Here is a 144,179-nt window from a genome sequence, read left to right on the forward strand (position 1 = left end):
CAAAGATGCTTGCACTTATCTTTTTTGAGATGAGTCTGCAACATATAATTTCCAGCTGTGAATCTGAGATTCTCTCTGAGAAGGGAGAGCAGGAAAAGAAAACGTGAAAAGATGTGAAAAATCCACAAGTATGATTTTGTATTCATTATTTGGTGGGTGGAAAGTGCCATTCTCTCAATCACAAGATTTAAAACAAAAATAAGCAGCATTAAGAAAACAATTGCAAAAAATACCTTCTCCTGGTGTCTATGCTATTTACAGTATGCTATTACAGTATGCTATTACTACTTAGTTACAAAAAATCATGAAAAGCTTGCTTCTGTAGAGTTTGTTATTTTGTCTTGAACTTTCAGATCAATTTAAAATTTACTAAGCATGCCTCTGTTTGGCTTTATTTGAAAACTTTATATTCAAGGGATTACTAATATTCTTGAAACTGAGCAGTTGACACGATTATAAATAGTTTTATGAAAATTGTTCTGGTGAAAATATCATCTGTTATATCTCAGGCAGATAGATTGTTTATTATAGTCTTTTTTTTTTACCTTCAGAGACTGTGCATCTCTCTTATGGATGCAAATTTTATTTGCCACCTCTTATGACTGGAATATGCATAATATTTTTATAATGCATATAATAACAATAACAATAATATTATGCAATGTTTCATGTGGTCAAATGTAGAGGGAATATTTTTTCCAAAATCAAAATAATATGTTACAGGAAGCAGAAAAGCAAAGCTCCAGTCCTGTGTGGTGATTCATGCAAGTGAAAGACAGTATTTGAAAAAAAGTCTTACCAAAAATACTTTTATAGTCAGAAAACAGCCTGCATGGTTCTCAGTGTAAGATTGTTTCACTAGGTTCTATGCTATATAAAATGTCAGGGCTGTAGAAACACAAGCTTTTTAGAATTAACTCTGTGTAATATTTATATGTATTTTATTCACATATATGTTAGTAAACAATTTGTCTAGTTTTTTTAAATTATTATTTTTTGCACTGCCATTAGCAACTTTTTTTCAGCAAACAAAATAGTCCATGGTTATGCAAACAAGAATTGTGTCAGATTATGGAGTGCGTGCACTTTTGCATACCTTTATTATTTACAAGATCTTAGGCTTCTGTCTGCAGATTTGCAGGCATTTCTGTTATGCTACTTTAAAGGTAACCAAGATGATGACGTGAATTTTTATTAAAATGGCTATCATAGGTAAAGCAAGGCATAAGCAGGGTATATTTAGGGTTGAGTTTGTTCATTTATAGTGTTCATGCACACCATTTCTGGAAAACCTACCCAGCAAGATAATGAGGCTAAGAAAACAGCCCCTTTCAGGGGTTTGAAACAGTAGGATTTCTGGATTCAGCATAGAGCCATAACAATGTTCCAGCCCTGGAATCCTGCAGGTGACTTTCCACTGTTTACATGGCCCCACCAGATAGGACTAGGGTGGGACAAGGGCCTCAGGTTATGGTATAGTGATGCAGGAACATATAAGCCTGTTTGTGGGGGGAAGGTGATGTGAGGAAAACATGTAAAATCTGACCAGTTACAGGTGATAGCTTTCAAAGTGGGTGGACTGGCACCCACTCGAGTAACTGGTCTGGATTCAAGCCTGAAAATCACTGCTGAGGTGCTCAGTGGAGAGGACAAGAAGACCATGAAGTAGTTCAAGCTGAATGTGACCTCAGGAGTAGCCAGCTGGTGGTCAGATCCAGACGTCTCGAGGCCTTATTCAGTTGGATCTCAAAAACTCCCAAGCATAGAAAGGAGAGTTCATCCCCAAAGGAAATCTTTTTCAGTGCTTGCCTGTCCTCGTGAAGAAAAATGACATCAAGTCTGAACCTCTCTTGTTTCAGTTTACATACAATGTCTCTTTTCTGCCCACCACATCCTGCTGTCTCTCTTCCCATGACTACCCTACAAGTACTGGAGGGTTGCTCTTTAGTCCCCTTAGAGCCATTGCTTTTTGTCTGGACGAGCCTCTTTTCTCAAGTGCTCCAGCTTCCAGCCCATGTGACAGCCCTGTGCTAAACTTGCTCCTCTCTACTGATGCCTGTCTTGCACTGAGCAACAGAATCTGAGCACAGCTCTCTGGCTATGACCTAAGGAGTGCTGAGAGTGGGGGGATATGATTCCTTGATGTCATGGCTCTGCTTTGTTGATGCAGCGCAGGTGGCCGTAGGCCATCTTTGCTGTCAGGGCACTGCTGGCTCCTGCTCAGTTTAATGTCCGCAGGAAAAATTTAAACAGCAAAGAAGTGTAAGCTAGGTTTCTATTTTTAACTAGATAGCCTATTTTTAGCTCTCTTCCTTACAAATGTGATCTTGCAAATACCAATTAAAGACGGTTGATGGCTATAAACTGAACAGAAGAAATATCTTCATTTTTGCCACCCAAGTCTTTATATACCTATTTAAATGTCTTCATTTGAGAAAGATGGTGTGTCTTACCCAGTTTCTTATATGTTAATTCACTTGGGGGCTTATATCACTCTTGCTGTCTTTGTGATGACTTTGCATACAAGTTTCAAGAAACTAATTGAATGAAGATAGGTTAGAAACAGGTTGCTTCCCAGGTGACTCCCAAGTCCTCACAACAGCTTTGCTGTTTGGAGCCTTGATCTGGGTCTAGCAAGAGAAATATCAGCTGTAATGACAGCATCCTGCATTATCATCAATTCATTGAGTCTATTTATATAGCTAATATTTTATATTTCAGCGTAATTCAAAATAGTAGGGGCATTTTCATTTTTTTTTCTTACAACTTCTATGTTTAACTGCTATGACTTTCCCATATTTTGTACTGTTTCACATGTCTCCTTCTGGGAAAATTAGCTGTGTAGTAGTAAAAATTGCTAGCATGTCTGTCAACACAACCAAGTGTTTTGGAGATGATCATTTTTATTCTTCTGAATGATGTGGGCTGTTTCTCACGAGCTTTTAAGACTTCAAAGGAAAAATCAATATTAATCCCCTGCTGAAAGCTAGAGGCATTCATTCTGTCAAGGGTCTAATCTGCCATATTTGATACAACTGCTAGTGTAACAGGAAAGCCTCATTAGTGCCAATGAGAGCAGATGATTGTTTGTCTTTTTAAATGATGATGTCCTGAGTTGCTTAATGTTTATATTTTGGAGAGGAAAACTTACACTATCGTGTGCCACGGTTTGGGCACGATTAAAGCTCTAGTTTTATCGAAGTTGTGTTGCAAAATGAATTTAAACTGCATCAAAGCACTGAATAAACTTTACTTTATATGTTAAAATACTAATTCCTTGAAACTTTGTTGCATCAGAGTACTAGCTTCAGACATTGTTTTTCACACACTTTTGAAATCTCTCGCTTAAACTGATGCATTATGTGTCTATGAGTCTCTTTTAGCTCTTCTAGGGAAGGGCAGAGGTTTCTTTTTAGGAGTGGTAATGAAGTTTAGAAAATAATCCATGAACAGTTATGTCTTTTCATTTTATCCTTTCTTTTAACATAGGTTGAAAATTCAAACCAACATTTTTTGTTTAAAGTGTGTTTTTCCACTTTATAAGAGATATATGATTCTGATGTCTCAAACTCAACTGCAAAATTTCTTTTTATTTATCAGAAAGTTCCACATGCAGTTATCTGTATGTAAAATGACCGTAATCCTTTAACATTATTACTTTTCATTCTCATAATTAATGTAAAATGTAGAAAATACTGAATTATTTTTAAATCCTGTCTTAATTGTTAATCTTCCCAGAGTCACTAGAACTGTACCAATGGGTACAGCTTTTAAATAAAAACAGTCAAAGTACTTTTCAGTGGAAACCCTACGTGATTGACAGCTACTTGTGTTCCTCCTGCACAAATGAAAATGAGAGGTCCAGATAATCTCTGCAGATACCTTTGAGACTCGCATGTCTTGCACTGTTTTTAATTACATGATATACAAATCAGTTGTATGTAAGAGCTGCAGAACATTTATTAGGGGAAAACGACCACCAGGTTTTAGACAAACTTTTTAAATATCAATCATGAATACTGTGAATAAAGCAAACAATAATGAAAACAAAACAAAACAAAACAAAAAACCAAAAAAACCCCCACATTTTTACAATCACTGGGATAGCAAATAAACTGTTATTACTTATTATGTTCAATAATATTTATAAGACCATTTATGCTATTCTGCAGACATGAAAATTGTCATCCTTTTTCTAGGTTTAGAGTCTGCTTTGCTTTTTCTCAGTATACAATGAAGTACTGCGTAAGATGTTCTCCTGCAAGAAAGGACTATTGCATATTTGCAGTGGAGTGCAGTAGGTTGCAGAAAACCAAACAGGCCAAAATCTGATGTGAAGCACAAATTCTCAATATCTGTTCAGTCTTTGGCACTCTATATCCGTGTATTCTTGTGAAGGGATCAGAACCTTTGTAAAAAAACTTCTAAAATGTTTTTGTAGATGGTAAGATGGATCATTTGGTTTGGGGTTTTCACTTTTTTTTTTTTTTTTTAATGATAGGAAGAAGAAGAATAAAATCAATACTATAATCAATCAGAGAGACACTGATTGATTCCTCTGACAGTCCCCTACAACAGCAGTTGATGAGGTCAGATAAGGACATGACAGGCTGTCAGTGTTGGATAAACCATTTCTCCTGAGTGGATTAATACAATTTTTGTAGCTGCAAGGAAACATTGCCATTTCTGAGTGCTTCTTGAAGGAGCTGGGAGGAGAGTCAAATAAAAGTTATTTCAGTCAGCTCTATAGTCAAATTACCAGTCAGTTAGGTGATGTTAAGTCAGTCAAGATGGAAAAAAACAACAACAAATAAAAAAAAAAATCAAATGAATTTTTGTCCTCACTGGGTTCTGTCATATATTCCTTTTACTTCTGGTATTCTGTCTTTCCCTTGCCAATTGTCTGCTTTCCAATTAAGAAAGCGGTGTGTAAACTGTGTCAGTTATTCACATCAGTTGTAGACTCCTTCCTGCTTTCATAGACTGCATTTTATGTTATGAAAATAAAGATTATACATTAAAATTTATTTTGCCATCTTCTGCCTTTGGATTCTTGCAAATGACAGTGATAAAAGGACAGAATAATCATCCCCAAGTTATAACTTGTACTCAGGAGTCACATAATCTGTTGAACCCTCTCACAAGAAAAACAAGCTGGAGGGTAAATGGGATAAGGCTTTTATAAAATGCTGGCTAGGCCGCTACAGCTTTGCATTCCAGTTGACCTTTATTTATAACATTTGCCCATTTATTTATATGTGACAGCAAGAGAATTACACAATGACAAGACCAAACCCTGCAGTTGTGTGTGCTCTGTGGGACTGAAAGTCTTACTGTAAGCGCAGATCTGAGTTGAAGCATTAGGAGTGTGAGGTTATCAGAGGGCTGTTATCTGTCAGATCTGTGGAAGTTACTGAGTAAGGCCATGTTGTACCTGGTTCAATGAAACCTCCACTGCACTCAGAAATCATTTAGTTTATTTGTATCAGGAGATGAGCCAGTGGTTTTATCCTCAACTATCTTGCTTAGTGAAACAGGACATAGAAATAGATCATCTCTCACTCTATGAACAGACCTCATATATGGCTTTGCATAAATTATGTATATATCCCTTCTTATGCTTTCTTATTGAAGAAATTCAAGCACATTCTGAGGCCTTGTCAGGAGAGCAGAGGATTTATATACTTGGTTTTCTGAGTTTCAAATTTAAGTACACTGCTGAGCTGGAATCTTGTTGCACTGAGGCTGTTTTTCCTAGAGAGGAACCTTATTAAATGTCTCCACTGTACTGTAAGAATGTCTCACACAAATGTTTGCCCACAGAATGCTCCACTGAATTATTTCGTTTTTTGCTTGTAGGTAAGGAGCAAAAAGAAGCAACAGTGTGAGCAAAGCTGGCGTCTAAGCTAGGTGTTCCGCATTTCCTTCTCTTGCCATGAAAAGAACAAGGGAAACTAGACCCTTGGGCACCTGAAATCTGGTGATGTGTAAACCATTGCTAGTGCCAAAGTTAGAGATTTAGGTTTCTGTCAGGGAAATCTAATATGGGGAAGCAAATCAGGAAGTTCCTCTCACAGTCAATGAGATTGGCACCTAAAGAGGGCGATCTATCTTATCTTACATGTTGTGCTAAGTTCACTTGAAAGAATCACTCTCTGGAGATGACTATTTAACTGATTAAAGCAGTAAGACGAGTCCCAGATTGCTTCTGACTCTACCTGAAAGAAACACATTTGACTTCTGCTAATTGTAGCTGAATATTCAATATCTCCATTATCTGAACACAGGTATCACAGTTAGGTAACAGGAACCTGTATTTGTGCCTGTATATATGTTAGCTTGATCTAGTGTCTAGTTAGATTTTGCTTGTGGGAATCTAAAAATCAAAGGAAACTAGCAAAATCCTCCGATGGCCAGGTGGTTTTGCCCAGCTGCATTTCCCTAAAAAACTCTCTTTATGTGATATCCGTTAATTCAAAGTTTGCCTGCACTAAAGCTGGCAATACCTTAGATTTATTCCTTGGATACATTTTAATATGAGTGAATTGTAAATATGCCCAAAGTTCATATGGAAAGCACACTAAGAATATAGAACATCTGAATTTCTGTGTCACATTTTGTCCCTGAAATCTTTCTTTTTTTGCCTGCCTCTCAGAGATGCAAGATAGATCATTCCTGCAGAGATCAATGGCAACCTTCAGAAAAATACTTCATTTTTATTAAGAGGTGAATTTAAATACCACCCCAAAATAGCCTTCACAGAATTTGGCAGTTAAAATTCTTAACTAAATATAGGGAGGCAAAACGCCCTTGTTTGTCAGCTAGAATGAGAAGTAGTTTCTAGCAAATGACAAATTACATGAACAGATCTAAGTAGCCCAGCAATGAGGAAATGCTCGTTACAATAAGAGAATCTGATTATAAATCAGGAGAGTGTTTTCTGCCTGTCTCTCTTGGTACTATAATTTTGCTGCTGTCAGCCTTTCCTTCAAGAACTAAGATCTGAGCTGCCCTAGAGAAAAAGGTTGTGCCAATACTAATGAGAAGGGTGAGAATGTTTGGGAGTAACAGGGGAATAATTCTTTTTTGTTTTGTTAGCTTGTGAAATAATGGCAATAAAGATAATGTTAATGAGGTACAAATCTTCCATGCATTAGTCCTATTTGACCTTGGCTAATGAAGAGCAGACAAATCCTCTTCAATACTGAGATAAGGAGATTGCTGTGAGACAGTGACTGTCCCAGTGGAGTAGCCAGAGTGATCATACACCAAGATGCAAATACACTGTGAGTCAAACTGAGTATAAAATCTAAACATTTTTTTAAGGTTGGTTGTATTACATGCAATACCAAAAGCAGAAGCCAGAAGTGCTCAGACCAAGCCAGCTGTACAATGCTGTAAAACTCCAAATCCCCCTTTTGAGAGGTGCAAAGCACTCATTTCTGTTCAGGATTCACAAGTCACTTGGGACTAGATTCATTTCAGCTATCTGAGGCTTTTAAGAGAGCAGAATAGAGACAAGATGTGAGATGGCATTTTTAATCACTAGGCTGACTTCCACTGCCAGCGAATGCATCAACTTCTTGGAAGGACTATCCCAGTGATAGCACTTACCCTTTGAGTATCTTACCTTTTACTGTATATTTTTCATGAGCATATTCCTGTCAAACTCAGAATGACTGAACCATGTTTGCTGCAGTTCAAGGCATCGGAGAAAAAAAGAGGATCGGTACAAAAATAAATTATTATATTTATGTCTTTGATATATAGTAGCAGGGTTGTGTCCTAGATCCCTTAACCAACTGAGAACTATGGCAATATTTTGATACCTTGGCCATGCCCATTTTTTGATCTCTGTTGTCTCATCTTTGTAACAGAGAAGAAAGGCTGGAGTCAATCCAGTGACTTTGTCTTTTGCAGTTACTGAGTGTCATCAACAGCATACAAAAAAAGGATCTTTCTTTAGGATAGTCTTGCTTTTGTCACCATTTTTCGTTGATGTTTAAGAATGGATGCAAGGAGACATCAGTGAGCTATACCAGGTTGCTTAGACAGGAGTTATTGAAAATCAAGCTCAAGATACTGTGCAGTTCTTTCACTAAGAATATATTAGTGTTTCTGAACTTAGGCTGATTGAGGCTGGGTATTTATATATATAAAGATAGGTTAAAAAATTCACATTTATACGTATATTGTTTTTTTTGTTTTTGTTTGGCATGTAGGAACTCTTTGTAGTTGAAGAAATAAGGAGGATGAGTGATCCCTTGCCACATCTTCTAGAGCTTGAATTCTAATTAAATCTGACATTATGTGTGATTGTCCTTGAAATGAGAAATAGGAGCGGCAAGGTGGGTTCATCATATTTCCCTAAAATTTGTGAAATTTCCAGTGGACACAGTTTTTTTGCATATCCTGTTAGGATATGCTGCAAAGAATATTAAAATATTGAACAATTGCACTATTAAACTGTTAGGGGAAAAAAATACCCACTGAAAATTTTAATAAGAAACTTAATTCCAGACAAAATAAGAACATTAGGCTATGCTAAATGCATACTCAATTATCAGTTCTTTTCTTGGTAGAGGCAATAATCTAAGTAAAAGGGCAATTACTGGCAGAGAAAACCAGAAATCAAGTGCAAGAATAGAACAGACTAATAAGTATGTCGCAGTCAAATTTTTTTCCCCTTAAAGTCCTTATTGTTGCTTTTAGCTCATTCTCTGCTACTGAAGACCAATCGCCATATCAATATTTAATAATTAGAAATTGTAGAATAAAGAAGGCAGAAATGCCGATTGATTTATGATTGTATGGTAGTTTCAAGACGTCCTTCTATCCAATTTTCTCTTTAGTAACTTTAGCCTCTGGTAAATCAGAAATTGCATTGTGCATATTCTTTATCAGTGACTAATTTTAGAAAAGGATATACTACAGAAGGATTTGAATACCTTCTATACATATCATCCCATATCTTAGTGTTAAAAGGCAGAATTAGGGAAGTGAAGAGAATCTTCCAATTATTGCTTAATCATGACACAATTTGAAGAATGGAACTTGCGAGAGTCAATGTTTTAGATCTATGTGACACTTGAAAATTGCTTCAAGTTACCTCATGCATTTTGATGTATGAAATTCTTCTTGAGGCACAATAGATGAAAAGAAATATTACATTAAAAAAATTCAAGGAGCTTATTGTTTCATTAAATATTTACCAGCCATTCAACTTTAGTGGATTTACTCTGCATCTGAACAAAAGATCTTTCCATTTACATCTGTAAATCTTTGTGCTGGTGCCTACCAAAAGTTATTAAACACAAACCTTTGTCTTGGCTGTAAATTATTTAATAAATGAATTTAGAGTGCAAAAGTTCTCCTGTATGTTTTAATGATTGAAATAATAAAACCAGACCTGTTAGGTAAAAATTAATAGCCAAATGCTTGAGCTCAGCAAAAATTATGCATACACTGTATTTGCATCATAGAAAAAAATATGATAAGTGCATGCATGCAATCTGTCACTCACTCTTCAGGGTCACCCGCTCCTCCTTGGAAAAGGAAGAAGAAGAGAGAACACAGGAGTGAAATATTTTCCCCGAGGCACATTTTTTTCAGATGAGGCTATCCAGGATTGCTCAAATATCTTAACATTTTGGTTCAGAATATACTTTTTGATTATAGTCAAAGATATTTTATTTGCTTTAAGAGAACTTTGCACCTAGTTCCTTTTGTTATCTAGGACTCCAAGGACTAAAATAAACTCACAGATTAACAGCAAATGGTGAGATTGGGCTGCAAATACTTTTCAGATGTACTATTATATTATGTGCATAATAGTATGCATATTATAAACACACACTAGCACAGACATATGTTGATGGGAAAGTTTCTGTGCTGTTAGAAGTGATGTAATTTGATTAACTGCAGTAAATCAACTGGACTACATTAGAGTCTAGCTCAGGATTTTTCCATATGCCTGTCAAGTGCAGGAATGAAACATCTATTTTAATAAGAGCATTTTTCTATATATTCTGTTCTTTTCTGCTTTTTCATTATTGCTCCTGGGTCTCAAGATTTGGGAGTATGCCATGGAAAAGTCACATTGCTCAACTTATAAAACATAATAAAAGTCTCGTGGTAGGCCATAACATACCCTATTCTGTCAGTTTTCTGTCTTCCATCACTTCTGCTTTTACCCTCTAATGCTTGACACATTAATATGAAACACTTTATATCAATGTGGAGTACTGTATAAATATTTAAGATTATATCCAGTTATATGAGCATTTATTGTTTCAATTGTTTGGGAATTGCTTGATATTGACTTGAGGTAACTATTTTTTATTGAAAAACAACTATATTTTTCATAAAATGTGACATAATGAGAAGTGAAATGAGCTGACCAAAAAATCACATTTTTTCCTGAGAAAGTTTAGATGTTTATAATTTCCTTAGATACTTTTCTATGCTGTTTTCCAGAGATTTAGAGTTTCAGCCAAAAATATGTGAATTTTGGAGATAAAAAGTCTGTTTTCTTTGAAAAAAAGTTTCATTGAAAACTTTCAGGACAAAACAATTTCATTTTAAAAAATAAGTGGAAAGTAAATGCTCCTTTTAGAGAAATACAGCTGGAGTAATGAGAAAGTAAGAAAGTACTCAATTCTGCTGTACAGAAAAAGATGTCATTACACCAGGACTATTCTGGAAGTTCCCTATACATATGCAAATGCATGAAGATGTATGAAATTGATGTATCCGTGCACTAGAGCATCCATACACTAGAGTCAGATTAAAATTTGCCAGCAAATGGAGGGAGAACAACAGTGTCTGATGTACTAATAAATACATCTGGGGAACAAAGCCACACAGCAGGTATTAGAACCCTTTTTTAATCCCCCTATCTCTATTTGAATGTTGGTTTACTTTCAGTATCAAGTCACAGTCAGATGCAGAAATGATGTTCGTCAGATCTGTTTCTTTACGCACTCTATGACGCAGAGTGGCTCTTGTTTTAGCAACATATGTAGGGAATGTGTGTTCACTGTTCTGGTATCTATTCTCAAACATGCAGAAGCCCTTCAGCTTTTCGGATAAACCAAAGGATCAGAAGAACTAAGTACAGCATAGTTTTTTTGAGCTTGTGCCTTCAGGTGATTTGTTTGGTAGGAATACTCCTCTGCTTGAGTTTGGGATTCTCCTGCCCTTACTATGAGAATGTTGTCACCACCTCACCTTTACTGTCAGAAAAGAAACCCAGTTTTTACACGGAGTGACTCATCTCAGCTGAGGACTCATATAAAAAATGTATGAGCTGAATCACCCTTTGAAGATTTTTTTTTTCCTTTATAGAAAGATCTGATTTAGAAATCCTCCTTATCATTGTCTGAAACTGCCTCAAAGTGATTTCCATCCTTTTGCTTGGACAGTTAACTCTATCCTTGCCTCTTGTTCCCAGAACACACTGTATCTTACTTTTATTGGTTGGTGCTCAGGGACAACAAAGGAATCAACTTTGAATTGACACAAGGGTGAGGAGCTTCCTCAACAGTCTATCTTCATTGTATGATCTGGTACAGTTTGGATCTGGTTAGCTTTTGCCCTATTTAGTCTTGTCCAGTCTTCAGTCAGAATACACCTCCTGCTACCTACCAACAGCGTTCAACCACTTTTTCCCAAGTGACTCCTCCATAGTGGAGGAGTGGAAGCAGTGAGGCAATGTGGCAGGGTGAGCCTAAGGGGGCAGCCAGTGCCAACCGTGGAAATGGCAACAAGAGCTTCAGTAAGGTGAAGAGTGCTAAGCAGGAGTATGATTATCATAGCTCTGTTTCTGAATTTTTGTTTCACAGCTACTCTTCCAGGCAGTTCCTAGAAATGCAAATGTGATAACAGTTCTGTCCAAGCTGATGAAAACTGTGTGATAAATTCCGTGGAGTACTGGCTAGCCTTTATCAGTTTGTGCAGCAAGACCTGGGATTTTCACCTTTCTCTCTCATTTTGGCTAATTTTTAGCATGTACCCTATGATTTTAGTTCAATAAAAGTGTTGTTGACTTTTCTCTCTTAGTTCATATTGATCTTCTGAATTGTAGTGTGCTATTGCTTATGATGGGAACTTTCTTTGGGGGCAAGTTTGGAACTGTAATCACATTTTCACCTCATCGTGTCTTCATATTCTCATTTTTGCAGTGTGTTGGCCCCTGGCAGTTGATTCATCATGCGTCCCTAAGCACAAACATGGACTGGGACATAGAAAGCAATAACAGAGTAGAATAAATCATATTACAGCCTCATGCCTGAGAGAGAAAGATCAGAGAAGACATGCTAGCTGTGAATGTAAATGCACTGTATGGCTTCTGGTTTGTCAGCTCAATGGTGTAGTTGTGAATTTATGGAGTCTAGGTTTTGAAAAATGCAATGATAGCTGCTTTGGTCTAAATCAATATCAGTGAACCAGATTTAACTGGTCAAATTTTTCATCATTTGATGTCTAAACTATGAGAGATACTGTATATGTTGCTCACACTAAAATAATAATTACTGATAGAATATTAAGCATGTGCCAGTTGCACAGAAAAATGCTTAGTATTTTTATTAGTTCATGCAGGCAAGAATACATTATTCAAAGATTGAATAAAGACAAGAAAAGTTCTACTGAAGATATTTACTTACTCATTTGTCTGTAGTTTGTTTTTCTCTCAACATGATTGCACCAGATCTACAGTTTTTCCATGTACGAATAAGAAATTCATTGAAGAATGCACTTGTTTTAATCATATGTAATACATTTCCCAGAAAGCTCACATGAAAGACTGTAATTCCAAATTGTCTTGAAATAGTTCGCCACTAAAATATCTCTTTCATTTCTGTTGAACATTCTCATCTCTCAATATAAAAGTGCCATAGATGTATTAATACTAGATATAATATAGCATGTTTAGCAGTGCCAGTTATCTAGTATTTAATTCTATACCTTATTGAGATGGTAACAAAAAATACAGTGCAGTCCTCAAGGAAAAAGGATTCATGCTATATTTTTCTACCTATACATACGTACACATATATACACATACACATATGTATATGTTATATATATATATATATATAAAAGAAGGCAAAAGATCTTTTAAAGAAATTTATATTATTACATCCTAATTGTACAAATCACTATATTTTGCTTTGGAAGCATAAAAAGGAAAGGTTTGACTTTCTTCTCCACACAAACCTGTATTTCACATAGGTTTCATGGCAAACTATAATATCTAAACTATAAAGAACGCAGGCTACACAAAAGTAAAACATTAATACAATTTGTTAGGATCATAATATTTGTGTAAATGTAACTAACGTAACTAAAAGCTAGAATAAAGTAGAACTGAAATATTTAATTTTTTTAAGCACAGTATTTCTATTTTTATTACTAATATCTTCATGAATTTTAGTCTTTAAAAGTGCTTATGTAGCATATAGGGAACACAAATGTGAACACGATGGGCAAACAAGACACACAGGGAAGACGTAGAGCTTCTGGAGATGGTCCAATTAATAGCCACAGAATAAATTAAGGAAATAGAGGCTTTGGCTTAGAGGCTCAGAGAGCTGCTCATTCTTGGGAAAAAAAAAAAAAAAGGGAGCTTAATGATGGTCAGTTAAGAAAGAACCGGACTCTCCAGTTATGCTCAACAGCAGGAAAAGAGGTGATGAAGATGGGAGTTTTCCTCTGAACATTAAGAGACTCTTATTCATTGTGAGGGTGATTGAGCGCTGTCACAGGTTGTCCAGAGAAATTATGGTCTCCATCTGTGGAGCCATTTGAGAGTTGTCTGGACACGGCAACTGACAACCGATTCCGGTCTAGATCATGAGTGTCCAACCTCTTGCCTTGACTGAGCTGCATTGAGATATATAATATAGTTAATGTATACAAGTAACAAAATTCATTTTCTCTTTTTATATTTTTTAAAATTAAAATATAAAGAAAAGAGGGCAACAAAAACATAAAACTAGTAGGATATTTGACCTCTATTTTGTGAAATGAGCTAGCATATAAATTTATTATCTTACTCAATTATTTTACAAAGTAACACAAATCCATGCTTAAAAATTAAAGAAGAAAATGTGCATTTCTGCTTCAACTAAAAATGTATCTCTGCTTCTTTTTATTTTTAAAAATTTCAGTATTTTTTATCACTATTTTCTTACAGTTTGAGGTGATTTTTTATTTGTTTGTTTGTTTGAAAGTTTTCTTTTAATTATTTCCGGAATGTAATTATTTGAACAACATTTTTGACATTTATATTCTCTTCAAGAAAATTATTTATGGAAAGGTAATGCAAAATCTTTAAAGCAGGTGAAATTCAAGTTTCAAATTTTCCACAATACTTAATGTGAAATGAAATAGAACAGTTATGTTTTAAGTAGTAATGAATACAATACATTCATAATGGTTTGCACAAGTATAAAAGGTTTGTGTTAAAGAGTTTGCTCCAGTTCCAAATTTATGAAACTCTGCTAAATGCAGATTTTTTTTTCTATATTATTTATCTGCTGATGAAGTATTATGCAGTTTTCTGATTTGCTTCTCAAGCGTTTAGCCAAAAATCTGTATTATTTGTGGTAGATCCTGTTAGAGAGATTAATAATGAGATTATATTTGTTTTGGGAAATGGAACTCAAACATTTTTATTTGCAAGTTGATGTTGTTTTCATTAGGGATCAAAAAACAATAGTGTATTTTCATATAGTCAATCAGCCCAGAACTGGTTTCACATTACAAGATTCTGATTTCAAAAGGGCTATGTTGTATGGTCAGAGATGCCACATAAGCTTCAGCCGAGGAGAGATTCCTCATCTCTCAAAGGGCAGCATTTCCCACCAAGAAGAAATCTCAGCCTCTTTGCTCATCAGCTCACTGATGTCAGCATGCATTATTGTGGTAGCTGCAGCAAGGTGCAGGATTATGTTGCATTTGGAATAAACATAGTTCCACAGCTCTGTGAAACAGGGTTAGAAACTTAATCCTTTCTGCTTGCCCCTGCCACCCTCTCAGCCAATTCCCTGACTAAATTCTTTCCAGAATACAAACATACACAGAGAGACATCAGTGCATACATGTGCTAGCATTCAGTCAGGCTAAGCCACAGCAATGAGATTGCTAGAGTCTGATGGAGTAAGGGGAGGGCTTGGCTTTGTGTTGGCAGCTGCTTATGGGCAGGAGAATAGAAATCAAAGATCCCTCTTGTTTGAAGCAGTAAAAAATCCAAATAGTTCACCTATGCCAATATTTGCAGAATTGTAATGAATAGCACAAGTAATGAAAAGAGTTGGCTTTTACTGCAGTTTTTGGCCATGCATGTGGAGAGAGAGGGGTTAGGGAAGGAAAATCTCAAGAGATGCAGATAGAAGAGTAGAAAAGGTCTTCCTGAGAAGATGTCAATGCTTGATCAGTTGAGTAATGCCTGAAACTTGGTTCAGATACAGAAAGCTTTTAACTTAGAGATTTTTGAGGCACTGGAACAGGCTGTCCAGAGAAGTTGTGAATGTTCCATCCCTGCAGGTTTTCAGGGTCATGATGGAAACCCTGTCACTGGCAGGAGGTTGGAGCTAGATGATCCTTGATGTCCCTTCTGACCCAAGTGATTCAGTGATTATAAAGAGCATGAAACATGTCTAAATAGGTGCCACATGTTCATATATTACAAGAATCATGGGATATATGAAGAGTGAAATTTGGAATTCCTGTCCTTTGAGAGATGAAGAAATTTTTCCCCCTTCCCATGGTGTTGAAGTATTTATACTTTTTATAAAATGGAATATTTCTGTTTGACATTAAAAGACAGTGCTAGGGGAACAGCTCAGGCCTTCTGTGATCTGCAGTCTCCATTTCCTGTTGTGTTTCCATGAAGCACCATGCAGTGTGTGTAAGGAGAACATGGTGCAACACTGCACAATGTTTGTTTCTTAGACTAGTTGATGGAAGGGAATTGGGTCCTGATGTGTACAAATACCAAGAGATATCATACTGTAACCAGTTTAATATTACACTGATGCAAAACAGATTCATTTTTTACATGAAGTATAATTACCATGAATAGTAAGCACAAGTCTGATTTAAAATGCAAATTCTGCAACAAGAACACAGCATAATTTGCAATCACCAAGGCATACAAAGACCATTTTCTTGTTTTTTATTGGGGGGAGGACTTCTAAACATACTACCACTACAGGACTAGATGTGGAGAAAAAAGCCTTTTTTTTCTTTAACTAATGATATATTTTCACATTCTGAAAATGTCTGCAGATCAGCATGAAAATCCTGCTACTGTCTTGTTTAATTGCTCAGCATATACAGATCTAAGAATGACCTTTCATATTTGTGTAATTATTTTGAAAACTTTGGTCTAGTATTAATATCTGTTGTGCCTTAGAGACTCTAACAAGCACAACTTTTGCACTGTATATAAAATAAAAATATGATCTACAGTATATCTGAATAGTCTAATCTTTCATATCAATGTCATGCTCATAAATAAAAATGCTGTTCATCTAAGAGTTCATATGAAATTGGGAAAATAAGTAGTAGTCCAGAAATAAGTTCCTTACATATTTCTCTGACTGTCATTTTCCTTGTAAAAAGAGAGAAAAAAAGATATATGTAAGGCAATACTTGAAGATATCAAAGATATGTCCTTTTTGTAGAACAACAGATTAGATGTGGAGACTTAATTGATGGCTAAGTTAAACAATTAAGGTGGCTAAAAATTCAAAAAGACATACATGTAAACTAAGAAATTGAGAAAAGTCTCAGGACTATCAAGAAAGACTTCAGGGGACTGGGGTGGGTAGCTGATGGAGTGGGTGTGCAGGTGGTGTTTTCTTCTATACCTTCACTGGCAGGGCAGGATACTGAGAGAATCCAAAAAATCCACTTCATAAGTAAATGGCTTAGAAGCTGGTGCAAACACAGGAATTTTGTTTTTTTTTTGACCACAGGCAATTTACTCAGCACTTGGCATGACTGCAAATGGAAATAGCCTGTCTGAGGGGTAAGAGGATCTTAGCTGAGGAACTGGTGGGACTCAGTGAATGTTCTTTAGACTAAGTATGAAGGGGGAAGGGGACAAAACGAGGGCTGTTGGGGTTGACCGGGTTGTTCGAAGGCTCGTACCAAACTTGATGGGAAAGATGGTGGAGTACAAAGGGATGGACTGGAGCAAGGAGATGCTGGGGATGCTGATGTTCTATGGGATGCTAGATCCTCTATAAAGGCGGTGAGATGGAAAGCTCAGCTGAAGTGCCTTTATGCCAATGTACACAGCCCGGGAAATAAGCAGGACGAGTAGGAAACGGCAATGGCTTGGAAAGTTATGACCTTGTTGCTATCATGGAAACATGGTGGGATGACTCCCATAACTGGAATACCACCACTGAGGGATATTAGCTCTTTAGAAGGGAGAGGCAATTAAGTAAGTGTAAAAGGAGAACTGGCTTCAACAGACGAAAAGAAGGCTGAGATATTGAATGAGTTCTTTGCCTTGGTATTGACTCACAGACAGAATTCTAGTATTTCTTGTGTCCCTGAGCCCTGCATCCCTAAACCTCTAGGTGGAGACCAGGATGGTAAATCCCCCCACTGTAAGGGTAGAGCAGGTCCAAGACCATCTCATGAGACTGAATGTGTACAAGTCTATGGGGCCAGATGGTGTGCATCCCAGGGTTCTGAAGGAGTTGGCTGAGGTGGTTGTCAAGCTGCTCTCCATCATATTTGAAAAGCTGTGGCTGTCAGGTGAGGTCCTGGATGACTGGAGGATGGGTCACATCACTTCCATTTAGAAGAAAGGGAGCAAGGAGGACCTGGGGAACTACAGGCCGGTGAGTCTCACCTCTGTGCCTGGGAAGATCATGGAACAGATCCATCTGGACAACATGCTTGATCACATGGGGAATGAGCATGTGATCTGAGACAGCCAGCACGGCTTCACCAGGGGAATGTCATGCTTAACCAATCTCGTGACCTTCTGTGATGGAGTGATAGCATTGGTGGACAAGGGAAATGTGACTGATGTCATTTACTTGAACTTGAGCAAGGTCTTTGACACTGTCCCCCACCACATCCTTATCTCCAAATTGTAGGGATGTGAATTTGATGGGTGGACCACTTGATGGATAAGAAACTGGCTAAAAGGCAGACAGAGGGTGGTGGTCAATGGCTCTATGTCCAGGTGGAGGCCGGTAACAAGCAGTGTCCCCCAGGGCTCCGTCTTGGGACGGTGCTCTTTAACATCTTTATTAATGACATCGATGACGGAATTGAGTGCACCCTCAGCAAGTTTGCTGATGACACCAAGCTGAGTGGTGCGGTTGACACTGTGGAAGGAAGAGATGCCATTCAGAGAGAACTCAACAGACCCGAAAGGTGGGCCCGGGTGAACCTAATGAGGTTCAACAGGGCAAAGTGCAAGGTTTTGCACTTGGGCCGGAGGAATCCCGGGCATCCATACAGACTGGAAGGAACAGTCCTTGAGAGCAGCCTTGCAGAGAAGGACGTGGGGGTCCTGTTAAGCTGGAAAAGCTTAACATGAGCCAGCAGTGTGCCCTTGCAGCAGCAGGGACAGGGAGGTGACTGTCCCCCTCTGCTCTGCTCCTGTGAGGCCCCATCTGGAGTACTGTATCCAGGTCTAGAGCCCCCAGTACAAGAAAGACAGAGAGCTGTTGGAGAGGGTGCAGAGGAGAGCCACAAAGATGATCAGGGGACAGGAGCACCTCCCCCACGAAGACAGGCTGAGGGAGCTGGGCTTGTTCAGCCTGGAGAAAAAAAGGCTATGGGATGACCTCATTGCAGCCTTTCAGTACCTAGAGGGAGCCTACAAACAGGAGGGGAATCAACTCTTTGCAAGGGTCGATAACAGTGGAACAAGCAGTGATGGTTTTAAGATGAGGGAGGGAAGATTTAGGCTGTATTCAGGGGGATGTTCTTTACAGAGAGAGTGGTGAGGTACTTGAACAGGCTGCCCAGAGAGGTTGTGGATGCCCTGTCCTTGGAGGTGTTCAAGGCCAGACTGGATGGGGCCCCAGTCTAATGTTAATGTGGAGGTTGGTGGCCCTACCTGTGGCAGGGCGGTTGGAGCTTCATGATCCTTGAGGTCCCTTCCAACCCTGTCCATTCTGTGATTCTGTGAAAAGTGTAGAGCAAAGACCAAATAACTGTGTTGTAAAAGTTAAATCTTTGTTAACAGGTATCTTGCAGAGTTTATGATGTCTGTTATTACTGGGGATACTCCTTGAGCTTTTGTTTAGACAGCAAGGTGAATTTGAGTACTTAATTGATTTCTATGCCTTTATAATGAGGTAAGAAAGAAAAACAGGAGATAATTGCCTGTTGCACACTGATGGCAAGTAAGTATAATTAAACTTTGGTAGTTATTAAAATGAAATAATGAAATATGGCTGTCACCAAAATAATTTATGAACTTCTTTATTCCAAGACTTGTGATTTTAGTTTGATTGTAAAAGTAAAGATTTCAATCAGTTGATAAGCCTGACCAGAGGAGCATCTCCGAAAGCAATACAAAGGGAAGACTCAGCAAAAAAAAAAAAGAAAAAAAGCTGATACAATGAAAAGGAAGTGAACGACATATTTTATGTCAGTGTGAGACCAGACTAATTAGAATAAAGTGTAAGATTTTTTTTCTTAAAAGCTGTTGCTTGTTATTAAGGAATTCCAAGAGAAGAAGCCAGAAACCATGTTTTCTGACTTGCTTCCTGGCCAAAGTGCAATTCAACTGAGCTGATCCATGTTTCAAACCTGGTAAATTCTCTCAGACATCTTTACCAAAACACAGCATTGTATACATTTTCTCATTCAACTTACTGCTAGGCTAATATTCTCTGCACTGGTTGTTTTGAAGGATCTTTTATATTTTTTTTTTTTTTTTTTTTTTTTTAAGTACAAGTGTAATACTGCAACAGGATGTAAGTAACATAAATAAGTCAAAGCAAAATAGTATAGCAGCAAGGACCTCTGCAGAAGGACGCTCTTCATACAGTTTGCTATCTCATTGTGTTCTCAAAGGTTGCTAGTGGGAAAAAAGGGACAGTGTTTCCTCAAATGGTTTTGAATGGAAGTTTAGCTTCTGGTCTATGAAATTAAGGCATTGATAGTAGCAATCACCGAGAATCAATCACAGCCCTCAGGAAAATTTGGGAGTACAAAGCAGATAAAGCACAGCCCAGAGTGATTTCAGTGCTGTTTCTTGTAAATAGTACCAGAAGCACAAATAGACAAAAATAATTTCAGTTCAATTAATCAACTTCTAATTTATGATAAACTGTTCAAAACTCTCCATGTTTCTTTCCCCTGAGAGGGAAGTGAACATCTTGAAAATATAATATTAAGAAATTCTGTAAAATGGCACTCTGTTGTAATAAGAGCATAGTGACTGATGTCATTTCAACTTTATCCTTCTATGCTGCCATCCTCCTCTTCACATCATTTCAGATAGTTCCCCTGTCTCTTCAACTCCACCTATTCCTACAATCTTGCTCCTAGCTTACTAATTACAGCTTTTCCTACTCAATAACATCTCCCTATTAATCTCCTTTTTTAATTTTCTCATACTTACAGTCCCAATATTTTCCTTTGTAGGATATGATATGAAAAGCTTAATTACTACAGTGTGAAACTCTCTCCTCTTCCCCACTTGAGACCCTTCTCAGAGCATTTTTATTACTTTTGCTTCTCTCTGGCAGTACATGTTCCCATCCAGAGTTGCTTGTGAACTATACTCTCTTGATTAAATTACGGTCTCATTAGAATTGGCAGGTTATTCAGCTATGCATTATATAAAATACCAAGTGTATCTTATACATCTAATACAGTTTCTGGAGATTGGTGGCTCTGCCTGTGTCAGGAGGATGGGAACTTGATGATCCTTGGGGTCCCATCCACTACCATTCTATGGCATCTGATTTGTATTTCGCCCTCATTTTCCTATCACAATTTGACTAGCACTACTTGCTTTATCTTTTTTTTTTTTAACTTAAAACTGATATTGACACAGTGCAGAATTACCAGAACAAAAGAGTTTATTACACTTTTTTTGTTCAGAGAGTTGTGATGCTTTAGAGGAATTACTATCTACCTGTAAGACCTCAGATGAACCTTCTGCTTGTACAGAGGAAACTTGAACCATTCTAATCCCTACAAGTCAATTACCATCTAAACTGCTTGTTTCCTGCTGCAATTCAAAATTCATAATATCTGAATGGGATATGCATTTTTAATGTTATGGCAGGAACCATAAATATTGTTGGCCTTGTTTGCCAGGATCTTAATACGATAATGACTATAAAGCTGCAGGAAGGAAAAATATCTAAGATGCACTGATTCAGTTTCATAACCCAATAATTCTGACAGCCTTTTCAAATGATTAAATTGGCTTGGAGAAATTAAGGGCCTGAAGAATTAATTCAATCTTGAAACTCTAGGTTATTTATTTATTTGTTTGTTTGTTTGTTTATTTATTTATTTATTAATAATATGGAAGCAGGTGCTGGCATTTGAGTTCAACTAATTAGCTTCTAATTTACAGTAAGCACCTTAGAATTCCATAAACACATCTCAGCAGTGTCTGAGAGGAAACGATCTACTGGTTTGATAAATCTTTCCTATCTTTCCTGAAATACCACTGAGAATTGACTACATGAAGTGTATGGCCTTACTTAAAACAGCTGAAAAGCAAGATAGCAGTTCCAGGCTTCCCCTCACATGATCATCATCCGTGTAAAGAAATACTCTGTAGGATCTTTGTATTAATGACAACATTGCTTTAATTGCCTTACATCTCAGTGAACTATTGGAATATTTCTAAGCATTAAATATGTTCGTAGTAATATTGCCGCAGGAATCTTCAGTAGTGCTTTGTTCCATTTTTACATGCAAGTGATTTGTGTGTCTAATTTGGTGAATAAAATGCTAGCAGTAAGTATTTTAAGATTTCTCTCATTTCTTGATTATTGCCTTTCATAACGTGGTTGCCTTTAGTATCATAACATCGTAGAAAGGCTGAGGTTGGAGAGAACCTTAAAGCCCATCCAGTTCCAACCCCCTGCCATGGGCAGGGTGTCACCCCCAGGGTTCAGACTGCCCAGGGCCCCATCCAACCTGGCCTTGGGATGGGGCACCCACAGCTTCTCTGGGCAGCTGTGCCAGGGCCTCACTCCTTGCTGAGTGAAAAATTTCTGCATATTACCTAACCAAAATCTCCCCTTTTGATTTACAGACTAAACTTTCATCATATTTGAGGAATCTACTGTAAGAATTGTGTTCCTCAGCTTTTCCTGGATTATTCTGTGGGAGAAAGTGAATAAGGTATAAATGTTTGTTTTTATTTGTGCAAAAATATTTCATTGTTTGAATTGTTAATTAGCAAAGAAAATCTTAAAAACACTTAACATAGATGGCATGAGTCACTAAAAAGTTGGATACCAGCTGGAAAGAAGAAGAAGTTAATAGAAAGCTTTGAGGCAAGTACTGTTAATTCCCATAGTTTTTATGCAGGCTCTTTCATTTTCACCTCTATGTGGTATCTAATTCCTTTAAATAAACAGTGTTTTCTTAAGAAGAAAATGAACACTATCATTAAAGTAATATGAGATGAGAAAAATAAACCATCTCAAAAGTAAGGATTTTTTGTAAGAGATCTGAGAAAAAAATTAAAATATATTTATGTCTACATGTAGAAAAATAGTTAGCAAAGTGACATTGATATACAGAAGCGAAAAACAAATTGACGGGAGAAAAATTATGTTATTTCTGCTCTTAAGCAACAAATCTTGACTTACAAACTGATAATACTCTCAGGCTGTTTGAATTTTCTTTCCTACCATCCTAGTGCAGAAGACACTGTGCACTGCAGTGTCCATATCCTTGTGCAAAGGAAGATTCACTTCGGTCTTAAAAACTATTCTTGTTTGTACTCTTGTTTCCAGGTTCCTTGGTGCATAATATCCTGTCATTCTTCCTAATAAATTTAATTGTATTTAGTTAGATAAATTTTCTTAAAATGAGAGTAGTGTGTTCTCAGTACATATTTTAGGGTTAAGGAGATTGCCCTGCTTCACAAACTTAAGCTCCCTCTCTTCTGGTCTCTTTCTTAAAAGAATCAGAAAGCAAACTCCCAGTCCCAAACCTGATAACATAGATGCAACTGTTTACCAGAGAGAGAGATTTATTTTCCTACTGTTACGATGTTTTAGAGATTTTCTTCTTAATATTGTGCCAGATTCCCTAAACTGTTTCCAAACTGAACTGAACTATCATCCAAAGAGCCTCAGAGAGGTTATCTCCATGCTGAAAATGTAAGTCTCTAATTCTGAGAATAATCAGGATTTTGTTTCCATATGCAAAGGACTAGGGAGTCAGAAGTCCCAACTTCTCTTCCCAGTAATATCATGGATGTTAGGAAATAACAGTATTTTTTTTTTTCATATGAATATGAGGTAGTGTAAGTACCACAGATTGTGTGATGTCAAAAAAATGCTGAGCAACTTCAGTCTTTCTTTCTGTAAACCTGGGACAAATACCAACCCCTCTCTTCTTTTCTAGGATTGAGAACAAATTATTCATTAATTTTTGAAGGATTTTGTTCTGGTTCTCCTAAGGAAGATAGTATCAACAGGAAATGTTACTGCGATTCTCCTTATGAGCTTTATTTGCTTCTCATACCTGAGTCATTTTTTTAATGTCTAAGAAACAGAGGACTTTGGATGGCAATAGACAATTTGTATCTTTACGGAGAAAACTGAGGGGCTTGTTAATAGGCAGCTCAGTTCTTGAATGAACTTCAGTAAAACTGTGCAGGGGAAAGAAGATACCTGAATCTTTGCAGTACCAATGTCTAACATGGCCAGTTAGCAGAATGCTGATGGATCGACTCGGTGCCTGACACTCCACTTTTGTGTCTGACTGTAGTGCTTTTTGTGAATTGCTGATTGTCATTCTCTCCACACGACTAACTTTTGGCTATATGAACCTCTGTTATTAAGTCCTCAAGTTATGCCTTGATGACAATGGACAGCATAATTCCTTAGCTGAAAATTCTTAGCAAGAGAACAAGTGACTGCTCAGTGAAGCATTGTAATTAAAGAAATGATGGAATAGAACCTACTAAATTACTTCAGTCTGTCAAGTGAGAAAAATGCCAGTGCAGAATAATAATCTGAGCAGTAAACTCATAAAATACCCATTCTTTGTTCTGACATGGACCATTTAAATCTCTTTTCCTCCTTTCTCAATATCTAGGGAGGCTCCCATAAATAATTGTAACAAACACAAACATGTTTATTTAGTGCAAAACTGTTGGAAGCTTTTACAGAAAGCAACAACTGATAGTTGTTCATAAAATAGTACTGCATTCCTAACGGTGATGATTACTATCAGTAATATACAGTGTAAACCCTACATATCGCTTTTTGCAGGATGAATGGGAGAAGTATGTGTCTTCAAACAGTGAACATTTTTATTACACTGGGGGATCAGGCTTTTTTTTCAATAATTTTGGTATTTTTCTTTAAAATATATATTCTCTCCCTAAAATTATTCAAATATATGCAATAATTTTATATGTTGTTCACATAACAATAAACGTATCACATTTTTATAATATATTTTTTTAGTATCAGCTATTCAGAGGAAAAAATGAATGCTTTTTAGGCTTAATTGTCATGCCAATTTTTTCTATCACTGTTCACACTAATTTTTGATGTGTTCAATACAACAGAAAGTAATGAGCTGAAGTGGCTGAAGTGATTGCATCAGAATCTCTGCAATTCATGAGAAAGAACACATATTGAAGATATTTAATCTGCTTTAAATTGCGCAATGAGGGTGAAATGGGAAGCAGTATTTCTCCTTTAGGACATCCATTTGGTGTTCCATATGTTCCCATATATTTGAAGTTCTGGATATTGCATTTTCATCTTCTAACACTATCTATAAGCAAAGCTTTTAGCACTTTTCTGTATTGTTAAGGAGTCTGGTATCCTCTTGGGAGACATGTAGGTTTTCAAGCAGAATAAATTATTCAATGAACTGATGAACTGCTGGTTCCCCTTGATTTTTTGAAAGCTCCAGGAATTGTGGCAAGGGTTAATCTGTCCCAAAATTAGATGTCTAGATATTATTCATTTTATCAGTATCCTAGATTTCCCTCACAGTAAAAGCCATAGACACCTCAAAAGGTAGGCACATCTAATTTTAAATCTAGAGGTGGGATTAATAGTTTCAGAAGCCTGTAAATGTCAATAGAGAAAGAAAGGTAGTTTTAGGGTAAGACTCATCTCTCTTAAAGTAAAAATATAAAATAAACTAAATGAAAAAATGTTCAAAGAGGTGGACTGTACCTTAATATGTGAAAAAGTAGACACTGGCGAGGTTAAGATGATCAGTCTAGATTAGAAATCCAACTTCAAGATATCCTAAGTTGATTGATACTTGCAATGCATACCAGCTGTAAACAGCCAGCTCTGGATAATGTGTTAACTGCTTGGCTGACATAAAAATATGTATTTGAAAGAACTCCTAAGTTTACAACAGAGCCAGTACTTTTTTTTGATATAAATCAGAACAAGTTCATAGACATGAAAATTGCCATGCAGGTTTATAATTGTTGAGAGACTGACTTAGTGGAAATACTGCAAATTTTGCTTTAACTATTTAAGAAAAACTTTGAGCTGTACCTCAACATCATCAAATAGTCCATGAAATATGTAAATGTACACTAATTTAAGTAGCTCTTCATTAAGAAATAAAATATTGAATAGATGGATGCCTAAATTGGAGAATTCTGAAATTAGCACAGACTTCAATTTTCTTTTATTATTGAAGCCCACAGAACTGTATGCTGTTACATTGTGTAAGGAGATCATAAATGGTATGTTTAGCGAGGACTTCAGTACATGAATGGTCGGCTTTCTCCATATTATTATTTCCTCACTTTTGCTTCCAACTTTTCCTTCAGTGGATATAGGTCAGGCTATCTACCTTCAGTGAAGACTCTGTCTTTGATTAAAATTGTTACTGTAGAAAAGTAGACTGAATATTAACATAATCTCAGGTTAGGCTTCCCAGTTATTTCTGGTATTTCTGGTATTTCCTGGGGATAAATTCATGGACACTGTTTGGCCCACTTGTAGCAAATTCAACACGTGTGAAGCGTATTGGTCTTACTGCGTCTGCACAGTCAACCTGTGTTAAGTGTGGAGTGCGTGCAAGACCTTGGATTCCATGAAAAGACTTTAAAGTAAATGTGCACACAATGAACTGAGATTCCTGGTGGTTTGGCAGTCTATTCAGACTCACTGTTCTGAGTGTGCTGCCACTGTTCTAGACAGCCTAAACCTCAGCTGCATTTGTCGCACTGAATGGTGAATCTCTATTTTTAGTCAGTCTGGTGTAACCCCATCAAGGTCAGTAAAACCATTCGTTCTGGATTTCAGTGTTATAGAAATGGCCTAAAATATGTTACTTTTTCCCTTTCTGTTTCTTTCTGACAAGAGTTTCCCATGTCACAGCTGTTAGCCTTTATCAAGCTCCATCCATTTGAAAGTCATCTACAGTTTTGATTAGGAGGCATTGAAGCCACATTTACCTTGAATGGGGTAAAAAAAAAAAAAAGAAGAGCATATTAAACTTGTAATTTGATTGTAGAGTGCCTGCATTTTTATTTTGTTTGGAGAACAGTACGCACATATTTACTCTGAGAACAAGTTTTCTACCACTGCCTCTGATTCAGTGACATTATTGTGCCTACACTACTCTACATTGGAGCAAGGCAGCTGAAATGAGGACCTTTAAGCAAAGCTCATTGTTAGACATCTATATTACAGTGGGACGTGATCTGTGCCATGCCAGACTTTTCATGGCATAGCATAACAGACTTATCTTTAATGTGCATTGTAAATAACAGTCTGAATATGTCCTGACTATTTATTTTGAATATAATTTCATTTATATGACGAAAAATGCACGTATGGGGTCTCACTTCAGTTTATATTAAATTGAATAAAGATCACATAAACATAATCACACTGGTGCCTTACAATAATAGGATACAATAAATTTGCAGATCTTATTCCAGCTGATAACATTATTGACAGAATTGTTGTGTCATGGTCTGTATTTTTTTAATTTTTAATTTTTGTATTGTTTTAGCATAAATTTCATCTGCTTGTTAAATCCTGAAACATACTGTGCTGTGATTATACTCATTCATTATACTCATATATGCCATGTAAATAAAGATGCACAGTATATGCACAAAAATTCCATACACATGTTTTTTGTAGGATAAATCTTTTCTTCATTATATCATATTTATATATTCTTCCATATGTTTTAATGTATTGTCACATACAAAATGGTCATGAATAATTCAACTTTCTGAGTGTAGTATGATATTTTTAATTTATATTTTAAATATATATATTTTTAAAGAAAAATATGGTTAATTTATATTTGTTACTGATGTCTTAACTTATCAAAGTTGTTTTAATATGTCTGCTAATAATAGGCTTTCTTTAAGTTTATTTGAACATACAATTGTCCACTGACAACAGCTTCATATAATTTAGCAACCTGGATTATATTCAGCTCTATAAAATTTCCCAGACAGCCCCATAAAAATGTAATAGATCATCTACATGGTAAACACCTCTGCTATTACACTATTGACAGAAAAAAAGTGATTACAGACTTCTCACCACAAAAGAATTAGGAGATAAATTTTCTCTCAGCACACCATGACACTTGATGAAGTGTCATTAATATGGTCAGTAGTCTGACTGCTCTCTAGATAGATAGATACATATACATACAACTCAAGGGATGAAAAAATTAAGCTAAATCTTTATATAGTGTATAACAACATCCACAATTTCTGCAGGGTAAAATATGTACCAGTGGTGTCTCTTGACATGTCAATAAAACTTTGTCCTTTATAAATTATCCATTGCAATATATATCTTTACTTTTAAGTGAAATGAAGGATTACAGTTATAAAAGAAATCCTTCCCCAACCTCTCACTGTTGTGCAAACACAGTGAGGAAACATCCTTTCTCATTGCAAACTGTATCAGCAGCTGTTTTCTAGTACCTTCTGTAGGTATCCAAATTCTTCAGGAAAGACACTCACTTATGCTAGGAATAATCTACTTTGATTTTCTAAACAAGCATGAAGTTGCTCTTACTGTCAAAGGCAGATTTACACTGAGTGCATAATGCCAACACCTGCTGAATCCACTTAGTACACTCCTGCAGACAAGTCCTGAGCGCATAAAAGCAGGCAACAGGTGGAGATGACATGCCAATGAGAGAACAGAAGGCAATAAAGAGGCAGCATTGGTCAGAGCGATAAATAGTTGTCACAATGCACCATCTGCTGAGAGAGTATCAAGAAATCTGGAGTCATAACAGCAGAGCACAGCATATATGTTAATTTATTCTTTCCCCAGTCACTGAAGATCATCTGCAAACTAGGGTGTCCTCCCCACTAAAGAGGGAAGTTAGAATGGAATTCTAATATTTGTACACTGATAATGTGATCCAGACCTCCCACTTATTGACACATATTTCTGTTCAATCATTGGACCTCTGAAACTGGAAAACAATAGAGAGATATTACACCTATGTGAAGTGGAGAGGTGTGGTATGTTTTCTCCCTTAATATATGACATAGAGATGGAATTATACTCATGTATATATTTTTATATATTATTTTTATTTTTAGTTTATATTGTTTATTTTTATATTTTGTTTCCTTTAATCGTGGTCTATTTTTTTTGTTGTTACTAAATAATAACTTAAATAGCTAAAATTTTTATGCGTAGGTGGTCCTGAAAGTAATACTTCCTAAATACAAAGGGCTCAGTAGCACTACTTGATGGAGCAAATTTTCAGCTACAAAGCACTCTTTTTCAACATAGTCACCACCATCAGCTGTGCATTTTTGCCAGAGATGAACAAGATCCAGCAGAGGGCTGCGAAGATGGTGAAGGGCCTGGAGCATCTCCCCTATGAAGAAAGGCTAAGTGAACTGGGTCTGTAAGTCTTGAGAAAAGAAGACAGAGAGGACCTGATCCAGGTCTATAAATATCTAAGGGGCAGATATGTGGGGGGCAGAGTGGCGAGGCCAGATTGTTTTCAGCAGTGTGTGGAGACAGGACAAGGGGAAACGGACATAAGCTGCAGCATAGGAAGTTCCGCACAAACGTGCGCAAGAACTTCTTTACAGTGAGGTGACGGAGCACTGGAACAGGCTGCCCAGGGAGGTGGTGGAGTCTCCTTCTCTGGAGATGTTCAAGACCTGCCTGGATGCCGACCTGTGCGACCTGCTGTAGGGAACCTGCTTTGGCAGGGGGGTTGGTCTCGATGATCTCTGGAGGTCCCTTCCAACCCCTACAATTCTGTGATTCTGTGATCTTGCAGGCTGTGCTTGTAAAAAATTTGCACCAGCGGAGGTGACCCACAGTTGCTGTCACCACAGCTGAAATGCATCACCCACTGCCTCACTGTGCTCACATCCACTGTTGATCTTCAGCAATGTTCAGCAAGCATCAGTGAATGTCATTGGTTGCCATTTTTTCCACATGGAGGAATTTATTGACATAGCTTTGCTTCATATGCAATTCCATGTGAGATGTCTTTTAATAGTGAGAGAGAGTTAAGTAATAAATTCTCTGATCTCTGATCAGCTAAGGATGGACTGGTCATCTGAGCTAAAGAACTGCATCCATTGGAGTGGTTTTCTTGATGATTGGGATATCTAATCAGATCTCACACATGATCCATTAAATAAATTTTTGCCTCTGCACGTGGGGTATTGTCTGATTTCTGGAGTTTGAAAGGATTTCAGAGGCAGACAGAATTTCACAGCTGCAAGCTGAGCCTTCCCAAAATGACCACAGCTTTCAGAGACTTTGAAGGCTTGTGCAGGATGACTGTAGCAGCTGTGGGAATGTGAGGTATAGAGGATAACCTGTGATCTTCAGGTCATAAATATAAAATAAATGTGTTTATGATAGTATGCCTTGCATTGCTCTGAAAGAATTGGTAGGAATGAGTTTAAATGGTATATATGAAATACTTTGTTCTATATTGCAGCAGAAGTAGCTTTTTGTACTTAGCGCTGTTGTATGTGTAGGTTATAAGAATTTGATGGAAATTGCAGAACACCTTTTCACAGTACTAAGAGAAATAGTAATTCATATATGCATTGTAATAACAATGATATCTAATAATCTTGTGGAGAAGAAAAGGAACTGAATTTGACTTACTTCCAAGTTATTTTAGAGTATTCAGTAGCTAAACTGCATCCAGAATAAAACGCTGTATTCTTGCCACTTACTGTCCAATGTAGCATGGATTTAAAATGTATCCTATTGTAGTGATCGTAGGGAGAACATACAGGTTTGACCTATAATGTATCAAATGCACTGCAGAGTATGTCAGAAAGTAATGGGTTTTAGACTAGCTTTAAAATATCTCTCCCACTGTAAAATAAACATTAACAATTTTTGCTTATATTCATAGATTGACAAAAAGTGAGAATATATCATTAAATATATTTGTTATGTAATAATAATACTTCTATACATCGAAAGTTCATCTAGAGTGATACTATGTGTCACAAAAAAAGCCCAGTCTGTTTTCCAAGGTGTGACTCAAATTAGTGATGACTCCTCATCAATGAGAGGAGTCTTTTTCTTTCTGTCTTAAATATTTCTCTCTCCCATAAGAATCATATTTCCTATGCAAAACAGTATCTTTGTTTATTTTTCTTCATATGATGAATTGATGTAGTCCTTCCTTGTTCAGAAAAGGGCTAGCCAAGTGTCATTCCTCAGCTGGCAGACAACCATACAATGCTGTAACACAGGTAGGTACAAGACCTCACTGCTGTAGCTGAGAGTATTTGAAGCTTATCAATCTTCCATGAAACAAAATCTCTTGTTGAAGTCATGTCTTGAAAACATATGCAAGGAGTTCATGATGTTGCTTAGTATGTATGTAAATTATTAATTACAACATTGGTTAAACTATTGGGTTTTCCCTAAAATTGTGGCCAGGCTGCAGGATTACCACAGAGAGGCACCAGGAAACATCTGGAAGGTAAGAGAAATGTCTGTATTCATCCTATCGACCATCCATCTCGAGGAGAATGTGCAAGAGAAAAATAGCATTAGCAGTGGACTTTGAAAACTGCACCCATTTCACACAGGAAAAGGATCCTCCTATCGCATCTGAGGCAGAAGAATCGGTGTGGTGCAGACTTACCTGTGAGGCTTCTGTTCACAGGAAAACCATAGGTAAGGAAAATCCTTTTAAGAATGTTTTGGAATTATGATGGCTTAAGGGAATTTTGAAGCTCTTTGTAAAATCTGAATGAAATTCTGCCCAGCTGTTGATCGTGGCAAAGGCTGTTCCTCGTGGGTTGTGATTTTCTTGGTGCTTTCGATTAAAAAAATTAAGGACCAAACATAGTTTAAATGACTTAATAATATAAAGATCTACAAAATGTAATTATCTGACATTTTATAAGTAACCTATAACTATCTGGGCCTTTTACAACTCAAATTTTATTATTTTTTTTTTAATGGAAGGAGCTGTGCATTACAATATCCACAAGCACTGCATGACTTAACAGGAGGAAATCATTTGCTTTCTTTTTATTTCCCATTCCTTACATCATTTTCTTTATAATTCAAATTCTCTCTCTCTCTCTCTCTCTCTTTTTTTTTTTCCTAAAACAAAATGCATCTTATTACTTAAACTTTATAACGTGGTAACTTCTAAGTTCAAACATTAATTTTTTTTTGAGGAATTCAAAACATTCTAAATTTCAGACATAATTTGTTACATATTTTGAGCTTCTAGAATGATAACAGTATAAACAGACCTCAAATATCGCTGCTATTTTTGAACACAGAGAGGGAGCTGAATAAAAATTATTTTTACATTAAAAATTGACTTAATTCTAATCAGCTAGATACTTTGCCTATTCTTTTTAAAGAAAAACTTGCAGACATTAAATTTCATATTTAAATCACAAATCTTAACTAGAAAGATGTAACCTCAGGATATTTGTACAGAGTGCTTTTACCTAGGAACTCCATTTTTTTGAGGTAAGGTTTCCATGAGAAATTTGCAGATTTGAATCTTTCTGCTGGTTGCCACCCTGTAGCCATACTTGAGATTACAGCACATATGACAATAGAATTATATCTGCATTTATTGGGAAATAAATCCTGACAACATTTGAGGAGATAGGGTTTCTAGGAGAATTAGTTATCCCTGATGCTGTGTCTGTTAGGAAAAGGCATTTGTTCATTCCCACTCTTGGGGGAATTTCTTCTCTGTGTTTATGCCTTTTCAAGAAACTTTAGTTTTGTACAGTGAGAGCCAGTATGTTAACTTGATGCTGTAACTAAGAAAGCTGCTGTCTATCTCATTGCTGCAAACTGTTTGAACCATGACTTCTGGAGAGTGTAGTCAAAGAGAATACAACTTCATTGTCTTCAGATACCTTGATGAGCTAACTTGCAGGCTTTCACCTGTTTTTGTGAAAAGGCATCACTTTTTGAGACTAGAATGAGAAACAAAATCTTAGTTTTCACACTCAGTTTTAGCATATAAAGCATTATGCTGTAAGTTCATCCCACTGAATGTCATGTTACCAATTCTAAATTCCATTTGCAGACTTAATTTTCTAATTTGCACATTTTTCTCCTCCTGTCACGGGTGTAGATTGATCTAGTCAACTCCGTGACATTCTTTTAGTCTCGTTCAGAGTTTTTAAAGTTGTTACTGCAAGCCAGGGTTTAAAAAGTGCAAATCATCAAACCACATTATCAATAAATGGCTAGGAGCAATCAAACATCAAACTAAGTGTTTCTTCATGTTGTTTTCTGTGCTTAAACATAACGCACATACAAAATCATGCTCAAATATACTCAGCTAAAGCAGCTGATAAAACCTTTGTTTTTGCTTTTCTCATGTGGCAAGTGAAGGGAAGAATATGTCTTTGCACAGTGTTGTGATGACTTCTGCTGTGATAGTTTCTTTCCTTTGCAGGATCTGTCTGTTGGTCACACTTATGTCATAGCTGCGTGGAGAGGTCACATTCCCCTCCCACAGCAGCTGCTCTACATCTTTTCCCTTTCATTCTCTGTATTCAGTGGTCCCATCACTACAAAAAGAAGTCAGACACCCTACTGCCCTCAGCTGTACTGCTGTATAAGAAGGGATACAAATCAAAGGAGCTGGCATCTCTCTGAGCACAATACTCTGCTTTCTCCTGAAGAATGCTTCTAGACAGAAGAAGAAGCTATCCAGCTAGGCAGCTCATTTTCTCCATGGCATCATCTCTACTATGTGCTCCTATATTGCAAGAGTATGGAAAAAGAGAGAAAGGAAGCAAATACTTCTCACTTTGTCTGTGAGAAATGGCTATCTGACACAACGCTACAATTCTGACTGAATACTCCAACTTGAAAAATTGTAATATTTCAAGAACAGGCTAGTTTTACTCACTGAAGTGGGAGCAGTAAAATTCCTGTGAGTATTAGTTCATACTATTTCGCTGGATGCTGATGGTTACAATTAGTTTTTATGTCAGGCAAATGGTTTGTAACCTTTTGTAATGATATCAATGAGTACTTTTCCTGGTGATGGAACTGCTCTGATTGCTGAGGAAGTCTGTAGTCAAAGGGACTGGATACGGTGTCTACATCTACCCATTATTTAGAATGCTTTATTAAATACTGCAATACCTTTAATAAATTTAAATGCCTTAAATATTGCAAAAGTACCTCGTGGGTAGTTTCACATCAATGGCTATCTAAGCTCCAACAGTGTCTCACAGCTCTTTTCAATGGAACTGAGTTAGAAAACACTAAAAAATGCTCATGGGTTAATAGAACAACATTGAGTTTGCTAATCAACTATTATCAAAAGCAGAACAGACAGCGTAAGAAAGATTAATGCCATTTATTGCCTATTAGTAATGATCTTTCCTTTATTCGTTAAAGAGTAGTAAAGAGAAGGAGTTATCATTAACAAATCTTCAGCTGATGCATACTGCCATTGTTACACTGACTTGAAATCAATCTGAAGGAGACTGAATTCATCACTTTATTTCCATTCTTGAGTTAATAATATAGGCAATTGGACTAGGCAGATGCTGTGCAATGGAGATAACTGTGTAACGTTCAAAATGTTGAGTCCCAGGTTGATATCCAACCACAAGCCAAAGCTTTGCATCTGTTCAATGGCCTAATAGAAATCCAGGCTACAGTGCCAAAAATAACTCAAAAATGTTAAACTTCATCTATTTTTACCAGGGGATTGGAAATGAATTCATGTCATGACTTTGCTTGAGCCTGTATGCACTCAGTTTTTCTGGCAGTTTTTCCTTCCTAAAACACATATGTGACTGCATCCATGTTTTGGAAGCATGCAGAAAATATAATTCTATGCTTCTTTATTTCGGATCTGGCCTGGAGAAAAAGTAAGTCTGACCAGTGTACCTGAACTGATACAATAACGTGTCTGTGGCCTCCTTTTGATAATGCAGCCTGGATAAGAAGAGTGTAAATGCTATCTGTGTTCACCTGAATGGAGAACTCTAAGCTACTTGTTCTGTTAAAGGTCTTTGCCCCAAAACTGATAATGCCCAAAGGAGATGAACAAAGATAAACTTTGTTTAAGCTGACTGTTAGTGGAATTAAACAGTAGGCAGAATATCAGTTAAAATTTGAGATGAATAATCTTGAGAAACAGTGTAGGAGACATATGAAGATCTCCAATGAGGTAGAGACACCACAGAGGAAATGAGGCCAGCCAGGCAGATCAGAGCTGCCCCCTCATTGTATATTGGGGAAAAACTGTTAGGGATTAGTTATAGAAGGTTGGTTAGAAATACACAGATGTTTTTTAAAATAATTAATTTTAAGTTTTTGTAAATGGTTGTTTTTAATTCTCTTGTATTTTCATTTAATTTTTTATTGCTGATATTTATCCTGAAGTCATAATTCCCTGACTGCTGGTTAATTATGTTATTAATAAATTGCTTCCATCCTGACTTCATGTAAACAGCATGAGTTAAAATGCTTTTCACTGTGAGAAATCACCATTTATCCTACAGTAACCATGCTACAATAGCTTTGACCCTGTGAAACTGATCATTATACCCATTGTTCTGGACTAGCTAGATTAATTAGTTAGAGTCTGGTTGTCAGATCTATTTTAAACTATTCTAGAAAGTCCATCTCTGTGCTAACACAAGTGTGGTTCAATGAAAAACACACAGCTAGCTTTTAGATTTCCCCTTTCCTACCTCCAAGGCCATGGAAGATATCCTGGATTTCCCTGAGAAAATTCAGCAGTGGAATAGCTGCCAAAAAAAATAAAGGACATTTTTTCTGACATTTCAAAGGAGATGCAAAAAAGGCAACAATATTGAGTGATGCTGGGGTGCCCACATATTTATAGCTGTGAAATGTGCTGACTTCACAAAGACACAAAGGCAGCCAAGTGTACTCTAACAAAATTGCAGTGTCGGCAGCGGTGTCCAGGAACAATACGTACAAATAAAAGTTCCTCATGTGGAAAGCAAGTTTCTTGTCCCTAGATATTTTCTTCAATTCTTTATCTGATCATTCAAACTTTTCAACTTCTGTCCTACTCAGCTGAATTTTATAAACTTTTTTTTTTAAACTCCTTGGGTGAAAAGTAGACAATATTTCCATGCTATATCCATTAAAAATTACACCAAGTAATTACTTAGTCAACAGATGTACACTATGTTGATTGTATGAATTAGCAATCACAAAATTCTGTAACAGATTGTAAGAGAACTGAAATTAAAAAAAAAACTGAAATTCCTCTTCAGATTCATTATTTTTTCTGCTTGTATGATGTTGTGTTTTGGATTTTGGATGAAAACATTGGTGATAATGCACTGATGTTTTAGTTGTTGCAGAGCTGTACTTACACAGAGTCAAAGACTTTTCTAGTTCTTGTACTGGGACTGCACAAGGAGCTGGGAGTGGACACATCCTGGACAGCTGACCCAATGGTGAATATACATATGACTGGGATTCAGACTTAGATGGTGCAATTATCAGTGGTTTTGTTATTGGTAGGGTACTGTCTTTAAATGAAAATTGCATTGCAATTCATTTCTGCATTAAAAAATCTTACCTATGTGTAAATTATTGCTCACTTTATTTCCAATTTGGACTGTTCTCTAATGACAGATACTGTATATATATATATATTTTTCTAATGTTTTCTCTGTCTAAGTTTTATTAGGATCATGAGTGACTTCAAAGATCTTGGAATATTGTGTCTTCTTTATGCTGCTGAGTCAGCTAAGGGCTCATCCCTAACTGGAGTCCCACAAAGAAAAAAATATCTTAATGCAAATATGAAAAGTTTATTTTTTGCCTCCTATTGGCTGATCTTTCTTGGCAAATTTATCAGTTTAGCACAGATGTATTTTCTGCTCCTGTTCATTCAGTTTGGTTGGTTAATGTTTAAAACAAAGTGTGTTTTGTTTCAGAAATAGCTAACAGAATCAGAGATAGGAGATTGAGATTCAGAGAGAATCTAAACTCTCAAGGAAAAATAAATTAGCAAAATATTAAGAAATAGTTAATATACTGACTCTTTACTGTTGCCATCCTTTTCCATGTATTATGACCTGAAATCCATGGCTAGTAAAAATGAAGAAATTTAACTAGGAGGAAAATGTAACTAGTTGCAAAATGCTTATCTGTAGAAAGATATGAGATATGTTCCAACCATAAACTGAGATTCCTTTACCACTTCCTACCTCATCTATACAAAGTCTCCACTGGTGATTTCACACTGGTTAGTTTCACACAAATAGAGTTCATTGAAAAAAATATTTTTTCTCTGTCTTCTAGAAGTCTTTCTTTTCCTGCATAATCCAACTGATTAAAGTAATCAGAGATCTCATTGAGCACTCAATGGTCACACTGAGTCACACATCAACAGCACAGGTCTCCTTGACAAGAAGGGTTAACATTATAAACTCACAATCTAAAGTGGCTTTTTTTTTCACCTGAAAGCAAATCGCTGGCATATGCTTGCTGAAGCTATGGTTTTGTTGACGGTAATGATATTTCTCTTTTGAAAGGACAGAAAATATGTTTGGTACTTTCAGATTTGTTTCCCTCTGGGTCAGAGACTTTTTTACACCCTTCGTAAGTGATGGGAAAATATACAAATTAACTTGTCTAAAAAATTAGATCTATGGTTTATCTTCAATGTTTGAGCAATTGAAATATTCTACACAGACTTCCTTAATGGAAATTAAGGGTTAAGTTAATGGGCAATATAATGCTATGCTTCTCATTATTTCCATCATATTGACTAAGCTGTAAATGATTTTACTGTAGCAGTGAAGGATTGTTATTATCGTATTTCATTGTTGTGCCTAATAGATTGAGATTACTAATGACATAATATAAATATTCCCAACTAATATAATTTTGATTGCTAAAAATAAAAATAAACACATAATTTCCTTAAAAGTAGAAAAAATAATGATTGTCATCTCACTTTAGAGACTAAGGTTTGAGACAGTGATAAATTAGATGACTTAATCTTCTGATACAGGAGTTGATGAGATCTTGTAGTTTGCATTCAACTATCTGAAATCCGTTGATATTCATGCAAGTGTGCATCCATCCATTCAGTTATTCCTCTGCTCACCTAGCCACTAATTTATTTCCCATTTTTTTCCATTTTAGGATACTAAATAGTGTCTATTTCACTAATATATGGAAAGAAATAATACTAATAAGCTCATCAAGGAAAGACAGTGAGGACAGAAAGCTTTTTAGTTTTAAAGTGTGCTAATGTTATTTTTCATGTGCTTGTCTAACTTGTTCCTTGAGTCCTTCCTTGCTGGAGATTTTCCCAATAAGCTGTTCCAGTGCTCTAGTAGATTTAAGGCTTAAATCACACGAATCCTATATAAGCGCAATTCTAAATATATGGCAAAGAAAGAGAAAAAAAAGAACTTTATATAACCTTATCACATTACAACATGCTGGAAGTATTTGTTCTTTGCGTAATGCATTTACAAACTTTTATAATTTCTTGATAAATAGATATATTTAATGCAGAATTTTTCAGATTTAAGGTCAACATGTTTGCAAAACAAGGAATGTTTTCATGGTAGGAAACACAATTGAGGACTCAAACTCAGTCTTCTGTCTTCATCTTAATTTGAAGTCTAATAGGATTCTTGCACTAATTTACAAAAATTAGGTAATATTACAAGCCCAAACTTCTGGTTTCTCTGAAGTGTTTTAGTTTTGGCTGTTTGCTAGCTCCCAATGAAAATATCATAATTTCCAACTGCTGGTTTATGTGTAGTGCAATTTGACACTCGGATTTACTAGAAAAGATTCTTTGTAGAAGAATCCTTCAGGCCAGTTTGTTTCACTGCAGCACAGCACGCTATTTCTTCTATAGAACTTGGCCCTTTTTCACAGCAGATCTTAGAGTAAGAACAAAACCACACAAATTACAAAGGATAAGGTTTTAAGACATTTTACCTCTCTGAAGTTAGCTATTGCATTGTAATCCAGGGATTGGTGAGATGTAGTTGGGGGAAGTAAGGGACAAGGCTGAAAAAACAATAGAATTTGCTGTTAAAAAATAGTCAAATATTACTCAATTAGAAACAATAGGAGTTATTCTCATTTACCATTAGATGGCATACATACAGTATAAAAGACTTGATTAAAGAAATTTCCAGTGCACTAGGTAAAAGGTTAAGTAATAGTTCTGTAGCATAATAGATGCACACTAAAATTCACTCATAATACTTGTTTCCACTCAAAATCTCAGACAATTAAGTAAATACTTCTGGATAATGTGCCAAATTAGTCTATGCTGCTAAAAGTAGCTCAGCATCTGTTAACATTGCAGCCCTGCTGTATATTCAGCTCCACTCATTTTCTCTATTTAGTGAAGATTTTCTATCAGTTTTGTCACAAACTCAGAATGATCTCTATCCCCTTACTGTGTGGCAAAAGGAATCACAAATAATAATAATAAATTATCTATCTATAGTCTACAGCGAATAACCTCAATGAAAAATGAAGTCTTTTACTTCAAAAGAGAAATGCTTGAATTTCTTCTCCAACAAAAATGAAAGTGTCCTTAATTTAGAAGTATTCTAAGGAAATTTGTCATGCTGAATTGGTAGATACTGTGTCAAGGTGACCAGCTAAGCACAAAGAAGATGCTTCTCTAAGCTGCATAAGGGCTCTATGTGCCTTTGATTGTGATAACATAATAAGATGCACACTGCCATGCAGGAATAAGAAATACTTTGTTCCTTGTCCTGGTTTCAGCTGGGACAGAGTTGATTTTTTTCATGGTGTCTTCTTGTTCCACCCTGTTCCCTGGTTTGTTTTACTCAGCAAGAAAACAGTGACCATGATGTACTTCACTGACATAGAACATGTGCACCAAAACAAATTGCTAAATGTATTCTGAGAAAATTGTTGTACCCATAATCTATAATCACATATATTCTAAGCAAACAATGTATTAGCTTACGACTAATCAGTATTCAGATGAAGGGAGAGCAAAATTAGGGTGGGTGTATGTAAGTTAGTTAGGGTATACATATTTTATATAGTTAAGGTTATATATATTCTGGGGAAGTTAAGATAGGAGGGTTTATATGATTTGTCTTGTCAGTTTGTCTATTGTGAGCTGGGGTCTGAATGGGAGGGGGGTGTCACGCATGCTGGAGAGCTCCAAAAGCTGTTTTCTAGCATTCTGATTTTATACTCTTTACATGTGTTTTGCCATAATCAAGGGGAGCAGGGAAGGAGGCTGGGGGAGTGGAGAACTGTTACTAGGTATACAAACTGAGATATAAACAGGGGGATGAAAAACACATGACTTTAAAGAAAATCAGATGAATTCCCATTGGTTCCTTAAGACCTCCTTTTCAATTTCCAAACTCATGAGGGACTCTTCCTAGTTTAATTATCACACAGTTTTATGGTCTCTGTGTTTTTGCCAGAAGCAGCACTTTCTCATTTCGTTGACAACTTCTGGTCATGGCTCAGGCCCTTGACATGAATACTAGGCCATACACTTTTAGGCATAGAAAAGACTAGTGGAGGTGATTGGATGTGAGTGGAGTGACAGAGATATTGCTACAGCCTTATCTGACCTGCATGACCCGCAAACAAGAGGTAGTTCTCATTATCGACTGGAAGACTTTCTCTCCTACAGAGCTTTGCCGCTGGCCTTTCTGGAGGAAGAATCTCATGGGAAGAAATGGTGGGCATCCCCTTTGTTACCATCAGACACAGAATCAAGTAGGCAGACCAGAAGGTGAGGACCTAAACTTATTGGGGAGGTTTGTGCACACCAACTTAGATTGGATCCAAAGAAAGGAACTGCAGGCCTTCCAATCAACTCCAGGACTATGTCCTGCCATAGCAAATGAGTCTTGTCCTCCAGGAGGGTCTGTGGTGTGTGACCCTGCATCTTGTGCTCTGCTCAGAGATATGGGGCTGGCCACAGAGGCTGTGATCCTGCTGCTGATGGGGGCTGTTCTGCTCTTTCTAAGGCCAGACACGAAGCTGTTTCCTGCTATAACGTTGGACCTCAGATTCCCAGAGTTGGCCCAAAAGATGGTATGGCAGTAGATATACTCCAGCCCCAGCTGCTCATAGCAGCACCCACAGCTCAGCTAGATTGGTGACATCAAGGTCCTTGAAGGATTACCTGCTGCCTGAATGCAGGAGATGGTCTAGGCAGCAAGGGTCGGCATGCACATGAAGCTGTTCCCCAGAAGAACATGGAGCTTCAAATTCCCACAGCTGGCCCCAAGGAGGCTGTGGGAGCTGATCCAGATAGCAGGGGCCATCCTGAGCACAAAGCCATGCCCGGGCACAGCATCAGAGCAAGAGTCCCTGCAGCCAGCCCTAAAGTCTGCACAAGAACAGTCGTCTGCCAGTTCCATCTGATGGTTCTGGTCACCAGTGACCAAGACTATATAGCTGGGCTAATCCCCAGACATTTTTCAGCTTCATGGAGCATAATCCCATACCTTCCAAGACCTTCCTCCATGCGGCCCCAGTCTGGGATGAGCTAGGTTCTGATCCTATTCCCAGTGGGGCAGACTGTCAAAAATCCCCTACAGATTGAAGCTGCACTGACAGAAGCAGCTTGATTCTAGGGTTGTTTCTGTGCTTGGTGGTGCCACTGTGCTCAGGATACCTGTAAACTCTGGGGCTACTTCTGGTTCTATCAGGTCTTGAGGTTTACTCCTGCATTTGGGCAACACTGACAGCTGTGAGGGGTGGTTCTGGTATGGGGATGCTGCTAGCCTTGAGGTGCTGCAGTGCATCGACCGTATGTGTTTAGCATAGGACAGGGCAGTTTTCTGGACAGAGCTGTGGCCTTGCTTGCCCACCTGCCTTCTCCATGATGGCTTCTCCCACAAATGCTGATGGAGTTTTAAGAAGTGATTGTAAACATTTCTCTATCATGTTTGAATATCATGTTGATATTCATGTTGAAAATCACCTTAGTAAACAGTTTTTATCTTAGCACATAAGTTCTATTTTGTTTCTCCTTTTTTTTTTTTTTTTTTTTTTTTTTTTTTTTCCCCTGATTCTCTCCTCCATTGCAGTGGGAGTGGCAGAATGAGCAAAGGGCTTGTGTTGCTGAGCTGCTTGCTGGGTTAAGCCACAAAACTCACTTTTATCCCCAGTGTGAGAATTGAAGGGTTGAGATAACAATAGATCTGATCAGTGTTAAAATCACACTGTGGTAAACGTTATAGAAGTTTAATGATTTCTTGTCACAGTGTTAATTTGTTATTATTTTTTGAGATCTTTCACAGTCTTTTTTTTTTTTTTTTTTTTTTTTTTTTAAATATTTTATTATTTAACACCTTTCTTACTGCTTATTTTCCCTGGAATGCTCTTTACCATCTCTGGAGTCTGGTTTAAGGTTAGCATTTTGCTTTACTTGCTTATGATATGATAAAATTTCTACTTGAGATATCAATTTGTTATTTGTAGTCGGCACTGAAGTCATTGTTGTGTTTTGGAAATCATTTCTTGGAAACTATAATAATTGCACTTTATCTCCTCACAGAACTAGGCTGTGGAGAAGACAAAGAAAGATACCTTCCATCATTCCCTCCCTCCCACACCTTTTTGTCTTGCACCTTCACTTTTTCCACCAGAAAATTCTAAATTTCCTTGGTATGTTCAAAGCAGCATGTTCCTATCACTACATTTCCCAGTTGGGTTTTTGGTTTTGTTTAAGTTTAAGCAATGATGAAAGAACATCATCAAAAGTGGCAGAAGTATGGAATGGTATGGGCAGATACCTAGAATAGTACCTAGAATATTGGGCACCCCTAGTGTTTTGGAACTTCAGCCCTAAATAACTGCAGAATCCTGAAAAAATAATAAAATATTTGGAGATGGTATGCTGCTGCCCTGACAATTCTAGAAAGACACAAATCACTACAGCTAACTGGTTCCTGGCCCATGCCTACCAAGTCCTGTTTAACATACCCTCAGGGAGAAGTGATCCCTAGATCTGATGAAAATTCAACAAGCCCTGCAACTGCTCCAACCCCCACAACTAACCCAGTGTTGTTTCAAATCTTGTGAGAAGCCCTGCATTTGTGATAGACTCTGCAGATGCTCCAAACCTTTTGACAGGTCCTGCTGCTGCTGCTCCAGTTCCTGTGACAGCCCTTGTAGAGAACATATCTGTGCCAGTAACAGATTCCCCTATATACTAGACAACAACAAAAAAAAAAAAAAAAAAAAAAAAAAAAAAGACTGCAAAAGTCAGTATGTCAGTATGTTTGATAAGGAAAGAAACAGAGCTGGACATGTAAGAAGCAGATGAGAATGAAGAGGTGCTGTTACAAGAACAGGAGAGTGAAGAAAGAAGAGGTAGAACTCATTAAGGAGATAATAACTCCTGGTAATTGCCTGATCCTTAATCATGGGTGAACTGAGAGATATGTAAAACTTCTTCAGACATCATCATATGAACATGTTTTTTTCCTGGCTGCTCTCATGCTAGAAGAATGGGGCCAGTAGTCTGGACTTAGTGTGCAGTGAAGCCTGGCAGCTGGTATCCCTTTTGAGGAAAGGAGGAATTGACAGAAAAAATTGGAAAAATATTATGAGCCTTTACCTCCTTTATGGAGGTGACTCTTGTCAGCAGTGAAGACATCCTTTCAACAAAGATCTGGTATGATGGCCAGGTAACTGGACCACCATGGAGAAGGGTATCCAGTACCTGAGGGAGCTAACCATGCTGGAGGTGACATACAGTATTGACCTGACAATGATCAGTCATCCCAAGATTCAGATGATGACAGGTGCCCAAGACCTACGTGCCAGAAATTTGTACAGAGCACACCATCACCATATGCCAGCATACTAGCAGCAATGACCTGGAAAGCTGAAGAAAATCCAATGGTGGGTGAACTTCTCTCATAATATGAACAAAATGTCTTCCTTCATATGGGCTTATTTCTCAGCTGTGGAGAAACCGTCCAGGGAGTTCCAGTAATTAAAAGAAAATATGCCCCAGTCTCTACCAGCACAGACTAGTATCTCAGCTATTAGCACTGTAAGCATCCCCGAGCTTGAGAGAAAATATATAATAGGTATGCTCTGTTTGCCACTTGGAGATTTTACCTGTGTGACCATGGAGAGAATATGAGGAAGTGGAATGAAAAATCTACTCTGAATATAGAGATACAAGTACAAGAGTTGCAAGGAAGAAGAATCAAAAAGGGAGGTTCTTTCAGGAAAATGGCTACTCCAGTTTCCAGTGAACAATCTCCCAGACCGAGAACATGGACTGATCCCATTTGTGATGTTGAAAAGTTTTCTTTAGTTTGAATTCATGGCAAGTGTATGATAAGTACAATACCTAGGACTAGATGAGTCCTGTCTCCAGTCAGGTGGAGGAGAGAGAATAGCCTAGTTTATTGGATGGTGTGGATTCAATGGCCTGGCACACTGGAACCACAAGAGTGTAAGACTCTGGTGGAGCCTCGTGCACAATGTACCCTAATGACATCAAAATATAAAGGGGCAGAACCCATTTGTATTTCTGAAGTGACAGGAGAATGTAAAGTACTGTGTTGGAGGCCAAAGTGAGCTGAACAGAAAATGAGTGATAAAAGCATGCCACTGTGACTGGCTTGAAGGCTCCATGCGTCCTTGGTACAGACTACCTCAAGAGGAGTATTTCAAAGACCCAAAAGGGTACTGGTGGAATTTTGCTATATCTGCCTTGGAGATGGAGGACATTAAGCAGCTGTTTACCTTGCCCTGTCTCTCAGGGACTGTTCAGTTGTGGGGTTGCTAAGAATTGAAGAACAGCAGGTTCCAATTGTTACCACAGCAGTGCACTAGCAGCAATATTGAAACAATTGAGACTCCCAGATTCCCATCTATAAGCTGATGTGTCAACTGGAGAGCCAAGGACTAATCAGCAAGACTCTCTTACGCTTTAACAATCTCATAAGGCCATTGCAAAAGTCCAAGGAAGTCATGACACTGCTGAGTGTTGCTGTGTCAGACAAGACAGAAATTCAATAAGAATCAGAGTCAAAAGCAGCCCAGTGGTATCCCTTAACTGATATCACAAATGCTTTTTTTCTCAAGCCCTTTGGCAGCAGAGTTCAGGCCACACTTTGCTTTCACTTGGAGGGGCATGCAGTACATGTGAAATTGACTGCCTCTGGGGTGGAAACACAGCCCTACATTTTTCATGGGCTCATCCAGAATGCACTGAAAGCTCCTGATCGCTTGCAATATGTAGATGACATCATCATGTGAGGCAACATAGCAGAGGTAATTTTAGAAGATAATAGAAATCCTCTGGAAAGCCAGTTTTGCATGAAGACAAAGTAAGGTCAAGTGGTCTGCACAGCAGATCCAGTTTTTAGGAGTAAAACATCAAGATGGATGTTATCAGGTCCCCGTGAATGTGATCGACAAAATTCCTGCTATTTCTCTACCAATTAGCAAAAATTCTGAATTACAGTCTGATTTTAAACCTTTTCCATCAATTGACCTGGAAGAAGAATTATTTTACATACAGCCCTGAGCAACAGCAAGGTTCTGAAGAAATTAAACAGGAAATCATACAGCAGCCCTTGGGCCAGTCCTGACAGGTTAAGAAACATGTTAAAAAACATGATCTACACTACAGAGGGAGAGAATGGTCTCACTTGTAGCTTCTGGCAGAGAGCCTCAGGGAAGACTTGAGGTCGACCCTTAGGGTTTTGGAGCTGAGGATACAGAGGATCTGAAAACCGCTACACTTCAACAGAGAAAAAGATACTGGTAGCACATGAAGTGGTTTGATCTGCTTTACAGGTGACTGATTCTGAAGAATAGCTCCTCTTGGCACCCTGCCTGAGCTGGCTGGATGTTGAGAGGGAGGGTTCACCCCACAGATCAAGCAACTGTTGCTATATGGAGTAAGTGGATTGGGCAGATTGCTCAGCAGGCTGGAATAGGAAACTCAAGATGTTCAGGAATCTTGGAATTCACTATGGACTGACCTGAAGGCAAAGATTTTGGAATATTGCCAGATGGGAGGTGGCGTGTGCTGCAGAAACCCCACTGAGTAATAAACTACAGTAAATGAGAAGCAGGGTGTCTTGCTCACTGATGGGTCCTGTTCTACTGTGGGAAAGTATCAGAGACTGAAGTCTGCTTCTAAGAGACAATTTGTTCAGAAGAAAAGCATTGAATTTGTTGAGTATATTTGAAATAAGAGAACTTTGGGGCTTGCATTCCATGAAGCTTAAATGTAGAGGAAAAAAATGGCATATTCTCTCCCATGACCTTGTTCTTTTCTGCTTCTTCTTTAGTGGTCAGATCATCCTGACTCACAAGATAATGTCTTAGTAGCAGATGCTTGATGCTCAAAATGTCACGATAGCTTAAATTCTTCTCTAAAGTAAGCTGTTATTCACTTATTTTTGCCGCAAATGAATTTACTGAAAGTTAAGGTAATATCTCAGCAGATTTTGTGGAGATTAATAAAATAAAGTAAATGACTTACTGATGCTTCAGGAAATGCTCAGTGTCTTATGTTGCATAATGTCAAGTTTTGGTGCAGCTTTGTTCAGTCCAAAGAAGCTTTTTCGGTTTAGAGTAGCATGAATCTGGGAAGAAAGTTTTCTCTAACAATATAGCAGTGATACAGTGAAGAACATTCCAGACAGGAAAAAGTCTGGAATTAATATGTCGGTGTATTAAGCCCCAACATGGGCCAGATTAACAAGAACCATCCTGATGCTTGCTTTTGAGAATCATTTTTCCAAGTAATTTGTTTCACTTGATTTCTGTTACCAAGGCAAAGATGTTATTGTACACAATCTTGCATTCATGTCCAAGGTATGGCATCTGAATTTCTATAGTCCAGCCTTAAGAAGAGGCAAGTACAGCAGGCACTGTTAAGGAATGAAATTAAAGGAAACAGTCTAAATGTGAATACTAGAAAATAGACACACTGTGGGAAGTTAGAGAAAACAAGAAGATAGGAAATATTTCTTCATTTTTAATAAGTTTTGACATTTCAGGGTAAAACTTCCCAGTTGCACAAAATCCATATCAAAGCAATTTATTGATTTACAGATGAAGTATACTTAGGCTGTTATTAATGAATGTTACTGGATGGAGAGTCAGCTATTTTTGGTGCAGGCATGGGTTGCGATGGTGATGGCAACTTTTGGCAGTGTCAGTCCAACTTGTTTCCACTAAAACGACTCTCTCCAATTTCAGATGTTCACCGTTTTTAAAGTACTTACTCTGTATTTTAATTAGTGTTGTTACCCAGGCCATCTGCCAAAGGTGGGCTACGCAGTACCCTACCATAAAGTTTCCAGTACTTATGATGTCTTTTAACTAATTATTATGAAAAGTGTTTCTTTCAGATTTGCCTGGTGCTTCTTCAAGGTATGTGTAGCATTTACCTCACTTTGGGTCAGATGAAGTCATTTTGGGCCAATTTTGTTAATTTTGATTACACAAATTCAGTTGGGAATCTATCACACAACTATAGCATATTTTTAAAAAATATCTCACATAGAAAAAAATTGTTATTACATAATTGCATGTGTTTATACTAAAATGAGTGGAAACTGGAATTTCCATCTCCTAGGAAATTTTTTCCTTCTGGAAAAGAAAAAAAGAATTATATATATATGTATATATTATATATACATGATGTAATATTTATATGTATATAATATAGAATATATAATACATATATATTACATATATGTATGTAATATCCAGAAAATAAGAACTTGGATAGCCCTATCCTAGCAGTACAGTCTTCTGTAACCTTCTTTTGAAATGCAGCAAGCTGGAGAAACTGACCATCCCTTCCAATATGTATCTGATGGGATATCCTCCAAATAATTCTGAAATCTCTATATGTGATAAAGTTTGTCTGCCTATTTTAACTCTAATTGTTGCCCCCACTTTGTTCTGTTAGCCTCTCTGCTTAGCATCCTGCCAACAAGATATTCTCCAGCCTGCAGACAGGCAGCCTTCCTTTCTCTGCTTCTGACCTATATATACATACATGTTTTAAATCAAAACATGATACGCATGTACACAAAACCCACAAAATTCAAATCAAATTGTCTGCCATCTGTCACAGTAAAAGCAATATTTTCTGAAGCACCACTACCTCTTAAGTTTAAATATGAGAGTACAGTACCTGACTTGAACAGGTTCCAAATGGGAAACTTTGAAAGAACAGGGGTTACTAACATGCTAACAATTGTCTTGGAGCTCAGTACAGTGCCAATCATCTTCTAGCTATCTTCTAGTTCAAATGAAAACCTAATTCCTTTGGAAAATTCTTGAAGATAGGAATAAATTGTCCCAGCTAAATCATTCAAATTCCAACAAAACCAATTGTGTTGCCTTATCGAATTTCCAGTCATCTAATTTTTTCTCTTCACTAAATGTGTATTTCATACTGCTGATGCTTTTCAACTTTGTGTTTCATTCTGCAATAGTTTTTATGGCACTGAACAGCATGGATAGAATGTGTGAGGATCTGCTCAAGAAAATGAGATTCCCCTTTTTCATTTGTTTCAAATTTACAAAATCAAGATTAAGTCACTTCTCCTCCTGCAAAGCTGATAGAAATACAACTATGCTCTACTCATCTTAGATTATCCATTTTAACAGAAAATATATTTTCTCAACTTTCACTTCACTGAAATGTGTTCTTGTTTTTTCTATTTGTTGGAAAACAGAAGGAATCATAAAGATTATTCATGGACTGTATGATATTATGCAGATTGCTGCAAATAGAGAAACAAATTAAAGCATTCTGAGTTTTTCTGATCTTACTAAGGAATGCTGTAGCACCTCCTGATCAATACAAGCCATGATGATCCAAGTTTCTGGTATCCTTCATGAACTCAACATCCTGGCCATGCAAACTCCCTAAGGGAATGAAGACGTGGAAAAACACAGCAAACTACAGTTATCAGGGATGAATTGATACTGAATCAATCAGGAAATATTTTTTTGTTTGGAATATGAAATTGTTTTACATCATGATGAAAGGCCAAAAAAGACTATTATACTATTTCAGTCCAATTTGCTGTAGAATACTCCTCAGCTGGTCTTCCTGACACTGTGCCAAAAAAGCTTAGAATGGGCAATCATATTTCTGCTGTTTTAAGTGAAACTGTAGTGTAATATGTCATAAAAATGAACAAGAGGCTGAAATTCCTTCAGTGAAAAGAAATTGCTTAATGGAGATGGTTGGGCTTTCCCAGCATTTATTCTGGACTCATTGGGAGTTATCTGCCTCACAGAGAACTGAAGCTTTGCAGTTTTCTCTGTTGCAATGGCCTGATGGCTAGAGAAAGACCTCAGCTTTATGTTAGCAGGTGAACCTTTCTCCTTTCTTGAGCTGCAGGAATAAGAAATAACAATCAGATATAAATAGAAGGAGCAGAGAGTGAAGTACTTAGTCCAAAATATTATATCAAAAACTGGATTAAAATCTATTTTGTTGTCACTGAAACTACTGCCTCTGCTCAAGTACTCCAAATCCTGGGGATACATTTGCATTCCTTGCTTTGCTGATACTATGTCCATGTAGGTGAGATTTCAAGGCTGAACTTATTCAGATTTGACTTTCTTCCTGACTGCTTTTTCATTAATCTATGAGTTGGGTGCCAGCGTCTCTTCCTATAAAAATAAAATCTACTCTCTAGTTTATAAAGAGTGAACAAGGGAACACAATTTCATCTTCAATAATACAAACCTAGAAAAAAATTATATTGTGACACTAATGAAAAACTGTTTTTCACTGAATTGAAATAGAAAGAGGGTGAGGGCTGTGACAGATGGGAAGGGAAATAACCTATCTATGCTTTGTTAGGGAAGTGTAGATTTTCCATTAAAAAACGACCAGCCATTGATCTGCAGTAGCACACCAGAGTTGCCAGAGGGTAACGTAAAGTGGTGATCTTGCTGCCAGCAGCACTCCTTTTTGATAACTGGAAGCAAAGAAGAGCAATGAATGCCCCCTCAAAGTAGAATGCTTATACAGAAAATGAAGAAGTAATGTGAAATGATGCTTTCTGCAGATATTTGCCAGGACAATCTTTAATGCTATGCATATTACTCCTGCTAAACATTTGAGGTAAGAACCTCCTCTGATCAACTTCACCCATCTTGCCAGTAGAGCAGAGAACTCCATACAACATTCAGCAGCCTGCATGCAATAAAAGGAGTGAGGTGGTGAGAAATGTTTTGACCTCATCTCATTTCCACCCCTTTTAAGGACCATTCAGTGGGCTTGCAGTGGTTGCTGGTATTGCTGAGTGCAAATGTGGCTGGAAGAGCATCCTAATTTCTTTCTTGTTTAACCACAAAGACAAATGTCAGATACAAGCTCTAAAGGAGCAATATATTAGCACAAAAAATTTATAGTATAGTAGTAAATATGACATGCACCAGAGGTTGAAGCAGGAACTGACAGTGGAGCTTCTTATGTTCTATTTTTTACCTGCATATCTAGCTTTATGTTTGCATGTTCCCTAATCTTGCTGTGCTTGTGTTATGTAGTACAGTCATACCTTACCTCAGAGATTTTCTGCAGAGATTCACTTATTTTTCTGCAGAATACTTCTCAAGAGAAAAACCATATTAAATGAGTCATTATTAACCCACTGTGCATTCAAGATTATTTATTTTCCCGTGACTTATCTGGTAAAAATATTTTGTCTTTAATTTTTACAACGTGTACTGAGGGATGTAAACATTTCAAATCTTACCTGTTCTGCAGTGTTGTAGGTGGCTTAGGGCAAAAGAAAAGTGATAAGTACAAACTATGTGAGACCATTACAATTCCTGCTTTCATTATGCATCAATTTACATGATTGTCATATCGGGTACAGCATTAGGAAGGAAGCCAGAATTGCTAAAAGGAAGAAAAGATCTTCAGAATTTATGGAAGCATCAGGTTTGACATTTCACTTTCTTTCTCTTCATTATGTAAAGTCAGAGCAATCTCTCTCTGGAAAGAAAGAAAAAATGATAAGCATTTATTTTGCTAATTGATATTTCTGTCATCCATCACTGTTCTTCACTTTCAGACTTGAAGTGGTCTAACATGCAAACAGCAAAACCAAAGCTACAATTTCTTCCCTGCACAGAAAATGCCAATTTTGCTCCTTAAAAACAATTTTACATTCATATTTTCAGTCTCCTGAATTTCAAGAAATATCAAGACAAGTAGGATGAATTTCTACATCCAATGATTTTTTATTATTTTTTATTATTTTCAAGAGTAAAGGAAACACTTTGAGGGATGTGATGAGCTCAGTTGTAGCTCTCAAACCTGGTGTGGAAGGCCTTGATCTATTTAGGGTGATTAAGATGAATGTAAAAAGAGAGAACCTACATATATACTTTATAAACAAAGAATCTGCATATATACTTTGAAGCTTGTTAGAGGAAAGATAAAATGTATTAAAATTCTCCCTGAAAAATACAAGGACTAAAGATAATTCTCATAGTTTTGGGAAGATGCTACATCAAAAGAAAAGAAACAGATGGGTTTTGAATGTAATCATTAATTGTACAAAAGATCTATTTGTTGATAAATGGAATAGTTAATTACAGTGAAAAAATAAAAAGAAAGAGAGCTACACTAACTGTCCTACAGGTCCTTAGGTCAGTACGCTGAGAGTAACATCTCATTTTCACAAGCAGCAAAAGCCATGGGAGGCAATTTTTGGACTGAAATTCTTATCTGAAAAATTGAAAGTGAAATGCAATTTTAGGGAAAATGGCCGTCTAGTAAGAGTTTGTTTCAGTAATGAAAGAAAAGTTAGAGAAAAAAGAATTATCCTAAATTTCAAAACAAACAAACAAAAAAATAAAAAACCCCACCACATGCCAAAACCACCGTAGATCTCAAACAAGTAAATGATGTTCCTAAGTAGAGAGATTTATGGAAATGATGAGGTAAAGTATCCTAATGTTCTGCTAGAGGAAATAGGAAATGCAGTTAAATAGAGAAATTATAAATCCAATGGCTGAGGCCTAAAGTGACAGCAAGGATGACACAACCCTCTCCTAATCTGAGGAATGCTAGAGAAGGTAGCTAAAAAAAGGGCAGCAGGGAGGCAAATAAAATGCTACAAAGTGAGAACCACCATCTCACCATTGAGCACCGAGGAGTGTGGAGCACGTACAAGAAAAAGAACATGAAGAGATTCTGCTTAAGATCCTTGAGTAAAGTAAGAGATAAGAGAAGGTGTTCAGGGGTCTCCTGTGTGCTTGAGGATTGTGCCAGTCCTTAGTTTTGCATGAAATCTTGCTATCAAATGCAGTAACAAAATGAGTTAGTAAAACCCCTGTACTTATCTGCAGAATTTAAGAAAGCCAGAATAATAGGCAATGGAGATCATGTGGCTAAGCAGGAGAAACAACAACAAAAAAATGCAAAATCCAGGACTTGGTGGGGCAGGTGGCAGCAAGGCAAAAAAGGCTCACAGGGCATGCAAGGAAAAGTACAGCTGGTGGGAGCAGAACTAGAAAAGATTTATGAGGAGCTGGGGAGTGGTGGAAGCATGACTTATTGCAAGGTCGTTGGTGGTATAAATCAGATCTTGCTATGGACTGGGACTTACCACTTCCTGGGTGGATGTAATGCTGCTGAAGATGAACAAGCAGCTGGCCTACGTGATTGTATGTAGTAAAGATTAATGATTTAAAAGCAATATAGCAGTAGTTTAGCCACTATATGACACTCGTGGGATGTATTTTTTTTTTTTTTTTTTGTCTTTTAATGAAAATTTCACCTCTGAACCATGTTATAAAACACAATTTTTTAAGAATACGTTTGCTTTTGAAAACACTAGGTCATGGAGCATCAGAAGGTTGAAATAATTTTCCTAGTATTCTGGACCAATGAAGTTACACTTGTAGTGATGTTTTTAAAAGTTGACTCAGCTTTTGATGCTGTTAATCAAGTTATTGCAGAAGGAATTCAGTAATTCCTATGCACTATTAAACAGGTAAGAAAAAAAGATAACGAATGGCAGGAAAGTAAAATATTCAGTGCTTCAAGCTTTTGAAAGTATCAATTTTGACTACTGGTATTAAATAATTTCAGTAAGAAAGTAATAGAAATAAAATACGGATCTCCAAATTAAATAATTTGTAAATCTGAATTATATTTGTATGAGAATGAATTAACCATACAATTTTATCTAAACAACTGGTATTCACCTTAAGGTATCAGAGGAAATAGATGGTGTATTTTCTGCATTAGGGGAAAACTTTTCCAATGTTCATAACAGAGGACAACAATTTAGCTTATAAGACAGTAATTTATCACTGACCAGAAAAAGAACAATAAAATGATATGATCTGTCTGTGAGCATCTAAGAAGTAATTTGGTGATAAATAGTTAAAACTAGTCAGTTAAACACACTCATTTCCTTCCCAACTGATTAATCAGCATGGTGAGTAGAAGAAAACAAGGGATGAAATTTATTTTGGCCTTAGTAGAATGCGGATGTGATCTGGAATATACAAATGAAGAAGACATGATTGGGTGAAACTAGTGCAGAGTTGATAAACAGGTGTTTGAAAAACAGGTGCAGCATCATTAATTTTTGCCAAAAAATGAAAAGAAAGATTGTCAGTTTTTGGATGTATTTATTGCTAGTCAGTATTTTACTTGATCATGATGGTAATATGAATGATGTAAAAGAAATTATACTTTAAATTTTAATACGAAGTTAAATATTGTTACAATAATCTGAGAGTAGACAGATACAAGTTTAGATTTCAAAAAGTTCTTGATAAATCTGAGGAAGGATTTGTAATAAGTGGGATTACAACAAAGAACAATGTGGAATTATCCTTTTTTTGGTAAAATATAACAAAATAGAGAATAACTGGTTAATTAGCTGTGCTGCAGAAATTTATCTTTAGACTTGAGCTCACAGCTTCAAATTAATGCAGTGTTTTCTCAAAAAGTCAAATACCTTGCTGGAATAAATCAATAAAAAATTACCAGCAGGTAATTTTCCCACTAAACAAGCGTAGCTTCAAGTGATATATCAAGGTTTGGACACGAATGCAAAAAGAACAGAAGAAACATAGCACATGAAGAAAGGTTAAAATAGTGAGAAGGATGTAGGGAAAGGAAGGTAAGACAGCAGAGTAAAACGAAAGCAAACTAACCAAAAATCTCACCATAAACAAAAAGAAGAACACAAATTCCTAAAAATTAAAAAATATATAAATAAAAATCAGAAGAGGTCAAGGGCTTTGCATGTAAGGGCTAATAATTATCTAATTAACTAATCACAGGTTTTATTTGCCTTAATGTCCATTAGAGTAGGAGTCTCATCAGTTCCAGACTAAGAACCATGATTAATAAGAAGCTGAATGTTACGTGTGGTGGGCACAGGAAACCAAAATCAAGTATCAGCACAACAGCCAAGCGTGACCTTCAGGCAGATGTGTATACAGTAAATGTACAGATCTGACATGCAGAGAATATATTTGATCATTCCCTCCAAAAATGCTGTACAGTCCATTCAAGGTATGGTTGATGTTTGCAGAGGATGCAAAGTCCCTTTTTTGCCTCGTATTGTAATGTTTGCTACAGTACTTGCACACTTTGCCCAGGGTGATCCTGGGCCTGGTGCCTGCTAGAAATCTAGTTTCATTATTACTTCTTAATAGAGAATTATTATTATTATTATTACACATAGAGTACAAACCAAATTGGGCCACCAGGATCTTTTTCAGCCTCTTGTCCAGGAGGGTTGGAATTTCCTTGTGTCTGGGAAAGTGGGAAACCTGGATAGTTGCCAGGCTGCAAATTAGGACTGCTGAGATGCTGCCAGCAGCAGTCTTGGTGGTAAATATTCATGATCCAAAATGTGCCCATATTCATGTTTGGCGAATTGTGTATTCAATGTCATTGTCTTTACCACTTTGTAAAAGTCGTCCAGGCAGCTGAAGTCAACAAAATAACTGATTCACTGTAAAAGAACTTTTTCTTAGAAAGTGTGAAACCTGTGCATTTTCGAGTAGTGTGAATGGATCACTTGTAAACATTTCTGTTTCCATTACCAGGTGACAATCCCAATACATAGCGTTGCTTTAACTCTGAGAACAGGTGTTGGTCCTGCCCAGATCTCACTGATCATTGCTATACCTTATTTGACTTTGAGACTGGGAAGAGGTGCATTAAGAATCTCAGGATTTCATCAATTTTTGCAATGCGTTTTTATCTGCAGTGCTCTCTTCATCACAACACAATCAAGTTGATGTCATTTTGGTTTTTGAATATGGAACAAATTTTACTGTAAAAATCATTCCAATTAGTTTTACCTCACATAGTGTTTATTTTGGGATGGGATGGTGAAATCCCTTGTTACTTTCCAAAAAGAAGGTACTGCTGTGGGTGAATTTTTGTCAGAGCCAAGGAAATGATTTTTTCAGCTGCAAGAATTCAGTGCTGCAATGTCATAAGAGCATGTAGTTATTATTCTGAATGCTATGCAGACTGTAACATAAGACAGAAAAAAGTGCTCACGAGGAACATATTGAATTATAATAAATCTGTCTCGTCTGGAGACAATGATGAGCTGGCACATTTTGTCAAGTGGCAGTCACACAGGATGCTGTGCACTGCATACATATTACTGCATTAGCAATAGGCAGCAAGAGGATGGCACCAACAGGGGAACTTCTCAGACAGATAGGTTGATCATTTGTATTCCAGAGCTCAGCAAGTGCTCAATTCACTGATCCAAACCAAACATGTTGAAGTCAAGGCCTGTTTCTATAACATGTTTGATATACAGCTGAGCAGTAACTGAATCAAAACAGCATCTCGCTATTGCTGTCTGGTGCCTTACTGGGTGGTAAAAGTGAGTGAAGCTTTTCCTGGCACTGGTGGTGTGGTGTATGCAAATGAACCATCTCAGTGGTAAATCTTTAATGTGGCAGACAGAACATTAATTGCATAGCTCCCCAGGATCATGTTGCATGCCCAGTTTCCTTAAGTTAAATAATTTCACTGATTCTTCTCTTGGTGGAGAGTTCCAGATGCTACAATCCTACTGTGTGCTGTAAATTTACTGTTCTGCAGTTTGACTCCAATTCATAACTAACTCCTGGGGCAAATGACATTCATGCTCACAATAGGTATCTAACTGACAGAACCCAGCATGTTAATTACAATTCATGTTAATATTGTGAAATATTAACAGTCTATATGCAAAGTCTAATTTTTAACATGATATAGTATGTGGTAATATGTCTAAAGTTACAGCATCCCTTCATCTTGGGTAAAATTCCCTTGATGAAAATGAAGAAGATTCTCTTTCAAGTCTTTAAATGTGAAAATGAATGAAGTGATCTTTCCCTACACATCATAAAACTAATTGATGCTATGCACGCTGTGCTGAGGGATCAGCCCTTTGTGCTTTGAGCCAGTACAACAGTGAGGCTATGTACTCATGCACATGCAGTCAGATGTGCACATGCATACTCACACTCTTTGTTCCAGCAGCTTGCACTGCAGTGATCTTGCTTTTTATTGAGTGCCCATAACTTTGCACCATCTCAGCCACATGGCATTGAGTTGAGCAGAACATAAAGAGCAAAACACATCCACCGTATGTTCTGGTCAGCTTGACTGAGTTAACGCATAAATTTGGAAACAAAGAAGTGCCTTTACGTTTATAATGATCTATTTACTGGATTTGTGCTTGCAATATTGAACACAGGTTCAATCTATGGTTAACTTTAACTTTTTGCAATAAAAATATTTAAACAACAAATGAACAGTTCTTTTCTGCAATGCTATCGGATTTTTAACTTGTCTAATACTTAGATCCAGCAGGTTTTAATTTGGTCCTAATAACACAGATGAGAACATCTGGTAGATTGAACATATAAAGCTCCTTCTTGGAGCATGATGCTTTACCATTTAAGCCACACATTCATTGAAATTGTTAATCTTAATCCATTAAAGACAATGTATGCTCTGTAATTCTAAATCCTTTCCAGACTTTCTTTATTTAGCATCCAGTGGAAATTATTCCAAGGTATATTGATTCTGATTAACTTTTTTCCTTACAGAAACCTAGTGCCTAGTTTATGTGTTTCACTGCCCCTGTGATTTGTATTTTTGCATTCTTGGACAGTAGGAATCTGAGAAATGGCCCAATAAATGGCACAATATTGAGATAATTTGGGGACTGCAAGGTCAGCTAATTCCTACTGCTGTTTATATACTCAGGAATAAAAGGAACAGAGAAGGAATAGTAACAACTTTTAAAGCCATGTATTTGTCCTCTGGGTTTTCCTTGTGGAGGTGCTGCTACTTGGACCTTCCTATGCAGTGCAGTGCCTGAAGGCATTTAGCACTTGTTATAAAAACCAACACAGCGTGTGTAACACTGCAGTTATTTTTAAGCCTGCACAATATTAACTTGAAGATATTTCTTTATAGCATGCTTAGTGACTGATTATGTAAACGGAACAAAGTTCTTTTTCTGTTACACGAGCGTGTAATCTCTAAATATTTACGATCCAAACAACTTGAAAATGTGGCTTTTTTCCACTTTTAAAGGTTATACACCCAAGTAATCCCCACAAATACCAAGCTGGAATAACAAGTATTTAAACTTCAAATGTCTCTGCCAGAATGTTTTGTTGTTAGTCATATCCTGGAAAATGTAACTGTAGTTTCAGAGGTAACAAATAGTTTATAACAGTCCAGATGCTGCCTCATTTACTCCTACAAGTTTGAGCTTGGCAAAATGATTCCTATTAAAGGAGTAAAGCCCTTTATAAGTGAGTAAAAGTAGTAGGAACACATCCCTTGTTCACTGGGAGTGTTTCTATGGTATTAGATGTTCCTCCACTTGGAGACAGGATTTATTTTGTTACAGTACTCTGATAAATGGAACAGAGACATTCCAGGGTCTATAAAACCTCAAAGTCCAGCAGTACTACTGATGTCAGACTTTAATTCAACCTTCTTGTGAAATAGAATAAACTTTACTGCTTGGAAAATTTGACAATAACCATTAATATCTGATCAGGCTGCTGAAACTATATGATTTGACCTGGGATATTTATTTGCACCCCAGACATTGCCGTGTGTGATTTGTAAACAGCACCAAATCTCTTTTTCTCAGAATTGTACAGGTGAAAAAGGAGACTGGGGAGATGGAAAGGAATAAAAGTAACACGAATTGTTTCCTACTGCCTTTATAGATCCTATCAATCCTTCCACGTTTGTTTAAACTGTGCATGACTTTTATTTGAAAGTGTGGTGGTAAGTATAATTATAACATAGCAGGTAACAACTTGACATTCAACCAGTAGTCTGCGGTCAGTTTCTTTTCCTCTGTAAATCATCTTGTTTTCCCTATGTAGAAGGGAATCATAAGAGAGAACAGAAAGCACAGAAAACTCCACAGGAATGAATTTTTACTCACATAGATGTAGAGGGAACCCATGAATTATCAAAATATTTCCTTGTAACACATATGAAATTAAAATCATGTAACATGAGTTGGTGATATACATTGATGTACTCATTGAGAACGGCTGGTTCTGTTCTTTTTGCTGAATTACATCACTGGTTACTGAGTAGATGCAAAAGAATCCGAACTTTAAGAAATGAAATGTAAGGCATTTAAAATTCTTCACTCTCCTTTAGAATTATATTTCTCTTTAAACTCCAAATTATGCATGGGTGTAAATACATTGTTTTGAAAGCCAAGAATATATAGGAGCATACTTACATAAAACATGTATTAGTATAGACCATGACAACTCATTCTTCTACCTCAGAGCAGAAAGTCGTTTCAGAACTTGAAAAAAGGCTGGAATAACTGCTGTGTTTATTATTACTATTATTGCTGAAATTCAAATCTGATTGTTCAGTCCTCAAATAAAGCTGTTAAGTAAAATGCACCTAACTGAAATACTCAGTCAGCTTATTAGGAGACAGCTGAACCAATCATTATCTCTTTAATATACTACAGAAATTGATTATAGGTTTCTGAAGCACAGGAAAATCTCAAACATTTTCTGATATAAAGAAAAAAAAGCAGCTTCAAAAGTGGGCATAGCATATAGAATATTAGTTTATAAAGCTGGTAGTGAAATATATTTGGGTGTATTCTAGTCTGCAAATATTTTACATCACAAAAGTTCACGAGGACAGCATCAACCTTGATGGTTTGTATAACTTTCACTTTGTTTTAGATGAGGGAAAGAACTCTATATAAGGTCTTCAGATATTATTTGTAAATAAGCACTAATAACTTAATGATAAGTTCTGTAGCCTGAGACTTTAAGCTTATTTACTTCCTGCTAGTTTGACAGCCGTCTTAACAGATATTAAAAGTCAGAAAATTGCAAAGCTTTGAGGTAACAGTGATGGAACTAAATCTTTAGGGTTGTATTCATGAAAGCATAACGTGGGCTTGAACACTGTGCCAAAGGAAAGGGGAAAAAAAAAAGACAACCTTTGCAAAAAAAAAAAAAAAAAAAATCCCCTGTATTACTGAGCTCTTTTAATATTATAAATATTTAATATTCATAAAAACAATGACTTTTAGTGGAAATTTTAGTCAAACTCTTTTCCTGCAACACCTCTCTCATACAGTCCAAGAATAAATCTTGCCAGCAGAACCAGACTTATTCCCAGCTATAACTCTCCTTGGAAGCATGAGACACTTTCAAAGCAAATGTTCCTATCCACCAGCTCCAATCTTGGAACAGAGCACAAATTGCTCAACTGATCCCTTAATTTTGGTGGAACACATACATTATATTCTAAAGGATTCAAGGAAATAAACTGTGAATAATGGACCCTTTGTCTTGCTCTTGCTGTGATGGTCTGCAAATAGTTGTTTAGTTCTAATTTTTTTTCATCTCTCACTGTACTAAAACAAAGGCCATTCAAGACAGACAACACTTATATTACAGTATCCTGTCAATTCCCAGAATCAATAAGCAATCATATGTTATAGTCTGTCCACTAGACATGTGCTTATTCTCATTTGCCATCTGTTAAATTTTACACTCGTCTTTCACTTCTTCGCTTATCACCTCATAGTCACTCTCTATTTAAGAGGGCTTTTTAATACAAACTTAATGTATTATCACTGCCTGTGAGTATGGTTTAATATCAATTTAGCCCAAGGAACTGATCCAGATATTCTCATTCAATTGTATTTTATTTGTCAATATGAAGAACATCTCTGTCATTTACACAGACAACACTGCTATGCTTCTTGTGTTCAAATGTCTGTGTATTATATTCAAAGCTTCTCTTCTCAGTCACATCTCATGGCTCCAATGTGTTTTGTTCTGAGGAATGCAGAAACCATTAAGCTCCTGAATGGCTACACTCTCTTCAGTGTTTGCTTATCTGTGTTTATTCAACTGTGCTTTCCCATTAAATATAACCAGTAAATATGCTCTTACTCTATTAAATTATGTGATGATAATTCTTTGTTGTTGACAGCAAAATCTGACTCATTTGACACTGTAAAATTCATATTAGAATACACACAGCTTTCAAATATGCTACAGTTCTTATTTTTTCCTAACATCTAAATTTCTCATAGCTATATGAGTGTACAAAAATAATATTTTAGTAAAATAATATTTTAGTATAATTTTTGGGGAATAGGTATATTTTTTTCATTGTATCTTTTCATTAAATTATTGAAAGGACTTAATCTAATATAAAAAAAGTTGTAAAATTATTAAAATTTCGTGTCACTAGTGAGGTTAAACAGTCATCAGGCACAGAGGGTAGAGTGATTCTTAGGCATGCAGCCTTTAAAACTGGGCAACAATTCTTTTAAAGGTTGCTGCAGTTACTACGTAGAGGTAGGAATAACTGTCTGAAAGTAATTATTTATGATAGGCTGAATTATTGTTGTGACCCCTTCTGGTCTTACCTATGTACATATGAAAAAGCAAAGCACTCTCTGATGTTCTCCTGTGGCCATTTGGTCTGTCACACATTGTGTATTAGCCTGAAACTAATAAACCACAGGAAAGCAACATGGAAGCTGGTATTTGGACCAGAAAATGCAATCAATGTTGAAACTGCAATACCGAGTTTACACGCCTGCTAATGTGATGTATGCCAAATCTTCAAGAATCCAGACATTTGAACTTGTAGTGACTAAGCAAAGAAATTATACATATAAAGCTCAAAGGGCTTTAAAGTAATCCAATAAAAGGAACCAAGATCCCAAACAAAATCTGATGCTTGATTTTCTTTTAATCTTTATGGGAACTCAGTGCTTTGCTACTTTGACATGTACAGCAAGGGTGGTCTGCACATCTACTGAAATTCTTGAAGAATTTTTTTGCCTTGATATTTTCTTCTCTTCTACTAATGATCAGTGACTGTATTGATTGACATGCTTTCTACTTGAGGCAGTACAGTGCCCTGTCATCCTGTATTTGGTAGAGGCCAGAGGAAAAGAGCCATAATTCATCCTTCCGATGTACAGTACTGCTGCTTTTAAGGAACCTTTTGACTGGGGATGTATGCTTACTGCTATTGGCTTTGTCATTAAGTTGCTACATAAACTCTCTAGTAAGGATTGAACACTGAGTTTATTCAGTGTTTGTGTGCTTGCATAAAATGAGGCAGTTTGAATTTAGTGAATCTATCAAAAGGTTTTCTACACTCATGTATCTATATGAGTGTTCACATGTGTATAGCTTTGAAAATTGGGTGAATGCCACAAAAGCTTTTAATCCTACCTAAACTTAATTTTCTAATTCAGTGGTCACAGTTCAAGGCTATGCTTCAAAAACTGTATTTGTGAACTTATTATGAGGACTTCTTAGATAGTAGGAAAAAATCCAACATGAGTTGTTTCCATTGAGAGAACAACATCTCTACAGCAACTCTGCTTAAAAAGAGGAGGAGGACACCCCCACACACATTTTTTATTCTGGACAGTGCATATTGAGTTCTGTGAGTCATGAGGCACTTATGCTAATGAAGAATGAAATTGTAACTTTCAGGTAGGAGACCATCCCTTTCATCTCCCTGTATTATTCAGAGTCTTCATCTGTGCCTGGAACAACTGAATGTGATGTACTAATTAGCTTACTTGACTTGTCTCCTCGCAATGAACTCTGAAGCCACAATTTGCCCTGGTAGCTACACCTTCAGAATCTCTAATTTCAAAACCCAAAGCCTTCTTTCTATAGAAGGGTTATTGATTTAGTCAGCCTGTTCATAGAAATTGGTGTTTTACATGCTAGCAAAAATGTGAGCCAAGCTCTTCAAAATCCTAGGCGTACCGCACACACTGGTTATTAGCTTCTCTGAGGAATAGTTACAACCAAGTTGCTATTGAAAATATAGCTTCTGCAACTACAAACATGTGAACAAATTTAAGTAAATTTTACAGGTTCCACAAGATTCCTGGCAACACTGGATTACAAAACACATGGTGAATTTCTATTTGCAAGATAATTAGATGGTCTCTTCAGTAAAACGTTGAGAAATGCCATCTAGTGAAAATGATACTATTCCCATCACTTTTTTTTTTGTTAATCTTTCAGTACTGTGTGAGACCTTGGACAATCCTTGCTGTCAGTTGAAATAGTTAGAAAGAGAGGAATGACTGCTGAAAAGGGAATTATCTGTTCTTGATTTTTGATCAAGAAAGCAAAGTTCATTGATCTGATATACCATAACTGGGATGCAAAAGATGCAGAATGCAGAAGCCATTTGGCAATACTACAGTTTGGTGAGTTTTTTTTGGTTTTGTTGTGCTATGTTTTTGTGTGTGTGCACTTGTCTTTTTAGCTGAAATTCTTAAGATACAATTAAAACAACCTGCAAAATACGTAGACCCAGAGATCACAAAAATATGTACACACCCTATTGGAATTTAGATTCATTCCAGGCCTGTGGCGAGACTGATGTTGATAACGTATGAAAGTTAAGGAGGTTCTAGTTCCCACACTGCCTATTCCAGAGCTTAACAACCCTTTCCATAAAGAAGTTTTTCCTGATAGCTAACCTAAACCTCCCTTGGGTCAACTTCAGACCATTTACCCTCATCCTGTCACCAGTGAGAAGAGACCAAACCTGCTCTTGCTGTAAGCACCTTGCAACTATTTGGAGCAATAATGTCTCTCCTCAGCCTCCTCTTCCCCAGACTAAACAGCCCCAATTCCTTCAGTTTCTCCTTGTAGGGCATATTCTCCAAACTCTTCACAAGCCTTGTTGCACTTCTTTGGACCTGCTCCAGCACCTCAATGTCCTTTCTGTATAGAGGTGCCCAAAACTGAACACAGAACTCAAGGTGGGGCCTCACCAGTGCCAAGTACAGGAGCAGGATTACCTCCATAGTCCTGCTCACCACACCATTTCTGATACAAGCCAGGATGCCACTGGCCTTCTTGGCCACCTGGGCACACTGCTGGTTCATGTTCAGCCAAGCATCAATCAGTACCCTCTGGTCCACTTCCTCTACACTGTCTTCCAGCCACTCTGCCCCAAGCCTGTAGCATTGCCTGGGGTTGTTGTGGCCAAAGTGCACGACTCAGCACTTGGCTCTATTGAAACTCATACAGTACATTGTCAGGTATTACTAGTTTCTCAATAAATGAAAGTAGGACTACCTTCAGTTAAGATGAACTGAGAGCCAAAGAGTCAAGAGTCAGGGATGACTATCTATTTCATTTGGGGCCAGATGAGATACACCTGAAAGTGCTGAGGGAACTGGCAGAGGTGATAGCCATCCTCTATCAGCTCTCCTTCTTGACTGGTGAGGTCCCAGAAGACTGGAAGCTTGCCAATGTGACATCTACAAGAAGGGTTGTAAGGAGGATCTGGGGAACTACAGGCCTGTTAGCTTGACCTAGGTGCCAGGGAAGGTTATGGAGACTGTCTTGAGGGAGAACACACGGCTTGTGCGGGGCAACCAGGGGATCAGGCCTAGCCAGCGTGAATTCACGAAGGGCAGATCCTGTTTGACCAACCTGATCTCCTTCTATGATTTGGTAACCCGCCTGATGGATGAGGGAAAGGCTGTTGATGTGGTCTACCTAGACTGCAGCAAAGCCTTTGGCTCTGTCTCCCAAAGTATTTTCCTGCAGAAGCTGGCAGCCCGAGGCTTGGATGTTGTGTTAAGGAACAAGGTTTAGTGAAATCTATTGGTGATGGGTGGATGTTTGGACTGGATGATCCTTTTACAACATTGGAAATTCTATGATTATGTGATTCTATGATAGTGCACCGCGTTTTGCCAGTTGTTCTACAGGTGCTTTTCTTGAGCAAGAAAAAGAGATAAGTTTGAACTTCTGCCAGCAAATAACAGTTAATACTTGCTCTTCCCCAAGAATCATTTTCATTTTTCTCTGTTATCAGTAATAGAAACAAGCTTTTCTTTTTGCATATAGGCAAAAACTAGTACAAGACACTCAATTTTACTGTTGTGAAATAAGTGTTCCTTCTGGAGTATTTTTAGGATTTTCAGTTGTTGAAGTGCAAGCCTGACATTTCTGTGAAGACTTGAGGCTGCCATGCTAAATAAAAACAGGACCCTAATTACTGTGGGAAGTTTTACATTAAACAGTTCAGTTCATAAGGTCTCAGAATAGGTTATTCTCCCCATCTATGGGTCTAAAATCTCAATATTTTTGTATTGCCTTTTCCTGAAGAGGATCTCAAATCATCTGAAGATATACACTTTTAGAAGGAGACTAATGCACACTGTTTAGGTGTAGATTTTTTATTCAAGTTCAGGCTGGTATGGGCTCTGATCAGCCTGATCTATCTGTACATGTCCCTGTTCATTGCAGGGGAGCTGGATGAGATGGTCTTGTAAAGAAAAGTCCCTTTCAAACTTGAATAACCATGATTCTGAACAGAGACTGAAGATCTCTGCAGATGAGAGCTCTGTAAACAGTAGTCAAAAGCACAGATCTCTAGTGAGTAACATGTGAGTATAATAAATCTGTAGGAAACTGAAATTCTTATATGTATAAAGAGAAGATATTCTGTCAGAGATTAAGTGAAAATTGGCATTGAGTTCACATAAGACCACCCTGATCATCCTGTCATTCACATCCAAAAAAAGAAAGGAACTATAGACAGCTACAATGATGTTGAGGTGAAATGACTGGGTAAGGTATAACCTTTCCACTATGAGATGAGATTGAGAGTTCAGCTGGGAAAATAAAATGTAAGACGTTGAAAAGATTAAAACATTGGTAGGCTAATACTATTGTGGAGAAAAAATGTGAGTGAAGGAAGTGTGGTTTTAAGAACAACTAAAATTGAACTTAGAACGATGAGATGAGAGATTTTCTTCCTGCTAGAACAGGAATCTTACTCACAAGTAATAGTAGTGTTCTAAAGAAATACGACAGATTTTTAGATGGAACTAAGAAAAGTTTGTGAAAACAACTAGATACTTTTCTGCTAAAGGAAGGGGTAAAATGCTATGTGTAATTCAGTAAGTTCTTTCTGGAGACACATTATCAGCTGCAGCTTTGCCCCTTATGTTCTGTCACATTTCTATGTGCATGAAATGCGAAGTGAATTTTCTTTGAAATCTCTGGTTGAGCAATTTGGAATTCTAGCCTGGCAAAGTTTTGAAAGATTGCCTCGCTTATGGTCATAACCCAAATAGGTGAAGACATCCCAAATGAGCACATAAGGCATATTTATAAAGGAAATGTTGATATAATTTTCTAGAATTAACACCTAGACTTCGTGTTAGTCTTTCTTAAAAAAGAAAAAAACATAAAAAGTGAAACTAGATTAGCATTTACTGATAAATAAATCGTCCTTCTTGGAAGTTATGTTCCAGAACTAAAAATCATGCAGTATAGCAATTTTTTTCTGTTACTGTTCACAGTGTTCTTTTTGAAATCCATGTCTGCATACACAAAATTTTGCAGTCTTATCCTTTTGTATGTTTGCAGTTTTAGAATATTATTTGGAAGACATTCAACTGTAGAAAAACTCCAAGGTGAAATTTACACAAGAATAAGATGCACTTAGTATAATGTTCTGTAACCACTGAACACTGATGAAAGCTCTTTGTGGTTGTTATTATGACTACACAGTATAGATCACCAATAAATGTGATAATGACTAGATCTATAAGACTAGGAAACATGAGATTATGATTATGAGCTAAAAAATTCAATAATACGTAGCTATAAAGATATTTCTTCTTTCTCTTGTACTTACTGTCTTTGAAGTGCTCCAGAGTCTAGTTCCTAAGAACATGAGCACAGGCAAAGCAGCAGGTATATTTTTTGTACCCACAAGTAAAAACATGAGTAAGGAACACTTCATTTAGTCTACTATATGTAATTGCATTGCAGTGTCCTTTATTCATGTCCTAAATATCATTACATTTGTACTGGATCTTTTTTTTTAAATTGTTAGTAGAATGCAAATTAGCTGAAGCTGAACAAGGACTGAAGATCACAGTGTTGTGTGAGAATTTTCTAAGGAGATGTCCCTAAATGAAAAACTGGATTGTTTTAAATTAGGGAAAATGCTGGCATACACAATTTATATGCTCAAATCTTCAGGACAATAGATTAAACAGTAGATCCAAAAATATTTTTGTACTTTCAGTGTCAACTAGAAACCTGCCTTAATAACAGAGAAAAGTGATTACATTTTTTCTATTAGAATGTTCACACTATTTCAAGTGTTACTCTGTTTTTTTTTAAAAAAATCTACTCATAATGTCTGAATGCTTATGTATCTACAGTGGGTGTTTTAAATCAGAATGTTAATTTCATGCTTTTGCAAGTGGCAATAGATCTGGCATATAAATGTGTGCCCCTGACAGACACATTTAGTGCATCATAGTAGCATGGACTGAAAGATGCTTTGTTTTATTATAATAGATTCATAGAATCATAGAATGGCTTCGGTTAGAAGGGACCTTGAGGATAAGTTCCAGCCTCCTTGTCTTGTAGGCAGGGCTGCAAACCACTAGATCAAGTACTAGATCAGATTGTCCACCCAACCTGGATTTAAGCATCTTCAGGGATGGGGAATCCACAACCTCTCTGGGCAACCTGTTCCAGCACTTCAACACTTTCTCAGTGAAAAATTTCTCCTGGACATCTAATCTAAATCTTCCCTCCTTTAGTTTATCAAGACATCATAAAAGTCTTGTGTGAATTAGAACAAAAGTAGCAGTGGACTAACATTTTTCCATGGTCCATTTATAGCAGTAATGTAAAAGTTATTTGATTTTGAATCTGTTTTACTAAGGAATGTATTGTCTCTGCAAAGTGTCAGCAAACAAGAACACTGTTGATATAAACCATTACCTCTTGGGGATAATTTGTGTCTCTTGTAAAATATTGCTGTGAGAGCCTCACTGTCACCTACTAAAGCCATGGTGCCATACTCCCTTAGCTGTGTAAAAGTAAGTTCTGAGAGGACATGAACCTTCATCTGACTCAGATTTCTTGACTGCACTATCTGAAGCTCTTTTTTATTTTCTGTGTCAGCTTGTGTTTTAGGATTTGCTGTTCACTCTGTCTGGATCCATATTCTAGAAGGAATCATGAGTGGGATGAGCACTGCTGAGTTTTCTAGTGACCTTATCCACATCTCTGTGGTCATTGGATAAGGATCTTGAGTATCTTATGTATCAACAGCCCAACAGGCACTTTTAAATCTGATTTAGTTGAAGTATTGATTATTCCTAAATAAAGCAGAGCAGGGACTGCTTGGTGCTGGTTTTCTTTTTTCTTTTTTTTTTTTTTTGGCTCCCAGACTGTGTTGTTTCTCTCATACCCGAACTTCTCCTTTTCCCAAATATAGTGATCACATGTCTCTAGGAATAGTTCATGGCTTGTACAACACATTCAAGTGACTCCCAATAATAATCTGAAAGAGTAGTAGATGATTCAGAACTATGCTGGGGTCTATGCTTATATTTAACCAGTGTGATGTTCAGCTACAGACTAGAATATTCCAATGGCATCCTGGCCTGCATTAGAGATGGTGTGGCCAGCAGGAGCAGGGAGGTGATCATCCCCCTCTATTCAGCACTGGTGAGGCCTCACCTTGAGTACTGTGTTCAGTTTTGGGCCCCTCACTACAAGAAAGACATTGAGGCCCTGGAACGTGTCCAGAGAAGGGCAACGAAACTGGTGAGGGGTCTGGAGCACAAGTCTTATGAGGAGCGGCTGAGGGAGCTGGGAATGTTCAGTCTGGAGAAAAGGAGGCTCAGGGGAGACCTCACTGCACTCCTGAAAGGAGGTTGTGGTAAAGAGGAATTTGGCCTCTTCTCCCAGGCAATGAGCAGGACACGGGGAAATGGCCGCAAGTTGTATCAGAGGAGGTTTAGATTAAACATAAGGAGAAACTTTTTCTCTCAGAGAGTGGTCAGGCACTGGAATGGCTGCCCAGGGAGGTGGTGGAGTCACCGTCCCTGGCAGTATTCAAGAGGCATCTGGACAACATGCTGTGTGATATGGTTTAGTGCTAGTGGTGGCAATTGTGATGAGGAGACAGTTGGACTAGATGATCTTGCAGGTCATTTCCAACCTTGTGATTCTATGATTCTATGATTTACCAGCATATAACTACAGTCTAAGGTCAGCTCTACCACTATTAAAATAGATCTCTTTTTTTAATTGGACATCTGTGTGGTCCCAGTGTGCTTGAATAAGGAAAATTTAAGCATAGCCCTGGAGACCTACGCTGGACAAAGCCTCTATGTGCTGGGCCACAAGTAACTTTTTCTGTGCAAAGTATGTCTCACCACATTGAGTTGAGAGGATTAACTTGTTCTTCCATGTGTAGTGGAGCAAAATCAAACCTTTAGCCTCATAAAAATTAGTGACAAGAGAAACTTGTGTCAGCAAACACCAAACAAAAATCTGCGTTCTTTTCAAAGGATTTAATACAGACACAACAGTGAACACAGAACAAGAATTTTCACTTCAACTTTATCACTGTTAGCTAGTGACAACTTACAAATCAAAAGGAGTTACACTCTTTCAGTGAGGTCCAAGACAAGGCAAAATAGGCTAACAGTACAGACTTTCTATACTTGCTCTTTAAAAAGTGTCAGTAAAACATTGGAATTCTGAGGACATTTCTGCAGTGAGGTTATTTGATTTCCTGGCTTTGAGGTTTTTCTATAACCTGGCAAATGGTACAGTCATCTTCTGGAAAGGAAAGTGAATGATAAAGTTTGCACAGCATTACAAATATGCAGAGGACGAGAAAGCAAAAAATGATCTCTTAAAGGTGGTGAACTAGGCATGTTTCATCCAAGGGTCCACTGAATGGTGGCTCATTCATGTATCTGAGCCATACATTAACAATTCCATCGTTTAATAACTACAAAGTTATTGAAAATGGCTAAAAAGTGAAATGTAAAAATGTCATTTTTTAACTTACTCCAATGACTTTCTTATATTTAGTCATTTGTTAAACAAGGTAAAAAGAATCAATGAGATAAAGAAAAGGGACTCATTTTAAGATGTATAATCAACCTGCTTAGGGGTAAAAAGGAGGATATCTAACAAATCTAGTGTGAAGATTTCTTTTTCTGCCCTTCTCTGATAGATCAGCTGATCTGTTATCTATTTTCTTTTTAAACTGCCTTATATGATGAGAAAGTGTAAATACCCGAGTATGCTTATTCTAAGAAGCTCCTTAAAAAAGAAATTGTAGCTCACAGACAAGTGGGCAGTGATATTTATTAAATGAAAATCAGAGCCAGTGGAATCAGAGCAGTGATGGCAGATGATCTTCCAACCTCCCTATTCTAAGATTTTGTGATTCTGTGATTAAAGTGATTAAACTAATTAAAGCTCTCAGTGTGTTGATGGATAGGAATCTCCTTTTGGAAACATAAGTGGACAACAAGAAAACCTGGTGAAGAATGTGTGTGAAAAAAAATGTATCCTACTTATGAATGATATGTTTGCAGCATTATAAAATATCAAATAAATATCAAATAAACACCAATAAATCACAATGTCAGTGTTTGGGAAGATTTTACTTTCCCTTCCTTTGTCCAGCAGTTGCTTAAGCATTGTGTACTAAACTGAAAAATTACAAAGCAAGCAATATGCAACATTTAAAGTGTTTAGTTTTTTTCTTCCTTCTTTTTCTCTTGAACCAGTTATTTACTTGTCTATTTCTGTAGGTTGAGCTAACAGATATTACATATGTAGGAAAGCAATTGATCTGCAATTACTGACTCCTTCAGAAATAATACATCACAGCATCATTCTTGGAAGATAATAACTAGCCTGTGTCATAGATTGCAATTTGGTTTGTTTGCAATTTTTTTTTTTTTTTTATTTTCCCTGTTGATCCATAGTAAACCGAGTACCAGTCTCAAAGCTGGCACTTCAGACTTGTAGTTGAAAGCAGGATGATGTTTCTTGCAATTAAATGTAGTAGTTGGAAAATTTCTGGTGGAAGTCATTTTTATTCTTGCCTTTTTTTGTTCTATGTTTATTCCTTGTGTCTCGTCCTATGGAACATACTGTGTAAACTCCAAGAATGGTGTGATGAAGATTCTTTTTCAAATTTTACCTAGCTGATTTCAGACCTTCTCTCCACTGTTGGTATCCATAGTCACCCCAAAGTGTGACTCTGCTTTTATCTAGAAAATCAACGAAGTCTTCCATCTTTCCTCATACACGAGTCCTCACTCCATGATGTAAATCACACAGTAGTAGTTTCACATTGGCATGTAATGATATTTTAATTTATTGGAAATTTGGAGTCTGAATGAGCAAGACTAGTGATAATAAATGAAAGATTGCTCTACAGTTGGCTGGCAAGAGAGTTGTTTGTTTTTTAGCAATAAAAATTATATATGACATCTAATTTTCAATTCCACTGATTAGCCAAAATTCTCCTTGTGCTTACTTTACTGTTACAAATAGTGTAAGTCTTTTACACTTCATTGACTGTGTGCATTTTTTACGATCATATCCAAGAGTTCTGGGAGAACAGCCTTTCAGAATCTATGCATTAATTTCTCCATTTTAATTTCTAAGTAAAAAAGATATTCAGAGAAATATTCAGAGTGGGAGAAGTCCCAGTCAATCCATATTATTTACTGTGACTGTAGAGTGCTAATAAAACAAATTAGATCAAAAATTACAGATGTAATGATGAGCTACACAGCAGAGTCCACACCACATAAGCTTATCTTTATTAGCAGTGTGAGTACACTAACTGCATTTGGTAAGATTGACATGCTTACACTTTCTTTCTCTGAAAATTTATTTGCCAGCTAGTACAAATTACTTTATCATTAGTAGAACCTTTTCGCCTGGATTAGCATGATCTGGTTTTTATATGGTCCACATTGCACCTAGACAAATAGTTTTGCTTAACTAAAGTATGAGAGATATGTAGTTTTGTTTGCAGTACCAAATTGCAGTGAGTTATGATGACTATGGACCTACAGCTCCACTGTTTACCTTCATTTCACTGGAAATCCTTAATATCCATGTTACTAAGTAGTCACTTGGTAAAAGCAACCATAGTATGACATTCTCACATTGCTTTGAAGAAAAAGAAGCTGTTCACTACTACATTCAAATTTGGGGAGTGGGTACAAAGCAACTATATTGTAGTTTGCAAAGTTTAAATAGATTTTGGTTTTGAAATGTGGTAAATGCAAGGCTGCTTCAGGAATTTTTTTTTTATTTAATGCACACAGATTTTAGAGTCATGACACAGTATAACACGATATCGTGTCTCTAGTTTTACTACCAAGATTAGCAGCTAATTTGTCCCTTAAAACTGTAGAGATCATACCTTAAAATGATAGTCTTAGTATTCCAGTTAGTTATCTTAAAGGGTTTAGAGATAGTACCTCTTTGTTGCAGGATTTTCCAAACTGAAATTTTAAAATTTATACTAGTATTACTACCAAGAAAGAAGTATTTTGAGTGACATGTAGGAGATGTTCTTTAATTAGATCATGACTTTGTCATTCTAACTCCCGTGAGGATCACCTCTCGGTGATACTTAGAATATAGGCCTTTATCTCTGTCTTGTGCATTTCTACCACCTGGCAGGAGGGGTGGACAGCTGCCATTCATTACTGCTTCAAACCCAATTTTAGTTTTTTATGTTGACCCCTACAGTATTCTCATCTATAGAGGTTAAGAAGTGAGAAAAAGGAGGTCATTATTTCACTTTTTTTCTAAGAGGAGGAAGACCTGCTTGTATACTTGTATCTTTGTGTGAATATGAATGAGTTGTTAGAAAGAACAGTTCTTTAACCCAAAGTTACCTATTTTAATGCATCTAATTGAGAAATGAATACAGTCTGCTAATGGGAACTGAACTATTACAAAAATGCAGTATTTTAGTATTAAGGATGAATTATTGATGGTAATTTCTGCTGCTCTTGATGACTTCTTTGATGCTGTTAAAGCTACCTTTGACAAGGGAGTTTGATTAGAAAAGTTTTTAGTGCAATTTTTAATGGAGTCTATGAATCAGAATATTCAAGCCTTAAAATTTTCCTTATTAATTTGTTCTCCCATTTATCTACTCTTCAGAAAAATTAAACAGAATTCAAAATGCCTAATCCTAGAGAAATTGAAGGATCTAATTCTTTCTTAGAATAGTCTATAAGGCAAACATTGTCTGGTTTAGAGTTCAGAGAAGTTTTTCATCTTCCTTACTGTCACATATTTTAGTAAGTGCTATTCAAAAGGCTCATTTTTTCAGTACAAGTAGGAAAAGCATGCTTGTGGACATAATTATGTACTCTTGCTTTGAAAATCTTTGGCTAGTGCATATATTTCTAAACATGAAATGAAAGTATAGGAGAAGTATTGAGAAACATTTCTACATGGAATACAAGAAAATTGGATTCACTTATACTGTTTTAGTCTAGGGATCAAAATCTTTTGCATTCTTTTGCAAACAAAGGTGCTGTCAGTGAGGGTATCTAGTTTTGGTGCTGGTAGGGAGAAAATGTGTCCCTAAATTCTCCTTATTTATGTTTTGCAAAGCGAAACTAGATCTGCATTGAAACATAGTTAAAGTTTGACTTTTATATACTTCTGCATCAATTGTAGATTTTAATAATGTGTTTTATGTCTTTGAAACATAAACAAAGATTATGAAACCAGAGAGAAAAGCAACTGATCAAAATGTAACATTTTGTAACATCTTTCTTTCTTTCTTTCTTTCTTTCTTTCTTTCTTTCTTTCTTTCTTTCTTTCTTTCTTTCTTTCTTTCTTTCTTTCTTTCTTTCTTTCTTTCTTTCTTTCTTTCTTTCTAGTTCTTATGCAATACATAATGAAATTAGAGAAAGAAACACATTCGCTTTCACATTTCTTTCTATATTCTTTTTTTTTTTTTCCATGAAAGAAAAATTCTAGCAGTTGCACAGTACGAAGCAGTATGGCCTCCTTTCTGGATACATTCTTCTCAAGTCATTTTGGCCTGGCTTCATTAATTTCTGGACTTCAATAAACTACTTAAGTGGGCTTAGGTCTCTGCAGAACTATCACTATCTGTTCCTTGCACTCACCTCAGCTTTTCCCAGATCTTAACTTATTCCTTATAGAAAAAAATCTAAGGAATGCCAATTTGTTAATTATGAGAAGAGTATATGATTTGCACAGAGACACTTATCTGAAGAGTGTAATGAATTGCTATCAAAACTTTAACATCCTCATTCTTAGAAATCCCAACTCGCTTCTCTTTTGTCAGATAACACATACGAATCATTTATCTAACCACTGAGTAATTTAATCCCATAATTATAAGTTCAAAATGGTTTTCTGGTCCCGGCCCTCTTGCAACCAGAAGTTGGAGTTTATGCATAGGCAAGCAAACCCAGGGAACCACATATCCAGGTAAGACTGGACTTCTGATCTTTCTTCATGCCCTGGTACTACTTGCTACAAAGGGACAGGTAAGAGTTTGGATAAAAGAAAATGGCTACTAATTTAACTCTTCCTAGTCCCTTGAAAATGAAAAACTTCTTTCCTTAAAGGTATGTAGATTCCAGTTTATCGAAAAATTTTGTGAAATGTTGTCAAATAGTTCTGCTGAAGATTCTTTCCATTCTGCAAGATTGATAGATTGTCAGGAGAATTCTATTGGACCCCATGCCAGAAATTATTTTAATGGATAACATTTATGTGCTTTGTGAGGCAATTCTTTTTACCAAACATATTAAATTAATATGTGATAATAATAATGAAAATTGATAATTACTAATTAACTATAATAAACATTATAATATAATATAATAGAAATAATTATTATAATATAATAAATATTAATTGTTATTAATAGTGATATCATAATAATGATAGTTTGGTTAACAGACATTACTCAGTCATAAAAAGGGAGCCATGAGTTGTCTAATCACTGGAGCTGCAACTGGGAACCTCAGTAAAGCAGGTAAACAGTAAAAGCAGGTACCACTGCTTTTTTTGCATTTTAGTTGAGTTTATGACTCATTACAATATTAGTTAGTCTTTTTATTGACTTTCTTGCTCTTTCATGCTTTTAGCTTTATTAGCATTATCACTGTTAAGATTTTCTTTTTCAGTGGTGTCAAGAGGAATGATTTAGAAAATACTTCTTTTTGGCATTATTCTGTTTACACTCCTTGCTCAGATTATGATTTATAAGGATGAAACATTCACTATCTTCTTTCATAATGATTTTGTAACACTGATTGAATACATTGTATTAAATGTGATAACTCCTGAATATAGTTTTCTTAGCTCCTGATTAAGAATCACAGGGAAAACATTTATTTAGCTAATGATAAACTAATTTATTCAAAAGGACAGAATGTTTGTAGCTAATTTATCAGTGACCTGCAACACAGTGTGAAAATAATTTATCAGTGATGTGCAATGCGCAATGCACAGGAAATGAACATAACTATTTTTAGATTCTTATTAATTTCCTTTGATTATAACCATGTGACTCCAGTTGCTACTGAAGTTATGTTTTATAGAGTGACTGTACATTGTTTTTACATTCTCTCCCTTCTGTTTTTAATTATAGTATCATCATGTGAGCAATTAGAACACGGTAGCTGGAGGCCAGCAATAGCTTAATTGTTCAAGATATTACAGAAACTAAATGTTGGTTGTGATGAGCTTACTTTAGAAAACATTGCAGACTGCAGGAAGCAGGAAACAAGCATGAGGTTGCTAAGAATAGTAATAATAAGAAAAAAAGTAGGAAGCTTTGTTTGTAAATTAAATTCTAGGGCATGATTTAAAATCACTTAACACTTCTTGCAACTTCCATTTGTATATCAACAACAATGTATGTTTTATGATGATTGAGGAAATGTAATATTCTGGATGGTCTTTTCTAGCTATTGATTTTGGTCCTCAAAATGAACATTTCATTTTTTGGAATTATCTAATGCATGTGAAATATTATTTTTAAACCACATAAATCTGTAAAGTGTCAGGAAAGCAGTCAGTACAATTACCACAAGCATTTAAAATGTGTCAGGGAAATCATAGAATCATAGAATCATAAAATGGAAAGTATTAAGTATACACAAAATCAACACTTTCTCTATGAGAAATCTAATATTTCTCTTTGCCTAAGCCAAATAATTGCAAAAAGGTAAAGATCTACATTTTGCATTATAATAATAGTACTCCAAACTGTTTATGAAGCAGTTTTTAACATTAGCTTCATATACCCATACTGAACGTTTTGATACTGAAAGCAACGTGGTTCAGAAATAATGAAAAACGAATCAAACACTTGTTAGAAATACAAAATATTTATATAGCATATATAAAAATAGTTTTCCTGTAAATAACAGATGAAAATCCAAATATATTATACACATATATTTCTGAGGAAAGGAATTTGCTACTTTCACTTATTCAGCTATCTGCTTGCTCCTTCCCCATGCAGGTGTGCTTTTTAGTTGGGCTCAGCCTTCACCTATAGGAGAACTATTGCAATTGTCTGGCACTGTTCCTTTCTCTGTTACACATTCTGTTTCTCACAATTTTGAGTTCATTCACTGTTCTTTGATTTTCTCAGCTATTTTTGTACTCAGGTTTCTCCTATAACTGTCTTCTCTAAGGTCAGGCTGACCCATTCAACTAAACATCAAGATTAATTTATTCTTCTTTTCCACTGTGCTTTAATCTCTAGCATCTCTGGGAAAATGTTTCTATGCACGTAACTCACATCACTGGAGAGTCCTAGTCAGCATCTCTTGAGATATGGGAAAAGCAGTATAGGCAAGTAGATAACATATCCCAAAAGAAAAATATCATTTGAAGACAAGAGTTTTCCCTCAATAACTGCTGTAGCTCAAACTACTGACTTCCAGACAGATATGACTGCAAATTCCTTTTACACAGTCAATCAGGTATAAGGTAAACAGATCTTTCTCCTCAGAAAGGTAGTTCTTGAACACAGACATCCTTTCTTTCTCACCCTTTACAATTGTTAAATTTTCAATGACTGACAGACCTCAAAACTGCTGTAGAAGAAGGATCCTTGATCTCTGACAATTGTCAGATAGTTGACAGATTTTTCCCTTATGGGCTGACACAAAAAGAAATAAACAAAACAAATAAAACAAAACAAAATCTAAATCCACCATACTTACATCATCTGGCAATATATTTTCTGTATCAGAAAACAGTTAAAACATTTTCCTTAGAGAGTGAAATATAGAGGTTTTCCTATCCCATTTCTCTTTTTTTTGAATTTCTGTTGGCAGCAAAAAAATCTTGAAGGATCCTAAAATCAAGGCTTTATTGTGGGATTTGGATTGCAAGCAAAAGAACACTTGTATGGGCATTATTAATTGTACTTCAAAGCGACTTAAAATTAGTTTCAGTGTAGACTCATATGCTACTTAAAACGATATGATGTTGGAAAACTTGAGCAACATTAGCTTTTGAGATGAAGGGAAAAGGTAGAAAAAGTCTTGGTGCCAAACATAACCATTATATTAAATTATGTATTTGAACTTGTAAAGTTTGTCACACTGCTTGAAAAGGGCATTTTATTTTGTTGCTTTCCTCTGAAAAACAGTTTCTCACTTCATATAGCTACAAGGTCTTCCGATTAAGAACTGTACAATTTGCAGCAGGACTAGAATTCCCATGGCTGAACTTAGCTGTAGCGCTGCTGTTTGTAGCTGACAAGCAAAAATTGCATTCTTTCGATTTATCTAATATTAAAGTAATATTTTAGAGGACTATTATGTTCATAATCAGCATTATCACTGTCTCCCTAATAGATTTATGTGTGACAGATGAAGTATGATTTCATAGAATCATAGAATTTCTCAGGTTGGAGAAGACCTTAAAGATCATCAAGTCCAACCGCAACCTAGCCATACTACCCTAACTTTAACAACCCTGAATAAAAGAAAAAATCATGTCCCTGAGCACCACATCCAAATAATTTTTAAATGCATCCAGGAATGGTAGTACTTGATTAACTTTGTTTTCAGAGACAATACACTTCATAAATTTAACTCATATAGTATCTTTAAAGAGAGTGAAAAAAATGCTTTTAAAATAATAGTTTCAGAATCTTCAACAGTTCTATAAAAATAGTGGAAAAATAAAATAGACTCTTATCAAATGCCAGTATTCCCAACTCCATGGAGAACAATAGTGATATCTCCTATAATATTCTTCTGGATGGTTGATTATCTTATGTGTATAAATCATTCACAACTTTGATATGAATGTGCAAAGAGTTTTCTGGAGTAGAGAATTTCTGGAGTGTGAAACCTGTTTTTCACATCTCTAACATCTTGTTTTTTAAAAACAAACAAACAAACAAATAATGTTCTATGCTCACAAGAAATATTTTTGCCGAGTTAAAATAAAAGGTCAGTTTCTAGAAAACCAGTCTTTTATTTTCTTGTTTCAATATGTAGTCTGCTATTCAGATATTTGTCTTAATAATGAGTCCATAAAATTTCAGAAAAAAAAAAAAAATAGAGACTGTTAGATCTTGTAATTGGAATGTTAGGTGGCATAAAATTAGGTATTAAAGGTTATGAACCTGTGTATTGTTTAACCCTGAAACAGAATTCACGATCTTCTTGTAACTAGCTGGAACCTGATCCTATTGAAGAGACTGCTTGTATTGTAGTCAGTGAATTCTCATCTAAGGTACAGTGAAAGTAGGGAAACCGTTTGAACAGAATCCTAATCCATGGAACTTTGATCAAGAAAATGCAGGTATTTTGAATAGCTTGCTTATCTTAGGGCACTCTTATCTGAACACTAATGGGGAGATGATAATTACTGGCAAATATTACCTGTATACTGCACAAGGTTAACAACATATGAATGATTTTTATTCATTATCCATGTTTATTTTATTTTAATTTTTTAAAATATTTTTTTTTTTTTTTTTTTTTTTGAATTTGCAAATCCATGTGTCCTTTCCAAAGATAAATGTATGTGCTTTAAATATACTAAATTTCTGTTGATCACTGCTGACTTTTTTTGTTTGTTTGTTTCCAAGCTATCTTTGGTCTGTCCTTAAAGTAACTGATTGGAGAAGGGATCCGAATATTTTACTTTATAACTTTAAAAATAATATAATAAGGACCCAAATGGTATCTAGATGCAATTTTTCTCCAGATGTCAGTACCTTTAAGTTGTTTTGACCATCTAACAGCCAGGGGCTGTTGACTGGCAGTATCCATGAATCAGTATCAAGACGTGCAGGTACCAGTAGCTTAACCCACCACATAAATTTAATTATAGAGTGTGTTCTCTTGTCTTTAATTCGCCCTAATTCTCTCCAAAGTAGACAGTCTTTATTCTTTTTTTTTCTCAATGTTCTCTTCAGGCTACATTAACTTCGTGTTTAGCTTTGGAGTCAAATCTGAACAAATGAATTTGAATTTGTATGTGCAGCCTTTGTAAATTAGGGCTTTTATTCTGTCTGCAGTTACTTCTTAGCTGAAATTGAAAATCTGAATGTTTATTTCATTCTGGTGAAACACCTCAGAATGCTTTCCTGCTGGACAAGAACATCCACTCCTGCTTCTTTTGACATCTATGACTTTATCTTGTTATTTCATTACATTTTCTCTGTTCACATTCTCTAGTATATGTGACTCAGACAATTGCAAACTGAAGATGCTTCCGTACTAGAGTGCTATTCTGTCACTGGATCAGGTGCAGATGACAGAACTCCCGTTGCCTGAATTGATTATTAAAAAGCTGGCATGTGGAAAAATCCCACCTTTCACTTCTTAGTTTGGGGAAACTGTGATGTTATTTGAGAAAAAAAACTAAAAGTTCTTAAAAATGAAAGTCAGTCATGTATTAGAGGCTATCTGAACTTCTCATGAATTCTCATCTCTCCAAAGGTTGGAAACAGGCACTGGGTGGTACCATGTAGCATTGAACTGCTGCTATATCATGTAAGAAAGGAATCTGTCTTTAGAATTCAAGAACTTCCAGTGTTTTCCAGAATATTCAGGTCATATTAAGGAAGACGAAAGTATGAAAGGTGTGGGAATATTCCAGCAAATATGAGAGAGTTGAAAGGCAGACAGAAAGGAGAAGGTTTGTTTCATTGTATTACGTGTTCTCTGAAATTTTTACCTCAATATCATTAGTAAAAAGTTCTGGTTTTCCTCACTGTCTACATAACCAAAATGTTAAAGAAAAACAGCTATGTTTTCTGCTTTAGAATTGTAAGAGCAAAAAAGCTTGCATTTCAAAGACATGGAAAACTGAACATAAATCTGGTCTATGACTCTTTAGGAGGTGATTGGCTTTGATAGACCTTCTGCTAAAATAGAAATGTCAGTGTATAAACCTCAGAACTCTTGTAACAACCATCATTAGATTTTGAATGTGTCGAGTTTGGTTTTATTTAGTTTCTTATACTCAGGCTATGCACATATCATCACTTTCCTCAGCCATAAAGCGTATATCACAACTAGGACAATTCCTGTTCCATCCTCTTGTTTACATCATCCTCCGTATATAGGTTCAACTCTGATGGCAGCTTGGATAACTTTTATGCTAAAGTTCCTAAGAGCATGGAAGGGCATTTAATACATATATATATATTAGAAATTTCAATAAACCCAAGTGCGTTCCTGGGCACTGAATAAATGAAACACCCTCCAACTATGATGGCAAAAAAAATATCTATTTCCAAAAGATACATATTCACAAACCAAACTTCCTGCATTTTTTTTTGCTGCAGTGTTTCTCACACTTAGGAGGAAATTCCTCAGAAGTTCATCACCAATTTTAGATTTTTAAAGAAAAATTTCCAGTGAAATCATGATAGCTACTAACCTTCTGGAGCACTGTGACATGGCCTATTATGCTGAATATTATCTATCACAATTTTAATATTGGACAAATAAGCTCAAAACCCTTCGGTGTGGATAATAATCTCATTTATGAGTGTTATGTAAGGTAGTATCAGATGGTCTTTCAGTTTTACGAGATCTTACTGCATTCATAGCAGTAGCCAAAAGCAGTTGTTCTTCCTCAAGGTACTTCATCCTCCAGACTGAAATGTGACATAATTAGATACTTGAGGAATATTTCTCTGAGTGTGTGTAAAGTCAATAGAATTTTTATTAAGTGTGACTAGTGTAAAATTTGTGCTGGGCTGGAACTTATCTCTGTTTAGTTAGCAAAGCAAACTGTGACTGTTTAAAGTATTAAATTAAGGAGAAAGATGTAGCATGAGTCTTTCTTTTAGCACTGAAATTTGAAAATAAATCCAATCTGTAATAGTGTAATGGATGACTTTGTATGCAATTTGGATTAATATTTGCATAGCTTGAAGACAATTTTGTTTTTCAGGTATGGCTTTTTTATTGTGGTTACAAGTTACTACGAATTGTGTGTATTTTACTATCATTTATAATAGCTACTGGCTTTCTATTCTGGAAAAGAATAACAATAAACACTTCCTGATGCTTGGAATAAATCTCTATATGAAAAAACTGTGAAAGTAAGAAGATACGAGTGTGGAAGGAGGCAACAATGGGAAAAAATTAACCGTAAGACAAGTGAAGTAGAGTTTGAAAAGTTTACCTGTTTCCTCAGATTGCATATCATGCGTGGCCTTTAATGAGGAAAGTGATTCAAATATTAAGTTCTAGATGAACTATGGAATGAATTTAGGGTTTTCATGGAAGGTAGATGTATATCAAGCACAACAGGTATGACATTCATCTAAAAATAGAAATTCTATACTCAGCACTGGTGAGGCTGAACCTTGAGTACTGTGTTCTACTTCACACTCCTCACAACAAGAAGACACTGAGGCCCTGGAGCATGTTCAGAGGAGAGCAACGAAACTGTGAGGGATATGGAGCACAAGTCTTATGAGAAGCAGCTGAAAAGGCTGGGATTATTTAGTCTGGAGAAGAGGAGGCTCAGGGGAGGCTTTATTGCAAAATTACAACTACCTGAAAGGAGGTTGCAGTGATGTGGGAGTTGATCTCTTTCCCATGTAATTTGTGACAGGATGAGAGGGAATAGTCTCAAGTTGCACCAGGGAAGATTTAGGTTGGATGTTAGGAATTATTTCTCTGAGAATGGGCTGCCCAGGGAGGTGATGGAGTTACCAACCCTGGAGGTGTTCAAGAAATATTTAGATGTTGTTTAGTGGGAGCTATTGGTGATAGGTGAATGGTTGGAGAGGATGATCTTCAATGCCTTTATCAAGCTTGGTGATTCTAAGATTTTATGTTTCTATACATTTCTGATAAATGTGTAGTATCTTCTACTGCAGTGCACTGGTGTTACTGTGCTTGCATCCAGCCCCTATCTACAAACTTATGTGAATGACTTTTAAGAGGTGCAGAGTTCTTTTTACGTGGAAGTAAGTGAATAATTACATATACTTGACACATCTGCTCTCTTAATCACTTTGGTTTTCAGCAGCACATTTTGAGTCCTAGAATTTTTTTTTTTTTTTTTGGTTAAAACTTAAATAGCTTTTTCTGTATCCCTATCAGAATAATGTTCTAAATTTGCAGAAAAGTCTGTTTGCTGTAAGTATTGAACAAATAGGAATAGGTATTTTTATTTTGGAGATGATTTTTAAAGTGGAGAATTTAAACATTGTCCTAAAGTTTTAATCAAGCTATCTATTGTTGTCCCAGCTATTGTATCTCTGAGCTATTGCAGGAGGGTTATGAGACCATAAAAGGCTCATCCACATGAAGTAGGAGCACACATGTGCACTGGCAGGCAGAAGTTTTATAATAGCCCAATCACAGGTAAGAACATCCTGCCCCAGCTCCTTCCAGAGCTGTCACAGGAAACTATCAGACCTACTGCCTGAGTGTGAAACCTGCCAAGATGAATCAGTGAGAGCAGATCTCAAGAGGAGTGTGCAAACAAATTGGCATTATGGAATACAGGGAAGAACATGTAGGAATTGTTAAAAACTAATCATGACTTGTTTATGTGAAGGAATCAACAGTGAGAAAAGGGGTCAAGACAATTTGGTGAGGATTAATTCTGGAAAATAAAGGGAAAAGAGGTTAAGTGGGACTGGATATGTGTAAACTGGAACTGCCAGCAAATATCAAACTGGACTAGGTAATGATAAGGTTAAGTAGCTTGTGAGCCAGGTACTGAAGTTGCAAGGCTAGGCCAGATATGTGCGTCTGCAGAGGAGCTGCCTGCTGGAAGTACAAGCCAGCTGCTGGAGAGACAGCGGGATCTGGGAATTGATTGAGGCACCAATTTGTGTGCATATGTGTGATATGTAATACGTGCATAGTTCATGTTCTTTTCTGTAAATCTACCTTTCTTTGAATTGGAAATTCTTATTCACATTTACTAAATCTGTTTGTATAGCATATAAAATTGCCATATAGTTCTTTCACTAAGTACCCCGCTTGTATAAGCGTAAATACTTCAAGTCTTCTGACATCAAGCTTCTCTCCATTTTCTTTATTCATTCTTGTAATTGTTTCCTGCATATATCTTGATTTCGCTTTATCTTTTCTGACCTTTAGCCATCTCAAATATACTGGTTTCAAGCAATCTTAGCAGTGCTGACACAAGAGACATTGAAATTAGTATTGTCTTTTTTATGTCTCACCTATGTGACAATGCCCAATACAATATTATCTTCTACAAAGAAACACAAAATTTCCAATAATCAGTTTGCCATTGCATTTGCAGAGTAAATAGCTGGTGAGACATTCTTTCTTTCACGAAATGAAAACAGCTGAAGTTATTGCAGATTATAACACATTTATTTTTTCAAACTTATTATGTTAGAGAAAGCAGAAAGTCAATTTGAAAAGTATAATTCAAACATTATATTATAATTCTGCATGTTTTCACTATTTAAATAGAATTGATTGTACTGTGTGCAGTATTTTTATATGTCACACAAGATTAATGTAACTCTTCCTCTGCTTCTCAAGAAAAATAACACAACCTGAGAATTAGAAAAATAAAACAAGAAGAAAGTCAAATCAGGACATATCTGCTCTTATACATATATATGATGTAAAACATCTTAGCAGAAATAATTGTTATTTCCTTTGCTTCTGCGTAGATGAAGAGTATATGCATTTTTTCAGTCATCTTGATTCTATCTAGAAGGATATAAATTCTTTTGTGAGACTGAGTCCTGAGAATCAGCCTCCAGCTAACGGTCATGCATTTTTTCTGGCATATATTTGTGAATGGATCAAAGTTGCAGTGGGGCTGTTACAGGCTGTCTGCTGAGAACTCAAAATGAGTACCATGGCTTGCTCAGACTGAACGGACACTGCATATATAAGAACTGTCATACAATGCTATACTTTAAATTCCTACAGGCCTCAGTGAAGATTATTGTTTCCAAATTAAGCGTCATTAATTTGCTCACAGTTCTCAGTGCTCTCTAACTATAGCTTATTAGTATCAGAGCACAGATGCTGTTAGAGAAGCATTACCATGGAGCTGTTTAATGTTTGAAATGACCTCATATTTCTATTGTCAGAAGTTTTTCTGTTTTGCTGGAGGGAAGAATTACAAAAGAGGAAGAAAATAAATCCTGCATTTTAAAATAGTACTAGAGGGGAGCCAGGAAAATTTTTGAACCTTTAACTAAAGCTATTTTTAGGAACAGGAATTCTTTTGCTTACTATATAAAATTCTTAATGCGTACTCATACTTAGAAAGATATGCTTCAGAGAAAACAATTGACATGCTGACATGCTCTTATACTCGCATTCTTTGCTGTGAGAAAAGTCTGTAATAACATGTCAATGCTATCCTTAGCTAAACAAGGGCTACTCAGTGTGCATTGTTCATAAGAGAAGTTGTTCATCTAACATGTCCTGCAAAGCAGCAGCTGAAGAAAGAACAAGAAACCTAGAATCTATGCTCCTGCCTTCAAAATGTAGAAGAGATTAGCTATACTTCATATCTAGTGAGTTAACTTGCTCTCACTTTTCTTCAGAACAAAGGTGAAGGAAAAGAGTTAGATGTTCTCCTTTCAGCTCATTTTTAGGTGCTAAGCACAGCCTCTTAATTCTAGCCCTCCAGTACTAGAAGTTACCCTCACCAGAAAACTCACACTCCTTTAGAAAAATCTACAATACTTTTTTTCATTTTTAAGGAGGAAATAAGGAAAGTTTTGAGTTGAAAGGAGTGGCAATACGAAAAAAAAACTGAAGGGGAGTTTTTCGGCATATGAAACTGTTCTCTCAATTTCCAGGAAGAGGTGAGAAGCATAGATGCTGTACTGCTTTTTAGTTGGACTTTCAAACATTTTTAAGTGCTCACTTATGACTGTGGGAGGTATTTCTGAGGGAGATTAAGTGCTAAAAATCTTGCCCCAGACCTCTTCAGTTTCTAGATTATGATTTTTAAACATTTTATTTACCCTTTGGAAAGAAGTGAATCCTATTTCTTCAAAGCAGCCATCAATGTAATTGCTTTTTTTTCCTGTACCAAATATGTCTTCATGCCATCGCTGAAGAATGGAGTAGTATATATCCTGAGAAACTTGATTGCTTCTATTTGTGTTGACACATGGCTACAACAGTTCTAATGTGTTTTTGTTCACTTGTCTTGCTTTTAGAATTGTATGCTAAACTGGAGTTTGTACATCATCACTTCTTGACCGCACTTCAATTGCTAAAAGGAAATTATGCATGTTTCTAATTATGCAAAGACATTACATATCTCTCTTGCCTGTGTAAACTGTACACTTATACATGTGCTTTAGCTGTAATTACTGTACTGGCTCTTTGTACCAAAATATCACAGAAGTATTGTTAGAATTTAATCATATATAAGTAGTCATTTGAGCAAACATAGTATATGAAAACAGAGCTCTAGGTCATATTCTAGCACTCCTTGCAACAGGAGTAATTATTCCTATCACTTATCTTACTTGTTTGGTTTCCATAGAAACCTTTTGTAGATAAATACAGTTTCATTTTTAATAGATTCTACATGTGTTTTTTACTGAAATTTTGGGTCATGCCAGCAATTTCTGAGTTTCCATATGATCCATATGGATTTCCTATCTATCTCAGTTGTCTTAAAAACTAGTCTATAGTTTTTCCCAAAGCTCCTCCTGTACTCATGGATGATTTTACTTAATAAGATCTAAAATACTCAGCAGTCCTTTTGAAGCTGGATATGCTGCATCTCCAACTCAGATTTAAGGGACCACAAATGCAAAGCAGCTTCACAAACTACACAGTCTTGCCAATCGTTTGGTTTATCTATCTGATGTCCCTCTCCTATTCTGTTGTCTGAATGTGTATGTATGCATGTGTATACATATGTGAAAAGGTTCAGATGGAGATGTGCTGAAGAGTAAAATTAGCACGAAAAATTGCAAGTGTTTGGTTTCAATTTTCTTTGGCTAATTCCAATGATTTACTTTTAGGTTTTAAGTCTGAATGTGGCTCTGGGCAGCCTGGTCTAGTGGCTGGTGACCCTGTCCATGGCAGGGACTTGAAACTAGATGGTCTTTGAAATCCTTTTCAACCCGGGCCATTCTATGATTCTATGATTCTTGTAGATAGAATGCTTTCTTACTCCTTGAATTCATAAATTAAATAAAAGATCCATTCTCGGTAACATTTGGTTCTTTCAACTACTAACTACAGATAATATCATTAATCAAAGGAACGTGTCATTTCTCAGTCAGGAGATAGCCCTAGTGTAAAAAAGTCTGTGACCTTTCCTGAGTCAACTAGGTATGAACTATTACTTGACTTATTCTGTAAGTGAATGAAATGAGGAATTGACGAGGAGAGGGGTATTGCTGGACCTTATTCTCACTAATAAAGAAGGGCTTGTCAGAGAAGTAAAGGTTGGGGGCAGCTTGGGTTGTAGTGACCACGAGATGGTGGAGTTCAAGATCCTGAGTGGAAGAAGTAAAGCAAAAAGTAGGATTGCTACCCTGGACTTTAGGAGAGCCAACTTTGATCTCTTACAGGACCTACTTGGAGCTATCCCGTGGGCTTGGGTGTCAGAAGGTAAGGGGGCCTTGTGAGAGCTGGTCGGCATTTAAGCAGCTCTTCTTCCAAGCTCAGGATCGGTTCGTCCCTGTGAGGAAGAAATCGGGAAAGGGTGGCAGGAGACCTGTGTGGATGAGCAAGAAGCTCATGCACAAACTCAAAGGAAAGAAGAAGGCCCGTGAAATGTGGAAAAAGGGTCTGACCACTTGAGAAGAATACAGTAATGTTGTCAGGACCTGCAGGGATGCGATGAGGAAGGCTAAAGCCCGCCTGGAATTAAATCTGGCGAAGGTGATAAAGGATAATAAAAAAGGCTTTTTTAAGTACGTTAACAGTAAAAGGAAGACTAAGGAGAATGTAGCTCCCTTGCTGTGACGGCGGTGTTCTGGTAATGGGATGCTGAGAAGGCGGAGATACTGAATGCCTTCTTTGCTTCTGTCTTCAGTGAAAAAGCTCCCCCTCGGGAATCCGAGACCCTGGAGGTTAGTAAGAGGATCTGGGGAATGGAAGACCTCCCTTCAGTCAGGGAAGAGGTGGTCCGAGAGTGCCTAGGCAACACCAATGTTCACAAATTCATGGGACCCGATGGGATGCATCCACGGGAGCTGAGGGAGCTGGCAGAGGTGATTGCTGAACCGCTTTCTGTCATCTTTGAGAAGTCTTGGAGGATGGGGGAGGTGCCTGAAGACTGGAGGATAGCCAATGTCACTCCGGTCTTCAAAAAGGGCAAGAAGGAAGACCCAGGCAATTATAGGCCAGTCAGCCTCACCTCTGTCCCTGGAAAGGTGATGGAACAGCTGGTGCTGGATGTCATCTCCAGACAACAGGAAGAAAAGGAAGTTATGAGGAGTAGTCAGCATGGGTTCACCAGGGGGAGGTCGTGCTTGACCTTGGTAGCCTTCTATGACGTTGTCTCTGGCTGGGTGGATAGGGGGAGAGCAGTGGATGTAGTCTACCTTGATTTCAGCAAGGCATTTGATACTGTCTCCCATGACATCCTTATAACAAAGCTGAGGAAGTGTGGGATAGATGAGTGGACAGTGAGGTGGGTTGAGAACTGGCTGACTGACAGAGCGTCATCATTGGTGGTGCAGAGTCTGGCTGGAGACCTGTAAGCAGTGGTGTCCCCCAGGGGTCTGTGCTGGGTCCGATCTTGTTCAACATCTTCATCAAGGACCTTGATGAGGGGATAGTGGCCACCCTCAGCAAGTTTGCTGATGATACGAAGTTGGGAGGATTGGCTGACATGCCTGAAGGCCGTGCTGCCATTCAGCGAGACCTGGACAGGCTGGAGAGCTGGGCAGAAAAAAACCGGATGAGGTTTAACAAAAGCAAGTGTAGAGTCTTGCATCTGGGGAGGAATAATTGCATGCACTAGTACAGGTTGGGGGATGAGCTGCTGGAGGGGAGCTCTGCGGAGAGGGACCTGGGTGTCCTGGTGGACGACAGGTTGGCCATGAGCCAGCAGTGTGCCCTCGTGGCCAAGAGGGCCAATGGCATCCTGGGGTGCAGTAGAAAGAGTGTGGCCAGCAGGTCGAGGGAGGTGATCCTCCCCCTCTACTCTGCCCTGGTAAGGCCTCATCTGGAGTACTGCATCCAGTTCTGGGCTCCCCAATGCAAAAAAGACAGGGATCTCTTGGAAAGAGTCCAGTGGAGGGCCACGAAGATGGTGAAGGGCCTGGAGCATCTCTCCTATGAAGAAAGGCTGAGTGAACTGGGTCTGTTCAGCCTTGAGAAAAGAAGACTGAGAGGAGACCTGATCCAGGTCTATAAGTATCTAAGGTGTGGGGGGCAGAATGGCAAAGCTGGACTCTTTTCAGTGCTGAAGGGTGACAGGACAAGGGGAAACGGACATAAGCTGCAGCATAGGAAGTTCCACACAAATGTGCGCAAGAACTTCTTTACAGTGAGGTGACGGAGCACTGGAACAGGCTGCCCAGGGAGGTGGTGGAATCTCCTTCTCTGGAGATGTTCAAGACCTGCCTGGACGCCTACCTGTGCGACCTGCTGTAGGGAAGCTGCTTTGGCAGGGGGGTTGGACTCGATGATCTCTGGAGGTCCCTTCCAACCCCTACAATTCTGTGATTCTGTGATTCTGTGAAAGGGTAGGCTAAGCCCTGGAGCAGTCTATCACCCAGGACCATACAGACGAATTATTAGGAAGCAGAACACTTGTAGCTTGGTGAAACATGCCTCCTATACAAAAACCAACTAAACTAACATTGATTTCAAACTTTAGGAGCAATTGGTTTTTTAATGATGCTTCTGCAGCAACAACAGAAGAACTTGTTTTACCTGATGTTGGACAAATTAGTAGCAAAGTATAGATGGGATAGATTGTGTTAAGTGTGTAAGGTCTACTTACACTGCAAATCAAGTCTTGGTGTATTTCGAGATTTCCTCAAGGATGCATGACATTCTATCTGTGCAATATGGCTGCAAGGGGAGTTTAAGTTTTGAGAACCCAGGCTAAATAGGCAGTGTAAACATAGTCCATGTTTCTTGGGCAAAGCTCAGTATGTTTTTTATCCCCTGATACAAGATTGGCATTTTTTTCCATTTCATATAACTTCATTTCTCAAAAGAGAAATAAATGAACCACTAAAAAGTTGATGGTATACAGGGTAGGGAAATATTGGTCTGTCCAATTACAGTCTCACAGTCCAATTGACAACATACTGTGTAACTTATGGTAGCTGTTGATTCAGAAATTATTTCCTTTTGTATCTGTTCATATCATTCTTATACCTGTAAAGTTCCAAAGAATAATTTGAGTGTATACAAAGTTATCATATCCTGGATGACCTCCAATCTGTTACAAACAGTGTAAAGATCTTTGTAAGATTCATCAAAAGGGTTTAAATAAGTACCATTAAGTCTTCCTCTAGAATTTCCTAAGAATCTCCTTTTGTCTCTCAGAGCTTTGTCATTTTTTTCCCGATCTCAATTTTGTCTTTGTAACACCTTATTCTTTACGTACTTTTTTAACCATAACTACCATAAAACTCTAGTCCTGCCTCTTTGTCTTTCTTCTAAGTGATCTCTTTTCTATTCCAAGTATTTGTCCTCTTTCTCACTTTCTTATTTATTTATTTTTATTGTGATGTAACACAGTATTGTGATCAGTCTCAGAATCTCACAGTATTTCTCATCTGATTCAGAATAATTCTGCCTGAAATATGTTTTATTTGCCAAAATAAACACCATCTGAGTGAAAAATTTATACAGAAAGTACTACACTTTCTCATCCAAACTTTTTTTTTAAACTTCTAATCCATGGTCTCTTTGAAATTGTTGTGTGCTTGTCAATGTTTTATGGGCTTGTTTGTCCTGATTCTATGACTAGTGGAGTGGAGGGACTCGTGGATCTGTGCCCTGAAAAGGGATAACGGAATAGGATAGAGAGATGGGACTAAAACAAAACAGCAGCAGTGATCTGAGGAGAAACAAACTAGTTTACTAAATAAGATACCTCAGTGCAAGACAATATGCTACAATACAATTCAATATAATTAGAATTGGAGCTAATAAAGAAAATGAGAGAGAGTGTCTGAAGGCTCAAAGCCTTACTCTAATGCTGAGATGAGACAGTACCTGCAACAGATGAGCCAGACGATTGGAAAAAAAGGGCAGTAAAGGTGACTTTTATTAGTTCCCACTGAGTAGAAATAATAACAGCACATTGAACAGTCCTCTGGGAAATGTAGTTCTTCTCTTTCAGGACAGGTACCTAGACATGGAGCGTTAACTCTTTAACTCCCAGTGCACTACATGATGTTATGTTGCGGAATACCAAGGAGCAAAAATCATAAAACCATGACAGTGCTGTATCTCTCCATCACTTCAATCAGCTTGCAGAAATTCAGAATTTTCCTCCCTCATTTCCTAAGGCTGGTAGATATTTTGCCTTGTCAGGAGGTCCATACTGCTAAGTCTAGAGCAAAAGTATAATTGACACTTGGTATCTAATAAGTTTGATTTCTTTGTTTTTTGATGGTATATTCCTCATATATTTTCCTCCCTCATTTCCTAAGGCTGGTAGATATTTTGCCTTGTCAGGAGGTCCATACTGCTAAGTCTAGAGCAAAAGTATAATTGACACTTGGTATATAATAAGTTTGATTTCTTTGTTTTTTGATGGTATATTCCTCATATATGCTATTGTTTTATTATTCCTGCTCGAATTCTGTAGCGATGGTTTTGTAACCACACAGTCAACATTCATTCATAGATACTCTTAATAATGATAAAAATTTATGGAAATTATATCTTTCTCCAGAACATCCTCTTATTCTAGACGTTTTCTGTCACAGGCAGAAGTTTTTGGCTATTCCAATGGGATTAGAAAGTCTTCCTTTTTTTGTCCCCTTTTTAGCTTGAGGGTTCTCTGCAGTCATCTTAAAAACCGCACAGAATCGTAAAGTCTATTTACATTCTGACTTCACTGTAGCTTTTGGCAGTGTGCATTGTATAGGCTTCCTTTCACAGATAATGATCTCCTTCATTCCTTATGAGAAAGGACTGTAAAATTGTAGGCTTTGGTTTATAACATCTCTTTCTGAACTGGTAGATGGTAAATTACAGCATATTTAAAGAACTGAGAAAATGTGTTTTATTTTTTCTTTCTTTTCTTTTACCTTTCCAGAAAAAAAAAAAAAAATGGAGAAAAATAGATAGATTCAAGTTTTATTTTTCCTTATGTTTAATTGAAAACAGATTTTAGGTTATCTTTAAATAGAAATTAGAATCTCTGAGGCTCTTGCTCAAATACATTGCAGTCATAGTTTTCAACAGCTTATATTGAAATTGAGTTGAGTGATGAAGTACCCAGCTCCTCTAGAATTACAAGAGTCATATTCCTCTATTATGTGCTATCTCTAAACAGATGTGTCTAATATCATGAAGTATTTTATTTTACAATAGGATTCTATGGGTTGGCCACTTGAATCTCAACCTCAGTGGCTTTGAAGGTAGACATAGTTTAACATACAGATATTGGAAGTTAAGAATGTTTAAATACCTCAAATCTGAATATCCCAGAAAAATATGAATCTTATTAAGTCTTTGACCTTATAAGTAAGCTTGTTTTGGACTCCTTGCAAATTATGAATTTTGTTTTAATTAGGTAGACTTTTTTTCACCTTTCCCATAATGGCTCATGCTTTATTAATATAGATAAAAAGTGAATTCAAGATGTATGCTTCTCTAACTTTTGAAATAGGTGTGGAATTATCATGCATTCCAAACAGTGTCATTTATTTTCCATGACCTTATTTTAATAAAACTATGCAGATATATACAGAGGATAAGTGGAATGACCTTGAAAGATGATTACGTTTTTACTGCAATGGTGAATATTCCCCTGTCATTCACTGACCAATTCACCCACACAATCACATACTGGATTAAAAGCTTCTACCTGAGTTTAATATATTCACTCTCTCCCTTTTAACAACTGTGCTAGAGGCAGGTTTTTTAGCTGTTGTTTGTGTGGAACTATGCTCATCTAGATAAAACACACAGGAGCAGTTTCATCTCATCTATCTTCAGCCATCTTGAGGTTTGATGTCTAACCTGAACTATTTGTCTAGGTTTCCTCTGTAGCTAAGAGCTAAAAAAAGAGTCTTCAGATAGTGATTTTTCTCGAATAAAATATGTCTCAGGTGAGATGAATTGCTTTCCATACAAACCAGCTCCTTTTCTTTCTGTTTCATTTAACACAGGGAGACTATATGAGCTGCTGTTTATAGGCATACAATTTTTTTCAGTAGTAGAAATTAGATTATGCTAATCTTAGGCAAATATCTTGATTTTATTTTGGTGTGTAAACTAGGCAGAATTTCCGCTTGTATTAAAATTGCAGGATTTCTGTCCACTTCAAATTCATCTCTTAATTTTCAAAAACGTGCAAATATACTGCAAACCCAAATTTATTCCTAATCACAGTGAGTACGTTGGGCTAACCTATGTTAGCCTAAGACTAATCTGAATAAAGATGCATGTTTCTAGGGGGACCCCTTCAGGTATTTGTAATTCTCTGCCTGGAGAAATGAAGTTCTCTGTGCTGCTATAAAGCAGTAAGATTTGGATGGGATTCATGTCACAAGGTCTATTCAGAAGTACAGAAGTTCCTATTGTATATGGTAAGATAACAGAAGATAATTTGAAAGATTAGCTTCAGTTTAGGAACTTTATTATCAAATTTGAATATAGAGGGCTTGTTTCTGCTGCTTATTTACAGTGCCATTTGAAATACTATTAAATATCTATATAACAGATTTGTCACAGAACCTATGGAGATCTGTGCCTTTCTGGATTGATAGTTACAAATACTCCAGAGTGTCTGAAATTTAGCTAAAGGGCAACAAAACTGACTCAGTAAGCAGAATGTGATTATGTAATCCTTTGCAAAAATAGCAGACAGTTCACATCTCATCATTATCTGCTTAAACTGTATGTGAAACACAAAGAAGTAGTCAACCAATAGAGAAAAAAGTGTCAGAATGTTTAATTAATGACACTGACAATAACTGCAGGCCATGCATTACCATGGTTAATAGCTTTCTCAGACATTCCTGGTCTCAATTAGATTTTCACAAAGCAAATAATTAGCATGGATTAATCTGCACTTTGTGTTTTGGCTGTTGGATATTGCTTTGTGATGTTGAGGATGTCTATTCAGGGTTTTTTTTTTCCTGTTTTTCCTCCCTCTTTCTTAAATTCAGGAATAAGCACACTGAAGTAGCTAAGGGTGATGGATTGGGAAGAAAGCAGAAAGAAGACACTTCTTGACTAACAAATATATCAGAGTGCTCACTACAATTCACATGGCTTCCAGACTTGAAGATTTCTTACCTTCTTTGAGTACAATGTTCCTTAAGCACACTTAAGGCCTCACAGATGCCACTGTCCTATGGCAATACAGTGTAGCACTGAGATATTCCTCATAACCCCATCCTGATCAACTTCCTAACTCTGCATCCCGGCAGTGGCATCCTTTGTCAGCATCACTTTGCTTGCCAAGTTTTAGGTAGTTCCTAACATGGTTGTTGTGCGTTCCTTTGCTGATGAATATATTTATATTTGAATATTTACGAACACATCGTACTTAAGGAACATGCCATTCCTGAAATGAAACTGTACTTCACAGCTATAACTGGAAAGAACACAGTAGGACTCCTTTTTGGAAAAATTCACCCCAGCTATTTATTAACACAGATCTGTGATGAAATGTCAGTGGGAACAATGCTTTACAGACTTTCCAAGCAAAAGTAGCCAACAATACTCTTTTTGTCTCTTATCTGAAATAGGCACATAGGAGGGTAAAAAACACATTCAAATCTATCAAGAGTACATCTTTGCATGTGTCTTCTTATAACTTAAGTGTAAATACCTTTGGTTCTTAAGGGTTAATTTTTTAACTTTTTTTCCCCTGAGTGTTTATTTTTTAGCATCATTATGCCTCTGTTAATTTAAAATCATCAGAGCTAGTATGCGCTTTATATGTGTGCTTTCATGTAAGAAAAAATTCTTAAAACATGTAGCATTTGGAAAATGAAAGGAAGTGCAAGAAAGGATGGAAATTTGTATGTGTTTTGTAGGGGGATGCAATTTAAAAAACACTGAGAAAGAACTAGGTAACCCCTTCTATCTCCCACTTGCCCTCTCAATTTCCTGAGATAAGTTGGTCTGTAGTTCAAGCAATACTTTGCCCAATACACATCTTGTGATTTCCCAAAAGAGATATTTGGTCAGTAGAAGAGTCAAAGTCCTATGAGGCAATCAGCCTCACAACAGTTGGAAGGTTTCTGTTACATGCATACGAACACTTTGTACACTTCAATAGATTTGGAATATACCAGAGACTCAGGAAAACATTTAATTCTCTCTCCAGCATGGTTTGATCCAAGAAATGGTGATTTTTACATATGTATTTTTTAATTAGTTTGACTTGTTTTTCAAATGTCTTCTTTTTCAAATTTCAAAGACTTGAAGATTATATCAAGGCTTTCCTCTTAACTCTTAAACTTCTAGCAGTTTAAAACATACCTAAAACAATTTAAAAATGCTTAAAAAATCTTTGATGGCAGAAACCTGAACTTCCTGCTTCAAATACCACTGTGAGAGACAGTAAAGGGAAGCACCTCTTTTTTATTTGCTGGGAGAAGCGTCACAATTTTCAGATCGACTGAAACATCAAGGAAGGTGAATGTGGAGGGTGCTCATATAATTGGTAGGAATCACTAATATGTAGAAGTGCATGAGCATTATTAAGCTTAAGGGAAAAACTTAGGCACAATGAACCTGTAAGAGACATTTCATCACAGTCAGTGACAATGTCAAGACTAGAGATTCCTCACAAACTTTTATTCTATAGAGAAGGAATCAATAATTAGGAAGCTTAGAAACAAATCTTACATTTTTCATTTCCTATTTTTTTCCTTTCTTAGCTTTAGCAATGAGGAGAAAATCCGTATGTGAGTTTTCACTGAGACATCTAAATTAAGGATTTCTTACTTTAATATGTAGGCAATTACTTCAGTTATGAAGGTAAATATTCAGCTAACATTCTGAGCAAATATTGTCTTTAATAAACCATATTTGAAAATAAGACAGATTTCCTTTTATATATCCTTTATAGCAACCTGACCTGCACTCTACGTAGATGCTGGAAATCCTGAGGCAGTAATGACATCTGGCTGATTGCCAATACCACTGACTCAACTTGTTGCAATGCTGAGTCTTATGTAGAAGCCTATGGCGCAGCAATAGAATTTCTTTCAGCATAAACAAACCTATGGGCTGAGACTATAAGTGTGCAAGAGAACTGTAAACAACTTGGCTTCAAGAATCCCAGCTGAATAACATACTACATGTTCTGCTACAGTTACAGTGCTAAATCTTATGTTTCTAACTTTCACAAAGGATAAAAGCAACTGAGAAAGTTGGTGCATATTCTTTCTGTATCAAACATACAGAAGGAAAAACTGTCAGTTTGAAAGCAAAGAGAAGAAATCTCCTTGTCACTTAAATAAACAAATAATAGTAATTAAAAGACAGAAAGCAAAAAAACCCTTATGCAAACTGTAAATACACTACTCAAAAAAACATCCTCTTACGCAAATCAAAGCAAGTAAAAATACCCACTCAGATCTTGTGCTTTCTGACTCCAAAACGGTTGATGCTTCCTCAAGAATTCAAGACAGCAAAGGACAGCTCATGATGTGTATTTGTCTTCTGTTGATAACTGCTTTAGTTTGAAAGCGTAAACACAACAATTTGTGCAGTGATACACAATATTTTTAGTAAGTGTAATGGTAATAGGATGCATCACAAATTGATAATGCCCTCAAAGTCATTTCTTAAGACAGTACAGAAATGCGTCAACATTTCTTAGTTTTGTCTAAATATTATGAAACACGTCTGCAAACTATACTGCGTCTGAGAATTATTTAATGAATCAGCAGATATGGAAGGAATGATGAATAAAGCACTTAGCATTTAGGAAACTGTCTTCTCTATTATTTTCAGTGTCAAAATACAATTGCTATTGTTGCAAGTGTTTCAGTTGAAAATATTGATTTTGAAAAGCATTTAATGTGACCTGCATGTTTATCTTACTGTGCCTGCCTGCAGATCGAGACAGCAGGTTGGAGGAAGCACTCAGGTATGCTGGGCCAGGCAGTGTCAATGTGCATTCCTCAAAAGAGATTGTAGGTTTGCCCATACATATATGAATGCATGCACACATATCTATGTGTGCTTAGATATAGACATCTTTGCTAACTTTTGTGGTTTACCTTCTAGTATCTTATGCACTTTGAGCAGTATATGGATATGAGGCTGAGAATCACGATTGTGTACATTTTATTTGAAATATGATTAAAAAACTGTGAAAAAGCAAGGAAAGGGTCAACCCATTGAATAGATTCTGCAGGCTTCTAAGGAAGAAGAAAATTTTGTGATTTAGGTTGATGGAGTATTTTGTCCTTAATGTCATTTTAGTCAGATATTTGTCATAGAATTCCTAATTTTACAGGATTCTACTTGGCAAATAGAATAATAATTATATGACTTATGCGGTCTATGCCCCAGTCACAGCACAAAACCATCCACCTCATTCCTGGCAGATTTTTGTTTTCCAAACTCCTCCTTTTCTCATCTAACTCTTTAGAAATCCCACAAACATCCTAGGCAATCCATTCTAGTCCCTACCTATCCAAAGAGTAAGAAAGTCCTAAAGTTATAGGCTGTTCCTCCATAATTATCAAGTCAAACTCACTCAGCCTCCCATCACACAGCAGGTTCTCCAGCCCCTGAATATTCTGGTAGCCCTCCACTGAACTTACTCCAGTTTATTCACATTTGTCATACAGGGGGAGTTAAAAAAAACCACAATGGTACTCTAGCTGTGGTCTGATGGTCTGATAAGGGTTGAGTGTAGGACAATAATCTCTTCCTCGAATGTAGTGGCTCTGCTCCTCCTAATGCAGCGCAGGAAATTGTTACCCCCTCTTGCTGCCAGGGGACTGCAGGCTCATGGACAGCTTTCTATCTACCATACTGTCCTTTGCTGCAGAGCTGCACCACAGCTCTCAGTCTCGAGCTGACATTGTTCATAGCACAGGAAATTTTTAGCACTACAAATTCAATAGCACAAAATGATGACTCATGAGTTTTTCATGACTCATTTATAATTTCTGTAGGTCTTACTGGCAATTGTGGCTAATAACTAGAAAATTAATAATCTGTTGTATACCCAGGGTGTAAAATCTTGCACACAAGTGCAAATACACTACAGGGTAGACTACAGAAACCATAGAGAAAAGATCATAACAGGTGGTTGTTCTTTTAACAATGTCTTTTTACACAGATTTCTCAATTATCGTAGAATTACAGAATCTTCAATCTATATATAGACCATACTCAGAATGTTAAAAAGCTTAGGGACCCTCAGCTACTACTGCCATTGTATAAAATGAAATGCCAAACTCATGAAAATATCCCAAAGCTTTTGATATCTTTTGTCTTCCCACCCCCATGTTTTGGCGGATGGCAAGTTGGATGTGAGCCAGCAGTGTCCTTCACAGCCCAGAAGGCCAATTGTAAGCTGGGCTGCATCAAAAGAAACATGACCAGCAGGGCAAAGGACATGATCCTGATCATCTATCCTGGGTATGTGAAGCCTCACCTGGAGTACTGAATCCAGATGTGGAGTCCTCAGTACAAGAGAGACATGGACCGGTTGGATTGCATCCAGAGGAGGACCGCAAAAAATGATCCAAGGGATGGAACAATCTCTCCTGTGAGGACAGACTGAGAGGCCTGGAGTTGTTCAGACTGGGGAATAGAAGGCTTCAGGAAGACCTGAGAATGGCCTTTCATATCTAAAGAGAGGTTGTAATAAAGAAGGGGACAGGCTTTTTTGCAGGATCCATTGTGACAGGAAAAGGGGAAATGGTCTCTAAAGAAAAGAGGGAAGATTTAGATTGGATATAAGAAAAAAGCTTTTTCACAGGAAAGATAGTGAAGCACTGGAACAGGTTGTCCAGAGATGTGGTGGAAGCCCCAGCCCTGGAGACATTCAAAGACACTTTGGTGTCCCTGTTCATTGCAAGGGAGTTGGACTAGATGGCCTTCAAGAGTTCCTTTGAACTCAAATCACAGAATCATAGAATCACAAGGTTGGAAATGACCTACAAGATCCTTTAGTCCAACTGTCTCCTCATCACCATAGCCACCACTAGCACTAAACCACATCATGCAGCACATCATCCAGACACCTCTTGCACACTGCCAGGGACGGCGACTCCACCACCTCCCTGGGCAGCCATTCCAGTGCCTGACCACCCTCTGAGAGAAAAAGTTCCTCCTTATGTCTAATCTAAACTTCCTCTGATACAAAATGATTCTATGATTCTATTTGCAAGTGATAGTTTGGATGTAAAAAAAATCTCAGAAAAACTGTTTTCATAAGCATATGTTTAATATGAAGAACTATTCTCAAGATTAACTGATTTCAGTAGTTTTTTTCCTTTCCTAAACTGGAGAAATATTTCAGAAATTAGACAGTTTCAACTTGTAGTCTACTTGGAGTCAAATGAGGAAAAAAACATGAAATCTAGCTCTTCTAAATTTAATTCAAATACACAAATATTTTATGTCCAGATTGCCAGTATATATTTTTGTCTGAATGAAATACATAAAATATTCTTATAGATTCGTCCTTCTGGGAGTGCTTTAATTTAAATGCATTCGGTACTTCACTTGCATGACATTTTATTTGCATGTTTAGAAACAGCTTTGGGATTTTATTGTTATGTTTATTTATATATATATTTTTTTTCTGTGCACATCACAGGATTTAAGACTATGATTATTAGAGTGGGGGTACTTGAGAGGAATTTCTTTACTCATTCTCTTTACGGCAGAGGTACGATCTGTGATCATAGAACAGTTTTCATTTTAGGTTTGGCTGAAGTATAAAAGAGAAAAGTAACAAAAGCCAAGAGGATTAGGATCATGTAAATTAATTTTTTATTCACATATGTTTTTATGAAAGAAAAAGTTGATGAAAAAGTATTATTTAACCAACCATATGCTACCTGAAATTCATTGTTAAAAGCTAAACAGACTTAAACAGTTCCTCCCCCTCCATTTTGTTCTTTTTTACTTTCAGGTGACTGGCGATATTGAAAAGAAATTGTCTTACGGAGTGCAAGGCTATTAAGAAATACTTTGCTTGTAGAAAAGATCTTAAACTTTTCCCATATTCTGACAAATAATCCAACTGACTGTTACATATATGACCATGTACAGAGATTATATATGGAATAGTTAGCAATAAATTTTTAAGGAAACTGAATTAATTTGCTGCATGGTTTTTTGGTTTCCAGATACGATTATTGAAAGATAATGCAACAAAATTTTGATTCCAAAGGTAAAATTTTGATTTTTTTTTTTTAATGTGCAATTATTGTAAATGAAATATTTTCATAATATCCATCAAATTCACAGATGGAAGTAAAACTGTATACTCAGATAATCTTACTTTGCCTACAACATAATTTTGAAATACATGGATCTTAACCAAAGTTTCTAAAGCTGTAAAGCTAGCTTTCTACCAGGCTTTCATGCAGTGTGCAAGCTGGAAATTCATGGACAAATCAAAGCTGAATAATGAGTTATACTGTTGCCTGCAGAATGTTGTGTCATTCATAGCAGAAATTCGTATGTAGAAAGTGTGGTCAGGGCCTTTGCAAAACTGTCCTATGAGTAATAAAGCTAATGTTATCTTCAAGAATAGGAGCTACAGAAGTACTTGGCAATACCATAAAATTGCTTTGAATTGCTAAGGAATTGTATTAATATATTTATTCTGCATTCTTTTATTTGAAAGTTTTTGGAAAATAGATTTTGAGCAGCTATAGCCCTGTCCATCCATGACTTCTCAAGCAGAATTAGCTGACACTTTTAGTTTGATCTCTCATGATCTTAGTTCCTTATTTATAATAATAAACCCTCCATTTAGATCACAATATTGTGTTGAAGTATACAGATATTAACCAACTTTCAAATACAGCAGTGGTGATATTGCTAGAAAAGCTCATGATGCCTTTCTACTGAGGATAATTTTAATGGCCAGCAGTAAACAGAGCACAGGTTTTCATGAAGGCCAAGAAGAAAAAGCAAAATATTAAATAGCTACTCATTAAGTGAACAATTTCCATTTTGTGTCTCCATCTGGTTTAATAGAAAAATATTTTACTAACTGTAGCTAAATGTTCACTATAGCACACATACAAAGGAGAGGTGAATTATGAATGCATAGCAGCCTTAGTTACAGCATTGCTTAGAATTGGAAAGATTAACTTTGCAGTTATCATGCTAACTTTTTAGCATCTGTTTTGCAGGTGTTATATGCACATAGACATGTCTGTAAGATTTTGCATTTCTTATTTTGTTTGCAAATGTCATCTATTACTATAGAAATATGCAGTCATAGAAAAGAAGAAAATATCATATTTTAGATTTGAAGTTTTAAAGAAAATTAGAGAAATAAATCGACCTGTCCAGTTACAAAGTGTTTTGTTCCTGCAGGAAAGTCTACTTGATAAACATTCTGGCTGAAATTTTTGATAAAATAGGCAAAAAAAAATTGGTGTTTTTTTCCTGAGACTACACCCAGAAGGAATCCTAGAGAAAAAATGTAGACTGTTCAAAGTCAGTAGCAGTTTTTTTCATTTGCTTTTGTTTGTAAGAATTTAACATTAATTACTTTAAATAGAAGAAATTGATCATTCTTAATTTGTGGCTTTGCAAATATATCAAGTAAGTGTTGACTATGTTTTGGAACAGTTGGGAAAAACAGATGTTCATGTTAAATAAAAAATATAAATGAGCACTACATAATTATGGTGCAACTTTCTAGCAGCGCATCGTGATTTTACTGTGAAAACATTATACTCCACTGCAAATACTGTATACTAATCTTTTAATGTTTATGAAGGATTTTGAAGAGCTACTGAAGTGCTGATCACTAACAATAATTTACCCAGCGTGAAGCTTTACTATACATCAGATCTAAGCATGGTCACATAGTTGTGTCAAAAAATTGCCTAAACTGTAATTACAGTGAAGTAAACTGGCCAGGTGCCCGGCAGATATTAAAGACCTTGCTTAATATGTCACATTTGTGAGACTGAAGACTTACTCAGCGCTAGCAAAAAATGTATATTTTCATGTACATTGAACGGTAATATTCAGGTCTATTTAAAATTCAAGGAGCTAGAATATGTGTTAAATTAAATGATACACTGACAACATTTGGATGCTCCCTAAAATGACTTGATGTCATTTTAGAAAGCTTATTTGGCTGTATCTTAACTACGGGGATACACAATTTTGAAAAGAAAACATGAATTTTAGGGGAAGAGAATCTTGAAACTATAAACAAAAGAGCCCAAAAGTAAACATGAGTTATAAGTCTTTACATGGCATAATAAAAATTCAAACAAAAAGTTATCTCATTTCCCTTTTAGTGTTTAATTCAATTTTTAAAAATTCTCAATCAGATGATAACATACATTGCTGGAGAAATGATACTAAGCTTGTACTGATTAAAATTGACACTTTCAAGTATTTCTTTTTATAAAGCATACCTGCCTATGCACTGAGCATGTTACATTTATTCGCAGCTGGTCTTTCATGCTTGATTCTGTCAGAAACCTTTGGTTTAGCTGTTGGATGCTCATCCACTCACTCACTTACTACTGTTACTTAATCTAATTATGATATTCTTTTCATGTTTCCTCATTTGCTTAATTGAGGTCATTATCTCTCAGCATAACTGACATGAAAAATGTGATGACATTGGTAATGCTGGAAATATTGCAAACAGGAGCACTAACTACTAAATCATAGAACCAGAAAATCATAGACTGTCCTGGGTCGAAAAGGATAAAATTGATCATCGAGTTTCAACCCCCCTGCTATGTGCAGGGTTGCCAACAACTAGACCAGGCTGCCCAAAGACACATCCAATCTGGCCTTGAATGCCTTCAGGGGTGGGACATCCACAACCTCCTTGGGCAACCTGTCCCAGTGCATAAATGTAGGTATAGAGTAGAAATGGTACATAATGCATTTAGTACAGACAGATTGGTCAAGGTTATTGGTTTAAACAGTGACAAAAAACCCACAAAAATTCTGTAAGTTTTGAAAGAACAATTAAATTGTAAAATCTTAACGGGATATCTTTTTGAACTGTTAACATACTATTGATTGTCATTTGAATGACATCAGTTTGATGCTAGTGGCTGGCATATACAGAGTGTTTTAAAGAAAACCATTGTTTAACACAGCATCCGAGGCTTTCCAGCTTGAAATAGTGAGACATTATGGAAAAAGCAATTTGGCAACAGAAAGAAAGAGATTTTATTTTTCACATCTTCAGCAACTAATTTTGTTTCATTCACATTAATAAAAAGTAAGTAACATGACCAAGCAAATAATTTTATCAAATTCAAATTCACAGGTTCAAATGTAAATCTGAAATGTTTTTATTCAATTAGGATTTTTTTTTTTTAACGTGTAAGATGAGATATCATTAAACTGTCCCATAGACTAAGGAAAAGTTAAAAAATGCACTTACTAGTAAATGTTTTTAAACTGCATTCTTTACAAAATAACTTTTTTTTTTTTTTTTTTTTTTTTTTTTTTTTTTTTGTTAACCTTGTTATTATGTCAGTCAGCCAAGCAAGTACAGCCAGCTCTGCATCTTGTAAAATTCCTGAGAGATATATGTATGTTTTCCTTTGGACTGATACTTTTTGTCTCAAGTAAGTGACAGCTGCTGTTTGATAGACATAGAAATGTTTAAATAGTTACTGTTAAAAGCATTTCATTTTACTTTCCAAGGTTTCTAAGGCATATTCAGAGCTTTCTATTAAACAAAACCTGGGAAACTAGGATATATACTATTAAACTCAGAAACAAAGACTCTTTGCAGTTCACTATGAATTGATATTGTTTTAGGATTATTCCTTTCCTCTACTGAAGGGAATGGCAAAGATTTCATCTATCATGAGCAGAAAAAGACTATCAGAGATACAGGAAAAAAAAGGTGAGGTTAAGGAGAGATCAGAGCACTGATAGAATATCAAGCATTAACAGTGAGTAGAAACAAATTCAAATTGTTAGAAATCTAAGACAATAGTAACAAGCAGAAGTGAGTAAAAAAAGGAAATAAGGAAATTGAAATCCAAATAAGGAAGAACATGAATAATTTCGAAAATGTTTCTTCCACTGAACTATAGAGCCTAAGTCTTTTATTGCTTCTCTTTTCACAGTCTTTGATAGCGTTTAGCACATGGGGAACACTAAGAGAACTAACAATTCCCTTACGATTCTAATTATTTTCATATTGCACAACATTAGAGAAATTAGGAATCAACTGTGTTGACATTTATAATTAATCATATTTTTTTCACCATTTCAGAAGACAATATGAGCTGTAACATACTTCACATAGAGAAATTCTTCAAACAATCTGAAATAATGAAGATCCATTACTAGAACAAGGCAAGATTTTTCCTGGTTGAAAAGTGCCAGTTCAGAGAAATTAAATTTCACAACAGAAATTTAATACTTTCAATGCTACATGGGAAAAAAGTTTTCTTTTTTTTTTAATGGAGAAACATATTTTGGCTAAATGTGAAAAAAACAGTAGTCTGATGGTTGTGATGTATGCCTAAGGTATGATATGCAAGCTGAAATTCCTTCTGTCAGAATCATATTACGTTCTTAAATCTTGACTAAGTACCCTAGTCATTAGCTCTTTTATGCATAGGCTTTGTCCTCTCTAAAGCTTTGTAATGTGTTTTGCACTTTGTTCACACTGGAAAAAAAAGAAAAGATCCATCTCAGTGTTTTACAGACTGGAAGAGCTGTTTCCCATCAAGATCCATTTGCAATCAAGTATTTTATTTGTCCTTAATATAAAGTTCTTTTCTTGAAGGTCTTGAAACATGATGAAATTTAGAGAAATATTCAGGTTTATTCCATTCTTTCACATCCTAGTAAGAACTGACCCATAGCTGCTTGTTTTTGTGTGTTACCAGTCTGAAATGGAGTACTTTGATCACCTCTGAGAGCCCCACATAGATCCCCACGGAAATTGAGAGAAGCCCTAAGGCATAGCTCACTTGACTGAATAATGTCCTACTGGAGATGACAGTTCATAGCCGTGCAAATTCTGGGCAGAGATGTGGTTTTGATGCACCAAACCCCACCTCTGGTCTCCACAACCACTGGCTTTTGGCAGATCATCTACTGATTGGTAATTTACATTACATCTAGTAGACCTGTTGTTCCCATAAATTCTTGAAAATGTTTCCAGCTGAAATGTTGTTTGAATTTAGATTTTTCAAAGTTGTAGGTAGCAGCAGCAGAAAATTTACAAACATACACTGTGGATCAGGAAATATATGCTTTGCAATTGCCACTCTTGTAGTGTTTTGCCTGTGCTTTGTAAGTAATTACGGAAAAACTGATAGCTTACCTGTTTGATATAACACCAGATAAGTTGTTCCTTTTCTCTCTTTTTGGATTTTTCTTTTTTTTCCTAGGAAGAATTAAGTGAATATTTTTCTTTTTCTATTTTCTTTCTTTCTTTTTTTTTTTTTTTCCTTCAAGAAACTGTGAATATATTAAAAGTATCATTTGTTCAGTCCTGTTGGAAACACAATGGTAGTGTTTGTACTGGGAAACTGAACAGTTCAGGCATGGGTTCAAGCACTCACTGTGACTGACTATACTGTTAATTGTTAGCATGATCCCTAACTTGGTTTTGATCTGTGCCAACTGTGTTTGGGCATAGTTAGGGGGGCCACCAGGGACAGCAGATCATTCCTAATAGGCCATTTGGACCATTCTGTTCTACCCTGTTCTAGGAGGGAAGAGAGCTTAGCTCTTGCAATTGATACGAGCAGTGCAGTGCCAGCTGGTCTCAGGTCCATAGAAAGATCCATGGATCATTTAATTTACTGGTGCATATGCAGCTATGGCTAGCACAAAAAAATGTGAAGAAAAAAGGTTTCAGCAGACAACGTTTTCAGCTTTTCAACTGAAGTTTTCAACTCTGAATCATTTTTTCCTAGATTTGCATAAAAGCTTATTTTCTTGAAAATAAAATGTTGAGGTTAGAAATAATAATCTTTGCCCTTCTGATTTAAGATATCCAAGCAATGAAGCTCCCTAGGGAAGCATTTTTATGGTGCTCTGAGTGATTTTATACTTATCTATTTAATTATCTGCACTCATAATAAACTCTGCTTTGCAACAGAAGGTAGTGCTCTGCCTTATTGAATGAATCAGTTAGTGGACAACCTGCAGAGTCAGAATATACTTATTTAGAGATATTCTCATTGATTTGATGAAATCTACTGATTCTGTTCAAGCTATCCACTGTTTGGACCAATAAAATAGAACAGCCCTTCCAGACAGAAACCAATGAACGTTGTTGGTGCAGCACGTGTTGGGAACATATGTTTCTTTAAATCTGAGAAAGAGTAGCCCTCAGAATGATGCAGCTTTAAAGAACTTTCATAACTAACACGTTAGAGAATGAAGAAGATACCTATGATTTAGTATTAGAACACGGTTCTAATGCATAGCCGGCATGGATCGTTCTTCCATGATCAATATGTATTTTTTGTGTATAGAACAGTAATGATTCTAGTACCCTGAAAGACTGTAATATCAACCTGAATGTGTGGTAACTGCAGATAATAATCAGTAGAGTCTACAGCATTGGCAAATGGTCAAAAATTTGGGTGCCTACATTTTGAATAGCGTGGGTACTAGGAAAATCAAGATTACTCCAGTCAGATATCTCTCATAATATGGAACTAAATTAATGGCACACATAAAGCACAAGATAAAAAGTCAGAGAGATAAGATGGCTTATAAACAGCAAATAGCAGAATGGAGAAAAATAAATAATACTTTTGTACTAAGCCATAAAGAAGAAGGCCTCTAGGGAATTAATTTGAAAGTTTGTATGAATACCAGAGAATAGCAACTAAAAAGAATACTGCAGAAAAAAAAAAAAAAAAAAAAAAAAAAGGATTTCTACTGTTATAGAAGATCACTCCTCAAAAACTAATAAAGACATATAGAAAAATAGACACTTGGAAAAATTAATAAACTGGCAAGAAGCAACAGCACTGAAGAGCACAAGTATCTGAGTCCTTGAGCCTAAGACTGAAGACAGTTATATATGACAAGGGTTTGCACTGGCTCATTAAAGTCTTTTTCAGTTTTCAATCTTTAAACCTGTGTGAGTATTTCAGGTAGTGAAATTTATCTATATGTCCACATAACATTGTTTTGAGGGAGATCTTGGACATTGAACAATGACAAGTATCCTTTGGAGAACAGGTATGTTGACTGAAATAATATTTAAAATATAACTTATAAAATTTCTTGCTATGAGCAAGGACTTCACACATGAGTACAGTGTATTCTTGGTCTGAAAGATTTGCCAGTGAATAAAAAACTAAGCTAAGCAAGACTTGTAACACTTTATTTAGTTTTCAGATACTACAAAGGAAAAGCTCAGGGAAGCTAAGTAGTTATCTGTTTACTGGAAAAGTGTGATAATTTAAAACTCTGGTAAGAGATAGAAAAGAAATACAAACTTCATCAAGAAAGGGGGAAAGAAAAAAGAAAAAAGAAAAAAAAAGTTGAGTTGTCTAACCTTTTAATTTCTTTTACATAGAGCTAAACATATTGATGTAACAGGAAGGAATAACAAGGTGACCGGATGTGTCTGGATGGAGATCAGTGACAAGCAGTGCCCACCAGGGATGACAGGACAAGAGGAAACGGTTTCAAATGAAAAGAGGGGAGATTTTGATTGGATAGAAAGAAGTAGGCTTTTACAGTAAGTGGTGTGACACTGGAACAGGGTGTCCGTAGAGACGGTTCCTTCATCCCTGATGACTTTAAAGGTGAGGCAGGATCAGGCCCTGGACAACCTGATCTAGCTGTGGATGTTCCTGTTCACTGCAGGGAAGTTGGACTAGATGGCCTTCAAGGTCCCTTCCAACTCAAAGGATTCTATGATTCTCTGATTCTAAGGTCTGTCTGTACAGCAGTTACCCAAATTAATCAGCTTAGAAAAATCCTGAAGAAAATAAGAACAGCTATGATGGATCTGATCGTTAAAAATCTTCATCCAGTAACGTAATTTTGATAACAAACTTTTAGGAAAAGACCATACTAAGAAGAAAGGAAAACATTAAGACTTTCTATGCATATTAAAAATTCAGGGAATCTAATGAGTTGGATGTGCAGCTTGATGACATGTGAAATTCAGTAAATGCTATCTAATATATATTCCTTTAAATAATTTGATTTGTCCAAATTAGTGAGTTCTAAATTAATTGAAGCATCTCTGAGGGAAATCATAAAATATAAAATCAGGGAATAAGTGTGAAATACACACACACACACACACATATATATGTATACAAATACAACATTTCTGGAGTAACAGGGAGATCCCAAGAGTGACTGTATTGGAGGCTGAAGTGAGCCTAACTGGAAATGAGAAGCAAAAGCAGCCCATTGAGACTGACCTAGAGGGCCTGTGCATCCTTGGTATAGATTATCTCAAGACGGCTCTTTGTGGACCCAAAACAGTATTAGTGGGCTTTTGGGATAGCTGCCTTGGAGATAGAGGAAATTAAACAGCTATTTACCTTGCCTGGTCTTCCATAGAACCCTTCAGTTGAGGACTTGCTAAGAATATATATATATATAACATATATGTACACACACATGTGTGCTTTGTGATATTGGCCCATGATGTCATAGGTGGATATCAGTGGGATGGCAGCAGAGGGTGAATCTTCCCATCAATATCTGCTACATTAAGTTGCTACATGACAGATGACAATGAAGGATGGATTGTATGGGCTAAATTTTCCAAGCAGCTATGCCATCATAGCAGCTGTGAACTAGTGTCTCACCTCCACTGATGCAGATTTTTATGAGTGCAGCGTGCAAGCTCTTGTTCATTGCTGGCAAAAAAGCACAGCTAGTGGTGGTGACCATATTAAAAAATAGTATTTAGCTAACAGTTGAGAACTTACTTTATCAAATAATACTACTGTGCTCTTAGTATCTCTTGCAATTTCCATGGAAATTTGTAGGAGGTCCTATATTTGGAGTAATCTAAGAAGGTGTGTGTGTGTGTGTGTATAATATATATACATATAAACTAGGGAACAAATGTGAACTCATTATTTGCTATGGCTGTATTAACTGTTTGTATTGCAAAAGAGTTTGCAGATGCAGATTAGGCCTCTACCATGCTCATGTGTTGCACAGAGAATGCAAAGCCTGAAAGGCCTTGCAAACCAAGTGTAACAACAGACAGGCAGATGTGGAAGAACAAGAAAACAATGAAGCAATATTGATTGGAAGGATAAGCAGTGGTGTCAGATTAATTGACCTTTGCACATTGTGCCATTGCGCGTTGGTGGTCAGAAAGGAAACAACATGTTAGCGTGTATAATGCCATTACACGAATCAATGAGTTCTAATCTTCCTATTTCAAAGGTTAGAGTAAAACCAGAAGGAATTGAGAGCTAGATGACAGAAATAATTCAAAAGAAAAAAAAAAGAAACAAACCAACAAAAAAAACAAAAAACAGAAACGTGGGATTCAGAGGCTGGTAATGATTAAATTAGATGGAGAAATGTTGTTTCAATATGTGTATGTATTAATGACAGGGAAAGTTGATGCCGACTGGATGTCCCTAATTAGCTGTTCTACTTATGTAGAAAACAACAGACAAATAGAAACACATTTAAATTGTAATTTTCCTCACACGCTGGATACTTATGGAATTATCTGTTGTCTGATGTAACTTCAGTCACTTTCAAGCTGGAACTGCAGGTTAATCTGGATAGTGAAGTGTGTAAATGCTGATTTTCTTCTTTACACATCTCTGTATAGGTAGACATTGACAAGCCACTAGCTCATGAAGAATAAGAAAATATTTTCCTCATGGACAGTTTACTTTGTAATTGTTCAGCACTTGGTTTCTTGCTGCTGTACCTGAAGCACTACTGCTAACTATCCACTGTGAAAACCTGGAAGGACACTGTGTTAGATTGGTATGATCTAGAGCAGCAATTACTATGACCTTTAGTGAGAAAATCTAAAGTATAAGAACTGTGGTTATACTGTACCTATAAATAACTGGCAACATTTAACTTTTAGTGAGCGTTTTATTCTCAGTTCTTACTCAGCATGTGAGGTTAGCTGCAGTAGGACTAATAGGAGCATTTTCAGGGATGTCTTTCCGTCTCTCTCCTCTAGTCCTGAGGAAGAGAAAAGAGGAAGGGAAAACAGTAAATTGAGCTGAATTAGCTACAAATGGTTCAGCTAACTTCAAGAACAATTAGAAATTGCACAATGAATAATTCAGTGTTTTGTCACTGCGGGGGCTTCCTGTTCTGCTTTTATAATTCAGAGCTTTTCCTTCCCTCCCCCTTCTTGTTAAGTAAAAATCCTAGATGGAGAGGCAACCTCCAGAGACTGCCTGCCCCATTAACATGCAGGTGGCATTTCCAAAGGGCTAGCAGGATGTCTCCAGCTGGAAGCATGTTGACTGCACGCACGTGGGACCTCTGTGCTGTGCAAGTCCTGGCTACCCTCACGCAAATGCAGTACATAAGAGGGGGATTTTCTGTTAAATTGTGGGTTGTTTTTTTTTTTCTTTCTTATTCTTTACAGTGTTTGAGAATGACATGTAGTATGAAATTAAAGGAAAATAGTATTATCTAATAATCCTGATGAGCTAATAAATCACTGCAGAGCTTCTTTATCTTTTTTTTTTTTTTTTTTTTTTTTTTTTCCCCCTCCATCAGGGAAAACTGTTACTCGGTAACAACAGAATCTGAATAAAAACAGGAAAAAAATGAGTAAGAGATAAGTGGGCAGACAGGCGTGTGCTATAAGAACAACAATTTTCTAGCACTTTGTGTGAGGAGCTGAAGACCTCTTGCTGTCCTTTAAAGGAAATTGCGGGCATTCAGTGCTATTTACTTGTACAAACAAACAAATAAACAAACAAAAAAGCCCTTCCGCACAAAAAGCCTTCTCAGTCTTGCTGCCACTGTCAATATGAGCACTGGTGAAAAAACACTGAGCGAAGAAAACCTGTACTGAAAGAAAAGCTTCAAAATAGGCTTCCAAGGGCAGCATATTGTTCCAGTTCAGAATAGAACTGTGCTTTCAAAAAATCAGGGCTTGCAAGTCAGTGTATTTATAGTGCCACGATTTGTTATTGCAGCGTTAGAATTTATATACATGACATTATAAATTAAGATATAAAGGAATAACTAATACAGTCAAATGAGTACTAATATATATGTGTTTTATACATTGTATATGAAGTTAGCACATCTTCTAGCATATTTCAAAGAAGCATTTGGGCCAAATTATGATTTCTAACAAAAAATAACTCCAAAATCACTGCACCTGTCTGCTGCAATGGAGATATTAGTAAATGTGTGTTCAAAGTATTTTTCTGTGCGGGAAAGAATTATTCTTCCTGCATTAATCTCATTCTCATATACTAATAAAATGCTCTGCTTTACTGAATGCCCCTTTAGGACAACTATTGCACAGGGAATAAGATGCAGATTCTAGTTTGATCATAAATCAGGGCAAATAAATTCTCTTAGCACCTCTTTTAGAGTCCTAACTTTCCAATATGCCTTTTTAACAAGGTACTCAGGGCAAATTATCATCAGCAAAGCACTCATGGCAAATACCACAAGCTGTGGTTTGGTGAAGTATGTCAGAGAGGCGATTTCACTAGCTAAATCTGGATCACCTCCCTGTTTCCTTCCAGATGAAAACTTCCACATAGTGTGTGGTTCTCAACCAAATCACAGATTTCATCCCATTAAAAGCCATCCACAAAGGAAAGAGAACTGATTTTAGTAGAATAGTCCCTGATGTGTCTGATTGCTTGAAGATTCAGTTGGGGACGGGGAGCAGAAAAATGGGCAGGAACATGATGAAGAGTAGTCTGGATCAAAGATTTCAGATCAGCTTCCAGCATCAGGCAACTGCACCCTCAGACTTTTCTTTTTGTACTTTTCCAGCACTCAGGTGTTCCTAACACACCAAGTGAAGGCACAGGATGATTACTGCTTGTATTCTCCATTGGTCTGAGCCTTAGTTTTCATTTGATGATGAAGTAAAATTTGTATTTTGAATATACCTTTGTAGCCTGTCAGCGATGTATTTAGAAAGATGTCACTCTATATAAAATGGACCTCTCCCATATTTACATGTCTATCTGTAAAGTGAAGATACATCAGTCAGACAGTAGAGAATAACATATGTTTTAAACATTTATTTACTGACAATTTTGTTAATTTTTGTATTATGACACTTCTGCATTTAAGGCTATAAGAGTAGGTTTTTCCATGAACTACAGAACAGATGAAATTAGTCATTAGCTGTGACTAATCAAAGCTGTGCACATTTTTGTTTTCTAGTCAGTATGCTTGGCTGACCAATAGGTACACGTATTCTGCTGCCAAAACAGGATATATGACAGATGAATTCTGCCTGTCTTTCCCTTCTTGGTACTCTCCTTTAGTCAGCCAACACTCTTCATGAAACTTGCAGGAAATTCATTATCTTTGAGACTTCAAATCTTCTTTACAGTGTGCTCAATTAACCTATAATGAAAATATGATAGTCTGACAAATAAATGTCCAAAATAGATCAATGGTATAAGCCTTGTGAAACCAATGTCAAAATACAGATTGAAAAGGGAATGTAGGGAAGAGACTTTTTCCTAACTGTCGATGTATTCTACATTGCTGCTAAGAATATAAATACATTTTTTATATGATTCCTGAAACACCTGAGAGGAAAGATTTGAGCTATCTGGTTTTGAAAAGATATTCAATATCTTTTGTTTTGGGGTATTACTTCCATGGCTTTTTTTTTGTTGTTGTTCATGCAGTTTTATGAAAGTTTATCCACTTCCTAGATCTTCTAATGCAGATCACTTAACTTTAGGCAATGATAATATTATTATGTTAATATTGTTTTAATATGCTATTAATCAACATTATATAAATATTTCATTAGCTAACTGCTTGAAATTATAGGGGCTATAAAAATCTTACAAGAGAAGCTCCATATGAATAAAGACAGTGCAGTCTGCTCACCTGCTCTGAAAGGTTTTATGTTCCTTAGCTTGGTTTCCATATACAATATGGTTTGAGAAAATATTTTGCTTCTTCCTACAAAGACTATTCTTCTCATAAATCTAAAACTGTTTTGGCTATAACACTAATGTCTGATGTCTGTCTGTGCAGTCTAGTTCTAAGTTATGCTACACTGTGTGGGGAAACAGGTTAACTGTTTTCCTGATTTCCAAGGTTGGATGTAGCTTAGGATGGCTATTGCACCACTTAAAATTATTCTAAAGATGAAAATTTCACAATAAAACAGCTATTGAGCTTTCCTCCCAATTCATATTCCTCCCAATGCATATATTTTTGAAAAAGCAGTTTCACTCACTCTTGTATTGCAACCCACCCTTTGGATAAGTTGCTTGTGTGGAAGGGACAAGGTCTGTTAGAAGGCTTGGTAATCATCAGCAGGATACACGTACAGACTGAGGGATGAGAAGTTAGAGAGCACCTTTGTGGAAGGAGGTCTGTGGGTTCTGGTTGATGTCAAGTGGAACATGAATCAGCAGTGAGCCCTGGGGTACATCAGGTCCAGCATTGCCAACTGGGTGACAGAAGTGATTGTCCTGCTCTTCTCTGCAGTGGTGCAGCCTCACCTTGAACAAACCGTGGAGGTTTAGGCACCACAATATGAGGACATATAACTATTACAAAGTATCCAAAGGAGGGCTGCAAGAATGGTGGAGGGTCTAGAGGGCAACATATATGAGGAGCAGCTGATGTCCCTTTGTTTGTTCAGCCTACTGAAGAGGAGGCTGAGGAGAGGAGTCATGGTGGACTACAGCTTCTCATGAGGGTGATGGAAGGGCAGCACTGAGCTCTGCTCTCTGGTGACCAGTGATACAACCTGAAGGAATGGAATGGGGCTGCAAAAGGGGAATTCAGGTTGAGTATTAGTAGAAGGTTCTTCTTTTCCAGAGGGTGGTCAGGCACTGGAGCAGTCTCCCCAGAGCCTGTCACGGTCATGGCACCGAACCTGCCGGAGTTCAAGAAGCATTTGGACAACTTTCACAGAAATATGATTTTGGGTTATCCTGTGTGGAGCCAGGAATTGGTGTCAGTGATCTTTACGAGTCTCTTCCAACTCAGGATATCCTACTATTCAACTCTAGGGCTCTATGGTTCTGTGATTCTCTCTTGTATTTCTGGTTGTCAGAAGATATGTTGGTATTTAAACTGTCTTTAAAATTAATTAATAATTTTCTAGTTTCCTTTTTTATCTCATCTACTTTTATTTTTATGTATATATTAATATCTCTTTACACTCCATCTTTCTGTCTCATGTTTGCATATTGCTCATTACAATAGGCCTGGGTTTAGTCTATGATAAATATGTTAGTCCATGAGTACAGCATGTGATAGTGGAAAAAGAAGGATAGGATAAAATCAAAACCCTAGTGTTGTTAAGAGATAGAAAAATTCTCATCCATTTTTTCTCAGGCATATCTACACATATACATAGGTATATACATTATATGTTATACATAAAATTAAATACATAAGATATATGTGTGCATATATACCTCTGTGTATGTAAGGGAGAAAAATATACTTGATATCCTTCACTTTTCCTTGAGATCAGTTACTGTTATTCTGATTTTTCATTCCAAAGCTGTGTAAACAGAATTAGTACTGCTGACAGACAGCTGGGAGAAAGACACAGATCTTCACAGTAAAATTCATTTAGACTAAGTGGCTGATTTAAGCATGTGTTTCATGATATTGGGGAGAAGAAAACAGAATGTTATGACTAGCACATTTCAACAATCCATTTTTAGAAATGCCAATTGCTCTGACTTATGCAGAAAACAGCCCCTCACAGTGCTCAGACCCAAATTCTGAATTTGAAAGATGGCCATGACTAACAGCTGCCAACACATAACAGGCACAATGCCAACAGCTCAGACAGTTTCTCATGCTACACGTAACTGGGGGAAAACACCATGATAGGTTACATGCTATGTTACATGTGTGCACAGTCCAGATCATTCATGAAATACAGATTGAGATATCACATTACATTAATCTGAAATGCCTTTAAATTAGACATGGCACCCAGTGTCTCAACATATTCTGATTCTTAAAGTGGTCCTGGCTTTCCATAGTTAAGAATGCTCAATTTTTAAATTTTTATTCCTTGCCTTTCAAATAAATGGAACTATTCCTACTGTATCATTTCATAGGTCAATCCTGTTTGTTTGAAGTATTTGGTCATGAGCTTCTTATATATGGTTGTCTAGTTTTGCAATGCTGTTACAGAGAAAGACAATAAAAATGTACAAAAGTATTAGACAAAGTATTTCAATCTTAACAGCTCCCCATTAGCACACAGCAGAGAAATCTATGTGGGAAAAAATGGGGAAAATGCTATCTCCCTGTTTTTACAGTTGGGTGCTTGCCCATGCTCTCTTCTTCTGTTCTGTTGACTTAAGCTTCTGGATATTCTTGTAAGCAGGGTAGTGGGTTAGGTGAAATGTTGGTTTGAAGCAATACATATGTTCTTGACTTCTTTAACTGTTTATCCTGTAAGAATCTAAGTTCTATATGTACCTTCTAGCATGACATGGAAGTTCATTGTGTTATGTCTTTTCCCAGTGCAAGGTTAGAATTAAACAAGACTCCAACTCCTTCAAGAATTCTGTTCTACTTCAGGATTTCCAAGTAAGTTAGCTAATCAACACCTTTCACAGAGAGTAGGAGTAGCTGACCTGCTTTCCAGACAGATGTGTGTTACTTTGACATTCTTGAACGCTATCACATACTGAGCCTCCTAATATATCCTCAAAGCAGTTTGTTTCCCTTTGTGAACAAAAAAAAACTTGTTCAGCTGCTAAAAATATTCTGCCTAGTTAATAAAAGATCATTGCTTCCCACCCATTGCTCAGAAGTGATAATGTCCTGGTTTATTCAGGCTTTTTTCCTTGAGGCATTCTGCGCATATCAGAAACCTGAGGATTTCTGTTCCATTTTCCTCCAGTGTTACAAGCAAGTCCATCCTGAGAGACTGTATTGCATCTACCAACACTGTAGCTTTGAAATATTAACTGAGAATCCCACAGTGACTGATAGCATTTTAAAACTGACTGAAGGGGTGCTACAAGGGAGTAGTATGAGGAACTTCCTCACCACCCGAGTCTCGTGATTGAATGTTTACTTTCAAAAAAGCTTCTTCACGCTGCTTTTTTTTTTTTCAGGGGAGTAAAGGAAAGTGGAGCCTAGACTGCAATTTTCCTCGCATTCAGAAAGAAAATCTCAGCAATATGCATGAAGGCTTTTTTGTTTGGTCACTTATCTGGATTGTTTGCCTCTGCTTGGAAGAATTAAAGCATTTTCAGAAAAGTAATCTTATCACATGAGAGGGTAATTAGACATTTCATAATCCTATCACCCTTGCGCCGAAATTACCTTGCCCAGCTGGCAATAACTCTGCTTCTAAGAACAGACTGAGCAGCAGCACAGCATGAATTATTTAACTCGAAACTGCACTTCCTGTTTTTAAATCACTGGAATAATACAGGCACCACAGACAGTAATTATCCCCAGTGTAGAGAGGAAACAGTTAATGGAACCTGCCTTTTAAATCAATATTATTAATTCAAGAAAAGAACCAGCATGTACTATCTGACGCCTATGGAGTTTTGATCTGGGCTTGATGTCACACCAAAGTAAGGCGTTGCCATGGAGATTTGAGCGTATGTCTGCATATCCTTGACTGCCAGCAAGCTGCAAGGAGTGTTCTTGGAGAGGAAGTGCCCATCTGTAGTCAATCGCTATTGTTCTCACCAAGCCACATGCTGGCCTCGCTGCAGCCCGCTGAACTGCGTCACGGCAGAGCAGCATCAGCCCCTCTGAATAAAGACTCCCTGTTGGACCAGATTTATCCACCCTGCCATTTTCACTGTCATTTGATTATCTCCTTGTATTTTCTGACTGTGCTAATGCAGTCTTTTAGTGCTGTTATCATAGAAATTGTATGGCTCAATATATCCTAAAGCTGGACAGATCTCCTTGTGTTTGCTTGGTTTTTTTTTTCTTCATTCTTTTCATTTGATAAAGGGAAAACACCCATACTATGTCAGTTTCTTTGGTCCATTTCCTCTCTCTTGGATGCAGAAGACCTTGAAAATATGAATGTACTTTCTCACCTTGTACAAATTCAAGGCAACTGAAAAGTACTTGCAATAGATACTTGTATTAAATCATCATTATTAATTGCCGGCATATGTTTATAGAACAAACACTGGTAGTTTGGCACAGTCCACTATGGTTAGTGAGTATATCTGTTTATCAACCAGTTAAGTATTGGGCTAATATGCAAGTGGCATATAAAATCATAACACTATTTCTAGTAGGATCACATCACGCAAATTTTCTTATACTACCAGAAAACAATGTGAAAATACATCTTCCTGAAAATAAAATAGAGTTTGGGGAGGTTGTTTTCTTGTGCAGTATTTAAAGTAAGATCTGATAAATTTATGCCATGGATTCTAGGGAATTAATATATTGAATACCATATATAAAAAGAATAATCTAGAACAGGAAGATAGATTTTATTTTACTATTTTCTCTTTATAGAATAATAGAACCTTTAAGGTTGTAAAAAACCCCTAAGAACATCTAGTCCAACTGTCACTCATCACCACCATGCTCACTAAACTATGCCCCTCAGTGCCACAACCACATGTTTCTTGAACATTTGGGGATCTTCAGGACACCTTCCAGGGCCTGAATGCCTTTCTTGTATGAGGGACCCAAAACTGGACGCATTACCCTTGGTGTTGCCTCACCAGTGACAAGTACAGATGAAAAATCACCTCTCTAGGCCTGCTGACTACAATATTGCTGATACAAACCATGATGCCATTGACCTTCTTTGCCACCTGAACACACTGCTTTATTCAGAGCTCATATTCAGATGGATGTTGACTAACACCTCATCTTTTTCCTCCATGCAGCTTTCCAGCCACTCCGCTCCAAGCTTATAGCAATGTCTGGGGTCGTTGTGACCAAAGTGCAGAAGCTGGAGCTTTTTGAAATTCATACAACTGACCTCAGCCCATTGATCCAGCCTGTCCAAATCCATTTGTAGGGCCTTTCTACTCTTGAGCAGATGGACAGTTCTTTGCAGTATGATGTCTCACGCAAACTTACTGAGTCTATACTCAATCTCTTAATCCAGATCATCAGCAAAGATATTAAAAAGGGCAGGCTCCAATACTCATCACCAGGGAACACCACTAGTGACAGATCACCAGCTGGATTTAATTCTATTCACCACCACACTCTGGGCGTGGACATCCTGCCAGTTTTTTTACCCAAGAAAGAGTACACCTGTCCAAGCCACAGGCTGTCAACTCCACCATGAGAATATTGTGGAAGGCAGTGTAAAATTCTTTACTAAAGACAAGGTAGGTTAAATCCACTAATCAGCTCATCTGGTCAAAGAAGACAAAGTTGGTCAAGCAGAACATGCCTTTCATGAACTCATGCTGGCTAAGCCTGATCTCCTGGTTGTCTTGCACATGCTGAATGATTGCACTCAAGATAGTTTGCTCCATAACCTTACCCAATACTGAGATCAGCTGACAGGTCTGTAGTTCTCCAGATACTCCTTCTGACCCTTCCTGTAGATAGGCATCACACTGGCAAGTTTCCAGTCATCTGGAACATTTCTGGTTGACCAAGACTTACTATAAATTATTGAAAATAGTTGTGAGCACCTCCACCAGGTCTGCTTCTTCTTTCCTCCTCATTTCTATTCTCCTATTCTATTTTGTACATCACTTACCAAGAAAATGTGTGCTTGAGCTACTTCTATTTGAAAGAGATGTAAGAGGTTTTCAAAATAGTCAATGTATGTTCTCTCCTCTGCTATTATGCTCAGAAATGACCATGCCAATTTTGCAGAAACATTGAAATGAATCAGATTTGAGCAGATACCTGGCACTGAATGCTGCAGGAAAAACAGGTAAAGTTTAGTAAATTCCAATAATAGTGAACATTTTGATTAGGAAGAATGTGCTTGGCAGAGTTCTGAATCCTCATCTAGCCATTGTACATTGTCTAAATTCACTGCTACTGGTAGTAGGTTTATTACCCAGGTTGTGCACAAGTGAAGTACTTTTATTTCAGTTTACGTTGTACATACATGTTCCTAATTGTATGATGAATGCAATTTCATATTTGCTGTCTGCTCTGTTACTATAAATACCAAAACTTCTTTCGTCCTAGAAAGCATAGCACAAACAAACAAACAAAAAATCAACAACAAAACAAAACAAAACAAAAAACAGAACCAATAAAACAAACTTCTGTGTGCTTGCCACTGCAGGAATGCACAAGAAAGGAGCAGCAACTTTCTCCCATCCTCCTTCCATCCTTCCCAACATGTTATATTTATATCTTTTCCAGCTGACATGTACGTTGGCAAGCTTGGAATCCCCAGTTCTGAACTAAACTTCTGCAGGAGACTTGGCAAGTACTCTGTGAAGCTGGTCTGCTCTGCAAATTTTCTAATTATACTGAATCTATGGATTTTTAAAAGAAGTTTCAAGGGGATGTTTCTGAGCAGCACTATCAATTTCATGAGACACATGTTCGTGCTAAGTTTTCAAAGGAATGGCCAAACAATGTGATTTTGGTGTTTTGCTGTATTGTAGGCTATAACAAGTGATTTTTGAACTTTTGGAAAATACAGTTTGGATGAAGAGGCCAGTCTCACTTGCACAAAGAGGACCTTCACATAGAAAGGTAGTATGTCTAAGCCAAGCAAGCAAACACAAGCTTTCATATCTGAAGTTGGGTGACTAGTTGGATTCCTAGACAAGAAAAAAAAAAGGGATTACTTGGATGAGTACCTCCATTCTTTGGAAATCATGTCAGGGAATACAAATATTGGCTGTAGTAACAAGTAAAGATGCACTGAAATTTGTATGCTCCTGCAGAACTTGTGTATGTCAGGGAATTGTCATTTCATGAAAATTTTCCATTAGAAAACATTGAGGCAGGCTAATATTCTTCTGAACAAAGTTCTGAATTTTTTACATGATTGATTGAGAAGACTATTGCATCAGCTACAGGAGTTCTAGGATTCTGTGATTTTTGAATAACTGCTCTGATAAATTGTCAGATAGCTGAGATTTCTGGTGTTTATTGGATCTCCAGCTTCAGTTCAATCTGCCAAGTAGTCAAGATGAATGGGTGGGGCAATCTATAAACTACTTTTGTTCTCAATATGGAGTTCTTGCATTTGAAGAAGGAAATGTGCAAATCAAAGTTGCATGGGTTTCCTTTTCATGGTACGTGGACAGGGTGACAGGACAGGGGGAAACGGACATAAGCCGCAGCATAGGAAGTTCCACACAAATGTGCACAAGAACTTCTTTACAGTGAGGTGACGGAGCACTGGAACAGGCTGCCCAGGGAGGTGGTGGAGTCTCCTTCTCTGGAGATGTTCAAGTCTCACCTGGATGCCTACCTGTGCGACCTGCTGTAGGGAACCTGCTTTGGCAGGGGGGTTGGACTCGATGATCTCTGGAGGTCCCTTCCAACCCCTACAGTTCTGTGATTCTGTGATTCTGTGTGATTCTAAGTCAGAAGATTTCTCTAGAATACTTCCTACACTTGATGAATGAGAGGAATATGTTTTCAATATGTGCTTTTTTTTTTTCTTTCTTTTTTTTTTTTTTTTCTTCCCCCAGTCCCATTCATTTGGGTTTTTGATGTCTTTTCAGTGCATGCAAAATGGCATTTTGAACCACTGCCAACAACCATAGCCTATTTTGTGTCCTGAAAAAACTTGCCAGAATGGTCCCCTCCAGCAATAAATGACCCAATTTATTTATGACAGTGCCAAGAAAACTATTTCCAAGATGTGCATAGGTCAAGAGCTCTACTGAAATAGAGAATGCCTTGAAGACCTATTGCATTGTTTATTATTTACTGTGTATGTTGCAAACATACCCTGAGGTCACAATCAAAATCAGGGAAGTCGAGGGAGATTGAAAGAATAATGATCTTGCTTCCAGTTTGAGACTATCCTTATAACTTTGTCACTCTGTGTCTTGTCACCTCTTCCCTCTAGGACATTAGTTTACCCTTCAAACAATCTTCTTTTAAAGATCTCCTTCAGTTATCTTTCCATTTCTATCTTTGCAAAGCTGCAATCTTAAACTACTAAAAAACTACTGGCTCCTCCAATAAGAGGCATCTCATAATAAGTGTTTCAAGTTTTATATTTAATTTAGATTCCTTCTTCTTTTACACACATACATGCACACATGTGCACATTAAAATAAAATATAATATGAAGTGTCTCAGCAACTTTTCGTTATTATTTTTTAAAATTGCAAAGCTCAACTTCCACAGTTTTTCTTTGAGAAGAAGAATGCTTCTCAAAGTAACAATAGCTACAGCAACTGCAGAGGCAAGTCAGGTGAGGAACTAGAGAGTTTTCATAAAAGACAAAATCAATCTGTTTACAGTTAAGACCCAAACCATTTTCTTGCCTTTTGTCCCCTTTTCCTTCCTAATCTTCCCAAATATTTATTCTGATTTGACTTTTCCCTTGGTAATATAATGAAATTACTCTGTGTGATTGAGACCTACCTGCCTCTACTAAGATATTTTTCAGGGATAATGAAAAAGTTGTGAATAAAGCACTGAATATGAGAATATCAAGAAATCGGTGGCAGTGAATTAGACTGGATGTGTTGTTTGTAAGAAACATATGAGGGCTGCTCCAAAATCAGTTTCCTGTTTTATTATGCTGGCCCATGATATCAGAGGTGGTTGTTGGAGGTATGGCAGCAGAAGCTGAACCTTTCCACCAATATTCCATTGCATTTTGTTGCTATGCAATAGGTGGAACCAGAGGGGCAGTCTGACAAAAGGGCATCTGACATGGACATACGCATGAAACAAAGGTGTGTCACTGAATTTTTCTGTGTGGGAAAAATTGCACCCACTGACATTCATTGACAATTGCTGAGCAGTTATGAAGATCAAACAGTGGATGTGAGCACAGTGAAGCAGTGGGTGGTGTGTTTCAGCAGTGGTGACAGCAGTGAGGAACATAAGCCATGTTCAGCATGGCCATGCACAGCTGGCACATCACAAAATGAAGTACATCTTTATCAGCTCATTTACACAAATTGGCCAGTGATAGTGACTATGTTGAAAAACAATGTTTTGTAGCTGAGGATTTGCTCTTTCAATTAGTGTTACTGTGTTCCTTGTTGTAGTTTCCATGGAAATACAATATAAATAAGGAGGCATTACTTTCACAGTGAATTATTCAGATTTTCTGCTGTTTCAAAAAGATCCGTAGAAATCATAGTATTTTTATTGCAGCTATTCAGTTAATGTGAACTAAAGTCATTTATAACTCAATATTTCATAGAATTGTAGTATCATATAACACCTTGGGCTGGAAGGGACGCACAAGAATCATTGATTCCAACTCCTGACACTACAGAGAAGTGCCCCAAAATCAAACCATCTGTCTGAGAGCATTGTCCAAATGTTTCTTGACCAGAAACCAGAAGGATTGGTGCCATGACTACTGCCTCAGGCATCCAGTTCCTGTGCCTGACATCCTTCTTGGTGAAGAGCCATTTCCTAATGTCCAGCCGAACACAAACTCCTGTTTTTCCTTCAGGTCCTATCACTGGTCTCCATAAAGAAGCCAATATTTGTAAGATGCAATGGTTCCTTTTCTTAGCTGGCACATAATTTTTATGTATGGTAATATTCAACAATATTGACATATTAATAGAACGAAATTCTTCTTACTGATGAAAATATCACAAAGTATCATTTAACAAAATTACGGTTATAAATTGTGTAGTATAACCAAATGCACTTGAATTCACATTACGATTTCTTCCTTTTGAGGCAAAATGGCTCTGAAGAAAGAGCAGGGTGAGGTGAAAGATTTGAAGTAATTTAATGGAATTAAGAGAGCAAACGTGCAATAGGGATTAATGGATGATTACTTTGGTTTGCAGAGGTTAAATAATTCATGCTCTGTTCTTTTTTTATTTTTATTTTTTGCACTCTTTGGAAATGATCGTTATCATTTAATTTATTTTTTCCTATAGGAAAATCATCTTCTGTCCACTGAGTTAGACAGTGGTCCAATTACTCATTACAGCAGGAATATGCATTTCTGGAGTTTGAATATCTTCAAGTCTTTTTATGTATACGCTCTCCGTCAGGATAGGCAGAATGAAGAATGAGACTGAAGAGTGCTGAGATCAGCAGTATTTTCAGCATCTGCATGCAATAATGTGATTTAACTGACCTGTGTGGGCTTGAGGCCAAAAACTACAGAACGGATTTATTTGGGATGTATTGGCTGCCATGTGGATGAAGATCCTACTATAAAAGCTATGAAGATTACAATATTAAATCATTTTCATAAAAAGGGTCAGTTTTGCTCCTTTGCTTATTTTCCTCCAACCAGTTTCTATCTCACTGCTCGTGAAACAGTTCATACATCTTTAATAATTGTATAAAAGTTGGTTCAGAAAAATAGCTAAAAATTCTATTCATCTGTGTTGCATGGAGGTTTGGGTCTCAAGTCTCGTAGGAGAAAGACAGAAAATAGTATAAAAAGTACTTTGTCTTCAGCACAATTCAGGTTACAAGACAGAACCTCCTAGTCACCACACTTCAGAGAATTATGCACACTAAACATCATGATTCCTCTTTTTTTTAATGTGCTCTGAATCTGATTTTCTCATTTACAGTTATAAATGTTACATTAATCTTAAAATGCTGACCAAGTCAACTTGCCAAAAGTATATAATAATGTAACTGCATATTTTAATTTGATTCTCAATTTTTTTTTGATTGCTGTATAGTATTGTAGTTATTTTTCATTGCCTTTGTGCAGTATGTGCCCTGACAAACTATAGGAAAAGAGGTTATTAGCCATATCTGTGAAAGCTCTATGTGATTAGATTTTATATTACTAAATGTGAATACAGCATTAATCATAGAACTATGCAACTTCTGCTAAAATGTTGACTGAAAGAGACTTCACTTTCAACTTATTATCTTCTATTTAGAATTAAAGTTAGTTACATAATCATTCTTTAAATGTTTTTTTTTATATAGTCCTTTATTTGTTGAAAATGAGACCAAATACACTTCAGTCCAAAGACACTTCCCTGTTAAAATGTAATCAAAGAGCTTCAAGATTTTTCAGTGATTTACAGAGTTTTACCTCTACAGATGTAAAAAAATAAGAATCCTATCAGCTACAAGAAGTTGTTAGGTGTTTTTTAGGATCTGGATAAATGTTCCCTTATGAAATAAGATAAGGCACATAGGTATAAGGCAAAGTATTTTCTCCATCTTAATTGAAGAATGATACAATTCCGTCTGAGTAAAGTAGTTTTGGTCCATCGTGTCTGGTTGTTCTCTCAAACTGCTGCAGAGGTTGAATTAAAAATACTACGTTAATACCAGAACAGAATGCAATAGCTTTGCAACCTTAGAGATATTACATTATTGTGTAGCTCAAGTTATTTTTTTGAGAGAGTCCATGGTTATGACTTTTTCATGTAATGAAATGCTAGTCAAATGTGCCTGGGGCTTCTGTAACAAAACAAGAAGCAATGAAATTTTCAGAGTTTTTCTGTTCTTGTATTTAAAGTTACACTGCAAGCGAAGTTTAGATGAAACTTGGCTAAAGCTATTGAGAAAATTTAGTTATGAGGGCTGCTCTAAAGTAATGTCTCCTATTTTATGTTGTCCTACAAAGTCAGACATTAATGTTTGTGGCATGGTGGTAGAGGCTGAACCTTCTTGCCAACATTCTGTTACATCTTGTTGCCGTGTGACAGATGGCAGCAGAGAGGCAGTCTGACAAAAGGGCATCTGACACAGAACAGCGTATGAAGCAAAGGTGTCATCGAATCCCTCTGTGTGATAAAATTGCACCTATTGATATCCATCAACACTTGATGAACAGTTATGTAGACCAAACAGTGGATGTGAGCGTAGTAAGGCAGTGGGTGATGTGTTTCAGCAGTGGCAAGAGAGACAGTGAGTCACCTTTGCTGGTGCAGATTTTTACAACTGTGGCATGCAGGTTCATTTCACTGCTGTCAAGAAGGCATAGCTAATGGTGCTGACTGTGTTGGAAAAGAATGGTTTGTAGCTGAGAATTTTCTCTACGAAATAATGTTCTTTTCTCTTGGTATCTGTTATTCCATGGAAATAAGTAGAAGGCATTACATTCAGAGTGACCTTTGTACATAGTCTTTTTATAGGTTTTTTTTTTTAAGTACACCTGAACTTCCCTTGTCTCAGCCCCTAATCAGATGATACAAACAAGTTATGACCCAAAGGGTCTTTGCTCAATTTGTTATGATAAAGCTGTTTTAGGTTTATAGTACTCAGAGTTTATACATTTCCTGTCATGATGAAATGCAAGCAGAGCAAGCACAGGTCTAGACAGTGAACTGAGGATTTACAGTGCATTGTGCAAGGCCAAGGCTCAACTGCAAAATGGTCTCCTGAAGTGGGCATAGGAATCTGGGACATAAAGGTTTTCACTCATTCACACAAATATGGGAGACAAACAATACAAATCAAATGATGTAAATAAAAATACAGTACTTTTTCAGGAACACATTGTAATACCTTAATATTTTTTTTGAGAGAACCTGCACTCAATGAAACATCTTTGGGTGAGTCTCTGCGATTCATGAATGAAGTTGTGTATGCTATGTATTAGGTACCTTTACTGACTGTACGTTAATAACAGTCCAGAGTTCACTAGTACTTACATTCCCTGACAAGACTTTTTTCTGTTTCTGGTCAGGAAGATCTTCGTACTGAGATGAATGGATGCCTGCTCACAAAGGCCAAGTCAATAATGGTAAATACAGCTGGTGGCTTGAGAGAATCCAGGCACTTCTGATGAATGAGCAAGAGCATAGGTATAAATTTCTCAAACACCATTATACATCCATGTTGAGAGAAACTGAGTCACTAAATACACATGCATAGAGAAAGGTGACTTCATGTAAAACAGATATTTAGGTTTCCATTTTAATTAATGAGGAAGTAGCTCAGATGCCTACCACAGCTGTCATCAGAATCATTCTGGGGTATCCAACATGGTTTTCCACTGCTGTGCCAAAAGGGTGCATGTCTCCCATAGGTTCCATGTCATACATGAAACCCTCAGCTGACATCTTGGACACCTGGAGAATATAATGATACTAAACAGCAAAAGTTACAAAACTGATTTAAATATAGTCAATACAACTAGAAGGAGGAAGAAAGTTATTCAGATAATCCAAAAACAGTCATTCAGTTTTGACTATCTCAGTAGCTTTAACACAGCTGACTAGATTTGTGTAAGGGAACTGTTAAGTCAGGGCTTGAACTGGTGACTGAGCACCCATTGAAGGCGTGTGGCTGGCCCAGGGAGCCCAGGCAGATTGTCTGCACATGTGCTCCACAGGTTACCAGAAGGAGTGGGTCCTGGATGCAGCCACCCTGGGTTCATATAAAGGCCAGCCACTGAAGGATGAGTATCTCTTGGGCCTAGATTGCTTATTGGAATGGAATGCTGTATGGCTGGAGATCTCTTTCACCAGGTAGATGAGTTCAAATTTTCTTTCAGTATATGATTATTGACTTATCTCTGAATGCTTTTTCTGGTGTCACCAAGAATGTGTCAGAAGAACGTTATCAAATATCATGATGGGAGCATAGACTCTGAACTTACACCTAGGGTCTGACGTCTGGGTTTGTAGCTGAAATCTGCAGGTGACTGATAAAGGCCTGAAGTTAGATGGGATAAATCTCATTTTCAGTGTTTGGTGTAAGAGCACCCAAGAGGTGATTCTCCTTGTATAATCAATAAATATAAGGATGTTGTAATTATGAAAAAAAAAAAAAAAAAAAAAAAAAAAAAAAAAAGAGTTTGGCAAAGCAGATTACAATAATGAGAATAGATAGAATACTTACCCACATCTGAACACTTGTTAGTTGGTACAACAATACTCAGAAAATCTAAATTTCATTAGAGTTGCTGGCATAGAGACCATCATCCCTATCACACCAGATGGAAGTTCAGTGTAGCAAATCAGAATTCTTTTAGGAATCTGCAGTTCCTTGTGCAATATGGGAATTTTGATATGATAGACTTAACAGTGAAGTAAAAAAAATCAGAAGATCAACTTGATTTAATAGTGAAACAACTTAAACTTACTCATGCTGGCAATCTTACTCAGTTGTATATATTTGAAAACTATATTTAATTTAATTAGACTTGAAATTTGACATATGTGCACACATACAGAGGGCTGTAAAAACTGCAAGACAGATTTGGCTGCACAGTGGCATGGAAGGAAGCAAGGAAAAGCCCTTTTAAATCTATGTGTATGCTTAAATGATTTGGAACTTGCTTTCCATGAGTTTCCTTTACTTATCTGAGGAAAGAACATGTAGTATTCAAGTACCTTTCTTTGTTCCTTACGCAGCTGGAATTGGAATGGTATAAGTGATAGGCAGCAGTGGATGAGTCCCAAGAGTAAAAGTGAAGTGGGTTAAATTAGGTCTTCTTATTTGCCTCGATAAGGCTCTCATGGATGACTGCAGCTGTATGATACTCCTTTCTGTACAGTGTTTGCAAAAATCTAGATAATAACAGTCTTACTCTTAGAAATTTTCATCAGTATTTTGCCTTTTTCCTAGGTACCTCAGTCAGTAAATTTGTCTATGGTGAAGTCACTGGTGGCATATACATTACTATTGTTAAGGAGATACTTTTGACAGTCCACATGAGTATGAATTGTAGATGCAAGCATGTTTTCTAATAAAGTTAGACCTGTTAGTTTGCAAGAGTGTGAAGAGAATATTAAACTATGTAGTTTATGAAAGCAAATTGTGTGAAAGTACCTCTGGACATAAACGCTCTTCAAAACTTTTCTAGCATTCATGTGCATGGGTGTAAATTACATTTTTCCAATTATAGCTGCTATGAATACTGTTCTTCCACATTTCATTCTGAAGTTTCTTAAGTATTTTTCTTTGTTTAGAGCTAAGTATGACAGCCTATCTTGCTTTTAATAGTTATGTTTTGTATCCGCTATAGGGTTTGAAACTCCATAAGGAACTTTTAAGTACTTAGATGAAACAGACAAAGAACTGTTAGAATTAAACTCGTCTGTACAAAATTGTAGAAAAAGTGTTTGACTGCTGGAAACTAGATCGGGTAAGATGGGAGGACCACAGGGATGCTGTTTCTCTTTGTAGAAGAAAAAAATAGTATGGCTAAAGCTCAGCTACAACTTAAGTAGGCCAGTACTGTGGGGCAGAATAGCAAAGTTTTCTTAATATGCTAACAGCAAAAGGAGAGCATTTGTTACTTGATGAGTATGGTCACCTTACAAACAGATATAGACAAAGCAGAGACATTTAATGCCTTCTTTGCCTTGGACATCAGCACTCATGGTGCTCTGGGGTTCCAGGTGACTCAACTTAGAGGATTATAGCTGTGGTAACAACCAACTCCCAGTCAACACTAAACTTGTGTGAGATCTTCTGTTTTAGCTGGATGCATGTAAGTTCGTGGTGCCTGATGGGTTTCATCCTAGGGTACTCAGAGTTCACTGATGTCGTGATGAGACATCTCTCAGTTTTCCAGTGGCATTGGGAATCTGGAGAGGTTCTTGTTGAATGGAAGCTGGCAAATCTTCCAACTGTCAGGCATGACAAGAAAGATGACTCTGGCAATTACAGGTCTGTCTTTGGTTCCTGGCAAAATTATGGAGAAAATTAAGCCACGAGTTCTTGAAAAATACCTGAAGGACAATGCAGTCATTGCCAACATGAGTTTGTGAGAGGAAGGTCCTTTCCTCTTATAACAAGGTCACCCATCTAGCTCACCAAGGGGTGGCAGTTGGTGTCAACTTTTTGGATTTCATTAAAGTTTTGATATTCTGTCTTTCTGGACTAATGCTCAGCATGTAGCTAGACAAAAGAAATTCAGTGGATGAGCAATTGTCTGAGTGGTCAGGTCTAAAGGGGAAAAAGTGTAAATGAGGTCATGTTGGAAGCCAGTCAGTAGTGAGTTTCCCCAGGGCTTCATTTTAGGGTCAGTTCTTTTTAATGCTTTTGTGAATGACTTGAATGCAGGATCTAGAAGGTATGTTGAGCAAGCTTGCTGATGATTGTAGATTTAGAGGAGCTGTTGACTCCATTGAGGGTAGAAAGGCCTTGCCAGGAGACCTAGGAGTGCTGGACAATCTCCATATGCACGAAGTTTAATAACAGCAAGTGCTGAGTTCCGCATGTGAGAAGGGGCAATCGTGGCTACATATACAAACCAGGAATCATAGAATCACAAGGCTGGAAACGACCTATAAGATCGTCTAGTCCAACCGTTTTCTCATTACTGTTGCTACCACAAGCACTAAACCAGATCTTGCAGCTCGTCGTCCAGACCAAGGGCAGTGACTCCACCACCTCCCTGGGCAGTCATTCCAGTGTCTGACCACTCTCTGAGAGGAAAAAGTTTTTCCTCATGTCTAACCTAAACCTCCTCTGATACAACTTGCGGCCGTTTCCCTGGGTTGCCTGGGAGAAGAGGCCAACCCCCTATTCACCACAACCTCCCTTCAGGAAACTGTAGAGTGCAACGAGGTCTCCTCTGAGCCTCTTCTCCAGACTAAACAATCCCAGCTCCCTCAGCTGCTCCTCATAAGACTTGCACTCCAGACCCCTCACCAGTTCTGTTGCCATTCTTTGGACATGCTCCAGGGCCTCAATGTCTCTCCTGTAGTGAGGGGCCCAAAACTGAACACAGTACTCAAGATGCAGCTGCACCAGTGCTGAGGGGGACGATTACCTCTCTGCTCCTGCTGGCCACGCTATTTCTAATGCAGGCCAGGATGCCGTTGGCCCTCTTGGCCACCTGGGCACACTGTTGGCTCATGTTCAGCCGAGCATCAACCAACACCCCCAGGTCCCTTTCCTCTTCACAGTCATCCAGCCACTCATCCCTAAGCCTGTAGCGCTGCATGGGGTTGTTGTGGCCAAAGTGCAGGACCCAACACTTGGCCTTGTTGAACCTCATCCCACTCACCTCAGCCCAGCGATCCAGCTTATCTAGATCCTTCTGAAGGGCCTCCCTACCCTCAGGCAAATCCACACCACCTCCCAACTTGGTGTCATCTGCAAACTTACTCAGGGTACACTCAATCCCCTTGTCTAGGTCATCAATAAAGATATTAAACAAGATGGGCCCCAGTACCGACCCTGGGGGACATCACTTGAAATGGGTCACAAGCTGGACTTAACTCCATTAACCACTACCTGTTGGATACAGCCCTGTAGCCAGTTTCTTACCCAAAAGAGTGTATACCTGTCCAGGCCACGGGCAGCCAGTTTCCCCAGGAGAAGCTTGTGAGAGACCATGTCAAAGGCTTTGCTGAAGTCTAGATAGACTACATCGACAGCCCTTCCCTTATCTACCAGTCTGGTCACCCAGTCATAGAAGGAGATGAGGTTGGTCAAGCACGACCTGCCTTTCATGAACCTTTGCTGGCTGGGGCTGATCCCCTGGACACCACGCACTTTCTGTGTAAGCTCACCCAAGATGATTTGCTCCAGTACTTTCCCTGGTACTGAGGTCAGGCTAACTGGCCTGTAGTTCCCCAGATCCTCCTTACGGCCCTTCTTGAAGATGGGAGTCACATCAGCAAGCCTCCAATCCTTTGGGACCTCTCCAGTTAACCAGGAGTGCTGATAGATAGCCAAAGGGGCTCGGCAATCACCCCCACTGGCTCCCTCAGCGCTTTAGGGTGTAGCCCATCCGGTCCCATGGACTTGTGACTGTCCAGATGGAGGAGGAACTCTGACTGTCTCCACCTGAATCACTGGGGGTGTATTCTGAGTAGCATCCCAGACTTCCAGATCAGGGTATAAAATGCCCAGAGGATAACTGATCTGGCTATTAAAGGCAGATGTAAAGAAGGCATTGAGGACTCAGCCTTCTCCTTATCCTCAGTGGCCACATTCCCTGCTGCATCAAGTATAGGATGAAAATTATCCTTGGTTCTTCTTTTGCCGTTGATATATTTATAAAAGGATTTCTTATTGTCTTTTACTGCAATGGCCAATCTGAGCTCAAGTTGGGCTTTTGCCTTCCTAACTTCCTCCCTGCATACCTTAGCTACTCCCTTGTAATCTTCCCAAGTAGCCTGCCCCTTCTTCCACAGGACATAGACTCTCTTTTTCTCCCAGAGTCTCAACAGTAATTCCCGGCACATCCACACCAGTCATCTTCCCCTACAGCTTGCCTTACGGCATTCAGGGACAGCCTGTTCTTGTGCCTTTGAGATTTCCATCTTGAGGAGAGTCCAGGCTTTACCCTTGAGAAGCAGCTCCCAAGGGACCCATGCTACAAGCGTCCTGAACAGATCAAACTCTGCCATCTGAAAGTTCAAGAAAGTAGTTTTGCTGGTCACTCTTTTGACATCCCCAAGAATGGAGAATTCTACAGTTCTGTGGTCACTCTGTCCAAGACAGTCTCCAACCTTCACTTCTCCCACCAGTCCTTCTCTGTTAGCAAAGACCAGGTCTTTGGGCCCTTTATTGTGCATGTGGGTGCAGAAACAGAGTAGTCCTAATTCCAACTCAATAATCTGAACAGAGCATTTATGGAATAAAGCATCAGTCACTGCCCACTAAGGACAATGTATAGTTACTTGTGTGTGAGAGGTAGCGGGATTGATGTCTGCGTTCTCCACCAAAAACTGTCATGGAGTTAACTAGGTCAATCTATGCCTGTGACGGGGGCAGTAGGCCCCTGGGTCCCTCCTGGCCCCAGAAAATGGGAAAAGGGAAAGGGATAGGGAGATGGAACTGGGCTCAAGGAAGGGAAAAAAAAAGTGGCAATGATCTATGGAGGAAAACTTATTTTACTAACTATGATATCGGAATGCAAGATAACACAATATAATACAATCTAATTGAATTTGAGACTAATAAATCGAATAAAATAGGAGGGAGTTCCTGAGACTGAGTCAAACCTGAAAAGCTTGGAACATCTAGGAAAGCATCCTGCAGCATCCATTGCAATGCAGTAAGAGACGGCCCCACTCGGAAGGGTCAGGTCCCATGACTTCTGTAGTGTATAGGGATAGGTACCCGAAATTAGAGCATTAACACTTTAACTCCCCATGCACTACATGATGTTATGATGTGGAATACTGAAAACCAAAAAAAAAAAAACCAAAACCATGTCAGATTCCTTATTTCCTGTGTCTTGAAGAGCAAGGTATGAAGGTTTCTCACTGAACTGATTTCTCTGTGTATATCTTCTCTTTTCCCTTCCCCATCTCCTCATCCTTAAGTGTATACTTAATTTGGAATTAAAAATTTGGTCTGAAAATCTGGGCTAAGGATTAGGGTGTCCTCTAGTCTGATTTTCTAAAAGCATACTTACTACAGTGATCAAGCCTTTCCAATGCAAATGTGCTACTATGAGGAGGGAAACAAATTACTTACCACAGAAGAAATGAGCACAAGTGGGCACCAGAAATGCTGGCTGCTATATTTAACTTATAATACTAATACTGGAACGTCATCGCTGTGCCCTTGTCCTTAATGGCAGCCCTGTGAGATTCTATCTAGATTTTATGATCTTATATGGAAAGTAATTCAGCTATTTGGAGAACTACACTGTGTGCTGTGTACAAACAGTGAGGCTACTTACGTCTGTTCTCCATGTTATCAGTACTGTTAAACAGTCACATCAGCTGAGAGGATGTTCTGCTTTATAGTTTCTGCTGTTATTGTTTCTAGGGAAACCACTTCACTTATCCACACTCACTGTGCCTGCTACATCCTCAATTTATGGACACTCAGGGTAAGGAAAAACTGCACCTCAGAAAATCTATTCTTAATTGATACATTAATAATGACTGTAAATGCATTAGAATTACTTATTAAATTAGACAGTCTGATTTCGCAAGCATCCTGTGTCTTTGTAGGTTTCCACAGCAGTGAGCTAGGGTCGCAATACTGTGCCACAGCCCTGGTCAGCACTTCATGGAGAATTTAACTACCACTGAAGACCAAGTGGATTAGGACTGTCCTGGTTGTTTTTTGTTCTTTTTTTTTTTTTTTTTTTTCCTTAGATAGGTGTTGAACAGAAAGAAAAGCATAAGACCAAGGCTAAAATTTTCTTCAAAGAGACTTCTGCTTTTTTTTTTTACTTCTTACTTCGACAGAAAAGACTTTGTTTTTATGGAATTTGAAGGGGGAAGTATTCTTTTACAGCAGAAAACGATACCAATGACAAGGTCAACATAATCATTATTTTCACCAGAATCTGTTCCTTTTCCATATTTCATCGTGGATTTTGAAACACTACTTTTCAGAATGATAGCTTTTATCATACTCTGCTATTTTTAGAGCTATCAAAAGGTTTATTGCTTAAGACATTTTAGGAACATGAGCTGGATGTGCTCTCAATACAAATGAGGTAGGCTTCAGAACCACACACAAACTCCCGTGGACATTTTTAGAAGCATTTAGATGACACTGAGATTAAAAAAAGAGCATTCAGAGGTCTCTTTGCCCTCCTGGCCCCCACAGAGCTCTGTATTTTAGCAGTTTAGTAAATGCTGAGCACTGTTTCTTTGATGAAGATGATTTACTGACCTGTGATTCCAATTTTAGCAGTCCTAAGAGGTCTAACATGAGAGAACTAAATGTCCTTCCACACCATGACATTAATTATCTCCATTGAAACTTCCTTGCTTATTTCACTTTTTGTGAAAGTATGAGTATCCTGTCTCTATATGTCAGAGATATCATGGTCTGGAATTGAGGTAGATTTTCTATTAGCATGTAACAAAGCCATGGCTGATGAAAAAATGTAAGTAGTTCTTGCAGATGGAAGATATGTCACTACATTATACTCATGGAAGATTCATTTTCAACATGCAGCATGCAGGCAAAGGTTTTAGAACTAGTTATAGGTTTTCTGCTGGAGTAAGATTCTCTTGTAAATTCATAGAGTGGCTGAGGTTGGAGGAGACCTTAAAGATTTCTTGTTCCAAATCCTGCCATGGTTTGAAACAGCCACCAGATCAGGATATCCAGGATTCCATCCATCCTAGATATAATTTAGTTCATTTTAATTAAAATAATTTCTGGAGAGAATATTGCTTTTTTTTTTTTTTATCAATAAAAGACCTTAAAGTTTCAGAAAAAAATATTATATTTAAGTACAGGAGCTGCTCCAAAAGTAATGCCAAATAGGTGATGTGAGCACAGGGAGGTGGTAGGTGGTGCATTTCAGCAGTGGTGACAGAGATGTGAACAAGCCAAGTTGAGAATGGCCATGTGCAGCTGTCACAACATGGAATGAAGAGTGTCTCAATCAGCTCATTCATGTGAAATGGGTCCATCAGCAAATGGCGGTGACTCAGTTGAAAAATACTGTGTTGTACCTGAGAACATGTTCTGTCTAAAAGTATTTGTTATTGTGCTCTTTGTGGCTGTTATATGGAAATAGAATGGAGGCATTACTTTTGGATAAGCCTATGTGTATGTATTAAGATTCAAGAACAATGCATAATTTGATCAAAACTGCCAAACAATTTAATTCAGATAAGATTTTCTTAAAAGGAAGTAAAATTTCATTGTTACTGGTATATTAACTAACATAATATGGAAGAAATGTGGTTAAATCTGCTTTGAAAGTCCACTTTCTTTTAAGCAAACATCTTAAAACTGTTAAAACAGAAAGGTATTGCAACCACTTACGAAGCTTCTCTGTATGTAACAGTACACATGTAAGAATATTGTGCAAGTACAGATTACATCAGAAGGATTTACAGCAGTAGCCTAGCTTGTGTGTGCATTTATTGGTAGTAATAAATGCTTAAAATTAGCTTTGAAACATTTCATAGTTCCTCTGTATAAAATTATAAATCTGGCATAAGGTGAAAAATTACTCACACACATATTTCTGAATAAGTGTGAAATGTGTTTCATTTGTGGATTGTTACATATTATAGGTATTTGATCCTCCATGCTGTATATTTTACTATACTTATGAAAATGTAAAGCTGAGTGTAGTTTGGTATGAGTGTTTATCCATTTGAAAGTGCATTCATGATTATCTGGTTTCCATTTATTAATCCAATCACCACACAACTGAGGAACTAAAAAAAAAAAAAAAATACTGCAAGAGTTAGGTAACCAGTCACAGCAAGATTAGTTTTCAGCATGCAGTGTGAAAATACTTCAGAGGGGACAGTCACAGTTTATCAGAGAGATGAATTTCACACTTGCGAAAAATTACATTTGCAGAAATTAGGGCAGGTTTTTCGATAGCCATATGAACCGTTGTTTCTTAATCTCACACCGGGTATATAGATATTAAAAGAACCTCATCTCCCTCCTCTAAATTGGAGCGAGACACTCAGGAACAGAACACCTGCAATCATGGCAGCTCTTAGTTGCTCTGTAAGTATTTTTCTAGACCAGTTTCACATCTGCTCATGTGTACCAACCATACGAAGTCATCCAGCAATTTCAGGTCCTTGATGGAAGGAGAATTCAGCATCTGGTTTCTCCAGGTTCTGTTTCCATGTCCTTACAGGACAATTTCATTATTCCAAAATGAGGTGTTCTGCAAACTTGAGTACTTGAAGCTTAACACAGGCGTTACCAGATGGAGGCTGGCATGGTTTGTCTGATTCACTACACAGTCAATATCATTGTGTACTGCAGAACCATTTCATAAGCAATATCACTGAAAATGACACCACATATTTTTTAATTAAACCCAATAGCATTAAACCATAGAGTGAAAAAAGTACGTACAGTACCCCATCACAGTTACTAGATGTTATCTGCCTGCCCTTTTAAGTGCGCCAGGAGAACCAGGACATCAACAAACAGCTTTTATTTTCACTGCTTGAAGACGAAAAGAATAATAAATGGAAGCAGAAATGTTAGATTCTGTGCTGTTCCTTCTCCCTCCCCAGTCTTCTGAAGTGTTATTAGTGCCAGAGGTAAGTAAAAATGTTGCAAATGTTCAGTGTCCCAGTCTGCCAGTTCCTATGTCTACTTCAGTCACTGAGATTTTACAACTAGCTGTAAGGAGATTACTTAAAATCCTTCTCAATCACTATGAGGAGTAGTTTTAAAGGAATACTAATATGCTGGAATCATAATTGCTAAAGATTCTTGGTCTAGGAGTAAAAGAACACAAAGTTATAGCATTCCACTCCTTTTTATTTTTTCCTTTTTTCCTTTAAATAGGGTAGAGGAGTCCTGCAGTTGCCAGCAAGATCTGCAGCACTCATCCAGCAGTGCTTTAGGCACATGCAAGAAGTGACATTGTCACTATCTTCTGGATGCCTTCTCATGCTAAAACCTGAGGGAAGCAGATGGAGACAATGACGTTTTCGAGCATATTTTACCAATTATTTTCAGATACATGTAATGACATGCTGTGGTGTGTACTATATGTACAAATAGCCACAAACACATGTATACATGAAAAAATCATTTAAGTGTTTATAATAAAGAGAACTCATTATAGATCCTGCCAATCTGTAGTTTTCTAGCAGATATGTGCAGTAGAATTGACTTTAGGACTTGTATTTTCCTAAGGGACATTAATTTAGGTATGTGGCAACATACTTAGGAAGTATTACTTTTCAGAAAGGGTGGTCAGGCACTGGAATGGACTGCCCAGGGAGGTGGTGGAGTCACCGACCCTGGGGGTGTTCAAGGAAAGACTGGATGTTGTGTTGAGGGACATGGTTTAGTGGGAGCTATTGGGAATAGGTGAACGGTTGGACTGGATGATCTTTTAGGTCTTTTCCAACCTTGGTGATTCTATGATTCTATGCTGATCAGCTCACTCTTTATAAATTATTTATAAATGCCCCCTAATAAACACTTCTACTTTTTTGTATCTGCAGGACAGAACTACTGTGTGAGAAGTCTACCTTTCAGAAACCCTTGCTTCTGGCCTGAAAATGAAAGCATGCAGCTCCTGGTGAAGTGTTAGACACATCCAACTATCTTTTAATTGTATGTATACTATATCTCCAGAAATACTGAGATATAATATATTGTCATTTACTGACTTTAGGGAACTTCCTCCCCGTTTATTTTAGCAGGATAACTTGCTAATGCAAGTACTGCCTATTATGTGTGAAGAGCCTACAACCACTTACAAATGCAACCATTTCTGGAAGTGGAGACAAATTTTTCTGTCTGGAGAGATGTGCTCCCATCTGCAAATATTCAGTGTAAATTTTCAGTGGCAAAGGGTGAGATCATTCAGATAAACACAGTCTTTATTCCCCCTGCCCCTCATCCTCCAAATTAGTTTGGACTAGGTTAAAATATATTCATGCCTGTTCACTATATTTAAATTCCAAAATGTCTTTTTTTCCCAATTGCATACTTCACTCTGGCGAAAGAAATGAGTCAGTTTGAATTCATTTGGCTGAGATTTTGTATTTTAAAGGATGCTGGCTTAGAGCATTAGTGTCCTGTTAGCATAGATTTTCCTGACCCATTTAATGTGATCTCAGATGAAAAGCTGCACTTAGACAGAGGAATAACTTAGATTTGAGCTAGTAACTTTATTTCTGTTGCCGACCTGGTCTCCAAAGTGTATAGTGTCAGTGTGTCTGTCCAGTATCAGAAAAATAATAAAAAAAAAGAACTACAACAAAAAAAGCAGGAGGATATATTCTGAAAATGGACATTTTGGCTCAAACACCTTAATGCAAAATCATTTGAAGGCCTTCATTACCAGAACAAGGTCAGAACAAAGTCGCTGTTAGAAATCTGAACCTCAAAGTGTGCAGCAAAATGAAATCCTTATGTTCAGAACAGCTCTGGCTCAGGTGCCTTGCAAGTATCTCTGTTACGCCAAATACAAAACCCTGGCATGACCCCAAAGCAATCTATGAATCTGTAATCACTTTCTTAATTTACCAGAAACAAGGCCAATGTAACCGGGAATGCCAAGAAAAGTAACAAGGCATGTGAACAGTGTTACCTGGTGGTGCCAAATGTATTTTTACAGAGACTTTGGATTTTCCAATACAAAGCTGTCTCCTTGTCCATTTTATGGGTGGAATAAACTGCAATTATTTTAGCTATGTCCACCATGGAATATGCCATTAAAATGAATGCATTCTCATATAAAATTGCACTTTACTCTTATTTCAGGGGATCTGCATCTAAAACTGTGAGATGCTTGCAGTGTTCTCCTGAGTACTCATAATCACTGAAAAAAAAATAAAAAAATTCTGAGCAATGCCAGCAAGATTTCCATCACCGGAGTCCCATAAAGTAAGATTATCCATTTAGGGAGTTAAACAGGAGCAAGTGTTGCTACATCTGTCTCAGAATGAATGCTCCTCCTCCCTCCCCCCCAGTCTCCCCACTGTGCCTCTGACAGTACGAGCACATTATTTCTCAGTGCCACCTTCTACTGTTGTCTTATGAAGAATTTATATGTTTTGCGTTTTCCTTCGTGGCAGGCATCCAGCGGGGCTGTGCTATAAACCTGCCACGAAGAATGAAAAAAGTGCTGATTTCTGTTCATCTGGGGCCCAGACTGATGGGCTCAGACAGCCCAACCTCTGACGGTTAGTGGGGCTGAACCTTGTCTGGTTCACCCAGCACTGTCACATTATGTAGTACTAGGGAGGTGGCAAATTTTTAAAGACTAATTACTTGAGAAGGTTGTGGAGGGTGATTAATAGCCCCAAATCCTTTATTGGAGTTCTCCTGAGGAACCCTAATGAAATAACAAATCGAGAGAGAGAACAAATTCTTTTCCTTTTTTGGCAAGTAGTTACTTAAGCTGAACAGTGCTGCCAGCTGAACGCATCATTAAAGGGATGGCTTACTGTTGCACGCCGAAACCCCCACCGTGATAAATGGCAAATAAAACATGTCTTTCATCCAGACATCAAGGCGGATGAAGATGAGCAGAGCAGGGTTCCAGGAGCAGTGGAGGAAGGGGTGGGTTTTCGCGGTTTGCAGCCGCCGCAGCGGCCTCCAGGGGGCGCCGGAGGTCCTCCGTTGAGGCTTCTAATCCGGTTCCGCAGCCCGCAGCTGGAGGTTGTCTAAGGTCATCCTTTCTCTGAAGGGCTGAACAAAAGGATCCTTCAGTGCAAGCAGGCATTTTTCCCCCTTTCCTATGGTCTTACTGCTTCTATGCAGTGTCTCCAGACACAACTTTGCCTACGTTATTTGATTTGTCAGATGTTAGAAGTCCACTCTTAAATGTAAACTCTACTCTGTAAATGGCACAGTGAAATAAATAAATAAAACTTAAAAAAAAAAACAAAAACAAAACCACCACCACCACCACCACCAACAAAAACAAACAAACAAACAAAAAAACTTAGAATAGGAATGACCAGTTGACCAGTTCCAGCATTTTGTGCCTCACTATAACCTTGGAGAGGGTTGCACTCAGAGTATGGGTGATGTGTTTACACGGATTTAGATAATTTTCTCTAATTCCTAGAGTGATCTGGGATATGCTGGGGAGCAAGTACTGCATTGGCTATCACTTTAAAGCAGACTGTATGGTAGAATGCATGTCAGATTTGTGGCATCACAGTGAATATCTGAACCCACTACAAAGCTTATTTCTCAAAGCATTAAAAACAAAAGCAGCATGAAAGTAAATGCCATGCATGCAAAAGTGCATGGAGCCTGGAGCAAATTATAGTTACACGTAGATTTCATGGCAATTAACTCCTTGTCTTGTGAGCTAATGATATGTTTTAATTGCATGGAGCCACAGTATTCTTCCTTAAATATATGACCTGTACTGTAGAGAGGAAAAAACCCTTACTTTTTCACAGTTGACAACAGCTGTATTTTAAATCCCCAGATCTTGCTATGCGTAGCTGCACGTGTAGAGCTGAAAAATTCAGAAGAAATAGATTATTACAGAAACCTCAGTTCCTGTCTTTCCTTGTCTGGCTATGGTGAAAGGAAGAACTCTCTAAAATTAGAGAAGGTTGTTTTTCATTTGAAGTAGAGTTCTCTCACAGAAGGACATGTCCTGTGACAGGCTTTGACAATACCTTCTGGCATGGCCAAGTTTGATTATTTGCCTTTTCAGGAAAAAAAGAAGTATTTATTTTTCTGCAGTGACTTCATGTTCCTATTTCCTTTCTCTACAGTATCAGGGTGGCTTTAGCTAGGACTACAGTTACGTATGAAAATGCCATTCCCTGTTCATGACTCAGTATGTAGCAACACAGCTGTAGAAGTAACCTTTTTTTTTTATTTATTAATTTTTTTTTAATTAGGTTTTTGAGCAAGCCACTCAAAGTACTATCTGGTTCTAACCTCCAATATCTGCCACTGGGTTTGCTGTTTGCTGTCACGGCGCAGTAACTAATGGAAAGAAGGAGTGCAAAAGCGGCAATTGTAGCTAGCAACAGGAAGCAATGACACTGGCACCAAGTGACAGAGTACACATCTCAAGACTGCTGAAGGATGTGGACAGAAATACAGTACAATTTCACTCAAGTGTTTCCAAGGCCTAAGGTTTAACCGGTCTTTTTTCTTGGCTTTAGATCACCCATGGATAGAGAGCCATTCCTCTTCACTTAAGTGGCTGTGAACAGTGGGAGCTGAACATGGTGACAGGGGGAATGTCAGGCACATATACAAATGTTATAGCTTTAATTTGCTATGTGGCCAACTGTAAGTACATGACACTGTTGGATGTTGGAAGGGAGAGTCAGGCAGTGGCTAAAATTTATATGAAAATGTTAAAAAATATTTATTTTTTTTGGACATTGTCTGATGGTTTTTTTTTGTTGTTGTTGTTTTTGTTTGTTTGTCTGTTTGTAAAAATGGAGATTCTTTATGAGGATTTTTAAGATTTCATGTATTTTTCCAAGATTCTCCATTGTCTCTGGCCCTAGCAGGTTATATCCTGCCAATTAAAAGCCATACATCTGGAATACCTCAAAATATTGCAAATTATATCCTCATGCTTCAAAACCATCTGCAGATGTGCAAAGTGATTTATTCTGTGCATGCTTGGGAGTTTCAACATGTCCTAAAAGTGTGAGGTTTACTATAGTGTGCGAAAGATACATGCATATCTCTCCAGACCAGATATACTGAGCTGCTATGTGCTGCAGTAAGGCAGGTCACACAGGAAATTTTGACTCAGCAGTTTTCTTCTCAAGAGTGTTCTAGATTTTGGTGTTTCAAGCTCTAGACTTCCATGTGATTTTCTGATGGACATTTTTGTTTAATGAAATATGAATGGTAATGAATGAGGCCCTCATAACATCACTGTAAACTTGTGGAGCACTCAGAGGCAGAGGACTTCTAACTCATGGCATTTCTTGTCATGTAGGGAGCATTTTCTAAGGAAAATATGATCATATATGTTGGAAGAGACTTCAGGAGGTTTCAGTCTAACCTTCTGCTCAAAGCAGCAATGCAGGCAATATTGCACATTTTGATCTTGCAAATCTGCAAGAGACTAAACGTCTTCCCTTCCAGCATGCAACTGTCCTCATGGGGAAAAAGTTTCTCTGTATGTCTGGTTAGAATCTTCTTATTCCATTTTATGGTTGTCTCTGTCCTCTTGCTGTACAACCCATCACAAAGCAATATGCAGTGAGGGCCAGATGCTTGCTAAGTGTCAAGGAGCTGGAAGCCAAGTACAGTGACAGGACTGGCAGGGCAAGGTCTCACTAGCCAACATATGCCCTACAGATAAGACTTTCTACATTTTTTTTTCTCTACAGTTTCTCTGCACAGACAACTGGCCTCAAATGCAGCCAGCTCAGAGAGCCAAACCCCCAGAGATCTCAGAAGGGCACCAAGAACCCTGATCACTGTCTGCTGAGGCCCCCGAGTCTTTTTTTCAGAGCTGCTCCTCAACCAATTAGTTTAACTTGTCCACATGTAGTTCATTATCCCAGCTTACATGAAGGAGTCTGGACATATCCCTGCTGAATTTCCTAAGTTTCCTGCTGTCCCATTCCTCTAATCTTGACAAGTCCCTCTAAATTGTGACCCAATGACTCATGGAGTGTATTGATTGCACTTCTGACTTCAGAGTCATTCACAGACGTGATGAGGGTGAATTCTCTTTCAGACAAATGATAAGGACTCTGTACCAGGGCAATCCCAGTATAGACTCCCAACAAATTCCATTTATAATCTCTAAGTATGAACCATCAGCCACTACTCTTTGAACACAGTGATCTGCAGGCTGACCCAATGGACTGGTGTTCAGTGGATCACCCATCTACTCAAAACATAGCATCCTGACACATTTATGAAAGGATACCCTGAGAGACTGTATCTAAAGCCTTGCTGAAGTCAAGTTACTATCTAATACCACTGTCCTCTCAACTGCAGATCTAAGCTTTTAGGATCAAAGCAGAAAATCGTATTAAGTACATTTCATGTTACTAATCCTGGATTAGACTAAACAGGTTGACTTCTTCCTTGCTTGTTGTCTTCTTTGGAAACTTGATAAAAGATTTGACTGATGACTTCTTAGACATGTTTAGCCAAGTTATGCATATTCCATTCCTTTATTATTTTCTTCAGAACAACACATAGGAGGTAAAGGACAGGAAGAGATAACAGGAGAACATGTCATGATAAGCTTGTTAAGCTCCTGAATTTAATAAGAATAGAACAACAACATGTCTTTGTGGATCAGATTCACTTGCATTTGTAATTCACTGAGTAAATAGGAACACTCTTCTTATTTCAAAAGGATAGGATCACTTGCTTTTGTATATACTCACAATTTGAATTCCATTTTACAGTCTTTGAAGAACATTCCTCCTTCAGTCTGAATGGCTTTTAATTTAGCTTTTCAGACCTTGAATTCTAGAAAGTGCATAACAACGTCTCCATTTCCTATAGATCTTCTGTACAACTTCATCACCAAAGCAGTGATGTAAAACCTACTGAAGTCAGTGCAATTCTTCCTTCAACATCTATCATTTTTGGATCAAGCGCTAACCAACAAAGCCTACTAAATTCATTTTTAGTTTTTTTACCTATGGCCTTTTGATAAGTATGTACAAAGACATATATAGGGAGTAAAAGAAAAATTTACAGTGAATAACATCTTTCTCGTATGTCCCAGATGCCTGAACATAGACTAGTTTTCTTTAATTACTTAGTACTGGATTTTAATTCTAATATTTTATAGAAGTTGGTTGTCTATAAGCTCTCTTGAATATTTGATACCTGATATTCACAGGCTGAAATCCGCTGGCTAGTTGTGAATGGCCTTTAGACACATGATATTGTTTCTAGTCTCCCTACAACACAGGTCACGGGCTACTAAAATCTTTGAGCCTGGAATATAATCAGAAAGACTGTAGATACCTTACAGGCAGTAGATATAAAATTAGGAAAAGGTATTTAAAAAGCGCTGAATGCTCAGGCAAATGGTTAAAATGTTTTGTAATCAGCTGCAATCAGTTCTATAGTGCTGGCCCTGAGCTATCAAGTGCTTTGCAGAAGAGTGACTTGGTTGCTTAAAGAATACTTATGGCACTCATTGCAATAATGGAAGATGATTCTCATCTGGTAAGATTTCAATAAGTGAGCAGTATCTACATATGGCCAAGAGAACATCTGCTGTGTGTCTACCATATAAAACCATGATTATGTCCCCAAAATAATACTGCGAGAAAAATTAGGCTACTTCTGTTTTCTGTTGTTTGGGGGACATTACAAATATATATATTTATACATATTGCTACATGTCTGGCAAAAAGACAAGATTTTACTTTGCTGTTTTGTCTTCAGCCAGGAACACCAGCAGCAGCAGGCCCTCAGTTTCTAGGCTGGTACCCTTGAAGAAATTCATATGGGAATCCTCTGAGGTTTGTCAGTCTGGAGATGTGTTGGCTGAAGTGTTTGGGTTCATCAAATCATCACACTCTAATGAATTTTTGCTTAATTAGAAAATCCCCCTACTTGCCATGTTCTCTTCCAACACATTATCAAAATTGCTGAATTGTGCATAGTAAGGAGTTTCAAAAAACTGCTCTAATTTTTTTTAACCAACTCTAATCCCATTAAAGCATAATACTTTTGAAATAAATATATGGGTAAGCATATATTTGTGTTTGGCAAGTATTTCTATGGACAAATGTTTTTTGATGTTAGCACAACTACAGCACGTAACCTCTGCACTATTTCATGCCAGCACGAGTTAGAGTAAAAACATCGAGGCATTTTTATATGGATTTTGATTCATGTTTCAACGGAATACCAAGTGTTACGATTTCTGGATTTTGTTATGCACAATTGCTATCAAAATACAAGAGCAGCTCAAAGCCGAAAGCCTTGTGCCATTTCTAAATTGGTGCTGGCTTTGAATAGTTCCTTTGCTTTTGTAATGTGAAAGCAACCACATAGCTATTTTTTTTCCATGCAGATTCAAATGCTGAGCTCTCTGTGACAGCTGGGTGTCAATGTGAACAGTCAGTGCCGTCAGTCTCAGATCTGAGGCATTTCTCCTCTTTGTAGCATAGCACTGGGTGAGGATTCCTCTATGGAGACGCACTTTATTACTATGTGTGTGAGGGAACATGTTGTGAGCCCTGGGAAATTCTGACATTTCCCTTGAGCGCAGTCATTTGGATTATCATCTCTCCTTTTGAACTTGTTCGGATATGTTAATTGGAGATTATTTCTTGAACTTGTACTGAAGCAGCATATCAACGCTTTCAGCTTTTGCAGACTTGTGGATAATGATTTCAACTTTTTAGGAATGATTTTTAGGGAAAGTACACAACTACAGTGGGTTTTGCAAAGGGTAATCAAAGCATGTGAAGCACAGACCTGAGTTTCAGGTTAACTGTTAAATAAACTGGTATTTCTGCATGTACTGATGTAGCAGATTAGATTCTGTAAGAAAAAATATTTGTGTTGACATGAGACCTGATGCCAATTGGGTATTATAAGATTGGAAGGCTGCAAACACTTTTTTCTCTTTCCTGATTTAGTCTGGGTAAATGTCATATTAAACAGTGCTCCTTGTACATGCTAGTGAATTTGTTCTTATACAAGTAGTTTTTCCTTTTACTAGTGCAAGAGATGTCATCAATTTAGACAGTATTCTAGAACAGTTGAGAATTTGTCTCTGATTGCTATGCAT

The 144,179-nt window shown here is 37.2% G+C and overlaps 1 long non-coding RNA gene across 1 annotated transcript; it reads right to left on the reverse strand.

Moving 5' to 3' along the window:
• Positions 1–29,292: 29,292 nt before the first annotated feature.
• On the reverse strand, positions 29,293–119,541 carry LOC128073911 (uncharacterized). The gene is made up of 2 exons (XR_008202931.1): positions 119,445–119,541; positions 29,293–29,369 (listed from the first exon to the last, which is right to left on the reverse strand). It is a non-coding gene; the product is annotated as an uncharacterized LOC128073911 (long non-coding RNA).
• Positions 119,542–144,179: the final 24,638 nt, after the last annotated feature.

This window comes from Tympanuchus pallidicinctus, unplaced genomic scaffold (assembly GCF_026119805.1).
Source record: "Tympanuchus pallidicinctus isolate F22 unplaced genomic scaffold, pur_lepc_1.0 scaffold8, whole genome shotgun sequence".
Lineage (NCBI taxonomy): Eukaryota > Metazoa > Chordata > Aves > Galliformes > Phasianidae > Tympanuchus > Tympanuchus pallidicinctus.